Source organism: Natrix helvetica, assembly GCF_964273705.1.
Source record: "Natrix helvetica genome assembly, chromosome: 2".
Classification (NCBI taxonomy): domain Eukaryota; kingdom Metazoa; phylum Chordata; class Lepidosauria; order Squamata; family Natricidae; genus Natrix; species Natrix helvetica.
In genome coordinates this window covers 37845673-37989851 of record NC_138552.1, presented here as the reverse complement: position 1 = coordinate 37989851, position 144179 = coordinate 37845673, and the positions used below count along the sequence as shown (strand labels likewise).

General features: G+C 37.9%; 7 protein-coding genes across 16 annotated transcripts; 3 read left to right on the top strand and 4 right to left on the bottom strand.

Moving 5' to 3' along the window:
- Positions 1-2529: 2529 nt before the first annotated feature.
- On the top strand, positions 2530-13789 carry ANKRD34B (ankyrin repeat domain 34B). 2 transcript variants are annotated; one of them, XM_081945549.1, is made up of 2 exons: positions 2530-2919; positions 10529-13789. In XM_081945549.1, exon 2 carries the CDS (start codon positions 10570-10572, stop codon positions 12076-12078), a length of 1509 nt encoding a protein of 502 aa, XP_081801675.1. In that variant the 5' UTR covers positions 2530-2919; positions 10529-10569; the 3' UTR covers positions 12079-13789. The 2 variants fall into 2 exon arrangements, with proteins under 2 accessions (XP_081801675.1, XP_081801676.1); XM_081945550.1 differs by lacking the exon at positions 2530-2919 and adding an exon at positions 3263-3276.
- A 4213-nt stretch (positions 13790-18002) lies between these two features.
- Positions 18003-25880, bottom strand: FAM151B (family with sequence similarity 151 member B). Its single transcript, XM_081945008.1, has 6 exons — positions 25466-25880; positions 24368-24493; positions 22414-22564; positions 19931-20139; positions 19093-19228; positions 18003-18410 (listed from the first exon to the last, which is right to left on the bottom strand). The coding sequence occupies exons 1-6, from the start codon at positions 25527-25529 to the stop codon at positions 18263-18265; spliced, it is 834 nt and encodes a 277-aa protein (XP_081801134.1). The 5' UTR covers positions 25530-25880; the 3' UTR covers positions 18003-18262.
- Positions 25881-29883: 4003 nt separating this feature from the next.
- Positions 29884-70848, bottom strand: ZFYVE16 (zinc finger FYVE-type containing 16). Of its 2 annotated transcripts, none has more exons than XM_081944939.1 (18): positions 70610-70848; positions 66511-66619; positions 64072-66257; positions 63482-63578; positions 61280-61369; positions 60341-60456; positions 52605-53022; positions 47135-47251; positions 45730-45885; positions 42433-42657; positions 41812-41894; positions 41325-41429; positions 40124-40274; positions 36759-36839; positions 36055-36217; positions 34818-34923; positions 33595-33756; positions 29884-33488 (listed from the first exon to the last, which is right to left on the bottom strand). In XM_081944939.1, the coding sequence occupies exons 2-18, from the start codon at positions 66578-66580 to the stop codon at positions 33324-33326; spliced, it is 4491 nt and encodes a 1496-aa protein (XP_081801065.1). In that variant the 5' UTR covers positions 66581-66619; positions 70610-70848; the 3' UTR covers positions 29884-33323. The 2 variants fall into 2 exon arrangements, with proteins under 2 accessions (XP_081801065.1, XP_081801066.1); XM_081944940.1 differs by having other exon boundaries at positions 52611-53022.
- Positions 70849-74674: 3826 nt separating this feature from the next.
- CCDC125 (coiled-coil domain containing 125) lies at positions 74675-91036 on the bottom strand. The gene is made up of 12 exons (XM_081941095.1): positions 90646-91036; positions 88908-89275; positions 87198-87256; positions 85348-85434; positions 84346-84423; positions 81677-81762; positions 81509-81591; positions 80199-80314; positions 79344-79451; positions 78040-78214; positions 76088-76203; positions 74675-75980 (listed from the first exon to the last, which is right to left on the bottom strand). The coding sequence occupies exons 2-12, from the start codon at positions 89206-89208 to the stop codon at positions 75666-75668; spliced, it is 1524 nt and encodes a 507-aa protein (XP_081797221.1). The 5' UTR covers positions 89209-89275; positions 90646-91036; the 3' UTR covers positions 74675-75665.
- A 3518-nt stretch (positions 91037-94554) lies between these two features.
- Positions 94555-98609, bottom strand: AK6 (adenylate kinase 6). The gene is made up of 5 exons (XM_081942709.1): positions 98446-98609; positions 97322-97414; positions 96734-96792; positions 96499-96644; positions 94555-96368 (listed from the first exon to the last, which is right to left on the bottom strand). Exons 1-5 carry the CDS (start codon positions 98477-98479, stop codon positions 96179-96181), a joined length of 522 nt encoding a protein of 173 aa, XP_081798835.1. The 5' UTR covers positions 98480-98609; the 3' UTR covers positions 94555-96178.
- Positions 98480-124061, top strand: RAD17 (RAD17 checkpoint clamp loader component). 4 transcript variants are annotated; one of them, XM_081942706.1, is made up of 17 exons: positions 98480-98617; positions 100768-100869; positions 101377-101631; positions 102731-102814; positions 103460-103619; positions 105496-105632; positions 107122-107174; positions 107450-107575; positions 107662-107731; positions 110100-110211; positions 111535-111726; positions 114779-114864; positions 114966-115112; positions 119798-119944; positions 120770-120890; positions 122404-122461; positions 123388-124061. In XM_081942706.1, exons 2-17 carry the CDS (start codon positions 100825-100827, stop codon positions 123584-123586), a joined length of 1992 nt encoding a protein of 663 aa, XP_081798832.1. In that variant the 5' UTR covers positions 98480-98617; positions 100768-100824; the 3' UTR covers positions 123587-124061. The 4 variants fall into 4 exon arrangements, with proteins under 4 accessions (XP_081798832.1, XP_081798834.1, XP_081798831.1 ...); XM_081942708.1 differs by having other exon boundaries at positions 98614-98639; XM_081942705.1 differs by lacking the exon at positions 98480-98617 and adding an exon at positions 98676-98836.
- Positions 124062-125996: 1935 nt separating this feature from the next.
- MARVELD2 (MARVEL domain containing 2) lies at positions 125997-137378 on the top strand. Of its 5 annotated transcripts, none has more exons than XM_081945196.1 (7): positions 125997-126605; positions 127738-128857; positions 129953-129985; positions 130553-130689; positions 132347-132518; positions 135110-135160; positions 136884-137378. In XM_081945196.1, the coding sequence occupies exons 2-7, from the start codon at positions 127745-127747 to the stop codon at positions 136992-136994; spliced, it is 1617 nt and encodes a 538-aa protein (XP_081801322.1). In that variant the 5' UTR covers positions 125997-126605; positions 127738-127744; the 3' UTR covers positions 136995-137378. The 5 variants fall into 5 exon arrangements, with proteins under 5 accessions (XP_081801322.1, XP_081801320.1, XP_081801319.1 ...); XM_081945194.1 differs by lacking the exon at positions 125997-126605 and adding an exon at positions 126719-126805 and having other exon boundaries at positions 127730-128857; XM_081945193.1 differs by lacking the exon at positions 125997-126605 and adding an exon at positions 126808-126891 and having other exon boundaries at positions 127730-128857.
- The last annotated feature ends 6801 nt before the right edge of the window (positions 137379-144179 follow it).

The window sequence follows — 144179 nt, the reverse complement described above, 5'->3', positions numbered from 1 at the left end:
CCTTTTCCTAGCTAAGGAATTCTTACCTCAGGACCTAGGTACTTGCGGGATCGCATCCTACCACACACTTCCCTGCGACCGATTCGCTCACAGGGAAGGACTCCTCCGGGTGCCGTCCACTAAGCAATGCCAACGGGTGGCGCCTAGGAGTAGAGCCTTCTCTGTGATGGGCCCAACCCTCTGGAATGACCTCCCCCCCGATATCAGAACCACCACCGACTTCCGCTCCTTTCGACAAAAACTGAAGACTCACCTGTTCCGTTTAGCCGGCCTGGCCCATTTATAGTTTTATTCTACCTCCTGGCAGATATTTTAATTGGGTATTTTTAGGGTATTTAAATATTGCTTTTAATTACTTTACTTCAGATATGTACAGTTTCTTATTGCCTCCTCTTTGTGTTTGTATTTTCTATTTATTGATGTGTTTTTATTTGACTGTACACCGCCCCAAGTCCCTTTGGGGAGAGGGGGCGGTATAAAAATCTAAATAAAAGTAAAGTAAGTAAAGTACCTAAGGAATTCCAAATATTATTTTCTTTTCTTCTGACTAAAATACAATTATTTAATACAATAAATTAAATCAAAAATAGCCCAAATGTCACACAGTACATAATTACTGCGGAATTTATTACTCCAAGACACAGTGATGGCCTGGTAGTTTTACAAGAAGACTGAACAAATTCAGTCTGAACAAAGAATGGCCAGTCTATCAAGCAGTGGCTTACTTCACACAACTCATATATGTCGTTGTAAGCAAACCACATTTTTGTTTTTCTGTAAGCCATTTTCAGATAATCCATCTAATGCAGCATAACTGATCTAATTTTGTTGACATATTACAAAAAGCTATAGTTTTTAAACAAGATTTTTTAAATAAGTCAGCATGAAGGACAAGCAAACATGATGAGTGTAATACATGGTAAACATGGCTTGAAGATATCAAGGATTAAACAAAGGAAAGGACTAAATAAAGGACTTTTTCCATGCAATACATAAACTATATTACAATATTGGATTCTTACAGTAGGCTTATTTATGGATAACTTTAAAATGGTTAGCCCAAGGAACCAGTTCTGAAGGTTTACATGACACACTGAACCATAAACTAGTCCTGAGAACTAGAACTCATGCAACATACTAAAGTATTTGCAATAGTGGCAAATATCTGTAGCCCAGGTGTAGGATGAGTTCTCTGAGCTTGTAGGTTGGCTTCCAAACAGGCTAGATAACATCTTCAGTAGAGTTTAGGGGAGGCCAGTGTTCTTCTGCTTATAACGGCTTCAGGTGTGGGTGTGTCAAGTCAGGGTCTTGTGATGGGTTAGCTGTGAGTCAACATACTAATGCAAGGTAAAGGTTCCCCTTGCACATATTTGGTAGTCATTCCTGACTCTAGGGGGCAGTGCTCATTTCCGTTTCAAAGCTGAAGAGCCAGTGCTGTCCGAAGACCTCTCCATGATGACTAAACGCCGAAGGCACATGGAACGCTGTTACCTTCCCACCAAAGGTGGTTCCTATTTTTCTACTTGCATTTTTACATGCTTTCGAACTGCTAGGTTGGCAGAAGCCGGGACAAGTAACAGGAGCTCACTCCATTACGTGGTGCTAGGGATTCCAACCGCTGAACTGCCAACCTTTCTGATTGACAAGCTCAAGCGTCTTAGCCATTGAAGCCACCTTAGTTTAATGCTTACTTTTAATGAAACAGCCAATCTTCCTTAGGAAGATGCCATTCTGGGAATTTCTGCTTCAAACCTAAAAGAGAGGGATAGAGCTCGTTTGGCTGTGTAGCAATGTTGAAAGAAATGTCCTTCTGGGTTCGGCTCCAAGTGAGGAAAAAGACACTGGAGACACGGAGGCTGCTTGGAAAGATGGTTTAACAATGGTGGACAGGACCACATGGCTTGAGCCCTGAACAGAAAAGGTGATCACATGCTTCAATGCTGATGGAGAAGAAGAGAAGGAAGGGCTGAGATACTGAAAGTCTCTGGTTTTATGCCCTCTCTGGCCTTTGATCTTGCGCTTGTATTCTGATTGGTTGTCAAACTCCCATGGGGCCATGCAGGGGCAACTCCCTAGGCTGTGTTTTGAATCCAGGTTTGGTTGAGTTCTCAGATGCCATGTGGAGAGTTTCTGTGAAAAGCTGATACTACCTTTATTATGTAAAGTGGACTAGCTCAGGCTTTAATAGCTCATTGACGAAGAGGGTGGGGGCAGGAAGCTGCAGGGAGCTACTCTGTCTTTTTAAAACATGTTTCTTCCTTTTCACATCCAGGGAAATATAATATTCTTCCATTTCAATCTTTCTTAGGATATTTCATTTTTCTGGGAGAGGGCTGGGTGATAACTTTCCACAGCAACAACAGTAACAAGGCAGAGCAGCTGACAAATCAAGTTAAATCATCAATGGGCTGAGCAGGTTGCATGATTCTCATCCCTCGGAGTTTATGAACTAAACGTGGCTTTTTCAACCACCACACTGAGAAGAAACCACGTGCTGCTCTCAGGATTCACGTGTGTACCCAGCCACTATTAAAAATCTGCTTCCCTTTCAGCGCTGAACGGCGTTTTCCCTGAATAAGCGGGCCTGGGGAGGGGGAAGAGACTGCTCGCGTTCGCGCCCACTCCACCGGTTGCTTCGGCGGCTTCTGGCGGGAAGCGCCCCTTCTCTCCGTCGGCTTGTTCAGCGCGCAAACGACAGTCGTCCGCTCGTCGGCGTCTGGCGGCACCTACCTAGAGCCGTCATTCCGCATAGAAGCGGCGGGCCGAGGAGGAGGCGAAAGTTGCTCCGGGAGGGCCGTAGCCATCCCGGCTCCTTCTATCCTCCCGTTTTTGCCCTCCGCGGAGGAGAAGCTCAGAGCCCGGGGCTAGAAAAAGCAACTTTCCGCTCCAAGCCCCACAGACGGTCGCTTCTTTAAGCGGGTAAGTATTTCAAAGCGGGCCGGCAGGCGAACCTTGTCGTCGGGGGAAGAGAGGACAGAGCAATTTAGGAACGGCTCCTTCGCTTTTCTGCAATTGCGGTGGATTCGTACGGTGACAGCTGGGTTGGAGCCCTTCGAATGATCCGGACGGTTCCCTCAGCGCTTTGGAGACGCCCTAAAACGGGTCTCTGACCTTGCCCACTTTAAGCCTGGCGGACTTCAACTCCCAGAATTCCCCTGCTGGGGAATTCTGGGAGTTGAAGTCCGCCAGGCTTAAAGTGGGCAAGGTTGGAGACCCCTGTCCTAAGACGTCTTAAGAGAGTCGCTCCAGGCTGCCCGTGGGATTTTGGCCAGCGTGGTGAGGTGGGCCACCAGACGCTAAGCGGAGAGGCGCGCCGTATCTTTTGCAGAGATAAATACCGTAGTAGGGAGTGATTTTAGTCCGGGTCTAACTGGGAGCCTGGTGGTTCGAAGTGAGTGGGCTGATCCTAGAATAAGCAGACTAGGAACTTTATTGAAATACGCAGCTTTTCTCAACCTGGAGTCCTTTACTGTATTGATCTGTGTGAGCAGACTGCTGGACGGGGTTTATGGGAATTGTGGTGTCCAGGTTTGAGAAAGCAGCATTTAATCCCGTGTTAGAATAGGTTTTTTTTGAAAAGGGTTGTTTTGTTTGCTTTCAATTTTGCCATTTTATGATTCACTGCAGTGTATGAGAAATTTGTACGAAGTGCTGTATTTGTACTTTATAAAATACTATACAGTAGTTATATACTTAATTAAAACCAGTGTAATCCATTCTAGAATGCAAAGGTGCAGTAACTTTGGTGCTAATACTCTGCCTATCCTAGCTGTTAGATTGCTGTAAAGTAGTGGGGAAGGGGTGCTCTAATTTTCTACAAAGGTAATTTTAAGATTCCTATATAAGTAGTTAAAATGAAAAACTCCAAAATCATGGTAGGATCCCTTTAAAAGCTTTGCAAAGATTGCATACACAGCATGCACATTGAGGTAAATGTTTACCTTTCTATTGCCTCAATCACTGAAGTTACTCTAAGTGGCTTACAATGCCTAGATTCAAACAAATATTAATAGCTAATCTTTAAAATGTTTCAGTGTGATGCCTGTTGATATAGTGATGACTTGAATTAAAGATGAACAAGTATCTGCTTGATAGAGGACGTTTCCTAGGAGTTATTAGGAATGGCCTGTTTTTATAGCCCTGAACCTTACTTAGTGCCTATTGATTTAGGATCAGTTAATTTCTGAATACAGATTTGAAGCTTAATGGTGAATGTGTTTCATAAGGATCAATTGCATTTTATTTCAGTAAGACTTGCATAACATCCAATATGGTAGGGTTTGTAAAACAGAACCAAAATAAAAGTGGAATTGTTCAAAACATCCTGTCTCATTTTTGTTTCTATAAAAGGTAGTATATGGATAATGAATAAATAAAAATAAACAGTGGGTAGTTAAACTGAAATGCACCAACCGTAGTTTGGATTATTTTGGCAGTCAATTAAAAAAGAATACAGGATACCCCAAATTTATGTTGAACTAGATTGGTTTTCATGGATTGCAATGCTATAAAAATATTTAAGGTGCCGCAATATTTGAGTTGGCTGTATTTGCATAGTGCTAAACTTTAATCCATGTTTTACAAACCATATTATATAACAATGTGATAACCTGGTCTGCACAAGTTAATATCACCTATATTTGAAATTGGTTTTGTGCTATGCAGGTATTAATTGTACCATACAGAAGCAGCGGTATAAGTCATTTTGTAGTGAAATGTGTTGCTTTTAACTAACAGTGATTCCTTTGTTTTGGTTGTTTGCACACAGTATTTAGGCTAAAATATTTTTGATTTAGTATGTTCTCAAACATAGAATTAGAGAATCTTACGTTCATCCATTCACCAGTGAATGAATATGCAATCTATGGATTGTTGCATATAGTATATAAACTATACTGGATTGCAGTATTTGCAAATTACTGTATACCTTTATCTAAAGATTTGACCTATTTCAACTTTTCTTAGACCTAATGATTAGACCCTATGGTCACTAAGAGTTGACACCAATTTAATGACACATAATTATTGATTTTGTCAGAACAAGAAACCACTATCAAAAGTTTTGCAAAAGATGCAGACAAACTGTAATACTGGAAAAGGGTAGTGATTTGGACCTATTTTTACGAGGAGAAATTAAGGGAATGCACCTTTTTATGTTCATGAAGAGGGGTTAAATAGAAAATGAAAACCTGTCTCTTTTGTTCCATAGTGAAGATCATGAATTCATGTTAAGTTACAGGAAGTAGATTCTGACTGAAGATTAAAAAAATTAGCAGTTGAATCAATTTCTAAGGGAGGTTGGAGCTCCTCTTCCCTAGTTTTCAAGTTCAGCCATCTGTTGAGGGAGCTTTAATTAGGATTACATCACTAATAAAATTGGAATCATTAACCTAAATGCATCCTTCCAATTCTCTGATTTCTTTTTTAAAAATGAATACTGCCAAGGAATAGCTATGCTATATTCAATCATCACTAATTCTAAGAGATCATAAGCAGATATTCTTTATTCTTCAAAAACTTCATTGAAAACTTCAGCAAAGATGAAATTAACATTCTGCATGTCACAGATGTTAATAGAATATTATGCATGCTTTCAAATGATTTCAAATGTAATGCCTCTCCAGTACCCACCTTTTTGTACAAAATCAGCAACACTGCTTATCAAGGGAAGAGGTAAGCATTTGAATGCATTGCCCAAGATATATACTTATTTAATAACAGTGCAATCAACGGAAATATTGGCTGGCAATAAGATAATGCTTCTCTAGTTGTTAAGAGCGTTATTTTCTAACTTCTCAAGATGTTTATAATATTTATTTTGCTTGAAGTTTTCTTAAGCAGGCACATTGTATGTAGGAAATAAAAATGGCAAACTTGTTTTCTTGGTTAGTCGATGAAGATCTGTGCTGTTAGGGATGATCTGCCTGTCATTCTAGAATTAATGTAATTTGCAGTTCCATTTTCTACAAAATGCAAAAATCTTAGAGGTGCATTGCAATGGAGTTGTTGCTTAGTGATGAAATTGTGCAATTGCCTACAGTAAAAATTTCCACCTTTATATTGTGTATTGTTGAATTCTGATTGCAATTAAATATGACTCTTGCTCTGAATACACAATCATTTTTTGCCAGACAACTATGCTTATAGTAGTCTTTTCCAGCATATCCCATTAGCGATCCTGCCAATTACCTCCCTTTTTTGAAGCAATTATATTCTTCATAAATTCTTCAAAATCAACTTATATATCTACCTATTTATTTTGCTCATTATGAGACTGGCTTTGGAAAATTCCCTCATTGAAGAAAACCAGTACAATATATAGGAGAGGAACTTTTAGACGAGTCCCAGGCAATGCAGTCTTCTTCCATAGAGGTGCTTTGGCTCCCATTCTCCTTATATACAGGATAGCTGCTGCATGAACTGCTTCACTTAAGATTGAAATTCCATGGGCATTCCCAGTGCAGCAATGGTGGGTTTCAAGAATTTTTAGAACCTCTTCTGTAGGTGTGGCCTGCTTTGTGGGAGTGACTTGCCAGCCATGTGACCAAGTGGGAGTGGCTTGGCAGTCATGTGACTGGGTGGGCATGGCCAACTTGTAAAATGTGGTGAGACTCACTTAACAATGCTCTTGCTTAGCAACCAAAATGTTGGCTCAGAAACTCTGGCATTTGAAGCATGCAAGTCTTAAAGCTGTCAAGTTACAAGACTCTGGCATCCCTAACCCTTTAGGAAAAAAAAACCCAGGGGTGTTCAAACTTGACAGCTTTAAGACTTGTGGACTTCAACTCCCAGAATTCCTCCTCCAGTCATGTTGGCTCAGGAACTCTGGCATTGAAGTGTGCAAGTCTTAAAGCTGTCAAGTTACAAGACCCTTTCACCCCTAACCCTTTAGAAAAAAAACCCCAGGGGTGTTCAAACTTGACAGCTTTAAGACTTTAAGGTTTAGATAGGACTCTTAGAGGTGGGCGGGGTGATTGGTGAGCCAGCCAATCAATGAGCGGTGGACGTGGCAAGTGTGGTGCGGATGGGCGGGGGGAGGGAGCTAGAACCAGTTCTAAACGGCACGGTAGATTTGTGGAACCTCTTCTATAGAAGAGGTTAGAACTGGCAGGAACCCACCCCTGCATTGCAGCCTCCCCATGATCAAGTGATCAAAATTGGGACACTTGGCCACTGGCATGCATTTATGATTATTATGATGGTAATCATCTTTTGCAACCTTCGAATAGGAAAGTAAATGGAGAAGCCAGATTCACTTAACAACCATGTTACTAACTTAATAACTGCAGTGATTCACGTAACAACTATGGCAGGAAAGGTCATAAAATGGAACAAAACGTACCGTATTTAAACAATTATCTTGCTTAGCAACAGAAAATTTGTTTGTTTTTTTTACTTTTAGTATTAAATTTTATCTTATTCAAAAAATTAAACTACAAACCCTGGATATAAACGATAACATCACAAAACCACAATTGACAAAAGTGAGTAAATAAATCTAGTTAGTAATTCAGAGTGGCAGCAATCCCCAATAGTTGAAACCCCAAATCTCAGGGAAAGATGATGATTTAAACTTCCCTCCTAAATGGCAACAAAGAACAGGTCATCCTCATATGAGAGGTAGACTTTTCCACAAAAGTGGAAAGGGGTTAGTCACAGAAAAAGTGAGTTTGCTGAATTCCATTGTATTGCTTCATGGAGTGTGAAGATGCACTCACACAAATGGGATGGGAAAATTTTTATCTAGAGATGTTTCCAGATATAATTCTGAGTCAGAATGCGTTGCACATCTGGGGTTCATCATGTTATTGACAATAACTTGCTCTTCTATTAACTCTATTGTATGACTTGAAACCATGACAATTTCAGCAACACAGTTCTTCTCACACAGTAAAAAAATATAGAAAAATATTGAGGCAGTTAGCACATTGTAAAGATAACACTTATGGGGATGCTGAAAAATAGATGGAAAAACCATTATTTAATATTTCCGTTGCCTCTTCAAAAACCCCATTCTTTAATAGACTGTACAGCCCATTTAACTGTCAACATAAGTGGAATTCTTACTTCACCAATGTGTTATTTTTTGTGTGTGTAGAACTGCACCATGCAATAGCTGCAATTGATAGGGTAATTTGCTTGACTACAATGGAAAAAAATATCTTTATTGAACCATATATAAAAAAGCTTCTATAGATCATTCAGATAAATGTTCGTATAAGCTTGGCCACAAGAACATTATTGTTTCAGTATCAATAGGGAACAGGGAAAACATTTTGTGCACAAACTGTTCTATGTGTAGAAGAGCTACTTTTAGGTGCTCTGTATTTGAAGCAAAATGAGTGTTTTGGATATATTGATTTATACTTGGAATATGATAGAGTAGCTTTGTTCAGGTATGGATAGAAATGCAATTGTTTCAAATAGAAGGGTTTTGGGACAGGAGGAGAACAAAGAAGATCCAAAAATGTTAGCAGTTGAGGAATAACATGTCATAGACCCAGGATGGCGAACCTATGGCACACGTGCCACATGTGGCACATGGAACCATTTGTCAGCGCACGCGAGGCATTGCCTTGTCAGCTGGAAGGCCCCTGAAGGCTCCGGAGGGTTTACCCTACGAGTAAACCGGAAGTCTGTTCCTGAATTTCCGATTTGACGGTAGGGCCGTTTTTTTGCACTCCAGAGGCTTTAGGGAAATTCCTGAAGTCTCCAGAGGGCCTCCAGGGAGGGGGAGGCAGTTTTCACCCTCCCCAGGCTCCTATAAAGCTTCTGGAGCCTGGGGAGGGCAAAAAAACCATGCAAAAAATCGGGGGTCGCACCTGTCATGCGCGCATGCATGCTGGGGGTGTCACACATTGCATTATGGGTCCAGCGGACCCGTGCACAACCCCTCTGTGCTTTCCTCGCTTATGGCACGCAAACCAAAAAAAGTTCGCCATCGCTGTCATAGACAGAAGATAGGGTGGTGGGCAGGCTGATGGGATTTGCTACACTGGGAGTTCCTATGCAGAGGAGAGATGCAGGGAGAGTTACACACCAACCTTGCTCCATTAATCCAATAAACATCTCTCCAGATTTCCCCACCACAAAAATATAGAACAAAATCAAACATTCAAGGTTTTGCTTTGACTGACCTATGGCATATCAGATGTCTGGAAAATTATTTCTATTCATTCCAGGTTTTAAATAAAATACATTTTCCATTCTGTGCATATCCTGCTCCAAACACAGGAAAAAATATCTGGCATGGAGAACTGGTTTTCTCTGTATCTGGAATTATTTCCAAATTTAAAATGCAGAGAACAGTATTAGACAAGAATGCTGATAATATGCAAAAAATAATGCCAGTATTGAATTAATTCTGAAATTACAGTATGTACTGTAGTCTAAGTAATTAATGAAAATCAAGATTTTTGTAAAGTATAACTTTATTATGCGATTCCTAGAAATTTCTAAATGCTGTGTGACCTATCAATGTTCTAGACTGGTCATTGTCACCTGCCCCTGTTCTGTGAGCCTTGGTACATGCGTTACTTTAGTTAATTCTGGTTTAGAATTAATGGAACTATTTTTCAATATTGTAAAACAAAAATGAGCTAAGTACATTTATATATCCCAAATATTAAATATATATATTGTGTGGAAATGGCAACTGTCTTGATATTTCAGATTTCTTATTTTTTGCATTTTGTATTTGCTTTCGTAGCTTCTAGGGAAAGCTAATTTTGGAAGGATTGCCTTTTAGTATAAAAATTACTAAGCATTCTTCTGTTTTTAGAAAGTGGTATCTCTGTTCTGTTTTCACTTCTACCATTTTCTATCTACAGGTTTGTGAGGATATAGATGGAAAATTAGAAATAACGTCTATGATTAGAGCCAAAGTTTCCAACCTTTTAGGATTGGTAGGCACAGATACAGTGTTCAGAAAATGTCAGGCTACCTGCAAGAAGGGTGGCTTTGAAAAGTCACCATGCTAGCAATGAGATTACGATGCATGTTTTATTGCATGGTATTAATCACCGTCTTGACCTTTTTAATGCTCCTGCAGACATCCCTGGAACATGAAGTGAGATTATTGAAAAATAAGTGCTGGGGAAAGATAAACAGTCCTTGTAATTTTGCGTTTATTAGAATATCACTTGCCTATGCCTTTATTCCATCCTCCATAAGATCACAGGTTTAAAGGGAATGGAGATGTGCTAATTTACTTTTCCTCTAGGATGCTGGTTTTATCTCAGGCTAAAGGGAGAAATCTTGAATTCTGCTCATAGGATCCTCATGTTCAAATTGGCTACAGCATTGCTGTTTACCTAAAAGATAGATAGATAGATAGATGGATGGATGGATGGATGGATGGATGGATGGATGGAGAGAGAGAGAGAGAGAGAGAGAGAGAGAAAGAAATAGGTTCAGCTATTTACAGAGAAGTGCTATTCTTATTTTCCCTCATCAAATAAAAGTTTAAATGTTTAGGTGCTATATTAATATTCTATTCTTTTTCCTGTTTAACTTCTCTTAAAATTAGGTGACATTTCAACTGCTCTAACCATCCCTTCAAAAAAAAAGATGGAAAAAGCCACAGAATTTTCATCAGATGGCAACTCTTTGATTAAAGCTGTTTATCACAGAAGACTTCGCCTTACAAGATTATTGTTAGAAGGTGGGGCCTACATTAATGAAAGCAATGACCATGGTGAAACACCTTTAATGGTTGCTTGTAAAACAAAGCATGTAGACCATCAGAGTGCTAGCAAGTTCAAAATGGTGAAATATCTTTTGGAAAATAATGCAGACCCAAACATACAAGACAAAACTGGAAAGACAGCTTTGATGCATGCCTGCTTGCAAAAAGCTGGCCCTGAAGTGGTTTCTTTGCTCATTAGAAGTGGAGCTGATTTAAGTTTACAAGACCATTCAGGAAACACAGTTCTTCTATATTCAGTGAATTCGGAGGATAAGGAAACTCTAAACATTATTCTAGAAGCTTGTAAAGCAAAGGGAAAAGAAGTTATAATCATTACCAAAGACAGATCTCCATCTGGAAAGCAAAGAACTAGGCAGTTCTTAAATGTGCCTCCTCCTGATGTTGATGAAGGTCAGTTTTCAAGTTCTTGTACTTCTCCATCAGAAGTAGAAGTTAAAACAACTTTGCCCCCTCCTACTGATTCAAATGACACAAACGAGTCTCTCTTTAATTTCAAAGAACTGAGTCATCCTGGAAGAAAGGAAGGTGCATCTGAACAGCATTCTCCTTCTAGAAAAATACACACAGGTCCTCAAATGCCAAACTCTAAAATTTACTCTGAACCTTGGATGAAAACTTCCTCTTCACTCTTGAATCAGAATCAAATATCTTGTTTACAAGAAGAACTTCATGATATAACTCCAGAAGAAGAGTTGTCTTTCAAAATCAATAATCTAGCCCTGTCTAAGAGATATATCACTAGGCATCACAGCATTGATATTAAGGATACCCTTAATTTCTTGAAAAGTTTTGAACAAACTGCCTCAAGAAAGATGTCGTGTGATGAAATAAACTCCAATTCACTTTTCGGTGAGACTGGTCGGAGTGAAATTCCTTCAGACCAAAATCTGGATTTGACCCACATGAACTTCATTTCCACCCTGAAAAGCATTGTTCAAAGGAGAAACCTGGGTGCAAACCACTATAGTTCTGATTCACAGTTAACTAGCTTAGGCCCTGTTTCAGAAGACAGCAAATTACTTTTAGGGAAGAAAAAGCTGTTTTCACCATCTCCATCATTATCTTCAAGTTCTAAAGAATTGATTGAAAATATGCCTCCAAGTTTCTTAAGCAGGAGAAATCATGCCATTCTAGAGAGACGGGGTTCAGATCACACCACCCTGGCTAGACCTAACTTTCTCCCCCCCTTAAATGTGAACTTTCATTCCCCAATCTCTGATCTCTACAAGATAAATAACATATCTTCCTGTGGACAAAAACCCTTAATTCCAACAGCACCAGCTTACCCCAAAGACTTCAAGAACCCAACTCTGTTGACAAGAAGACAGTCATTACAAACAGAGCAGATCAAGCAGCTGGTGAACTTTTAGCAAATGATAAACAATGACAACAAATGTGTGCCTGGTTCCTTCAATTTTTTTTCTTGTTTGAAAATTAGCTGCTCAAGCATCTTGGCTAACAATTACATCAACCATTCTAAATTAATGTTGAAATGAAGCTGCAAAAAAGAACTAAGTCTTGTTTGATTGAAGAAATATATGTCTCTATATATAAATGGATCACATATATAAACCTTAATGTTTATTTAGCTTTAGCTTAGCATGTTGTGTGAACCCAACCCATGGTAGTTTATGAACAATATCTGTGACTTAGCAGACTTCTTTGAATTCAGCTGCAGTGAGTTACGAAATACCACTGCCCTCATCATACATCCCATTACAAACATGAAAGATTGGATATTCTTGCTTGGCATAAGTATTTTAAACTACAAGTTGTTCATAGAGTACTTTTAACATTAACAAATGTTAAACAAGTGTTTTTACACAGTCTACTGCCTCCTCCAGTGGAGCTTCCCAGATGTGTTAGTTAGACTATCCATCAGCTGCACACACCCCTGCTGTCATGTGACTGCATTTTGAGTACTCAGCAGCTGACTCACATTTATGGCCATTTGCAGTGCCCCTTAGTGACATGAATGCAATTTATGATGTTTTTGCTGAAAATCAGTATTTTCTTCTGATTTTCAGCAGAAATACCCCATAATAAACAATAGGTTCCCTTAATATCTGCCACAAAAAGGTTATAAAATGGGTCTGGTCATGCTGACCCTCTTTATGTCTCACAAGTTATCACCTAATAATGGCTGGGTCCATTATTAAAAGTCGAAAATTACCTGTATAATATATTCACATGGTTAATAAAATATCATTAGGGAAGGAACGAAAAGGGGATGTCTATGTGCAGATAGCATTTTGTTAGATTTCACATGTGTCACTTACAAATTTAGAGATACTAAAAAAACAAAGCCACTTTTCTAAAAATTATTGAGTAATATTGTGTGTGTTAACCTCTTCTCTAACAAAAATCTTGATCAAAATGCATTAAGACTAATCCAGATATTTCAGTAGGACCAATTTAGCCATTAACCATTGGGAATGTTCATATAGTCTGATTTTTTCAGATGAGTTAGGCTTCAGTTTCTGTAATTATCTAGTCAATAGTCTGAAAATCCAAAGGCTGTTAGGAACCCTAGTGATTAGAATGCAGTATTGCAGGCCAACTGCCCACAGCCTGAAATTCACCCTAACAGGGCTCAAGGTTGATCCATCCTTCCAAGGTTGGTAAAATGAAACCCCAGATTGTTGGGTGCAATATGCTGACATTGTAAACTGCCCAAAGAGTGCTGTAAAGCACCATGGGGTGGTATATAAGTCTTAAGTGCTATTGCTAATTGCTATATTGGACATTTGGATCTACAACGTCTTTGCATGAGAATGATAGCTGTAACGTACAGTTAGGCCTTGCTGAATGTGGCAGATGTTTCTTTTATGTTTTCTCTACATGTTTTAAGCCCTTTAGGCATCTATTATGAAAAATAACTTCGCTATTTGCTCTTGTTCCATGGGAATAAAAAGGAAATATGAACACTGTAAATGTCAGAATTAAACTTTGTGCTGGAACAATTCCTGTGAAGAAATGTCAGACTTCTGTGCTGAGCACTAACAGGTGCTTTAAAATTGTTTTGAAGCTTTTGGTCTCTCAATTTCTGAAGTAAGATCAGGATTTACAACAATAAAAGTGTTTACCTACATTTAAACCTTGGAATTATTGATGGTGTTTTGTTCTAAAATTTTTGGTACACTCAATTCTAAAATAGTATAAAAAAGGCTGCAATTTTATGCAATTTTTACAGATTCTTCTGAATATCAAAATCTTCATTTAGTCTTTGGGGTTATGGGGGTGGCTTCTTCTAATCTGAAAAGGGATTTTATTATGGGATCTCATTACTGTTACTATTGTAATTACTATAGTATCTCATTACCATTACTCTAATAGTATCTCCCCATTGTGTTGTCCTTATACAACTCCCATTACTTTTCAGATAACTCTCATTAGCTGCACTAAGTAGGGGCAAACTAAGGAACGGGAGAGCCAGATGAAGAAATTTATACCAAAATTAGTTAATTCTTAAAATACCAAAAAACTTGAACTGCTTTTCCTAAAAGACTGTCTATACCTCTAGAAATAATTCTTCCAGAACTGTCCATTGTTCAATATTGTATGCTGTGGAGTAATTTCAATATGCATCCAATAATTATTGGGAAATTGTTGCCTTAATCAGTGTACTTAGAAAAATCTAAGGTATACAGCCTAGTAAGAAATTAGTTTTGCTAATAAATTTGGCATGTTGATTTGATACATATACCTTGAGTTGCATTGTTATATTATGGTTTAGTATAACGCATAAGCTCAGTTCTTTCAGATCCAACTCCATTATATACAACATGCTCTAGATTATAAATTGATGTACGAGGGGTCAGTCAATCTGTTTTAACAACATGAAAGAAATTATATTTAACATATGCTGGTAATCACATCAACAGCTTTTTCAGAGTTATATAACAAGATTATGCAGTGTAAAATCATTGTAGAATTATTACAGTTCCCTTTATGTATCTTCTGATACACCCACAGCCACTGGCAATGCGAAACAGATAACGTGTGTTCTGAAACGATTACATTTTTTTGTTTCCAACCTCAACACAACTCTGTTGGGGAGTTATAAGATAACATGGAAAAGGTTTATGGAAAATATTTAAGTAAATGTAGTCAAACTTCAGTAAAAGCCTCCATGATTAAAAAATTGGATAATGGAGAAAATGAAAAGGGGCTAATATCCAATTAATATAAATGACATTTGAAAGGGGAGGCCATTGTATTTACTCTGCAAATATTCAAAAAGATTGGCACTCTGTACTGAATGATAAAGGGAATAATGATTTTTCAATGATACAGTAGCTTCAAACCACTATTTTAAAATGGAACCAAATTTTTTTAAAAAATTGTTATAGTTTCATAAAAGTATTAGTAATGAATTTGAGGCAAATAAAAGATTTGAGTAGCCTTTCTTACCAAAATTTGCTGTTTCGTTTTACTCTTAAATTTTAATTATAGTTAATAACCATTTTACTTTAGCTTATTAAGGTCAACTGTAAGAGCAGTTTCGGTCATACATCATTCCATTTAAATGATAAAATGCATTTACTTTCTATACTCTTTGGGGGAAATATGTATTTGTGTTAAAGACTTGGGTTTGCTTGGGTAAGAACTAGTATGCCCTCAAGAGTGTTTTCAGAATATGTTAAAACATTAATAGCCAATCACAATTTTCCTAGCATATGATACCAGTGGTTTAGTATAACATGGGAATCCAGGACACTGAAATAATTCATTGAACCAAGACTTGGGTTAGATAGGAATGTAAAGATGTGTATATAATATTTGTACAATACAAATAGGGTAATTTGTGGAGAGATCATTTAGAATTGTAGAATTGTATCTCTATGTGGACACTTTTCTTCTAGGAAATTAAATACAGAAAAGTCAAAATGGGATATAAAAGTGGTCTCCTTCAAGTCAGGCTTGACACTTGGCGTGCCCATTTTGTTTCCTTGGGAAAATATAGGGGTGATTTATACCATCTTCTGGGATTTTTTTGGCATTGTTAAAAAATTAAGCTCCACTTCTATTGTTTGTTTTAAAGCCAGTTGCCCATTAGTTGTACTCTTTGCACAGTTATGCTCTGTGGAAAAACTGGACACCAGAGGAGAAAGGTGTCTATGACCGTCTTCAACAGACCTTAAATTGGAATAGAATAACAGACTGGCAGAAATGTCAAAACCGGCAGAGATGTCAAAACTGTACAATCTCTATATAAACTAAAATAATTGATCTAAGACTCGCCATCTGCCAGGCTCCTATGAAAATCTGCTATAGTATTGGTTTTTTCTAACAGTTGGAAATTCCACAGAAGGGACAGATTCCAATAACAAATCAGCTTTTGAACGTTTGGGAACTATTTGAGAGTGGGGGAAAGGGTTGTGCTATCCTACCCTCAAAGCCACATTATAAATATCATAGTAAGAATACACTAAGAAGTTTAAGCATTGACTCTATATTTTAAAAATGTACGGTATATGCTTCTCAACTCCATGTTTTGGGTTCTTTACAGCAATAATTGCACAGTGAAATCTACAATGATATAAAACTGAACAGCCTAGATTGAATTATTTTGGAGCGCATCAGTTTGCTCCACATTAAAAAGCAGCACCACCATAGAATTAAATGTAACTGTCTCTTAAAAGTATCTGTGGAGGATCCATGAAGGATGCCTCACTAACTACCTAAGCAGGAGGTTGATGGCAATAAGTGCTGTGGTTTAAAGCCCCACGTCAAATAATGCCCATGTATCTTATTGAGTCTCTTATAATAGCTGGAAAAGCAACAGTTAACTGTTAGGGTAATTACATACCCTCTTTAGCAATGTTTGTGTTCCATATAAAGGAGTAGAGCCTTTATAATGTGCCACACACACTATATCTCCTCCTAAATGATGTCCCTTAACATATCCAATTCATTTTCATAGACAAATTAATGAAGGAAAGCAAAGAGTCTATAGGCAAGGCTTTTCCAGTTCATGCTCCCCCATCATTGGATTCACTAAGGCTAGAGATACCAGTAGGTACCAAACTAACTTAAGTGTAAGATTATTTATATTACCAATTAATAATAACACTTTCTATATTATTAAAGGAATGCTTAGTTGTACGTTATGCTGTATGTCTTGCATTTTTGTAGAATTGTTCTAGAATTTTTCTGCTTGTATGAAAAATATAAAAACTATTAGTATCTCAGGGAAACTTTAAATCTGTTGCTAAAATATAAGTTACCCACAGCACTAAACCATGGTTTATTGGTGAAAAGAAAAACCAAATATTGTTACAACTTAGATTGTATCAATCTATGTTCCAAGTCAGTTAAATATGTAGCAAATTTGTGGCACTGTCAGTTGTCTTAACCAGGAGTAATCAAATTCTATCTGCTTATTTTTTATTACAGTCGCCCACATTCTTTCCTAATGATAATGTTGGCTAAAGTAGTTTGAAGTTGAATCTGAAACATCTGTAGATCATTATGTCCTCAGTTAATATGAGGGCACAGCCTAACTACAGATACAGGGATATAATATCTACATAAGCAGATAGAAGGTAGAACCCAAGGGGGAAACCCAACAAGACAGACAGAGACTTCAGAGGATAATTAGAACTGCAGAAAAAATTACTACCAACTTGCCTTCCATTGAGGATCTGTGTACTGCACAAGTCAAAAAGAGGAATGAAAATATTTACAGACCCCTTGCATCCTGGACATAAATTGTTTCAAGTCCTACCCTCAAAATGACGCTATAGGGCATTGCACACCAGAACAACTAGACACAAAGACATTTTTTCCCAAACACCATCACTCTGCTAAGAAAATAATTCCCTCAACACTGTCAAACTTTCTGCATTACTATTAGTATTAATCTTCCAATTGTTGCTGTCACCCATCTCCTCCCACTTATGACTGTATGACTAACTTTGTTGCTTGTATCCTACAATTTATATTGATTGTTTCCTAGTATGATTTGTTTGCTTATTTGTACCCTATGACTATCATTACGTGTTGTACCTTATGATTCATGATGAATGTATCTTTTCTTTTATGTACATTGAGAGCATATGCACCAAAGACAAATTCCTTGTGTGTCCAATCACACTTGGCCAATAAAAAATAAAGAAGTTTCAAATGCTGGAGTGCGAGTGACCTCAGTAGAAGGTTTCAATAAGCTTTTTGAAAATTCTTCTCACTTTAAGAATCTCATTCTGTAATGAGGATAAATAAGCTTTGGAAATCAAAGTAGATTTTAAAAGTTTGATTTTTAAAAAATCAACTTTGATCTTAGTTTTGCCTTTATTCATGCAAGGAGAAATAATTTCTCCCATAAAATCCCTCCATTTATTTCCCTCCCCTCCAAAATTCCATACCATTCATAAGATCAACGTTTGTGGAGGCAGAAGATGAAGGAAGCTGTGTAAGGGAAATTGATGAAAACATCCACTTCAGTAAATACAATTGTATTCCATCAGTGATAGAAATTTACAATTCAATTTAATGCATTTTTCCACTCAAAGACTAAATATATTGTTGACTGGGCTGTTTTATTTGTCCTTTTTATATTCCTATGGCTTTTCTGAATTCGGAATTTTGTGGCTCCAAGATATCATAAAAAACTCTACATTTATCAAAGCTATGTCTGATGAAGAGTAAATCATCTACGGAATATTCATCATCTTTTCCAGTCCAAATGGTTAATGTGTACCTGGAAGAAGAGTAAGCAAAGTTGAATTATTTCACAGATATCTAAAATATCTAACAGATATTTACCTATCTACCTAAAATAGGTATTGCAATAAAAGTAAATGCTAAAACTTTAATTGTGTTATAAATGTTATTTTCACATAACGATGGTTCTATCAAACCAGCTTTCTGAGGAAAGTGTTTCACTGAATTCACATATTTCATGATAGTTACATCATCAAAATTCATGAATCTACTGAAATAAAAAAGTGTGAAACCTTAATAATGGTTTCAGGCAATAATTCCTATCTTCATAAATCATGGGTCAGAGTTTTGGGGTAGGAGTAGCTTAAAGCCACAAGAAAGATGAGGCTGCATCATTTGGCAGAGAAGCGGAGGTTTCTTTGTGTTTGTGTTTAATAGTGATAAGTCTACTTTGGTGCACTGTTGATGGATTTGGTATATTTCCCCATGCAAAAATGGTGGTATCTTGCTATTTTTTTTCAGGATATACATATAGTCAGACTCTGAAAACCATAAAACAGGACTTGAGGATGGCTGATTGCCCATCCTGATATACAAGAATAGTAAATGAAAATGAAACACTCCTTATTAGCTTTGTTGAAGCAGACACTTTCTATTTTGTTAATTTATTTTTAATCATTGTATACATTATTACAAAATTCAGTTAGTGCAAACCATACCTGTCTGATTGCTGTAGTAACCACAGAAGTTCAGATTTCGACCGACAGACCAAATCAGCTCTTACAGCAAATGTGATTGGCTGAGTACAATCTCTACATATTTCTGCCATTTCTTGTACCATGGCTAGACTATAACCTATTAGAAGGAAGACATGCTATAGTACTCAGATATGGAATTTCTGATAGTTAAACTGTCCACCTCTAATTAAAACCCTTTTTTTATGGAATGAGAAGGAATAAGAAGAGATAAGGATGGGAAAGAGAAACTTTGATTCTTGCAAACTGCTGTTGTTCTCGGCATTTAAAAAAGATATGGTATAATGTAACATAACTGAAAATATCCAGAGGACCCATTGTTTTTGTCAAAATGATGAACGTGCATGACAGTGACATGATAGCTTCTGTCGATTCAGTACAACCCTACTTATATTATTTTAACTCCCATTGCCTCCCTACAGAATATTATACTATACTATAATACTTTTCCAAATATAAGTGAAGGCTTTAATTGTAATGCCTTGCTGTAGCCTTTGAAATTCATGTTACAGTTGTGGAATGAAAGAATCATTTTGATATAAATATCAGCCATGTCAGATTTATATGCACGTCTTGAAAATTGCATGAGTAAAGGAGATGGGAAATCATGATTGTAATAATAGTTTTTTCATCTTGGTTATCCTCCATGTGTTGAACTTTAGTCCTCTATGTGCAGTGACTTCAGTATAAAAGATCACCTTTTATACAAACCTAAAAATGTCTTGTCCTGATTACTGGACAAGATGAATTTCACAGTATTATCTATAAATGAATTTAAAGCATTAGCACAGGTTTGCATTACCTGTATTGCATTTTGAATTAATTCTCCCAGTAGTCCATCCCAAAGATAAAGTTACATCTGGAAAAGATGATATTACTGTGTCCAAGAACCCCTTTGCATCTACGGGGTGATTTCCTTTTGGTCCTAGAAGTATGTCTGCATTAATCCAAACAGGTTGCCTAAGATGCAGGTCTCCAAGAAGCTTCATTGAGGGATTCACAGCTTCTAGACTGTAAACAAGCAATACATTTTAAAGTATCTGGTAAAAAGATGTATATTTTTCACTAATTATCAAAATACTGGAAATGCAAATTTGGCAGGAAATAATTGGATTTTTTAAAGTTTTAAAATTGAGGGAAGAATTAATAATAAAATTGGGTTGTTTAAGCATGCAAATGGTTAAAAAAATCAGGACAATTCTCCCCTTTTTTGTAATTTGTAATTTTTCTCCAATGCCCACAAAGCTCCCAAAATGAAAAAAAAATCCCAGTTATTTTGCATTTCATATGTGGCAATACATCTTACTCCAAAGTTTCAACATCCATATACAGAAACTTGTTTACACCAAAAATTTAACAAAATGGCAGAGCTAGGTATGTTGCTTTATTGCGCACAGCAGAAAATCCAATGACCCTGGACACTATGCAGAGATAACAAGACAGAGAGATGTACACACACAATACCAGAATGTTAAGTTTGATGCTGGCAAAGGAAGGAACAGGGATTTCTTTTTATTCATGTATGCTTACTCTGGGATTTAAATTCTAAGATGTTTTCTTGGTTTTTGGCTTCCATGTTTGCTAATTCTTCATTCAAACAAACAAACAAACACACAGACACACAAATATGCGTGCACGCGAAAAAAGACCACAACAGTTTTAAAAAAAATATTAGTGGAAAAGAGTTTCAGGGTTGTAGCACCCTCTACTGATCAGGAAAAAGAGATTGTTTGAAATAACAGAGAATTTTGCTATTGTTTTGTTTTCTTTTCTTTATTAAGTTTTTAAAATTAACAAAAGAATGAAATAGCAAATAAAGATAACAAGAATAAGATCAAAGAACTTGTGCAGTGAGGCCAACAGCTTGTCACATAGAGCTCTGTAATCCTTAAAGTGACAAGTCAAAGGATTTTCAAATCCCTGAAGCATAGTGAAACTTCATGTACATCTTAAGTGAGACATGAATACATATATAGAAACATCTTTTGTTTTTAGTGTCCTTTACTCTAATTATTGCCAACTTTTTATTTTGAATTATTTCCAAATACATTAAATAATAGACAAATACTGACAGTTGCAGTATGTACTTACCACAGTGGTGGGATTCAAATAATTTAACAACTGGTTCTCAGCCGTAATGATTTCTTCCAACAACCAGTTCACTAAACTGCTCAGAAAGTTAGCAACAGGTTCTCCCCAAATGGTGCGAACTGGCTAAATCCTACCACTGCCTAAAGAGTTAGGCAGAATGACCACAGGTAAGCAAAAAAGCAGTGGGAATGGGAGCAACTTCTGACTTCCTGCTAGCTTCCCCATTGATTTTGCTTGTGGGAAGCTGTCGAGGAGCATTGAAAATCATAATCACATGACTGTGGATGCCCGTGGCAGCACTGACACAAGTTTGCGAATACACCTTACACAAAAGAATGTTATAATAAAAATAATCCACATTTACAACTTGTGAATGGAAAGATAAGAGACAAGAATTGGATCAAGTGAAGTAACTATTACCGTATTTCTCGGTCTATAAGCTGCACCGGTGTATAAGACGCACCAAGATTTCGAAGGGGTAAGTAAGAAAAAAAAGTTTTTGCCTTCCCTCAGCCCCCACAGCAATCTGCAGGCTTCAGCAGTGCTGGATCAAGGCAAAAATGTCTCTGTTTTTGAGAAAAATGGGCTGTTTTCACAAAAATGCAGGGTTTTTTGCCTTCCCTCAGCCCCCAGCAACACTTTGCAGGTTTCAGCAGGGATGGGGGCAAGGCAGAAAAGCCTTCGTTTTTATAAAAAATGGCCCCATTTTTTGCAAAAACAGGGGCATTTTTGCATTGCCCCAGCCCTGCTGAAGCCTGCAGAGTGCTGTGTGGGGCTGAGGGAGGCCACAAATGGCTGTATTCGGTGTATAAGACTTACCAACAGGGGGAGTGCATCTTATACTCTGAAAAATATGGTATATGAATGTTCTAATGTGCAGAATCATTAAATGAATTATTTGCTGGTGCTGTATTGTAAAATATATTAAATACTTGCCGTAAGGCTTATTCTTTCCAAACTTTTGATATTAGACAGCTATCTTATTTTTAGCTTTTTATTACTAGGGTTTCTTTCAGCACTTTAATGATAGGTCCTACAGGATAATACTAAAAATGCAATTCTTGGCATACTTATACAGATGTCATTACAATTCATAATGTATGTGTTGGTACTTGTTTGATCAATAATTCCTTATTCAATAATATAGTGATTATTTAAAGTCTGAAATGTATGTGTGTATACTTTCCAAATTACCTTTTAAAATCAAGCTTGATCCCTTTGTTGGTGTTTTTAATTTCATTTAACCATTCTTTGAGTGTATTATCACTATTTGTTTCAGGCGGATGAGCCATGACTGGTTGATTACCATAAAGAAGGACATCTGCTTCTATCATGTGAGCAGCACCTATTAATTCCAAAAACAAGGAAACAAAAGAAAAGAAAAATAGCAATAATGTTGTCATATCTAAGAAGCCATTTGTAGCAAAGTGTTTATTTTCTTCTACTTATATATCACATGAGAACTAATAAAAGGAGCTATGTGGAACTCACAACCTATTAAGGAGTCATGGAGATAAATCATTAAAGAATCTGCATCTCTCAAATTTATTTTCCCCTTTTACGCCCAGGGTAATTATATGAACTAAAGAAAGTAAGAATAATTTCTGTCTCCCATGAATATGTATACATTCTAATCACATTACTTATGTTGTCTGTTGAGAAAGCAATAGAAAAAATATGAACTTTAAATATCAATTGTGTTAAAATATAAAGTAGTAAAAGAATTAGAAATTGCTCAGAGGGCAGCTAACTGGGGGAAAAGCACAGTTCTCTCTGCTTTGGGTATCTAATCATTTAATTTCTGTTTTTAGAACAAGCGGTTTAGTTGCTTATGTCAGGCCCAAGTCCACAGTGAAATCCAGTGAAGTACAATTCTTTATTTGCTGATGCTGAACCTCATCCTCCCTCTTCTATCCAGTTCAGAACTCTGCAGTCTCTTATTTTGGGCTTATTTTAGGGGTGAGTTCCTGCCATTTCTAACCTCTTCTATAGAACTGGTTCCAGCTCCCTTCCCCCCCCCCCGTCCCCACATCACCAAGATGAAGAGCGAGAGGAGGAATCCTGGGAGTTGAAGTCCACAAGTCTTAAAGCTGTCAAGTTTGAACACTCCTGGGGTTTTTTTTTCTAAAGGGTTAGGGGTGCAAGGGTTTTGTAACTTGACAGCTTTAAGAGTTGCGTGCTTCAAATGCCAGAGTTTCTGAGCCAACATTTTGGTTGCTAAGCAAGAGCGTTGTTAAGTGAGTTTCACCACATTTTACAAGTTGGCCATGCCCATCCAACCACATGGCTGGCAAGCCACTCCCACCCAGTCACATGGTGGGCAAGCCACTCCCACAAAGCAAGCCACACCTACAGAAGAGGTTCTAAAAAAATTGAAACCCACCACTGGCTTATTTGTACTCTTTGGCAGTGAGTTCACAAAGGAATGCATTGCTTTTTGAGCCAGGCTGCAATTCGTTTTTTGTTCCTTGGAAGATTGCTCTGGTAAGGGAGTTAGTCTGATGCACATTTGCTTTGGAACAATTTTGGATTAAGTCTGCTCAATCTGAAATCTGAAATATATAACAGAGGGTGGATTTGCAGAACATACTAATCAAGAAATTAGTGAAATTAACATGTTATGCAGTTCCAAATTGGGATTAATTTTGACTCGATTGTGTAATTAGAGAAAATCAGACTGAGTGAACCATGTTTACCTTAACCTTGGCTAAAATTATTATGTGAATATGCAACATTGTCATCTGAATTTTTTGCCTGGAAAAAGTTAATGGTAGGGTATATAACCATATAACATATACAAATGAATGAATACATTAAGCAAAATGGAATAAATGCATTGCACTTTGTACAATTATATTTTTCAGATGTTGTTTCGAAGCATAAATATTTTTCCTGATGGAACTGCCAGGAAATTCAGTATCTCTATAACAGATTACTTTAAAAAAAAAGCTGATTCTTACTTAAAAAAAGAAGAAGACGACTCTGCCGCTTTCATCAAACTAAATTCAATGCTCTTATAATTTAACTCTGCTCTGCTTTTTTAGAATTACTGAAATAAATACTGATATATTATATTATGAAGTACACAATAAGAAAAACTACATTTACTTACCTGGTTTACATTCAAGTATTATTTTCCAATACTTACTCCGTATTGCCTCTTTCATGTGTTGCTTGCTGTTTGCTCTGTGGTACCAAATGATTTCAGCTCCATCTCTTGTTTTAATTTGCTTGCTATTCAGAAAATAATCCAATATATTTTGACTCCAAAATCCTACATGGAAAACAGTGGAAGGAATAATTTCATACGAGACCTGGTTGTTTCATTTCTGTTCTATTTTCTATTAATTTATTATCTACTGCCTCAGAGAGCAGGATCAGAACCAATCTGATCCAGATTGTATGAGCTGTCCGCTGGTGGAACAGGCTGTCACATGATATGATGAATTTTCTTTTACTAGGGGTCTTCAAACAGAGGTTCAACTGTTATCTGTAAGAGACGCTTTAGCATCTCAGACTCAGCACTTTTAAAATGGGTGGACTTAGCTACCAGAATTCCCTAGCCAGAATGCTGAAAGTTGAAGTCTCTCCATCTTAGAAGTTGTTGAGTTTGAGAAACAGTGTGGGAGCAGATCCTTCACATCCTCTAGGACAGGGTTTTGCCATTATAGGATCCATGAGATCTGCAGTACAAAGTTTTAATCTCAGGAACAATGAATGATAGTTGAAACTCTGCTTTAGCCCTGAAAACACAAAGATAGCTGGAATCTGATCTGTTCCAAAGTGAGCAATGTAAACTGGGAGAAAGAGAGGGAGGTGTCATAGTGTATTCTCACTCTGGACCTTGGGTAATGAAAATCTTGCCCACGCCTAGAAACAGGGAGGAGAAAGGGCGCCAGCTTCGCTTGCTCAGTAGCAGGGTAGTCAAGATGAGTTCACCATGGTCTCCAGGTGTCCCTGATTCCTTATTAACGTTGGGGTGGAAGTCTGCCTAGCAAGAGGCTTTCAAGGGGTGAAAGCAGCTTGCTCTTCTTTCCAGTCTCTGCTGGGATTATTGTATTATTTTTAGTGTATAAAGAACATAAATGACCCTGATTTAGCGATCAGGACGTACGAGCAGCTTCCATAAGCGATCGCACCAATTAGCTAAGCAGAGCCGTTCCGGGGTAGCTCTACAGACGGCTACACCCTCTAGGGGGCTCCAAGACCAAGGCCAACTGGAAGGGGGGAAAGGGAGAGGTGGTACCTTCCACTTCGCCAAGCGCGGATCCTCCGGCGCCCGGTCCTCCTTCATGTCCGTCCTCTTGCATGTCCGATCTCGGGTCTAATTCAGACCCCTCCAGCGCCCGCAGAGTTTGCCCTGGCTTTTTCGAGGCGTGCAACCGGTTTTCTTCGCTATATTAACGGGGCCTTCCGGCAAGCGCTCCGCATTAAGGCTCGCCCAGTCGGACTTCCGAGTGCTTTTAGCCGACGCCCGCCTCCACGTTTGCTTCCCGCAGAGCGATGGCGGGACTTGCTCTCGAATATGCCTCGCTGCTCTTACTATTCTAATTTTACCACCTTTGAAATCATAGGGATTTATTATTCGCGAAGTAGCTAAATCAATAAGATTTAGAAATTATGGATTCGTCTGGATGCCAGCTCCCAACTGGCAGAATTGGCGCCATCTCTCATGATGCATCCGGGCTTAAATCCCAGTTCATCCAGGACTCTCAAGAGGGACACGCGCATGGCACGTGCTGCCTTTGACAGATTGACTTTATCATAGTTTACTCCAGTTTTACCGACATTTGAAAACTGAACCCTGAAGTGGTTTCTTTCGCCCCAAATCCCATTTTTGTAAAATGTGCTTCATAGTTTAGCAGGATTAGTAAATGATGATCACTGTAATTAAAACTGTAACCTGCATCTTTGGGGAAACCTCCCCTTGCTATTTGTAGGAGGGTGGTTTGCACGCATATTTCCCAGTTTGCTTGTTCAATAATAGTTGAGAATGAAAAGTGCCAAATACTGTATTTATTTTATTTATTTGACTTATCAGAATGAATACTAGATGCCAGATATTATTGTTGTAAAACAATCAAGAGTCCCAGGATCCTATTGCTAATATTTGATAAATACTGCAGATGGCAAGGGATTTTGACAAAAATGTCTATTGATTTAATAAAAGCTTTTAACTGTGAGGACAAGGTGTGGACAGTCCATGAAAGCATGCATATATAAGGCTACCTGTCTAGTGAATAAAACATGATGATCAGAATGTAATAATATGGGATATCTAAATGGCTCAAAAGTGGGAAAGGGGTGGGTCAAGATTGGATGCTCTCTTAATTATTTGACTTGTATGCAAAATATATCATCATATATGCCAAATTTGAAAAACAATTGTAATTAAAATTTCTGGGAGAAACATCAAAACCACAGATAAACCGATGCCTCTTGAATGGCTGGAAGCAAGGAAAGCTAAAGGAATCCATTGTTGACAATGAAAAAAAAAGCACAACAATCAGCATTTCAATATTAAAAATACTGAAGATAGTTAACAGGCAATGGTAACTCAAGGCAAGTAACTGGAGAAGAAGTAAGTTTACTTAGAGAGGGATGGTGACTCTAGACCTGAAAAAGATAGCTGGTACTTGGGACAAACTATGACTCTAAGTAAAGAGCAAAGACACCACATTGACAACAAAGGTACATATTATCATAGTCATGTTTTTCCCAGTTGCAATATTAGAGAAATAATTTTGAATTTTGATGCTGTAGAAAACTGAACTCTGGACTCCCAAGAAAAACAATACTAGATGAAGTAAAACCAAACTCTTCTCTGAAAGCATTAATAATAAAGCCAAAAATCAAAAACCAAAGACAATCAGAAAAGAGGGCAAAAGAATACAAGGTGGCTAGATGTTATCATTGTTGATAAAAATTTACACGAACTCAAAGCAGTTATTAACCCTAGAAAAATATCAGTTTGATCAGCAATGACTGAACAATATTTTATTATGCTCTAATACTGAATACTAAAGGGACGCAATGGCTTAGTGGCTAAGACACAGCTTGTCTATCAGAAAGGTCAGCAGTTCGGCAGTTCGAATCCCTAGTGCCGCGTAATGGAGTGAACTTGTCCCAACTTCTGCCAACCTAGCAGTTCTAAAGCACGTAGAAAAATAGGGACCACCTTTGGTAAGAAGGTAGCAGCATTCCGCGCACCTTCAATGTTTAAGTCATGCTGGCCATATTGACCACAGAGACATCTTCAGACAGTGCTGGCTCTTCGGCTTTGAAATGGAAATGAGCACCGCCCCCTAGAGTTGGGAACGTCTATCACATATGTGCGAGGGGAACCTTTACTTTTATTAATACTGATTTATAAATTAGTTTCCATGGTTTGTTTTTCAATATAAACATTCAGTAATGTGGACTTGAAATTAATAGCCCCTGTAAATATTTATGCATAAAGGTAGGATGCTTTGTGGAATTTAAGAATGGATAGAATTATAATTTGAAAAGTAAATATTTTATGAAAAGCAGCAGTCCCTCTCCTTAGGAGTAGCTGTAACATACTGCTATTTCAAAATGCTCAGCATGATTTGCTTATGAAGTCAGCGAATAAGCATGGTAAGCAACAGAATGCTGACTTCCTGACAGCATATGCTTTAATGATATGAAAATAATTATACAAAGTTCAGTTGTGATCTTTCATTTATTCCTGTTTTATTTTGTGGTCTGAGTCATTAGTCATGCAAGGCAAAATCTTAAACTTAAAAAGTGGCAAACACTAGTTCACTGCTTACTTGTCTTATTTGTCCAATTAACCCTGTTTTTTCAGGCCACAAAATAAACAGTCATATAGTGACCGGATCATGTATTATGCTAGTTTTACTTCGAAGATTTGTATGTCTTATATCAAGTACTAAGGCACAACAAATCCTACACACCAGACTACAAAATCAAAACAAAAATAAATAACACAAATCTCAGAATTAATCTAAACTTTAATTCTGCTTTGATGACTCCATCCAGCCACCTCATTCTCTGCTGTCCCCTTCTTCTTTTGCCCTTAATCTTTCCCAGCATTAGGTTCTTCTCCACTCAGTCCTCCTTTCTTATTAGGTGGCCAAAGTATTTGAGTTTCATCTTCAGGTTCTGGCCTTCTACAGAACAGTCAGGGTTGATCTCCTCTAGGACTGACCGGTTTGATCACCTTGCAGTCCAAGGGACTCACAGGAGTCTTCTCCAGCACCATAGTTCAAAGGCCTCAATTCTTTGGCGCTCAGCCTTTCTTATGGTCCAACCTTCACAGCCATACATTGTAACTGGGAAAATCATAGCATTGACTATACACACTTTTGTTGGCAGAGTGGTGTCTCTGCTTTTTAGTATGCTGTTTAATAGCTTTCCTCCCCAGGAACATCTTTTAATTTCTTGTCTGCAGCCCCATCTGCGATGATCTTTGAGCCCAGGAAAATAAAATGTCACTACCTACATTTCTTCCCCATCTATTTGCCAGGAATTGAGAGGGCCAGATGCCATGATCTTAGTTTTCTTAATGTTGAGTTTCAAGCCAACTTTTGCGCTCTCCTCCTTCATCCGCATCAAGAGGCTCTTTAGTTCCTCTTCACTTTCTGCCACTCGAGTGGTATCATCTGCATATCTGAGGTGGTTGATATTTCTCTTGGCAATCTTCATTCCAACTTTTGATTCATATAGCCCTGCCGTTCTCATGGTGTGGTGAAGATACATGTGGTTATTTATTTCATATTGCTATAATTTGGAACCACAACCTGAGCTCCTCCTTACGCTAATCAATGAAGAATCAATAGTTGTTTGGTTAGAAAGTAGTTATCTTAAATCTTTAAAAACATATATATAATGCCCCATTCATGAAGAAGGATGATTTGAAACAATTTTTTAAATGGGCAATTTTTTGCTCATTTCTGCCTTCCCCAGCCCCCAGGAGCTCTCTAAAAGCTTCCTAGAAGCTATGCACGGCCATTTTGGTGAAGGGGGCGGGGTTTTGGGAGGCTGTATTCAGTGTATAAGACACACCCAGATTTTCAGCCGCTTTTTTGAGAGAAAAAGGTGTGTCTTATACTCCGAAAAATACGGTAGGTTAAAAACAAGAGACAGACATTTATTAGGAAGTCGCAGCAATCCTGGAAAATGATGATTAAAGTATTAACAGTAATATGTTTGAAAAGAAAATGCTGGGGAACTGAAGTCCAGACTGAGTAGATAATTCAGTGACCAGAAGAAGCACACCAAATTACTGTGCAGTACTTGTAGATTTTTAAATGTTCAAAACATGAAAATATAGTCAGTTTTTAAAAATACAGACATAAAAGTATTATGAAAAGTGTTTGAAGAAAGTACAAGAGACAGTAGGAAATAGCCAATGGCAGACCTAACACCAAGCAAGATTAAAGCAAAGGAAGTGAGAGAAAATGGGGAAATATGTAGTTAGGCAGAGAACAGCTGAAATGTTTACAATGCTCCGGAACATGGGCCAAAGTACCACTGGGTCAGAGGAGTATGTGACTGTACCAAACTATGTTTGGTAATTTCAGCTCAACCTGAAAAATATATTGAAGAATAAACCCTTTTGCTTACCCAACACATTCTGAAATATTGCAAGGTAATCATAATGATTGAATTCATACACAGTGCTGATTTATTTAATTTCATTGACCAAATAAATCATAGCTCACATAGAAAAACCAAATAAGCCACATAATGACAGAGCTTTCACCACTAAGTTATGATACCATCCATGCTTAGCAGAAAATTATGCTGATGTGACATTTGTTATTCCCAATCCTGATTCTAGTCATTTTGAGTGATAATGCTTTACAGATTTGTACATATCTTGAGGTAATCTTTGGATGGTCCCACTTATGAACTGCAGATGAATTATAGGCAACAAGAGGAAGACTTGCCATAAATAAAACTGTCAATGCCTTGCCAGAGGCAACAGAGGGCCTCTATCTAGGGCCATTTAGCTTTCTTTTCCACCCAACTGTCATATCACAATAAGTCTAAAAAGTACATTCTAATATAGTGAAGGAACACTTTTATTTAAAGGAAAATACCAAGATTCCTTTAGATATGTAAAATTAGTTATGAAGTTCTTGCAATCTCACATTTTATTATCTATGCTTTCAACACAGTCATAACTTTGCTTTTTTATAGGTTATTCAGTAAGTTTTCAGTAATATGAAGTAAGATATCACTCCCAATTTTAATGAATAGAAAGAGCCATTAAATTAAAAGAAACATTAAATTAAAAGAAACATCTAATTTAAACTGAATTAGTGGATCAGACTTAAGACTTCAGTAAGGCATTTGACAAAGTAGATCACAGTCTAATTCTTGGTAAGCTAGAACAATGTGGAATAGACAATAATCCCACTAGATGAATTCACAATTTGCTGATCAACCACTCAGCATGTAGTCCTCATTAGAGCAACATCTACATTGAAGGAAGAATGTGGTAGAGTACCTCAAAGGTTTTGTCTTAGGCTCAGTACTCATTAACATTTTCTTAAATGATATGGAGGAGGGGATAGAAGGGGAACTCATTAAATTTGCAGACACCAAGCTGGGGGAAATAGCCAACACTTTGGAAGATAAACTCAAGATTCAGAAGAATCTTGATAGACTTGAGCATTGGGTCCTATCCAACAAGGTGAAGTTCAGTGGTGAAACAAGTAAGATCCTGCACTTAAACACAAATGCATTGATACAAAATAGTGTCTGCTTAACAGTAGTTACGTGAGAGGGATCTAAGAGTCCCAGTGGACCACCAATTAGGTATGAGCAATCAGTGTGCTGCAGCTGCCAAAAATACTAATGCAGTCCAAAACTGCTTCAACTAAAGGATAGTATCAAGATCCTGTGAAGTGTTAGTACCGCTTTATACTGCACTTGTGAGACTGCACTTGCAATACTGCATCTAGTTCTGGCCACCATGATACAAAAAAAGATGCTGAGACCCTAGAAAGAGTACAGAGAAGAGCAACAAAGATAAGGGTCTGTCTAGTCTAACAAAGAGAATGAATAGGGGTGACATGATAGCAGTCTTCCAGAACTTGAGGGGCTGTTCTAGAGAAGAGGGGGTCAACCTATTCACCAAAGCACCTGAGGGCAAAACAAGAAATAGCGGGTGGAAAATCATTAAAGAGAGAGCCAACTGAGTACTAAGAAGAAATTTCTTGCCAATGACAGCAATTATTCAGAAGTTCTGGGTGCTCCATCACTGGAGATTTTCAAGAAGATATTGGACAACCATTTATTCGCAATCATATAAGGTCTCCTGCTTGAGCATGGGATTGGGCCCTTCCAATCCTATTATTCTATGTTATTCTGATCAGTGCTATCAAAAGAGCTGCCAACATTTGGATGAATACCTTTTTAAAAACTTTTAAAAGCATAAAAGGAACTGATGAAATTTAACTGAACAGAACCATTAAAAGAAAAGAAGTATCTAAGTGATCTAAATAGAAAAATTAAAATATTGTTTCTGTATTGTTAAAATATCATGAGCTTAACTTACAAAATGTTTGATAATCTTTATGTTTATATAGTAATACTTATATTCTAAAATAAAAGCCTAATGTTATTAATTAGTTATAAAAGGATCATCCTCAAGAGAACAAACAGTTCTTAATACAGAATAAATCTTGGTGCTATACAAAATTGTGTCTTGAGAAGTCATATTTATTCACTACGGATCAATGCTTCAAACATTTAACATTGTCTGCTGCCATCATATGTTCAACAGTAACAGAATAGAGAAACAGATGCATATTATGTAACATTTAGTCTACAACAAATTTACAATTCTTGATACAAAGGAGTACAATGTTTTCATTACAATGGCCCATGGGACTAGTTTATTGGAGTCTTCTACACTTCTGTGCCTTTATTCTGTAATTGTCAAATATCTGAGCAATAAATTGCCTTTCTAACTGTAGTTCATGTACACATCTAATGTCAAGGCATAGTTATAATTAGAATATGATATGTTTTCCATTATAGGACTATAAGTATAAATAATTCAAAGACACACTGACATACAATTTCCTATAGTATACAACAAACAGCAACATTGTGCAGGCATTATCAGACTTAATTTAGGTTACTTGAATAGTAATCTCAATCATTTTTCTGGTACATAAATGCTTACTTATTGAAAATAACCCATTACAAAAATAAGACTTCTATAAAGAGCCTCAAGTATTTTGTGGCAAACTAACACATTGTTGTCCCTGAACATAAACAGGGATACAAGAGGTCTCAAAAAGTAGAGAAAGGAGCATAGACAGGCTTCGTGCCTGATTTACTGCTACAGGATGACTACTTTAAGGGTCATCTGACTTCTTATTCCTTCTTGGAAAATCCAAGAAACAACTATATATCTGAGCACAGAAGAATACAACATTATTAAGTATTTAATATAAAAAGTATTGATTTTATGTTCATTAAAGCCATTATAAATATATAACAAAGTCAGCCATTAAAATGGGAACTCTCAAGTTCCAGCAATAATATATACTTTAAAATATACCAATATTAAAAATTCATAACTTTATAAAATGATCACATCTGGCAAAAACATATTGGTTTCATCATAAAGATAATTATACTTGTAGAAATATTTTCAAGATAGGATAATTATGCCAATATTCTAGTAATTAACAGCTTTTATATCTGAACTATGCAGCAAGAAACTTCTACTCCATTTAAATGTGATTTTTTTTTAAAATCACATAAAATAGTTAAGAATAATTCACTAAATTTACCAGTAATTGCAAAGAATATTAAAGTTATCTGTAAAACAGAGATTATTCCTTAATCACACATACTAACTCTATTCCTTCTTTGCCTTAACTGTATTAAATATAACGTTTCAGAACAGAAAGTTTCATTAATTTCCTGTTTAAGTAAAGATAGGAAAACAACTTTTAATTAAATAAAGCTCTCTTAGAAGACTGCTTAATCATTGGTATAAAAACACTTGATATTTCATTCATAATGTAATGTTAACTGCTTTGGTATTGGTGAATAGAGCAATTCAGTTCATTACATTATCATATTCTTGCCAGTTATATTAAAAGAGACTCATTAATGAAAAACATTAATTCCATTTCCAGTGGTAAGCTTGTAGTACTGGATATCCAGCCATGAATTACTGGAATCAAAGCACTATCCAAATCATTTAAGTAATGCTGTGGAAGAACCTGGCCTCCAGATCCCGCCTGATATTCTACCTAAAAGAAAAAACAAAAAATTAAATTAGTAATTACTAATTTATTACTAAATTATTATAAATAGTTATAATTAAATTACAGATAATGCAACATTTTAAAAGCTTACCATATCGGCATCCATGGAGACTCTGAGGCCGATCTTGTTCATTCCATTATTTTTCAGTGTTTTGAGATGTTTTCCAAGTGCAATGTAAGAAGCCAATGCAATTTCTTTAGCGAGCTGATGAACACTATTGTGTAGCTCGCTAACCTTTGACAGATAGAATACCTAAAGTATTAATTTAAAAATTAAAACATTAATAGCTTCTCTTAAGCAGGGCATTATATGTTCTAATCATTAGAAATAGTTAACCAATAAAAAGATGAAATATTTAAACAGGGTGACAAAGGCAATAAAGAACCAATATCAGACAAAAACAATTAATTTTCTGTAATGAATTTATTTAAGATTCAAAAGAGGAAATTATGAACTTTCTCATTGGCCCTCCTCACTTTGCCCTTTTATGCTGCTGCATTTTGAAGCATCCCCAACTCTCATACCATCTGCTAATAATCAGACTTACACTGCTATTAGTATAGTTTTTAAACATGTTTATAATATTAGAAGTACAGCTACAATTGATAGGGGTAAAGAGGTATTGAGAGTTCAGTACCTAGACTTTAAAGAAGGTATATTCTATTCTAGTTGTCAATTTCCATTTTTGTTTAGTATAATTTACTCCTTTTATTTACCATTAAAGTGCTCATATTTAAAATTCAGAAATACTGTCCTTCTCAAGAAATGAATGGACAAAAATGGTTATAACACAACAATCATTATAAGAATGAGGGTGGCAGAATCGTATGAAGAAACAAATGTGAAAAATCAGAGTAAGGAACATAGGAGATGTTCAAATTATGAAGCCTTTTATTCTATTGGTACTATATCAGAGTGAATAATATCAATTTTAAAAATGAAATTATCCTCATTTATTTACAGGGGGGCGGATCAGATTTTGCTTGTCATCATCAAAATACCAATGGCTGAAAGTTTCAACTTAACAATTGCATCAGAACCTATATTAGATTTTATGTCCAGGTATTTTGGTGTTTTTGGGTGTATGTGTAATTTAACCTTTTTTTAGATGAGTGATCACTATAATAAAGCCTGAACAGAATCTTCCCAAAGAAAACTGTTTAATTTAATGGACAAAATAAGAGCTGGAAGTGCAGATGAAAGCAAATACTGAAAGTCAATTCAGTATTGTTTTACATTCAGAGGACATGTAATATTCTACTTAATTTCATTTAATTTGCATAGGCTTTTCTTTAAAAGCAATATTCACTTACTTCTGTACATTTTACAAGTTTTCCATCCACTTCAAAACATTCTTCTTGAACTATTTTTTCACTCTGTACTCCTTCCATAGATTTCCCATCTATCGGACTTGTAATTCTATGATGCAAGGTTTAAATTATATTATTTGGACTAATCAGGCTATTCTAATATGCTCAGAACATCAGAAGTTAACTCCCAAAAAACTTACTCCAAGCGTGTCACCCAAGGCTTCCCAGCTACCCAACTAAAGCAAAGAGGCTCCTTTGGGCAGCAGATATAAGCTGCCGAAGATGAATTATTCCTTCAGTAACACCACTAAAGATATTATTTCAAATAGGACAAGAAAAGTTAATGGTAAACCACTGCTATATTTTACTAAGGGATCCACATGGCTAGATAATATACAGGTAGTCCTTGGTTATTGATAGCCCTATTTAGCAATTGCTTAAAGTTACTTCAGACTGAAAAAATAACTTTACGACTATTTTTTGAACTTAGAACTGTTACTTTCCCTTCAGCCATGTACAGGTAGTCCTCAAATTACAAGTTTGTTTGTTGCGTTTACAACGGCACTGAAAAATCTGATTTATGACCATTTTTCAGTTAAGACTTTTGCAGCATCCCCATGATTCTATGATTAAAATTTGGTTCATATTTATGACCATTGCATGTGATCACATTTTGCGATCTTCTGACAAACTAAGTCAATGGGTAAGCCAGATTCACAAAACAACTGGGTTACTAACTTATCAGTGACTCACTTTACAACTGTGGCAAGAAAGGTCGTAAAATGAGGCCAAACTCACTTAAATCTCACTGTTGTTTCACTTAACAACAGAAATTATGATCATAAGTCGAGGACTACCTGTAATTGTTATTTGTGCGCTACGTTATCACTACACATTTACAACAATCATCATGACCCACAATTATGTAATTGCTAGTTGTGTGCTGTACAGCTGGCTTTTGACAAGCAAAATCAATGGAGAAGCTGGAAGTTAAATTGCAAGTTATGATCACATAATGTTCTCATTAAATGATTGTGGGTAATTTGCTTAACAATTGCATCAGAACCTATATTGTAAGTCCATCACATGGCCATGTGATGTTTTACTTAACCACACTTTTGCACTATTAATAGTGTTTCAGTCAATTTCCAAGTACTAGCCATTTTACAAAGAACGCTGGCATTTTGCAGAAAAATCTTAACACGTGATACTTCTGCTTAATAAAATACACAATAAATACCTCATGTTTGTTTTCTCATCATTTTCTATCCAACAAATGTCTACATATTCTCTGAAATCTCCTGAATCCACTTTACCACATGTAATTTGAAAGTCTTTTTTTTCACTCAGAGCTTGACGCAAGCCCTCCATAGTTTCTGGAGTTATCTGCACCATTATTCCATCTATGAAGAAACACAACCCATTTAATAAACATAAAACCCAAGTTATGGATTTTTTAAACAACTGAAACTACATTCCTATTGTTGAGATTTACCAGCGGATAGACCACAAAATTTGGCAAAACTATCACAATGAGGCAGACATCATTTTGATTAATGCCACTAGCAAATATTATCAATAAAACATATAAAATGCAGAACTTTTGGCAAAAGAATATTTTATATCATAGTTTAAAGCTTTTAATCCATAGGTAGTAGCATTTCAATCATGAAATAATAGGTTTATATGGTTTAATGTCAGACCCAACTGAACAGATAACATCATCATCAAATTATACGATCATCTTATGGAGAAGGTTTCTCCCCCCACACACACACACACAAAATGTATTTTCTGACCTGCAGTCAATGTTTTGTTAGCATTTCGCCAATCACTACCACTTTACACATGTAAAAAGTTCAATTCTGCTTCATTACATTAAATAATGTAATTTATTGCATTTGAACCAAATCTTTTGATTCTAGTAAGCATGATAATCCATACCTTCAACAATACTGGATTTAGCAAGAAATCCAGAAGATGTTTTCAGTGCTCCATTGAACACTACAAAACTTGCACCTGTAACTGAATAAACAGCTTAGATTTAATTGTTCATCCTAAAACCAAATAATATAAGCATAATATTGCACATAGAAAGCTACATATGAAATTCTTTTGACTCCTTTAATTGTAGACAAGTACATCACACTTTGATCATTTCTCCTCAGATTATGCCTATGTAACTCAGAGTAACAAAATGCCACTGTTAACTTCTCTGAACATGGCCAAAGCTGAGACAGAGAGGAAATGATTTGCATGCAAAAAGTCTACAAACCATAACATGCAGCAGCTATTCTTTTAATTTATTGCAAATCCAGAAAAGAAATAGATATGATATGTATTTATTTTCTTCAATTTTTTAAAACTGAGTTATACTCAGGGATGATTCACACCCTGGTCAGCACTTCTTTACTCTCCTACCATCGGGCAGGAGATATGGAAGCATAGCCAGCCAAACGAATAGGCTGAAAAATAGCTTTTATCTGGGGGCCATCAGACTTCTGAATGCAACATAACACCATAATCGGGTTTAATATGATAGACTTGCAGGGCAAGCGCAACATGCAACATGTTTATATCAGTGTAACATAATGTTATATACATGTATGTATAAGGGGATTGGTGCTAGTTATTTCAAACCTTTATTGTCAATGCACAACATGTGAATAATGAGATTGGCTGAGCTTCCCTTAGTGCACCTCCCCAACACAAATACATCTCAATAACTCACAGTGAAAGAAAGAAAATTCCTAATCCAGTAAATCATATTAACAAACACACAATCCTCTATACATAAATGTGCATAACATTACGTTATAACATCAGTGCACAAATATGAATATGTTGCACGTTGCACCAGCCCTGCAAGTCTATCATACTACATACTTATAATGTTATGTTGCATTCAGGAGTCTGACAGCCCGTGGATAAAATATGTTCTTCAGCCTGTTCGTACAACTGGCTACGCTTCTATATCTCCTGCCCAATGGTAGGAGAATAAAGAAGTGCTGACCAAGGTGTGAGTCGTTCCTGAGGATTTTCCTCATTCGTCTAAGGCAGCAAGTCCTAGTGATTTCATCTAGTAGTGTCAGGGGACATCCCTTGATGTTCTGTGCCCTGCTCATCACCCTCTGTAATGTCTTTCTATCCGTGGTTGTCAAGCATACCATACCATAAGTGGGGACTCTTTCTATTGTGGATCGGTAAAAGGAGGTCATCAGTTGTTGTTCTACCTTGTTCTTCCGCAAGACCCTAAGGAAGTGGAGTTTCTGTTGGGCCTTCCTGGCTACCTGGATTGTGTTGTTTTTCCAGGTGAGATCTTAGCTAAGATGGACTCCCAGGAATTTGAAGGAGGGGACTCTCTCCACACAGCCCATCTCGATGTAAAGTGAGGCAGGTTCCTCTCTCTTCTTCCGGAAGTCAAGCACTATCTCCTTTGCCTTGCTGATGTTCAGGTAAAAGTTGTTTTCTGAGCACCATGTGAATACTTTTTGAGCCCATCCCCCTGTATGCTGCTTTGTCTCTACCTATAATGAGGCCCAATATGGTGGTATCATTTGCAAACTTGATAATCGCAGTGGATGGGTCAGAAGATACACAAGCATATATGTACAATGAAGACAGGTATGGACTGAGCACACAGCCCTGAGGAGAGCCAGTGCTGAGCTTCAGGGAGGAGGATATGAAAGAGCCAATCCTCACTGTTTGTGGCCGGTCCATTAGAAAGTCTTTAATCCAGTCACAGATGGGAGAGGGAAAATTCAAGTCAGTTAGCTATTTGATAAGGATGCTCGGCAGAATGGTGTTGAAGGCTGAGCTGTAGTCTATGAAAACCATTCTGACAGAATTTCCATATTTCTCTAGATGACTCACGACGAAATATAAAGCAGAAGCTATGGCGTCGTCTATCAACCTATTCCTCCTGTAGGCAAACTGGTATTGGTCAAAATTTGGTGGGAGGCATGACCTAAGGTGTTGAAGAACCAATCTCTTGAAGCACTTCATCACTACAAACTTTAATGCAATAGGTCTGTAGTCATTCAAGCAGTTAATTGCTGTTTTCTTCGGAACTGGGGTGATAGTGGCTGCTTTCAAGCATGATGGAACACTGGCCATTTGCAAGGAGACGTTAAAGATCCTTGTCAGGACCTCTGCTAATTGGTTGACACAAGTCTTTACTACTATCCCCAGCACCCCATCTGGACCTGCAGATTTGCTGGGGTTCACACCCTTTAATATAGTTCTCACTTGGAGTTCATACAAGGTGAGTGGCTGGGAGTTAGAGGGCCGGCGGGCAGGGGTCAGATCTTTTCACCTCGTAGCAGACGAAAAAGATATTCAACTACTCTACCAACGAGGCATCAGAGTTGACTGTCTTCCTCATGTTGCCCTTATAGTTGGTTAGGTGCTGCAGTCCCTGCCACACTTGCTTCGGGTTGTTGTCTGCTAGATGGTTCTCCACATTTTGTTTATACTTTTGTTTTGCCATCTTAATGCATCTTCGTAGGTTTGCCCTGGCCTCTTTGTATTTGTCACTGTCCCTTGCCTTAAAGGCGGAATGCTGGGCTCTCAGAAGAATCCATACTTCTGCAGTCATCCAGGGTTTACAATTCCCATAGACTCTGATGCACTTGTCCACTGTTACATTGTCTGTGCACACTTTGATGTAATAGAGTATGGCATTGGTGTATTCATGCAGTTCTGGATGTTTGAATATGTTCCACTCAGTGGTTTCAAAACAGTCCCGCAGCTGACTGAGAGTGCCCTCTGGCCAGATTTTAACAGTTTTCATGACTAGCTGGGTTCCTTTCCTTAGAGGGACATCCTTGGGCTGTCAGACTCTTAAACACAGCCACAATCACTCCATGCACAGGTGGAAATGTATGACTAGTTTCTTTTTTCTTTTTTCCTTCTGCTATAATTTTTCACCAATGAGACTAAAACCAATTTCATTGTTATTTATTTTGTACAATGACAATAAAGACTATACTATATTTCGGGCATAACAGCAGAGAAAGATGGTCAGAATCCATGACTATTTGGGTTTATGTACCCAGGTGAGGAAGGGGGATTGCTCTGCAAGCCTGTTTCAAGTTAAAGTACATACAGTCTAAAGTGTTCTTCCCTCTGGTGGGGAACTGCACATACTGCACATACTGCACAAACTTACGTTTGCACATACTGCACATACTGCACAAACTTACGTTTGCACATACTGCACAAACAAACTTAGAACTGTCTTTAGACAAGCTTGGTTAAAGTCCCCAGCCAAAACAGGAGCTCAATATATTGTACAGAATGAGACTTACTTTTCCTAGGATCTCCAGTGGCACTGTTCGCTTGTGTTTGATATATTCCATCCTCGTTTTGTATACAAACTAAGTGGGAATCAGCTTGATAATTAAAACTTGCCCCAATGCTAATAACATGTTCATTAGAAGTGTGTATTACTTTCATTACCTAGAAGACCAAAACAATTATATTATATTATATTATATTATATTATATTATATTATATTATATTATATTATATTATATTATATTATATTATATTATATTATATTATATTATATTATATTATATTATATTATATTATATTTATTATATTATATTATATTATATTATATTATTATATTATATCATACATCACATCACACTATACTACATTACATTTTATCATAATATATTGCTATGTTATGGTATACTATGCTGTACTATACTAGTTGCAATGTCATGAATATTTATTGTTACTTTTCCTGATTGAACATGCCCAAGATTAAACTCAAAATATTAATACAGTAATATTCACTTACATGTAACAATTCAATCAAATAGCCTTTTCATCAGACTTATCCAGTGGCCCTCTTTTAGCACACCAGAATTCCTCCCAAAAACTAATGTTGCTACTTCTCTCTTTTACAATATTGGTAAGTGCCTACACTGCAAATCCCTTTTCTCCAGACTAGCTGTGAGTGTATAGAAGCATTATTTGGTTTCCTAATATTTGGGAAAATATTATTAATAGAACAAAAATAATATAGGCTAGCTTTGTCCAATACTATGAAGCCATCTTTACATTTTGACTTAAATAAAATGAATAGTATTAAATACAAAGCTTTCAATATTTTTGAAAGCAGAATAGTATTTGGCTAATAATTTACTACATTTTATTTTATCCATTCTTCAAGAAGTCAGGATAACAATTCGTCATTGTCATCTATCCAAACACCCTGAAAAAAAAATCACCTAGTGAGAATATGAGCCTATATTCTGTCTATTCAGAAAAAGCAGGAAATGCTAAAAGGAAAATAAAGTATGTCTCCAATGGACCACAAACTTGCCTCAAGTTCAAATCCTAGAATAAATGTTCATAAGTATTGCAACAGGGGTCATGCCATTTAGCAATTTAATGTTTCGCTGCAAAAGAACAACCTATTTTAAATTCTGTATATCCATGAAGCTGCTAATTCTTTCATCTAGTACCAAGTCGTTAACAGAAATTATACTTACGTCATTATATTTCCTCAGAGGTATTTTAATGTAACTTCTACCCATTTCCATATGGATAAATAAATTATCTATTGTGTGTAATGTATATTGATAGTTTCTAAGGTCCTGCAATGCAACAAAAATAGATTAATCTAAGTTCTCTAATTTGAACCATGTGAATAATTCATTACTACTACTATAAAAATTACTATTTTTATATTATGAACAGTGGTGATGAATTATCTGCAAAATAAAATTAATTAGTAATAAACTGGGTAGTTTCATAGCAATGAACTACACATATACAGTATATCATCAAGAATATCATCTTTGTTAACTCCACTTAATTTTTTTCCTTTCATGCATTTACTGATAGTTTCTATAATTGAATTTCACAGGTATTTAAGCAGTAATAGAATGTTTGTAATAGCAAGCTTCATCTATTTTCTTACATTGCTCTTTTGGTATAGAAGATACTAATGAAATACAAGCAATTTCATATACTTACAACAAGTAAATCCATGACTGTATGGCCTATTTTTCCAAACAGTGCCTTTCTATGTCTGATACTTGTCAATGGAGTTGGATAGACTAATAAAAAAAAAACAAGAAATGCATAGAGTTTATTGATTCTCTTTGAAAGTTTAAACATAAGACTCAGTATTTGCATTTAAAATGGACTAAATTGGATGGATGAAAAGTATAATATTTTAAACACCAGCCTTAAATGCATCGTAGCAAATAAAGCCCTTTGAAAAAAATGCTTAATGGAAATGTTCTTTTTTTGATAATATAATGAGGATAATGGCAGAAAGTGGTACCATAATGCCCAAAGCCTTTAATGCTCTTTGGAAATGGGAAAGCCTGAGTAATATAAAATTTAAACTATGGATCTATATAAATAGCATGACATATTATTTTCAGTCTCTGGTCTAATAGTAAGAAAGAAATGATTGTACCACTGTAACCAAAATGACCAATGAAACAGGTAAGTCTTTCAGACTAAGAGAAAGTATAAACTTCAGATCAACCCACACAATGTATCTTTATATGAATATTCAATAGATTCAGTATTGAATTCAATAAATAAATTCAATAGTTTCAATATTTAAAATTGAAATATACTTACCCCTATATTCAGCTCCTAATCTCAACATAAGGCGAATAGGAAAAACTTTTGCCCAAGGTACTTCCTGTTTATGAATAAGAATGCCACATAAAAGGGGATTTGAAGGTAGCATGAGATCATCTAACTTCTGAAATGTGGGTGTAACGAACAGAAATCCACCATGCTCTTTGCTTCCAAGAAAGTCTTCAGTGAATGTAATATTTTCCAAATTTCCAATAAATTTTCCTGAGAACAAAAGAACACATTAAATCAAAGATGTAACAAAAAGAAATGGAAATGAATCAAATTTCTCACGCAAAAAAGAAATAAACAGATGGCTCTTTGAAGGACATTTTGTAATCTAATAAAGGAAAATATCTGTAACTCGGGCTTTTAATGAGGGGTCCTTAGTGCTCTCTGAGATTGGTTGTTTTCTTGCAGTCATTTCATTACCCAAAAATTTGTTTATCTGTTTGATACTATGAAGAATCTGTTCCTGTTGTGCTATCAGCTGATTCAAGACAAGAGGTACATATCTCAGGTGCTCTCAGGTATGACCTTTAGTACAGGTAGTACTCGACTTACAATAATAATAATAATAATAATACTAAATTTGGATTTATTAGCCGCTCCCTTTCCAAGTAGGACTCGGGGCGGCGTACAATGGAGCATAAAACATAAAAAATATATAACAACACCAAACGTACATACATACACAACATACCTACATACATACACGTTCAGTTCAATGTTATAATACTGAAAAAAGTGACATGACCATTTTTCACACATTGCAACATCCTCATGATCATGTGATCAATATCTGGACACTTGGCAACTGACTCATATTTATGACGATTACAGTATCCCGGGATCATGTGATTCCATTTTGCGACCTTCCAACAAGCAAAGTCAATGGGGAAGCCAGATTCAATTAACAAACATGTTACTAACTTAAGAACTTCAGTGATTTACTTAACAACTGTGGCAAGAAAAGTCGTAAAATGGGGCAAAACCTACTTAACAACTGTCTCAGCAAAATTTCTTAGGAACAGAAATTTTGGACTCAGATGTGATCATAAGTAAAGGACTACTACCTGTATATAGCAAGACAAGACTGATGCGGAAGAGATTTTTTTTCTATCTCCTTAAATCCAAGTCTCAAAAAGCAGTTATTTATGTTCAGTGTTACCCTGCACTAACAAGACTGCCAGACCCACATCACATTTGTACTAGTTGCAGTTTCAGGATAATCCCAGTAGAATGTCTTACAATAGTTCAACTAAGTGGTGATCAGAGTGCGAGTTATTGCCATTTGGTATTGGATAACATGGAAGAGGGCCCTCGGCCATGTGGGAAGTACACTAGAATAGTCATGGATTCGAGTGCTTTCCCCCATGACTGTGACTCAGGTAGGACAGAACCATAGCATGGCACCCAAACTGCCATCTGTTGCAAGTAACAAAATAACAGTTGGAAGGGGCCTTGGAGGTTTTCTACTCCAAATCTCTGTTCAAGTAGGAAACCCTATATCATTTCAGAAAAATGGTTGTCCAATCTCTTCTGAAAAATCTCCAGTGTTGGAGCATCCACACTGGAGGCAAGTCATTGCACTGATAAATTGTTCTGTCAGAAAATATTTTTGTCAGTTCTAGATTGGTTCTCTCCTTGATTAGTTTCCATCCATTGCTTTTTTCCCGTCTACAGGTGCATTGCAAAATAGGTTGACCCCTTCTTCTTTGTGGTAGCCCCTTATTAGCTCAGACAAATACCAGCATTGAGCCCAGAGGTCTAAAAGGACATACTTATTCCATCTAGGTCCCAGAAAGGCCATCCACCAGAATGATCAATAAATTATTTGTCCATAACTGGGTTTCACCATGACTGGAAAGATCCAAATAATCTGTTTCCTTTAAGAGTCTCTGTAGTTGATTTACTACCAACTTTTCAACAATCTTCCCTAAAAAGGGAAGATTGAAGACCAGTCAAAATACCTTTGGTCAGGGAAATTTCTTTAGAAAAGAATATATTATTATCTCCTTGAAAGCAGGCAGCATTATTTGTTTGTTTGTTTGTCTATTTGTTTGCCTTCCCTAGAGTTAGCATGTGTGATTAAGGAATAATCTCTGTTTTACAGATAACTTTAATATTCTTTGTAATTACTGGTAAATCTAGTGAATTATTCTTAACTATTTTGGGTGTTTTTTTAAAAAAAATTATAACATTTAAGTGGAGTAGAAGTTTCTTCCTGCATAGTTCAGATACAAAAGCTGTTAATTACTAGAATATTGGCATAATTATCCTATCTTGAAGGTGTTTCTACAAGTGTAATTATCTTTATGACGAAACCAGTATGTTTTTCCAGATGTGATCATTTTATAAAGTTATAAATTTTAAATAATGGTATATTTTAAAATATACGTTATTGCTGAAACTTGAGAGTTCCCATTTTAATGGCTGATTTTGGATTGAATTTTCTCTTGATGTCCACAGTTCTCAATATTCTCAGTATAATTTTCTTGTTTTGGGTCCAGAGGAGCTGCCTTCTTTTCCTCAATACAGTTTAATACATTCCTAACTCAACTGACATTTGGAAGACTATCCAAAATAGTGTTAAATAATATCACAGGAACCACAGTGAATGTGTACAAATTATCTATGGGCAGAAGGGGTGGGATTATGGCTAGCTTCTGAGGACCAGGCCATAAATTTTTGGCCCCGCCAATTTTGGGAATTTACTGAGGTTCCCCCTGACCTGACCAAACCTACATAGAAGAAAAGCAGATGAGTTATGGATCAGCATCATTTTTAGGTACAACAATTTAGAAAGACAATAAATTTGATTAATGCCGCATGCATAGCCTAATACCTCAGAATGCTAATATACATTGGTGATCAATGTCAGGCAAATCAACTCATTAAATAGAAAATCTAAAATGTTACTCAGCTTCTTCCAACATATATCCAATAAGATTTGCTTATGGGGTAAGAGGTGGGGGTTATGCTTAAATATGGAAATTCCTATAAATAAGGACGGATAAAGTGACTAAAGCCATTTCTGAATACACAATTATATAGGAAAACTGATTTTCATAAAAGCAACAATCTAGTATCATCTACAATTTTCAATGTATTAAAAATATATATAATTAAAAAGTGCTGAGTCAGCATCCCCTCCCATAAATTTGCTATGAATGAATAAAACTTCTCTCTGTGCATATAATATTAAGAGAAACAGACCAAATTAAACACAGATTTAAAATAGTCAAACATTCATTCTAACACATACTGTATTGGAAGTCTAGCAAAACTTCATACCTTTCATAGCATCTTTATATATGTTGATAAATAAGTTGAATATTTCTTTAGGAATATCACTTTCATCTGGTAAACAATGTAACAGTATGATAATTTCAGCTTGCCCCAACCCATGCATTCCATTGGTGGAGAAATACCAGCATTTTTCTGAGTTATCTAAATGACAAAAAAACCAAACATTGAGCCTTTTTATGTTGTTAAAATACAGGTAGTCCTCGACTTACCAGAGTTCGTTTAGTGAGTGTTCAAAGTTAAAATAGTACTGAAAAAAGTAACTTATGATAATTCTTTACACTTACGACTATTGCAGCATCTCCATGGTCACGTGATTTACAATTTGCTTGAAAACTGACTCACATTTATGTGTCCCGGAGTCATGTTATCCACTTTTATAATCTTCTAACAAGCAAAGTCAATGGGGAGAAGAGATCCACTTAACAACTGTGTTATTAATTTAACAACTGCAGTGATTTGCTTAACAAATGTGGCAAGAAAAGTTGTAAAATGTGGCAAAACTCACTTAACAAATTTTTCACTTAGCAACATAAATTTTGGGCTCAATTGTAGTCGTAAGTTGAAGACTACCTGTACAAAAAATTGAACGTTTACATCTTTTGCAATGTATCCATAGACCAATTCCAACTGAATTCAAAAAGATAATCTGGCGCAGAACTGTTACTGCCTCAATGCAATCATTTATTTGTATTAGAAACAGCTCTGCCAGAACACATTATCACTGCCAGAAGTGAAATCATAACGGTCCCCTCCCTCTATTGGTTTCAAAGACAGGGAAAGCAATTGCTTAAGTCAAGTTTGGCATAAATTGACTCCTAGCCCTTATTTGAAATTGAGAAGCTATAATCCAATGGTTCCAAAGTCAATCTCCACTTACATGTAAAGAATCTTGTTCAGGGATCATTCCCTAGCTAACATACTGAAAGAAACCTTTCAAATCTAGAAATATAATGACGGAATGCATTGTAGGGCCAATAGCTATTCTTTATCATATTGTGGTAAAGTTATTAAATTATATAAGCCTTATTATAAAGGTTAAACATATTATAATGAAAAGAATCAAAGTTTAGATTACTGCATTTAAAATTTTTACTTGGATTTGATATTACTTGGATTTTCTATACCACTATCTTTCCATTTAATTTAGTCTAATAAAAAAATTGCAAGTGGGGGTGAAAGAATCCTGCACTAATACCAAATTTTATACAAAATACTAACCTCCTATTTTATATCAATTAAGCCAATTAATTATAAGATAGAAATAATTGAAAAATAATTAAAAAATAATAATTAGAACTGATCAGTCAATGTTCATTGTTCAGAGTTTACATTTGAAACTATAATTATAATATTTTACAAGGTTTTATAAGTTTAATATGCTAATACTTACAAGATAGTATCTTGACATTCACTAGTAAGTTTGCATTTAGAATGAATGTCAATGGATTAGATTCTTCAAGCAATAAGGTGACTTGCTCATTAGAAGGATGCTCTTCTACCAAGGATTCTGAAGGAAACATGAAACAGTAAAAAGACATATAATTGCAATTCTGAATTTTGGAAAAAAAAACCTTTAATAACACAAACCACACTAAGGCAACTGATGTTTGGGATGTAAGCCAAATTAATAAAGTGTGAATGAACTAAAAACTAAATAATACATTCTGGATTAGTGTGTTTGAGATTGTGATTTTATTTATTTCAAAATGACTGGCTTAGTTCAATGTAATAGCTGTTTTGCACCTGTCTTTCGCAGTACTCTTTTCAAATTTGGATACTGTCCCCTTTGTAAACAAATTACGAGTCTACATAGGCAGATTACCTATCTAGAATCTGTAATCTGTGCTCTCCAAGCAGAAACTAGGTGTCTACGTCAGCCATTCCACTCTATGGTGAAGCCACACTATCAGCCCCCTCTACCACAAAGATCTTGCAGGAGAAGAGCTGTCTGGACAACTGTGGGATCTGGCAGGTTGAGAGCTGTGAACCATAAACCCAAAGCTTTTGCTGTGACCCAGCAAAACAGATATAGTGCCCTTGCTGACCTTAATGGGGACACTAAAGAGATAGGTCAAGGCAGTTGTGATAATGATGACTCAAATAAGCAGGAGATCGTGGTCCAAAACGAAGAACTTTCTTCGGAAAGGCGAAAAGGGGAACCAGGTATCACACATCAGTCGCAGAAGAAGATCAAGGTATGTAAAAAGAGAAGTCACCTTCTGGTTGGTGATTCAATCGTAAGAGATGTTAATTTAGGAGAGGATACGGAGGTTTTAAAAGAGGTCAGGTGTCTGCCAGGTGCTACTGCCAGCAGAGACAAGAGGCGTATTCTTAAGATAGTCAAGAATGCAAGTAAGGACTGTGACGTTGATGCTATTATACATCTTGGCACTAATGATCTATCCCAGAAAGATGTACTTTCTGTGCAGAATGATTTCCAGAACTTGGGGTATGAACTTAATAGTATAGGTTGTAGGCTTATCTTTTCAGAGGTTTTACCTGTATATAAGGAACAAAAAGGGAAGGGCCAGCGTGTAGCAGAGTTTAATGTTTGGCTAAAGGAGTGGTGTAAAAGGGAAGGCTTTGGTTTTATTAGTCATGAAGCCTGTAGCTGGTCCAATGAAAAACTGTACAAAAGAGATGGGTTGCACCCATCCAAGAAAGGAACTGAGTTACTTGGCATTAAATTCACAGATTTTCTTGATAAACATTTAAACTGAAGAGCGGGGACAGAGAATTAATAGATACAGAACATCTCTGTCCCCAGCAAACTAAAATTCATAGGGTTATAAATGCATGTAACATAGATGTGTGTGTGGGTAAGATTATCACTCCTGCTGTCAAGCAAAACCAAGCATGTAATAGTGATTGTCATACCATGTGCATGAATCACACAAGTGGCAAGAAAATAGGGGCAGTCAGGCATAATACAGGTTATGTAGACAGTAAACACAAGGTCAATCAAAATGGACTCAAATGTCTATATACCAATGCACAGAGCATGAGGAATAAACAGGGAGAATTAGAAATTCAAGTAAAAGAGGGCAGATATGATATTATTGCCATTACAGAAACTTGGTGGGATGAAACTGACAAATGGAACATACAGCTAGAAGGATTTAAATTATTTAAAAGAAATAGACCAAATAAAAGAGGAGGTGGAGTTGCACTATATATAAGAAATAACTATGTCTCTACAGAAATAGAGCACAACAATAATGAGAACTATCTTGAATGCATTTGGGTCAATATTAAAGGTTGTGGGGGAAATGACATTGCCATAGGTCTATACTACAGGCCACCCAACCAAGCAGAGGAAGAAGATGAACTTTTTGCTAGTCAGCTAACTAAGGTATGTAGGAAGCACACCACAATAGTAATGGGAGATTTTAACTACCCTGACATCAACTGGGAAACAAACTCTGCACCAAGTGGAAGATCCAACAGGTTCCTAACAAACCTAGCAGACAACTTTGTTTTCCAAAAAGTAGAGAAGGAAACAAGGGGATCAGCCATACTGGACTTAATTCTCACTAACAGAGAGGAAATGATAGAAGGTGTTGAAGTCATAGGAACCCTGGGGGCAAGTGACCATGCAATATTAGAATTCAACATTATCCAAACACAAGTAGTAGAACAAAGTCAAACTAGAGTCTTGGACTTTAAGAAAGCTAATTTCAATAAACTTAGAGAGAGCTTGGGAAAAATTCCATGGATGAGAATCCTCGAGGGGAAAACAACTCAAGAAGCTTGGGAAATTTTGAAAAATGAGATTAGAAAAGCCCAGTCTAACACAATACCAATGAAGAAGAAAAACAACAGCTCCCAAAAGAAACCAGCATGGCTGCATAAACAACTATCTGACAAACTGAAAGACAAAAAAAGTAAGTATAAAAAGTGGAAGGAGGGGGACATAACTAAGGCAGAATATCAGCAAATAGCCCGAGCCTGTAAAGATGAAGTGAGGAAAGCTAAGGCTCACAATGAAGAAAGGCTTGCCACAAAAGTAAAAATTAACAAAAAAAGCTTCTTCCAACATGTTAAAAACAAGAAAAAAGTTAAGGAAACAATTGGTCCATTGCTAGGAGAAAGTGGCAAGAAGGTGACAAGCAACAGGGAGAAAGCAGAACTATTTAACTCATGTTTTACATCTGTCTTTACACAAAGGGATAAAACAGTCCAACCTATCAAAAGCAGCACCACAAAATTAGGAACACAAATTGAAATAGGGAAGAAAATGGTAAGTGAGCACCTGTCTACCCTAGATGAGTTCAAATCACCAGGACCGGATGGATTACACCCCAGAGTTCTGAAGGAACTAGCAGACGAGATCTCAGAACCACTGAATTATATCTTTCAGAGATCCTGGAACACCGGGGAACTACCAGAGGACTGGAAAAGAGCTGATGTGGTTCCCATCTTCAAAAAAGGGAAAAAATTAGATCCAGGAAACTACAGACCTATCAGCCTAACCTCAATACCAGGAAAGATTCTGGAAAAAATAATCAAGCAACGAATTTGCGAACACCTAGAAGCAAACAAAGTAATAGCCAAAAGCCAACATGGATTTGTCAAAAACAGATCATGCCAGACTAATCTTATTGCATTCTTTGATAATGTGACAAAATTAGTGGACCAGAGGAATGCCGTTGATATAGTTTACTTGGACTTCAGTAAGGCTTTTGATAAGGTAGACCATAACCTACTACTAGATAAAGTAGAAGAATGTGGGTTAGACAGCATCACCACCAGATGGATTGGTAACTGGCTGACCAACCGCACTCAACGTGTAGTTCTCAATGGAACTGCATCTACATGGAGGGAAGTATGCAGTGGAGTACCCCAAGGCTCTGTTTTAGGCCCAGTACTCTTCAACATCTTCATCAATGATTTGGATGAGGGAATAAATGGGGAACTCATCAAATTTGCAGATGATACCAAGCTGGCAGGAATAGCCAACACTCCAGAAGATAGGCTTAAGATACAGAAGGATCTTGACAAACTTGAACATTGGGCACTATCTAATAAAATGAAATTCAATGGTGAAAAGAGTAAGGTTCTACATTTAGGCAACAAAAACGGAATGCACAGGTACAGTATAGGTGATACCTTACTCAGTAGTAGTAACTGTGAAAGGGATCTTGGAGTCCTAGTGGACAACCATTTAAATATGAGCCAGCAGTGTGCAGCAGCTGCCAAAAAAGCCAACACAGTTCTAGGCTGCATCAACAGAGGGATAGAATCAAGATCACGTGAAGTGTTAATACCACTTTATAATGCCTTGGTAAGGCCACACTTGGAATACTGCATTCAGTTCTGGTCGCCACGATGTAAAAAAGATGTGGAGACTCTAGAAAGAGTGCAGAGAAGAGCAACAAAGATGATTAGGGGACTGGAGACTAAAACATATGAAGAACGGTTGCAGGAACTGGGTATGTTTAGCTTAAGAGAAAGAAGGACTAGGGGAGACATGATAGCATTATTCCAATATCTCAGAGGTTGCCACAAAGAAGAGGGAGTCAAACTATTCTCCAAAGCACCTGAGGGTAGAACAAGAAGCAATGGGTGGAAACTAATCAAGGAGAGAAGCAACTTAGAACTGAGGAGAAATTTCCTGACAGTGAGAACAATTAATCAGTGGAACAGCTTGCCTCCAGAAGTTGTGAATGCCCCAACACTGGAAGTCTTTAAGAAGATGTTGGATAGCTATTTGTCTGAAACGGTATAGGGTTTCCTGCCTAGGCAGGGGGTTGGACTAGAAGACCTCCAAGGTCCCTTCCAACTCTACTATTGTATTGTATTGTATAAAGCTAGTTCAAATTAATTTTTTAAATATTTCCTCTGTTCTGAATTTTATAAAACATAGATATGCAAATTCCTATTTCAGTGTTGGCAATGGTAAACATATACCATTGTCTCTTGAAGTTTACAATTTGCATGGCCAGTGAACACACTTATTTTAATTTAGCTATAATTAAACATATATGCAAAACACTTCTATATGCAACAACAACCATAAGTGTGATGGCCTAATTCATAAGATTCTATTAGGCTACACTGAGAGTTGTGACCATGAATAAGGTTTCCTTTGACAATCTCAATGCATATTTATTTATATTGGAAAGATATTAATCATGAATCTAGTTCCGTCCTTAGCAATTAATGCAATAGTGTTCAATTAAGCATCATGTTTCCCATTTAGCTGCTTCTCCATTTAAACAAGCAATTACACTTTGAATTACTGCAGCTTCTAGACAATATTTAAGATAGCTTCAGGTATACTACAATAACATAACCATGTAACTGGTAAGATATAGATAACTAGGAAGTTTTCAACTTTTGAAGTCAAGCGTGTACCAGACGTTGTGCATGTTAGAGATAGCTCTGGATTAGTCCCATCAAAAAAAGAGCAACCTTATGCAGAACATGCCCTATCCCACAGCATCTCATTTCGCCAGTTTTGTATTTCAATTCATATACTCTAATCTAGTAGAAATGTATACTGACATCCAAATTTGTCTTTTTGTTTCATTATAACAAAAAAAAACATTTTTTCTGCACAATAGCATAATCACACTAATTAATTTTAGTTCAAACCCAATTCTAAACTCAAATCCTTAGCCTAAGAATTGGTACACGTAAACCTTTCTGTATTTCGTATTACATATTCACATTAAATGTATATTATTAATATCACCACTTTGGGTTTCCTCAGAAAGTAGTATAGCATAAAAGCAACATAAATAGAAATGGTGTATTTATATGATTTATTTTATAATGTTACACTTCTAAAATGCAAAAAAATTGAAAGAGTAAGAAGCAATCCTCCTTTTCATAACACCTTAAAAGCAAGACATTACCTTTACCTTTTTCTCCTCTTGCAAGCAGAAGAGGTGGAAATCCATCCCCAGGAATAAGGCTGACCTCCTTACCAACACAGTTTTCAATATAACAAAGCATCCTATAATCTAATATACTAGTAGGGGTATCACTTGCTTGATCAGTTGCAGCAGGAAGAGATTCCTTTGCTAGTTCAGAAACAGTAGGAACTTCAGTAACAGCTGCAGTCACAAAGTCAGAGTCACACAGCACTTCAGTTTGTGCAACAGGCAGACAGTCAGATTCACGTGATAAGTCAAGCTGCTCATTCCTAGGCAATACGTCTTCCTGTGGAACAGAAGTGGAACCCCTTGCAATCCCAGTTTGTTCAGCTACATGCATTTCATCTTTTGACTTGGTATCAGTTGCAGAGACAGTTTCATTTGTTGGGCTTCCAACCTATGACAAAAGTTTTTTCCATTAGATATGACATGCACCTGAGCTCAATATTGCAAAATTTGTAGGAATACTTTGGGTTGTTGAGAGCTTTTGCCAGGAAAACAAATGAATAAAGAAATTAATAAAAAAAAATCAGGCAGCATTCTCACACATACCCCCCAAAATTAAAGGCAATGAAGCAGAAACTTATTTATTTATTTGATTGATATAACTGCCCATCTTACTTGTATGTGATTCTGGGCAGTCTTTAATAAAACAAAAAATAAATAATATAAAAAAATAACAACAACACACAGAAACTGGGCACAATCTAAACCGTCATGTATACTAGCTCAAGTAGGGTCACAGAATCAAACACAAAGCCTAATTTTCAAGGCCCTGTGATCTAATCTTAGAGGCCATGATGTTCCATATCAGAAAAGGTTCTCTGACAGCCAACATTACCTAGCTGACGATAGCCAGAGCATGGCCGCCTTGCCAGATCAGAGAATGGGTAGAAATAATTGGGGAAAGACAATCCTGTAAATAACACAGTACTAAGCCATGAAGGGATTTAAACGTGATAACCAGCACCTTGAATTGCATCTGAAAGCGTACTGGAAATGAATGCAGCTCATGGAGGAGTGATCGCATATATATAATGCCCTAAGCCAGGGATGACGAACCTTTTTTAGCTCGTGTGCCATAAGGGGGGGGAGCGCAGGGGGTTGTGCGTGGGCGTGCCGCACCCATAATTCAATGTGCGACCCCCCCAGTGCGCATGCGTGCTTGAGCGGTGCTCCCCCCCATTTTTCCATGCTTTTTTCACCCTCCCCAGGCCCCAGATTTATAGGAGCCTGAGGAGGGTGAAAAAAGTCCCCCACTCCCCCCCCTGCGGAGGCTTCAGGGACCTTCACAAGGCTTCCCTGAAGCCTCCAGAGGACTAAAAAGGTCCCTACGAGCAAACCGGAAGTCACTTCCAGTTTGCTCATAGGGCTGGTTTAAGCCCTCCGGAGGCTTCAGGGAAGCCTCCTGAAGGTCCCTGAAGCCTCCGGGGGGGGGGGGTTTCCACCCTCCTTAGGCTCCTATAAAGCGTCCATTCCCGAACTTCCGGTTTGTCCATAGGGCCGTTTTTTTGCGCTCACGTGCCCTGACAAATGGCTCTGCGTGCCACCTGTGGCACACATGCCATAGGTTCGCCATTCTGGCCCTAAGCTATTCAAAGGTGCTCCTAGCCAGAGCTGCCACCTGCTCTATTTGAGAATGACCCTTTTCAGGGCGCTGCAAGGGAGAGTCCAACGAAGGGTTAAACACAGCCAATCTGCCCAGAACTGAATTGAAAACTTTAAGCCACGCCTCTGGTGCTGACTATCCTCAGATTTATTCAATGGAGACGTGGAACAGTTGCGCGCTGAAACTTCAACAGGAAGTCTAATATGGAACAAGTCAAAAATAGTCCAAACAACAATAACAGAAACAACAAAACAACACTGTGACTTCACAAACACCAGCGGAGAAAGGACCCCAGGGCGGGGTAGACTCTCCCTTGCAGCGCCCTGAAAAGGACCCTTCAGGTAAGACAATGGTCATTTTCCAGGGCGCTGCTCTGGAGAGTCCAACGAAGGGACATGCCCAAGCTAACTGTCACTAGGGCGGGAAGGCTCAGCCATCAGGGTTGCTCCGCTGGTATGGATGCCCTGAAGAACACGCCTCCCAAAGGCCCCCTCCACCGATGCAAAACTGTCCAGTTTGTAATTTCGGACAAATGGAGACAGAGAAGTCCAGGTGGCCGCCTTGCAGATCTCTTCAATCGGTGCCTGTGTAGACCAGGCAGCTGTGGTGGCGGCGCTTCTAGTCGAATGTGCTGTGATATTGCGAGGCACAGGAACGGACTGTAAAACGTGGGCAAGTGCAATGCAGGCTCGCAGCCATCCGCCGATGGTAGATGAAGAGACCTTCTTGCCTTGAGAAGCTGGTTGAAAAGAGACGAATAGAGATTCGGATTTCCGAAAACTGGCCGTGCGCTTGATGTATCTGCGAATAGTCCTGCGCACATCCAGCATGTGCCAGCGTTTTTCCCTCGGGTGCCGAGGATGCGGGCAAAAATCCGGAAGGACCACCTCCTACGCCCGATGGAACCAGGAATTGACCTTCGGAATAAAGGAAGGATCCAGCCTCAGGATTACTCTGTCGTTACGAATGAGACACAAGTCCTCTCTGACTGACAAGGCAGCCAGTTCCGATATGCATCGAGCAGACGTGATAGCGACCAGAAAGACCGTCTTGAATGTGAGGTGTCTGAGACTGGCCGTCTTAAGTGGCTCAAACGGGGAACCGATAAGGGACCGCAACACTATATTGAGATCCCAAGACGGGTATCTGTGGACCACTGGGGGTCTCAGATTGGTCGCTCCCCTGAGAAAACTGCGGATGGTCGGATTCCGGCCAAGAGATGCGTAGCCCTCAACTGAGAGGATGGTTGACAGGGCTGCCGCCTGGCGCCTCAGAGTGTTAGGTGCCAGGCCCTTGTCCAAACCTTCCTGCAGGAAGTCCAGGATGACAGGAACCGAAGCAAAGGGCGCAGACGTACCATGAGCAGTGCACCAACTGGCGAAGGATTTCCAAGTGGCGTCGTAGATGTGCGTCGTGGACTGCCGTCGTGACGCTTGGATGGTGCCAATCACCTTGTCTGACAACTTGCCTCTGCTCAGGAGATCCCTCTCAAGTGCCAGACGGCCAGCTGAAGCCACTGGGGCTCTGGATGTTGAAGGGCTCCCTGGCTGAGAGAGATGTCCTGTGGAGGAATCCGCCACGGTGGTGTGATCGAGAGACTCACCAAGTCTGCAAACCAGGTTCTCCTGGGCCAGTACGGTGCTACCAGCAGCACCTCCGCCTCCTCTGATAGGATCTTCCTGATGACTCTGGGAAGAAGAGGTAGCGGGGGGAAGGGGTAAAGCAGACCTTTCGGCCACGGGCCGTGCAGCGCGTTGACTCCTTCCGCCCTCGGGTCGTGGAATCTTGTGAAGAACCGCGGAAGATGCGCGTTGGCCGCGGTGGCGAACAGGTCCACCAGCGGAAGACCGAACCTCTGGGACAGTTGCTGGAACAGCAGCGGATGTAGACGCCACTCCGAGTGGTCGACTGTGGATCTGCTCAGCCAGTCCGCCTGGGTGTTGCTCGTGCCCGAGATGTGCTCCGCCTGAAGAGAAAGAAGATACCTCTCCGCCCATCGACCCAAGAGCTCCGCCTCCTTCATCAGGGATCTGGAGTGCGTTCCCCCCTGTCGATTGATGTGCGCCTTGGTGGCGACATTGTCTGTCATGATGCGCACGTGGTGGCCCTGAACGGTGCTCTGGAAGCGCTTGAGCGCAAGCCTGACTGCCCTCAGCTCCAGCCAGTTGATGCTGTGAGCGGCTTCGGAAGGGGACCACCTGCCCTGTGCGAGCTGGTTGTGGCAGTGGGCCCCCCAACCGAACAGGCTGGCATCCGTTGTGATGGTGAGCCTGACTGGCTCCTTGAATGGCGACCCCTTTAACAGGGCCAGAGACAACCACCACTGTAGAGAGCGACGTACCTCTGCCGGAACTGGAATCAGTCTTGTTGAGCTGCTTTCGTTTGTTCTTTGATATGGAAGCAGGAATCACTGAAGTGGACGGGAGTGAAGTCTCGCCCAAGGCACGATTGACAGGCACGAGATCATCTTGCCGAGGAGCTGTGAGAGCTGAACCACCTTGACTAGTCGTGACTGCTGCACCTGAACGACCATCTCCCGAAGGCTGGCCACCCTTTCCGGGGACAGGGATACCGTGCACGAGGTGGTGTCGATGACGGCCCCTAGATGTTGCAGTCTGGTCGTGGGAACGAGATGACTTTTTTCCAGGTTGATGGTGAACCCGTGGTCCCGGAGTGCCTGAATGGTGTGTTCTAGGTCGCTGACAGCTTGTTGATGCGATGATGACAGAATGAGAACATCGTCCAGGTAACAGTGGAGTCTGACCGGACATGACCGTAGAAAGGCCGCCACGGCTGCGAGAACCTTTGTGAATGTCCTGGGCGCCGATGACAGGCCGAATGGCAAGGCCCGGTACTGGTAATGAAGGTCCGCGTAAGAGAACCTCAGGAACTTGCGGTGGGCTTTGCGGATAGGGACGTGGAGGTAGGCCTCTTTGAGGTCTATGGACGTTAGTATATCGCCTGGTCTGATGCACCCCAAGATGGACTGGAGGGACTGCATCTTAAACCTGCGATATGTCACGTGGTAATTGAACCTCTTTAGATCTAATATCCCCCTCCACCCTCCTGAGTTTTTGGGGACCAGAAACAGGATGGAGTAAAACCCTCTTCCCTCCTGGCCTGCTGGGACAGGCTCTATGGCCCTGATCTCCTTGAGGTGCCTTATCTCCTGTTCCATGAGGGATCTTTTGACTAAGCCTGAGGGAACTGGACACCGGATGAAGTGGCGGGGGGGGGACCAGAATTCCAGAGTGAGACCCATGCGGACCGTTTGAAGAACCCACTGGTCCGACGTGGTCTGCTCCCATTTGGCGTGAAACAACTGCAGCCGCCCTCCTATGGGAGCTGACCTGTGATGGTCATTTATACCTCCTAAAGGGTCGGGAGCCGGAGCACCCCCGAAATGGCCGCTTGGAGAAGGGCTGCTGGCGACCTCTGTCTCGAAAGGGCTGACGGTCCTGGGACCGCTCACCCTGCTGGGGATACGCCCGATGATAGGGGGCGGAGCTGGTGGAGGGCTCATTGCTCCGAAAGGCCTGCCTCCTGTAAGAGCCAGGACCCTTACGATCAGGCTTCTTGGCGACTGATGGCATGACTTTCTTTTTGTCCTTGTTTTCCACAAGGACTGGATCAAGGACCTCACCAAACAGCTTGTCCCCTTTAAAGGGGGCAGTAACAAGCTTCCATTTGGAGCGCATATCCACATTCCAGTGCCTAAGCCACAGGAGGCGTCTGGAAGTAACATTAGACGCCAGGACACGCGAGGCAAACTTAGCAGCATTCAGAGTGGCATCAGCAGTGTACTCTGTGGCTGCCATGATCTTATTGATATTCTACCTCACTTTAACGTCCTTGGCAGGTATCTTCCTCAACAACTGCCTCAGCCACAGGAGAGCAGCCCTGGAGAAAAAGGAGGCAGAAGCGGCGGACTTAATAGCCCATGCAGCTGCCTGATGGGTCTTGTGACAAGCAGTTTCGGTTCTCTTGTCCTCAGCCTTGAGCCCCTCCAACAGGTCAGGAGGGAGCACAGAAGAGGAGGTAAGAGCCGCTACAGGGGGATCGATAGGAGGGAGCTTGAGCAGATCCTCCAGGCTGGCATCCACCGTGTATAGCCTCTTGTCATGGCTGCTGGGGGTAGCCATGGTAGCTGGCTGCGCCCACTGTCTTTGAACTAAATTTAGGAACATCTTGGGCACGGGAACTATTTCCTGGACCGAAATGGGTTCCTCAAAGAGATCCCCAGATAGATCATCAGGGTCTACAGCCTCTTGAGCTGGGGGAGTGGACCCCATGTGAGTTGAGATCTTAGCCTTATCTAAAATGGTTTTGAAGTTATCCAATTTAAATAAGCCTGAAAAGGCCGGCTTTTTGGCGGGGCTTGCCTCATCCCCAGAGAATTCAGCCTCCTGCCTAGGAAGAATATCCTCTTCCTCCTCCCAGTCTGACTCATCGGAGGCCACTGAAGAATGCAGGGACGGGGGTGGAAGGCTAGGAGTCATCTCTCTGGGATCCTCCTGGGGCTGCAAATGGTGGGTCTTGCGAGTGCGCTTGCCACCTTTTCGCATGCCTGCCTCAATGCCCTGGGAAATGGCCCTGTTAATTACTTCCTGCATTTCAGTGGATAGGTTAGGCCCTTGGTCCTCAATGGGGCGAACCCTTTGAGTGGGCCCGGAGATCGGCTGTTGAGGGGCTAAGGGCCCCATTGGAGCTGGTCCCTCCTCCATATCAGAGGGACAGGCAAAGAGATCAGCCTGATCAGCCATGGAATGGCCTGGAGAGGTTGCAATGGCCAAGGAGTCCCCTTCCTCTTCACTATCAGAAATGGGGCCTCCCTGGGCTGGAGGAATTTCCCTGGAGGGCTCCCCAGGAGACACCGAAAGGGAAGATTGGGCCTGCTGTTGGGCCTTGGAAAACTGTTTTTCTAAGGCCTTCTGGCGCCTTAATGCATCTTTGTCTAGGCCTGAGCCCTGCTTGGGACCATGCCTGGAGTAAGGCTTACTCCCTCTAATGGCCTCCCTGGCAGCTTTCCCGGCCTGTCTTACAGGGGCTCTGGAAGAGACACCCTCAGAAGTCTCAGGGGCCTGATCTGCCATGGTAACAATCACTGGATAGGACAGTAGGGGGATGGGAAGACCACCACTCACCACCTCCAGAAAGCCCACCGCAGCACGATGCTCCTGAGGAGACAGAAAAACTGCAAGGCCTGAAGTAAACTTTGGAAATTTTGGCGCGAGCAGAATTCGCTGCCAGCGCCTGCAGGAGAGTAAGGGAGGCGACCCAGCAGGCCACGATCCCACGCCGCTATCACTTGCTTGGATTGGGGCCCAGGTCGCCGGTCACACCGGCCAAGTCTGACTCCACGCGGCTCCTGCAAAGAGTCAGGCACCAGGCAGCTGCGGCAAAACTTTTAAACGAGGAAACGGAAGGTTGCGCAATCCAAAATGGCGGCCGGAACTCACCGCTGCTTTGCGCGCCAAATTTGAAGAGGGAACAAGCCAAAATGGCTGCCCTGGAAGCCCACGCCGCAATTTGACTTGCTAGAAGCACAAACTGCAACAGCGGGCTTCCAGCGGGAATCGGCCCCCAGTAGGGGTGCCCCAACAGCGCTGGCATCGGCACTCCGACCCACGCGCTTCCCCCAACAGCTGCCTGCGGCTTCGAGGAGCCAGAGCAAAGCCCCGGACTCCAGGAGAGCCGAAAGGGTGAGAAATACCAATTAAAAAGGGAAAAAAACAAACTTAATTTAAAACTCACCAGCCTGCTCTAAAAAAATCCTTAATTCCTATGTGTTAAAAAATATTCTTCCTCTGGAGAGTCCAAGGAATCAATCTTAGAACTGGAGAAAATTTTAAGCACGTCCACTGGGCTAGCTGAATTGAAAAAATCTGGGGATAGTCAGCACCAGAGGCGTGGCTTAAAGTTTTCAATTCAGTTCTGGGCAGATTGGCTGTGTTTAACCCTTCGTTGGACTCTCCAGAGCAGCGCCCTGGAAAAGTATATTTTCTGTATTAAAAAGACAAAACAGATTTTTTTGAATGACACATTTACCAACTAGCGAATTGTATTTAAAACCTAAAATGATAACTTTAGATAAAGTAGGGCTTACAGGTTCCTGTGGGAATCGCTTGGCTCCATATGACAATTTTGTTGTGTCTGCAACTTCACCATTAGGTAAAATTCCATCTGCAAACCAAACTCTTCTCTGGTCTTTAGGGAGCAATCCTGTAGAGAAGAAATAAATGAGTATACCACAGATACTTGTTTAGCTAATACCAAAGTCATGTCCCTCTCTTCCCCACCAAAAATTCATTTAGAATCTACATGATGGTACTGAAATCTAATAAGCAGATAAAACAAAATGTGATGAATATCTTGGTACCCCAAACACTGGATTTCTGCAACTAATAATGTCAAGCAACTCCTGTATAATACTTTACAATTTCAAGATGGAGATGGATATGCAAATAGAAGAATATCAAAGCAGCTAGAAGAGTTTACTTCTCAACACTAACTTTTATAAGCTCTTTTTCATTTTTCCCATCTCAGGTATGAAAATGTTATTTTAGAGATATTGAATAATTCCTTAGGGGAAGTTCCATTCTCCACTAACAAGTATCACAAGTTGTATGCTGAGCAAAAAATAATCACTCTAAAAAAAAACTTTGAAAAATTTACTCACCTAACAAACAATACAGTCTGCAAGTTTATTGTGCAACAATAAATATCTAGGAATGCTTGGGCAGTAAATGAACTGTACCTTGGGTTATTTCTTTAATTGATATGGATATCAATTATATTGTGTGGCCTGTAGATGTTGAATTATAACTCCCATCATCGTTACTCATCTTTACTAGGCAGTGCGGCCAATTAAAATACAAATCTGGATGGCCACTCATGGCCCATTTCTGGTTTTTTTCTTAACTAACCATTACTCTTTATTATTTATTTACATACAGTATAGCTCATGTTTCTAAACCACTCGTGTCCCTCAAAGAGGGGTTCTGGGTGGTGAAAAGTTTAGATAAAAACATAGAATAAGAAGTACCAGATGTCTGGGTTTCATGCAGAGATGGAACAGCTGGAGATTCAGACAATACAGAATTAGATGCTGGACCAGTTGGGGTCATCATTTGTGCTAATGAACAAAATTTAAGAGTTTAAGTGTTTAAAACTATATACAAGAAATATTTCACAAATGTCTGCTGGGGGGGGGGGAATATTCATATGCCTAATAGTAATCAAGGTGAGTTCAGGATATATTATGTGCAATTTTGTTTTAACAAATTCTGCAATGTTTGAAATTTTTATATATAATTTTAAACATAATTTTGTTTTACAAATCATTCAATCTAAGTTTTTAACAAAATACATTATTTAAGTCTTACGTTGTTTCTTACAAAGTTATTTAAGATAATAATGACATTCCATAGTCATTGACACTTCTCATCCATGACTTTTAAAAGGTCACATTTAAATAGCAGAATTAGTCAGGAATATTCCTGCAACCTTATTTGAAGAAAACCGATCTTCTTTCAGTTATTCTTGGTCCTGTGACATCTAGCTGGACTGAACTATTATACTGCATTATACAATTGAAAAATGTTAACTGAATGTAGCTCCCGCAGGGAATGGGGCAATATGAAATTTGACAACTAGATTAATCAAATTAATATTCTTGAAAGAGCACCTTTAAGATCTTCATGCATCCTGAGATGCTACTTATTTGGTCCATTTTTAAAACCATTTAGGCTGATGGCCACAAGGCAAGACTCTCCTTGAGTTATGATCCCAATTGTGATTGGAATTTCTAGTACTAAGTGAAGCAGTAATTAAGCAAAACATTCCATGACCATTCCGTGCCTAGGGACAGCAATTCTAGTTGCAGTCATTAGGACAGGACCACACGGTCATCAGGTGAGGACTCGTGTGATCATAACTTGTGATTTCCTGCCAGCTTCCCCATTGACTTTGCTTGTAGAAAATCACAAATGGCATCCAATTTCCAAATTGGTGCCTCTGAGCCCCAAGCCTCTATTCCTCCAAGACCAAGGATATTTCAGGAGATCACTGAGCCAGAAGAAGCCAATTTATTTTTCCTGCCCTATGTGAACCGTTTTATCTCGTTCTCCAATCTCTTTCCTTTTGGGCACTCCGCACATATGTCCAAGATACCACTATATCCCACTGCCACCTGCCTGATGCAACTGCCCTCAGTAGGCCTTTCTCTCTGCCCTCTTCTTCAGAGCCATCGTCGTCGTCTTCTTGCTCAGCATCAACTTCCCGCCTATCCCTGTGCTCACTGATGCCAGCCAGTCTCTAGCTCCACAGCACTGGAGCTATTTGTGCTAGGCTTGCCCCGTTCGTTGCTGCCACCACTGAGCCCAGTTCCAACAAAGCTTCCATGCTATAAGGCAGGAAGCTGGCTGGCATCAATAAAGTTGAGGAGAGGAAAGACAAGGCTGAGAAAAAAGATGACGATGGACCAAGAAGGAAGACAGAAAGAAAGGTCTGTGAGTAGGCGATGGCAGAATATACTGGCATCTTTATCTCAGCCATGCTGTTCAGAGCAGCCAAAAGGACAGAGATGGGTGAGGAAGAGCTAAAGTGGAAGCAGTTCAAATAGGATAGGAAATTGGGGCTATGAGACGCTGTGATGGTCATAAATGTGTGGACAATTGCCAAGTGCCTGAATTTTTATCACATGACTGTGGGGATAGTGCACTGGCTGAAACTCCTAGCATTGGTCAGAAGTTCATTTTTTTCAGTACCAGCATAACTTAGAATAGTCTCTGAATGAATGACTATAAACCAAGGACTACCTGTGGCTCAATCGCAATCTATATAGTGCATATTGGGGACTATTCCTTTGCTTAATTTTATTGGAATATTACATACATTACTAGGTGCATATTATAATTTCTGACTGCATTTTGTTTAAAACTTTTGTGCAAGTATGGAACTGATTAGCCTTACACAATAACTAAAAAGATAAGCATTGTCCAATAAAGTAAAATAATTCATATTCTAATAGTAATTATGAGCAACAAATTAATCATTAAATTCAAATAATTTTAAACGATGTTCCCTTTTCAAATAGAACATATGGAAACAGCCATTAAAAGGTTTCAAATTTATTTTACTTTAAATATTTCACATCATGATATTCACATTGGGAATACTGCCAATATTCAAAAATTACTCTAGTTACTTTTTCTGCTTCTTCTAATTTTCTACAACTACATTTTACCTTTGTTAATGGACTCATAGCAGCTTATACAGACTCTTGCTTCTTTATCCAGATATTGGAGTTTGCATTTTCGATTGCAACAGGGAGCACAAAAAATCTAGATTTAGCATAAAAAGTGCATTAAGGTTTTATAAGCATATGGATGGATGTATTTTGATGTAGAAAATAGTTAAGATCACATACTAATTAGAAAAATCAGAAACTAGAGGAATAAAGACATCAAACATCTATAATATTTATAATTTAGTACCAGCAGAGACAAAACTCAGATAGTTGCAATAAATTAATTCTTTAGCATAAAATTATCTTAAATAAACCAATAAATATGGGCTTTAAAAAAATCACAAAGCTTATAAAAATTAGAAAAGTGTATATTTTAGCCAACATCCAGAAACATTTCCAATAAATCAGACCAAAAGGTTTATATGCTGATTAAACTTGATTTTAATGACATAAAGAAAAACTATTAGTAAAGGGAAATATTTTTTGCATGCCAAAGAAAAAAATAAAGCAACTCATCCCTTTTCCTCAGCTATAAATGGAGTATGATAAAAATGATCAAGCAAGAAAAAATGGTTTAATTTACTTACTTTCCCACAAGCACGACAGTGGTGTCTTCTTTTTGTAAATGTGAATTTGGCTTGACAATTCATGCACTTTGATGCTTCTAAATCAGGAAGCCAGGATGGCTGCTTCTGTCCCAAGACTGTAGCTCGTCCCGCTACTTTTCTTGGCTCTGAAACAGTAGGTAAGGAATTTTCTTTCATGTTTCCCAAGCCTCTTTGTCCATCAACATTATTATGGCTAACATCCGATTCAGGAGATATTTTACCATCGGAGATTAAGGTATTTGAGTCTGTGGAATTTATCACTTGAGATTCATTTCCAGGTGTATTTTTAGTGCTAAACTCAGAAGGGATTGGGGCTTTTGGTTGAAGGTTTAGCAGGTGCTTTGGTCTCGCTCCTCCACTGTGCACTGTTGGCTGGCCATTTAATGAATCTGAAGCTTCACTTCCAATCTCAATTGCATTATCTATAGTCTCTTGTTGAACCTGCTGTGTGTGTGTTTTCACTAGGATCCCTAAATTAGATTCTGGAATACTGATAAAATTATTTTCATTACAGGCTTTTGCTTTCTGAAATTCCAATTCTGCTTGTATGCTCTCTCTATTGGTATTCAGATTGCTTATATCCAGTAAGTTGTCATTTATTACATCAGATTCCAAAAGCCCACTGCTAGTGTCTTCTTTCAGAGGCTTTGAATTATTTGCTTCAAGACAATGTTCAGACAAAAAGGCATCAAGCTCACTATCACTAATGAGTATGTTGCTTCCAATAATGTCTTCTTCTAAAGCTAGATCAACAAAAGGTCTTTCATCAGCATCAATAGGCCAAACACTGCTGCACATTTCAGTATCTTTAGCCAAAAAAGGACTAGTAGTCACAATAGAATCCTGCTGTTGGAAAGGCTCACAATTACTAGAAACAACACATTCTCTACTTATTAAGGAAGATTTCTCTATCTCACATTCATTGGTTTGGTTTAGACTGCTCTCCTTTTCTGAAGTTTCTGCTTTTCCAAAAGAATTGCCTTCTGCAAAGCTATTTTCGCTGTGCAGAGCTATGTCTCTAATGCCATCATCTTTCTGAGTAATCTTTCCATTTGTATCATCAGTATTAACTAATGATGTACATATAGAAACTGCAAGTGGAAGACAGGATAGTGAAGTCTGTATGTCTTCAGAGATCTCTGGTACTGAAACCGTATTTAAAGTTGCATCAGTATATTGCTGTGAATCACAAAACTTGTCAGTTGTGTTATGTTCTTTATTGAAAGCTAGTACATTTTCTGTCTGAAGAGCAGAATCACATAAATGTTTTTTGTTACACATTACATTGGGATTATTCACTTCATGGATCTTTGGCAAATGCAATGCTTCTGATTCTTTTAAGTCTTCTGAAATGCCTTGCTTGTCACTCTCATCATGTATCATTTGACTTTTCGAACTATTTTCATCCACTAATGTCTTGTAAGGCAGCTTTTCACATGTTGATTCATCTTTGGATCCAAGTATAGCTGAAAGATGAATTAATGAAGCTGATACTCCATCAGTTCCTATCACTTGTTGTTTCTGGTCAGATATTTTATTACCATTCAAACATTTTGTTTTTTCTTGATCTTCACTAGAGTCTGCTATATTTTGTTCAAAAGGAGTGTCTGTCTTTAATTCCAACTGATTAAGTTCTCCTGCTGCATTATTTTGTATTTTGTACAGTGTTTCATTAATCTGTTGCTGTGTTCCAGAATTAGAAATGTGATAATCAACCACTGAATTATTAGCTTTTGGTGACAGCAGTGCTAAATCAAAGCCATCAATTGAAAGACCGTACTGAGATTCATCTGGCTGCAACTTTTGAATGCATCCTAAATTATTTTGTATCTGGTTCAAGCCACCTGTGTCACTGATAAGATCGCAGACAGGTATACTGCATCCCTTCAAGCAAGACGACTGATTTTTATCTGAAGAATCACCACCCACCATGGACAGAAGATCTAAGCCAGTAACATTTTTCTCATTCTGGTCAGAGTTCAATTGTTCAAAACTTGCTACTTTTGTAGTTTGAAAAGATAATGAGCATACAGCTGATATAGCACAACTGGCATTTTCCTCCACATTTGGCTCAAAGGATTTTGGCTGCTGGCAAGATGAATCTGACAAAACTAAGTGGTGCTCAGAATTACAAAGATTTATAGTGCTGTTGTTTTCAAGTTCATCTAAAAAAAAGGAGCACATAATTAGATATTTCACCATACACTTGCTACATACACTGTTCTCTCAATTACAAATGCTATTTATATTCTATCTCTAATTATATTTTCCCCATTACCTTATTTGTCCATTGTAGATTTAAATTTATCTGAAAAGCACTACATATCCCAATGAAGTGACATACCATAAGAGTATATTTTTATCTATTTTTATAGTTGCTGTTCACATACATGCAGAAGTCACGAAGTATGAACCAACCTGGGTGCTGTTCAAATTCATCAAGTAATTTGTCCAAATCAGAGACAGCTGCTTTAAAATAACTATCCATTCTAAGATTTGATCAGCAGACTGTTTTTCCGTATTGCACCTGTAGAGAATAATGAAATGAATTAAAGCAAAAATAGATGTAGGATTATTAGATGATGCACATTAGTTTAAATTTATTCTAATTTCAATTCCTTATTCTTAAGAGTGACTCTTAATTTAAAAAAAGTTGTGTATAGTTCTGAATTAAACTGCCTGGAAGGACACTTGGAAATCAGGAATAAAGCTTAGCTTTAGTACTCAGAAAATATCATAGCATGTTCTTAGAAACATCCGAGCTTATATATCATATTTTTTTGCATTAAAAGCACTCCCCCCAAAAAAGGTGGATGGAAATGTCTGTGCATCTTATAGAGCGAATATTGCCTATCGCCGCCACCACCTGTTGCTGCTGCCACCGTTCACCGCTGTCGTCTAGCAGAAGTTGGATCCGCCTTCTGGAATAGAGCCAATCAGCTGTTCCAAGTGGCGGCAGCAACAGGTGGTGGTAGCGATAGCCAATATTCACTCCATAAAACGCACAGACATTTCCACCCATTTTTGGGATGGCGAGCAGCAGCGATAGCAGAGGAGGCAGCAATAGTGCCGTTTCTGGTCGGCCAGCCTGCTGATTGGCAGGGCTATGGGAGGCTGGGATCCAGCTGTCGCTGGAGACCAGGATCCAACTGTCACTGTCGCTGGAGTCCAGGATCCAGCTGTCACTCCAATGGAGTAGAGCCCTGATGAGCCACGTGCTGGGGCTGGGTGGCAATGACAGATTTTTCATTTTCTTGTTTTCCTCCCAAAAGCTAGGTGTGTCTTATAGTGCAAAAAATACGGTAAATATATTGCCTACTATTATGAGCAAAAGTAATGGTACTTTTTCAAACCATTTCCCCTCAAAATAGGGAGATAGCAAATACTAATCCTTCCCATTTCTTTCATGTTGCTTTTCAATAGGCAGGACTTCAGGAACTGCCACTGTGTTCTAAGCTTGGAATACTCTGGTCAAATGTAATGTAATGACTAAGTTCAAATTCCTGCTAATCCTGCTGGCAAACCCATGAACTATATTTTATAATGTATGAACCCTGGCAATTTTGCCTTATTCAATAAGACATGATTAAGTAACCTTTGTTTAGGATGACTGGGATCTCAGTCACTTTGGGAGACTGAGTTTTGTCTTGAAAATCTTCTAGATTTTAAACTATGAATTCAATTTTTCTAAAGCAACTGTGATTTCTTCATTAAAGAAAGTTATTTAAGATTTTAAAATAAGCTAGATATAACAGTGCCCAAAAATTGCACTAGATGACGCTTCTGTCATCTAAATGAAATACAGAATATGAAAGGAGAAAAAATAAAACTGCTTATTTCACTGGCTATTCACCCATTCTTATCAACACTAGTGATAGTTCCTATCCTCCAATAATTATTCAAGTAAACTACTTATTTTGTATCATTTTATTAAGGAATTCTGATCCATTGAATTTAAACTATTTCTGTTTAGTTATACCTGAAATTATACAATTTTATATTATTTGATTTATCTTAAAATATATAAGCTTTAAATAACAGGCTTCCTCTTACAGATTATGGATCAACATGTAACAGGATAGATAGCAATTTTAAAGTTACCATGTACTATATAAGCATACGCTAGAAAGGGATAGCAGTATACTCAAAATAATGCACATTGAAAACAATGCCAATAGTTGAAACATTAGAGAAAAAAGACAGCAACAACTTAACTTTTCTTCAAACATATTGTTTATAAGGTTCTAAAAAGCTGAAAAATGTTGCCATGTTGTCATTATCAAACAAGCCAGTTTTATATTAAACACACACATATATGTGTGTGTGTGTGTGTGTGTGTTGTATTTGTGCTGATAAATAAATAAAGGGAGACTAGTATAGATCTATTTCAACCTATTTGAAAATAGGTTGAAAAATCTATTTCAACCTATTTGAAAATAGGTTGAAATAGATCTATACTACTCTCCCTTTATTTATCAGCACAAATACAACACAAATATAAAAAGGCAACATTAAAAATAAAAATATGGTTTTCTGCCTGGATGGTCCTCTGTAATGAGCCGAAGGACAGAAAGGGGGAGTAGTGAGCTCCCTCCCATATTTGGGCATACCAGGGGTTGTAACATACATACATACATACATACATACATACATACATACATACATACATACATACATATAAAATCACATTAATCAGCTAAATAAAAGAGAGTAGAATGAGATTTCCTACTCTGGACAAGAAAATCATGGAAGTCATTAATAATCATGGAAGTCATTAATAATCATTAATAAAAGAATATTAAAATCAGTGTTTAGATCCAACTCTCCAAAAGGAAGAACACTGCACTACAGGGAGAAATGAAGTAATATCCAATATAAAACAATTTTTCTACCTTGATGTATGAAATGAAGCCGAAAGGAGACTAATGGAAAAAGAAAATATAAAAAAGATTGTGCAAATAGACAGAAAAAAACATTAAACAATCTTAAAAGTTGATGATACACTTTTTTGATTACTGAACTAAAGCCAACCATTCTTGATAGTAAAGTGAAATAGATTCCGGAAATATTGCTAACAAGAAAGCTGAAGGATTCAATGATGAAATATGAGTTGAACTATTAATTACATCATCTTGTAATATTTCAAAGTGGTATTTAGGATTTGTAAGCATATTTGAAAAATACAGCAATAACCAGGGGACTGGAAAATATATGTTTATATTTCAGTTTCAAAAATGGACAGTGCTAAAGAGTTTTGAAACTAGGAACAATGCTAGAAGAATGCTAGTAGAAAGTGCGGAACTTTGAAGTCAAATCCTCAACAAAACACAAAGGACACAAGCTAGACTTACAACCTGGATTCAGAAAAGGCAAGAAAATCCAAGATCACATTGCTAACATCAGCTAATAATGAAAAGGCAAGGAAATTCCAAACCAACAGGTTTTTTTGCTTTAATTATTATACCAAGGCTTTTGACTGTGCAAATCAAAACAAACTGTTACTAGCTTTTAAAAACATAGATGTCTATTAAAGAAATTGTGTGATGATCAGAAAGCAACAATTACAACAAAACATGGAATAATTGAATTATTTAAGCCTAGAAAGTGCTATGTATTTAGCTCTATTTGTTGACTGTATCATGAGAATGTCTTGACTACATAGACATTAAAATTGCTGGGAGAAACATCAATAAACCAATATAAGCTTTGATGGGCTATAGGTAAGGAAGGCAAGATATTTTCTGTTGAAAGCTAAAGAAAAGAAATGAAAACAACTCCCTCCCCCCAAGATTATGTCAGTGGGCTAGTAGTAGACAGGGTGAAAAGGGTAGAATGAAGTGCGAATGGCAAAAATTAACATTATTTTTATTTATTTTAAATTAAACAGAATTGTTACATTGATCCGCGGCGAGTATTCCCGTGGTAAATTGGCTGTGGCAAATTGTCCCATACTCCCCCCCCGCCCCCATGTCCGGCTTTCAGGCAGATATAGACAGAAGGAAATCCCTATGAGTAAGAAGTCAGTCCGGCCAAAGCCGGGACCGGGTTTATAGACACGAAGTTGGGAGCCCGAGACACTTGGGGAAGTAAAAGCCAAGGACGAGAAAAAAACAAGGGAAAAGAACCGGAGCTCGATTGGGTTTAGAACCGGAGCTCGAAGGGTTTAGAAACGAGGTTAGGCAGGATTGGGACAGCCGGCCCGGGCTTTCCAGCCCCACTTTTTGGTTCTGCAACCAACCAGCTTTTTCTCCTCATCCGCGGCGGTTTCATCCTCCTCGCCTCAGCTCGCGGCGGAAAAAAAATACCACCAGGCAGAGGCTGCGGGGGGTCTCTACCACCCTCTCCCCCCCACGCCCCTCCTCGCAACACGTCATAAAGAAAAGCGCTCAGCCTCCCCAGGATCTCCCTCCTTCCTCCCAATCCCCCCCCCCACTCCGAAGGTGGCTGAAGGGCACAAAGGGGGGCTCGCGAGCCTCTGGCAAGACTGACACCTCGGCCGGACACGCCCCCTCCTCACCTTCCGTCCGCGCGGAAGCCGAACCTACTCCGAGCAGCCCCGGATCCGGGCTAGTTCCGCGCCTGGGTGCCAACTCGAAATCATTCTCCGAGCCCCGAGTGCGAAGGCATCAGCAGCACTTTTCCTAGACTTTAGTCTTTCCTGAAAACCAGCTCCTTCTCCTTGCTGGCCTTCCCACGCAAGCGCGCAGGGAAGGCAGCCAGGCCACCACCCACTTGAAGGAGACGTCTGCTACCAATCTCCGGGATGGACTCATCTGCGGCTGCGCAGTTGCTATGCGAGATTCTTCATGCTGCCACCACCCCCTGGGTGTGTTGTTCGGCAGAGTGTCGGGTGTTAATTGCAGGAGGCGGGGCTCCCGTGAGGAGTTGCGTTTCGGACGCTGGTGACGGTGGTACAGATGAAGGACGAGCGGGTGGGATTTGTCTTCCTTGCTCTCCGAACTTTTTGGGGAACCGCGATTTAGACTGCAGGTAGAAGGAATTCCTGAGCTGATTTGCGAGCTTCGGTGTTCCGCGCAATTACAATTCGTAATAATAAATGGGCTACATCGCGACTTGGCAGGAGAAGAGCGTGTTCCCTAACCTAAAATGTGGTTAGTGCATCCAAGGTCCCTAAGCCGTTTTGTTGAGAAAAGTAAGGAATGCCTATAGACTGGAAATCTCAAAGGTGCTTTTTCAAAAAGCAACTGGGCTGTTTTTCCTTGGAGACGTTTCGCTTCTCATCCGAGAAGCTTCTTCAGAAGAGGCTTCCTTTGGGACAACCATATGGAGACTGAAAATCTCCATAGACACATAAACTGTAGAGTGTCCTGAATGAAGCAAATAGAAAAATGCCTTTGTTCAAGGTATTGTACTAATTTCTGAGATACTTAATACATAAAGTTGTGTCATAATATGTAGTCCACACCAGAGGTGGTATTCAGCAGGTTGACCAGTTCTGGAGAACCGGTAGCGGAAATTTTGAGTAGTTTGGAGAACCGGTAAATACCACCTCTAACTGCCCCCGCCCCATCTATTCTCTGCCTCCGGAGTCCCAACTGATGGGGAGGAAATGTGGGTTTTGCAGTAACCTTCCCCTGGAGTGAGATAGGAATGGAGATTTTACAGTATCCTTCCCCAGCCACACCCACCAACTAAGCCATGCCCACAAAACTGGTAGTAAAAAAAATTGAATCCCACCACTGGGCCACATGTATGTTTTTGCCAAAAACACCCCAAATAACTCACCTATGTATGAATCCCTAGCTGACTAGGTTTGGACATTAAGGGTAAGTGGGTAGGGCTACACAACATTGGGGAGTCTCAAAGATGATTGTCAGTGGTAAAGCACTTTTGTCCATTGCCAAGGACTCTGCTTGTCAAGCTCTCCCAGATTAGTCTTAAAATAGTGGACAAACTCAGGCTTTGTAGCTATTTTTGGTTTTCATAGTATATGAAGTTTGACATCCCTAGGTAAGGGTGTTGTGTGAGCACAGCCATAGATTTGTAGCGATTTACCTTTATTGTATTTTTTTTCTGTTTTGTGCTTAACCACAGCATAAAGATGTCCTGTCAACATCTTTTCTATTATGACGACTTCACCTTCATCTTATCAAAACTATGAGAAAGGCTGAAGTCACTTTCCTTATGCTGTATAGTTGTTAAACTGGATTTTTCTCCCTCTGGGGTAAAAAGATTGAGAAAGTATCATTTTGGGAAAAGATACAACTACTTGAGGGACTACTCCCCGTAATCAGACTCACATAAGTTCTTATCCGTAAAATGCAAGCTAGCCAACAACGCATCCCCCTTCCCTTCTAGTCAGCTTCTCCCAGCCGGCGCTCGGGGACTCGGCTCTGGATCCCACCCCTGCCTCCGCACCGTTCAGCCGGAGCTCCCTGAACCTAGAAGCGGAACCTCTTCCGCAGATGAGCTGTAAAAAGCAGATTACGAGGATTCAATCCTGCCCGATGGGGGCGGGAAAAGACCGTCAGGACAAAAGGCACGTCAAGTGCCACTGTGATCGTCCTCGCCACCCCCGTCGGGAATTGACTGCAGACTCAGACTTCCTACCCAGTCCACATGCTGGCTTCGCGGCACTTCCAAAGGCGCCACCGCGCCATGTGCCTCACAAGCAGGACAGGGTATCCATCGACCCTTCAGAGGCTGTGCAAGGACCCGGTGATCAATCCGGAGCCGGCGGCCTGTCCCTTCCCCTTTCTTTTCTTCCCAGCTGCGCTGCGGCAGTCGCTGGACAGTGGTGGTGGAAGCCCTCCCAGCCAGCTGCTGCACGCCCCCCTTTATGGAGCCTTGCGCCCCCCCTGGGGGGCGCGCCCCACTATTTGAGAAGCACTGAACTACTTTAAGATGTTGCATGTAGGTGCTATGTTGCACTCCTGAATTCTCCAGAGCACCTTTCAGAGATCTAAATCAGAGTCATATTAATTACACAAATCAAGCTGAAATGTTTGTGGTTCTGATAAAAACATTTATAATAATGTGGTCAGTATTTCAGAGGTTCACTAATCACTAATAATGTTCACTTAGAGGTAACAAATGTATTTGAAGTTCAAACTTCAAAAGTTAATGTTGTTAAAATAATGTGTGAACTCACAACTGTAGGCATATATTTAAATTTTCTTCAGTTAGGAATGAACCATTTGTCCAAGAAATAGTCTTTAGCTGGGAATTTACTGATTTTTCAAGAGAAAAGGCTACAAATAAACATTTGTTCTCAGATGTGATGCAATTAACAGAGAGAGGCCCAAAAAGTTATTAGTCTAGAAACACTAGTCTCAGTGAAGTCAGATCATTACTCTTCCAATGCTGGGTTTGATCTGAATGTTGTATCTAAAAGGAATATTACAATTCAGAGATCCCTCCAGTTACCATTGGATTGAAAGCTGGGGTATATTGTGCTACACTAAAGATACTACATTTTCAGGATTTTTTTCACTGAAAGTTAAAATGTTAATTGCTAATACCTCCAGGGCTACAGGAAGTATCATAAAAGATCTGCAGGAAATAGTCCCTTAGAATTTATTTTTGGTCATGCTTGCCAAGGAAAATATTTTGTAAATGGGCAAACCCCTCGACTGACAATTTATAAGAATTCCCATAACACAATCCAAAATTTTCAGATATGGCCACTGTTCCAAAAACATTCTAATAGCTTATCTTACAGATTGGGGGGGGGGGGATTATATAATGTTATATTTATAGTTGTTCAAATTATAGAAAATATTTAAAAAGAATTACAATAGAGATTCAATCAAATTATTGTGACAACATACACATGTAACCTAATTACTTAAAGGCAAGACTTTCAAATAAAAAGTCGGTGATGATCAAAAAACAGCCTGGGTTTACATATTTATTTGAAGTGAATTGGCAGTAGCTTAATATGTTATGTGAACCTTGATTATGGCTTGTAAACAATGGACTAAAATATATCTAAAGGTGAACCATGGCTTAATACGATATGTGAACCTAGTCACTAAAAAATATAGAACGATTTTTCCATAAATTTGATGTTCTCAGCAAAAGAAACTTTACATCATATTACCTAATCACTTATACCAGTACATGCAGTATTTGCCTGAATGCACTTAAGAGTCGGTGTGAACCCAACACTTAATTTATATTGTGCACACATGTACTGTATAAGGTAGTTACGATTATTCTTCAACTTTCTGATAAGGAGATCTGGTGAAGAAATGGTCACATGCAGTGTTTTTATATACATATGTAGTTCTAATCCCATATACCTACAGGTTAATATTTTCTACTAATGTAGATCAATGTATAAAAGACCTCCCATTTCCTAAGAGAACAAGTTTTGTTTGATCATGAAATCATTATTTCAAATATATACATGCATAAGGCAATTGATTTTTTTAATGAAGATCTGATTGAATCACATTATGTTCTCTTTTTGATCAATCTACATGAACAGAGAATTATACATATCAATTTTTCCTATCTGTACCCTATGAAAATGTGGTCCAGAAGAAATAGAAATCAATAAGCCAGACATTTATCCAAGGGAAAAACATTTCAGCAATCATTCAATGCTACAGATAAATTAGTAAATGATTGGATTTTAATGCAAATCCTAAGATGTTCCCTCAAACTTAAAAAGGAACCTGAGCTATAAAATATATAGTGAGAAACTGAAACCCTTAATTTCCATCACATACAAATGTAGTCTGTGGTGTCTGGAGTTGACATGACCTGAAGTCTAACTGCATCTGGAAATTTTCATGCTACAAACAAGCAAGGAGAGACAATTTAACAGGGAATGAACAAGCTTTGATTTAGGCAAAACCTCTTTCTAGTGCTCCACCAATGAGGAAGAGCATAATAAAAGAAGCTATTTTTTTTAAAAAAAAGGTCTTAAAAAAAGAGAAAATGTCTTCTGCTGAAAAGTAAATAGCATGCAAAACACTGAACACACGAATAAAAAATGTTTTCTGTCCTACGGAACAACGAATCCTGACAACGAACTAAATTAAAAGGCCAGCTTAGAAAAGAGAATAAAAGGGAATTTAAAATGGAGAACATTTTCAGAAAACAGCAGCAGGAGAGTGATAGAATTATGCAGAAGGGCGATTAGTAGGTCCTGCTAGCAAAGCAATCTGTGAAATGATAAACTGGAGGAAGTCTTTAAAAGAATGTAATAAGGCCTTCTGTTCACAGACGAGACTGCTGAATAGTATCCATCAACAATAAATTATATATTTACTTATTTTCAACAGAGAAATTGTAAATTACTTAAATGGTAAAATTTCCTGAATTAAGATTGAATTATAGTTCACTGCAGGTATTCCACAAATACCTAAACCCTTGCATATTTTCAGCTCTTCTGCTTTCATCAATAAGCAGCTTTTGCATTTGTGTTAATTTGTATCCCTGATATAGAAATTATAAAGGAGTCCTTTAAAGGTGCTCCTTTAAAAGTTCCTTATGTTCTATGGAGCACAGACGGAGTTTAAGAGTCCTAAATTATGAAATGAAATGTTAAGGAGGTTGTGTTTTTTTTTTTACACAGATCTACATTTTCTTAAAAAGCTATATTATTTCATATTCACTGTCTCTTTGAAGTTGTGATGTTTATTTTCTTTAGATCCTGTGGAACGGGAAATTGGCTTTCTGCTGGGGTTTGTATTGGGAGCTGAAGAAAAGTCATCCTGACAACACGAACATTCAGGAAAAATCCATTCTTGGGCTTTTAACTCTTGTTTGTATTGACTGTTCTTAAAAATAACCTTTTCCTCTGAAAATGTACTTTCTTTCCTTTGCTGCAAAGCATTTTCTTTATCTTCCAGTGTCCGAGCAAGCATATAACTAACCTTCCTTTGATGAGCCAACATCTCCTCCTTATCGTTCAGCTATAATCAAAAAGAAAATAAAAATAAATATTGCTGTCAAACAGTCTATCTTCCGAGGCACATAATATTATTAATATAGACACTGAAACCATGTAAGAGATACCAACCAGGTCTGTTAGTGTCCTAATGATCTCCAGTGGATTATCCAGTTCTTCTACTTTCTTACTCCCAGGGCCAGAAGCAAGCATCCCCATCAGCTTTTCTCTCAAGCTTTTTCTTTTTTCTTGAAACAAAGGAAGAAAGAAAAATATGGGGGTAGATATGGTATCACTGGGGAAAAAATCTAGATATTGAAAACTATATATTTATATGGTTGCCCATCTGACCAATGGGACTCTAAGTGACTAAAAGCAATTGAAATACAATATGTTTATATGTGCATTAAACAAGGAAGAACTTATCTTGATAAAATCAAGACTTTCTTAACAATCATTTATATCATGGTTCTTAATCTTTTTGTGCTCTGTGGTCAGAGTGGAACAGGAATCCATTCATTATACAGCCATTTAATAATTTAAAAAAATACATATCTGCAGAGAACCCATCCAGTGGACTCACAGACTTTCCAAAATATGCTTTAACCAAGCAGATAAGTGTGATCCAGCTCAACGTCTGAGTCAGTCAACTTTCCAAAATTATTTCACAACATGGCTTTTTTATTCCTTGCCTGGGAGGCCAACTGTCAATGGCTCCCAGGCAAGGAAATTTTTTTAAACAGAGTCCTAGATATTAGTGTTCAAGCTGAGATGGAATTATTGGTTTAAAAGATCCCTAGATTGGTTGCCTAAGAAAAAAAACTATATTTCAACCTGAAAAATACCGATCACTCAGTCTGTCACAAATTTTAAGGGCCTATTCTAGAGCAAGATTTGAATTGTTGGATTCCTTGGTCAAATACGAGCACTTTTACCTCTTTCCATATTATGAGAAAACCTGAATATACAGTAACCTACCACATAAAATATTTCTATTTTGTTCAAATGCCAATTACTGTATTTACTCTGCACGTCCATTTTTGCAAAAAACAGGATACGCGGAGAAGGGTTTTGGGAGGCCAAAAATGCTGCATTCAGTGTATAAGACACACCCAGATTTTCACTCTCTTTTGGGGGGAAAAAGGTGCATCTTATACACTGTGTATGCCCCCATTAGGCTTAAATACTTATCATCCCTATTGGAAAGAACTGTCCACTGGTATCAAAATCAAAGATTGTCCTATTTCCTCCTAGACTCAAATGTACGTACAGTGGATATAAAAAGGCTATACACCCTGTTAAAATGCCAGGTTTTGAGATAAACAAATCAGATTTTTCAGAATTCTTCAGAATGTTTTCCATCTTTAATATAACCTATAGGCTGTATAATTCAATTGAAAAACAAACTAAAATCTTTTAAGAGAGAAAAAAACAAAGAAGCATGGCATTTAAATAGGTGGTAGATATCCACTGTATTGTGCGCAGAACTGTTAAGTTTATAATTAAGGCAGTGGTTCTAAGAACCCAATGCATTGAACAAATTGAGGTACTCTGCAAGTGACATTCATTTATCTGATTACTGACTCCTTGAATTAACATATATGCATTTTATCACTGTTTCCTCCTATATTATTCCAGAATTATATACTATATTTTATTTATTGTATTCTATTGATAAGGTCACAAAACTAATCAACCAATCAATAAACTACTACATATGTCAATCAGCTATAAAGTCTTGGTAGGACTATGTCTCCTCATTGCTATGTTCAGTAAGGTGAACACAAATACACATAGATAGCCTTGGTAAGGTCTTTGTCCTAAAGAAAATTGAAATAAAAAAGGCGATAATTATATGAATCATTTGGATAACGAATGATTTCAAACAAAAGTTTAAATGCTAAGCAATATGGCAATAGGGATTATTTTCATTATCACTGAAATATATATACATATATTTCGAATACAAGAAGACCAGCATATCTACACCCATGAAAATCTACAAATATGTATGTATGTATGTATGTATGTATGTATGTATGTATGTATGTATGTATGTATGTATGTATATTAGAAAGAATTACCATCTTCTTTGCTGCTTTTCCACTTTACTGTTTTAGTTTCTTTTCTGCAGATCTTATTCATTTGGGCAAGTCTGAAAGCCTGGTCCTTCCTCCGCATCAGCTGCTGTTCAAAAGCTATTCTGAAGGCATCTGCCATTATATAAGCTTCTTCTTTACTCTTCTTCAGAAGTTCAAACTGTTATTTTTTTCAATGAAGATAAATTTTAGTCTGCACTTTTAAAATATGAATGAAATCCACATATCTATGGTTATTGGAAAACAGTAAGATTATTGCTTCCTCAGTTTAAGCAGAAATCCACATAGAAATTGAGTAAAATTTGCCCCCCAAATGACACTTAAAAAAAGCTATTGATAGCACAGAGGAGACAAGGTCATTGTAATTTGAATAGTATAGTTTCAACAAATATGAATATTAATTACTAATCCTCCAATAAGAGCCATTTCCTGGGCAACGTATTTAGAAAAAAAAAAAACTTTGACAAAAACAGAAAAATTTGCTTGGCTACTTAACACTTACTTCTCTATTAAATCTAACTAATGTCAATATGCACTCCAACCTTCAGTTCTATTCTCTGTTGATTCCGTCTTAATTTTTTTAGTACAGCTGGAGTGGATGAATATATATATTTCATTATATGACCAGACCATGTAAAGCTAAAACATTTAACATGGTGGAATAAAGAGGTAGAAAAGCAAATATCATTATTAGGGGAACAAGGATTTTGCTATATCTGTGGTACATCTCTGTAGTGTTTTTATACTTCCAACAGACAGTATCACTCAGCCCACCTTCTGAAAAGAATTAAAGCGAAGAATTCATTGCTGACAGGGTAGATACATTTCCTACAAAACTAGTTGAACTGGCTTCTTCTGGCAAAGAGACTGAGTGGATGAAAGTGTCTTAGCATAATCTGTGGCTGTATTAACTGATACTAATTCTGTTGGGTGACTGGAAAAACAGAAGTTTGAACAGGAAGCATCCTTTAGCCTGAAAGACGGCTAAAAAGTGGATGCACAAAAGGAGGAGAGATATTGGTAAAATTAATGGAAATCTGTTAATTGCCCTCCATCAATCTCAATGTGTTACATTTTCACGGTCATCCATGTAAAACATAGCATTTGGAAAATATTCTTAAATATATAAACCTGCCGTTATTGATGTAACTTAAAGCTTGAAGAACGTCAGGAAGTTTAAAAATAAAATAAAAAGATATTGATATATTAGCAGCCTAACAATTACATTTTTACAACAGGAACATTTGACATTTTTTCCACATGAAAAGAATGCTTCTAAGCTCTCATACCTCTTGCTTGAGCTGAAGAAGTTGCTTTCGAGTTGCTGCCGACATCTTGGCACAGGCACAGGGCTCTCCTTCAGGGCCATTGCAAGCACAGGCTCCAAGAACTGCCAACTTTCAATTTAAATAAATGCCAGGAGTTATTTTAAAATCCTGATCAAATTGACAAATATACACACCAGCTGGTTTGCATATTTGGAGCTTAGGAGGACTTACAAATTTTCTATAATGACTTTGCATGAATTAATCAGCATGGTTGCTCAAAAATACTTTAGTTCTGCATTCCTGGCTTTCCTCCTTAGCTTTCTTTCTAAAATACGATATTAAGTTTTATTTAAATGAGCTGAAAGCTTATGATCAGATTAGGCTGCCTCCAGAAGAGCTCTTTCATGCTTGGCAAGATTTTCTGTTGGAGAAGAGACCTTCAGAGTGGTTACTCCAGATCATACCAAGCAACATCTTAGTGAAATATAGTGTAACATTGTTCAGTTCCACTTTTTCCCCATCAACTCATCTTACAATTCAAAAGAGGAATTCTGGTTTCTGTTTTTGACTAACAATAGCTAGCTAATTATCTGGATGACAATTCTTGGTTTGCTACAATATTATCTCAGTTAATCAAAGCTTCATCTTCCTGCTACCAGCCACATGGAAGATAAGAAGATGCCAATACACATAGTATAAAAGGCTGCTTCTTCATAATGGATGAAAAGAAAACCACAGTTGCTAGCTTCTCCATTCATTATGTGCACCCAAATCTAACGTCAAAATAAATATGGGTATTTCTTGCTTTTAATATGAACCATTAGAATGAGCCATAAGATCTTGCCAAAAGAAATAAGATTATTTTAAAATACATACTTCCAGACTTGTAACCTCAGTAACACCACTCTTGCTAAGAGATATATTATCCTGAACAAACTTCTGCTGTTTTACATCAAGCATTGCCATCATCTCCAAGTGCTGTTGCTCTAGAACTGAAAAAGTTTTTTTAAAAAATTATTTGCAGCTTACATGGTTTATCTAAAAAAAACCAAAAATTAGAACTTTAATTTCTCTAGAGGCTGAATTTTCTGACTTGAAAATATTCTTATTTTCTAAACATGGATGAAAACACTGCACATTACAGAAAGAATATAGAGATTGTTCTATTAAGCCTTTTTCCATAAGCACACTATGAAAGCCAATACTGCATAAAAGTTCAAAAAGGTAAAGGTTTCACTCGCACATATGTGCTAGTCATTCCCAACTCTAGGGGACGGTGTTCATCTCCTTTTCAAAGCCGAAGAGCCAGCGCTGTCCAAAGACGTCTCCATGGTCATGTGGCCAGCATGACTAAAAGCTGAAGGTGCACGGAACACTTATCTTCTCACCAAGGTGGTTCCTATTTTTCTACTTGCATTTTTACATGCTTTCGAACTGCTAGGTTGGTAGAAGCTGGGACAAGTAACGGGAGCTCCCTCCATTACGTGGCGCTAGGGATAAACACTAGGAATAAACACTTGGCATAAAGATATATCCTAAGACTAATGATTGGAGAAGTTCAAGTTTCTTTTCTTAGCCAGTTTGGTTTAGTGGTTAAGGTGCCAGAGTAGAAACCAAGAAACTGTGAGTTTTAGGCATAAAAGCTGAGACAGTAACTTTGGGCCACTCACTTTCTCTCAGCCCCAACTCAATCTATAGGGTGCATGTTGTGGAAAAAATGGGAAGATGAAAGTGTATTAAAATATTCACTGCCCTGAATTTTTATGAAATAATAAAGGTAGGATGTAAATAAATAAAACATGCAAAGCACCATTCATAATCTTTACATTCCAAGAATGCAGGTGGTATATATCCCAAAGAAAGTCTTAGTCAATAAAAGGATATAGACCTGCAACTCAGTACTTTATTTGAAAGTATGTGTCAAAAAAAAGATCTGATAATCTAAGTCAATATAAAGCATTTTGTGAAACTAGATTGTATGTCATGGGAACAAAACTATTTATTTGCCTTCTGATAAACTGTGGGGGGGAGGGGGTTTGCTGGTCTTGTCACCATGACACTACTTTTGTGGAAGTGTCCAAAACATGATACCAGAATTTCAAATTTACTTACTGCCTCAAAAAGACTGTGATGCCCTGGATGGTAATTCTATCTAATTCTACTATTAGATAGCAGAGCTTACTTACGTTGATTTTCAGACTTCAGTAGTTTAATTTCCTCAGTTTTCATTTTAACCGTTTCTTTAAAGGCAGCATTTTCACAATAAATTCTGTTGACATGGGAAATAACACATTTCAATCACACCTTTAATATGCTTTCTGCCTGGCTGATTAAAGAAATATACTTTAACTTACCTTTCATATTTCTCTGTCCAAGTCTCATCTATATTTTTTAATTTCTCTTGATTAATTTTGATTTCCCACTGCAGAACATTTATTTCCTATAAACATAAAAGAATTTTATTCATTACATTGTTAGTGAAACTGGATTCACTTATCTAAGATATGTATTATTTAGGATATGATACTGTTTTTGCTCTGCAAGAAAAGAATATTAATACACAATGGAAGATATATGGAATGTTTTTACTACGGCCAATTACCTGGCAGAACAAACAAGCTGCAAAAGAATTTCTACATTGTTCTAATTATGTGCTCACTTTCTCCCATTATGATTCCTAAGGCAATCTCAAGTGCTGTTTAAAATATTTTTGACAATTCCTTAATAACATTACATTATTCAATACAATAAGTTTAAAATGACTGAATTCAGACACTTCCTCTCATCTAAATCCGTAATCTTTGCATCTGCCAAACTGGAAAATGCTGTGAATTTGCAGAGGTCAATACAACCTTATCTGCTATGTTTTCTTCAGCTCACTAAAGTATAATTAAATTGGTGCCAAATCTGCTACCAATTCTGCAGTAACAAAAATTCTCCCATACCCAATACTCTATAAAAAAGAACTAAAATAATAAAATAAAATAAAATAATAAATAAATAAAATAAAATAAAATAAAATAAATAAATAGCATTCCTCTCTCTTCCTGTGAAATTCATGTCGTATGCATTTGTCTGGATCTATGCAAAAAGTTCAGAGCAGTTGCTATGAAAGAAGCTTCCAACCACAAAATTGGTCTTCCATTTCAGAGCCCCTTGCGAGCTGTGATAGTAAAATGATAGCATGCTACGTATTTTGCAAATCTCATTTTCTGTGGCATACTTTTGTGGAGGTTAGAATGGGGAAGAGAAGACAGCATAGGCAGGCACAACAAAAAACTAATGGATGTCCAGAAGTTAAAGTTCCTGTCAATAGGAAAACAGATCACCCACAAGATGAGATGAATTCTGCAAAGAAAACAGTAGTTTCCCTCCAGGTTTAAATAAACTACAGCAGAGCCAGAAAAAAAAATGTTTTCACTCTCAAAACCAACTGAGCTTGTTTGATAAGTGCCCAGGTGGTTCCAAAGTAGTGTCAAACATATGTGGATGTTTAATCGTAGTTAATTATGACAAGGTAATAAAAAGGGTAAAAATATTTAGTAAAAAAATATTTTGTTTCTATTAAAAAACTAATGGATCCTCTGGATTATATTGTCGTACGGCCAATTAACTACATGGACTAACAAACAAATCCCAGATGTATGAACTTAAATTGTGTCACCACGCTCATTACTTGGAGAAAAAAAAAAGAGCATCTTCAAGTTTAGATAATTATCTACATTTCCTCACAGCCACAATAATGTGCTTTCTTTCTGTCTTTGACTTTGGAGGAAATCCCATTGAGGATTAAAAAGGGCAACTCCCACAACCTACTTTTATTCACTTTAGTAGCCAGCTGGCCAACCTCACATTGTAATGCAACATATTGTTTAAGGCAGTTGCTGCATTCATAGCCATTCCTTTAATCTCTTACTCAGTTTCATCTACCACTAGAAAACCCAACTGCCAACTGCTGTCTTGAATATGTCGCAATGCAGCTTTGGTGTTCCAACTGTCATTTTTAATATGAGCCTGACAACAAATAATTCTTGACTTCAGACATATTTAAAGTTTAAACCTAGTAATCATTGCTTTTGATGTTAGACTGCACATTAATTACTGGAAAAATCTTTCTTGATTCAGACTCTTCTTGATGACAAACAATATTCAACTATTACCTGAGCATTCATGGCCCCTGCAACCAGAATCTGTTCAATACTTGTTATCTATGTTCCAACACATAACTCAGTTTCTTCTGAGCTTGCTAGATGGTCAACTTGCCAAGGACTTTTCCCAACATTTTGACTTTTTTCATATAGTTGGATACACATAATTTCTCTTTTTACATTTGACAGTTCTACAGAATCTTTTAATACTAATATTTATCACTTGGACCTCTTTGATAAGATCTATACTTCCATGTCCAAAGCCCCCAACATAAATATTAGTCTGCTCAAATAAGATGTCCAGTCTTTCTCACTACTATAGCCAAAAAGGTCATGGACATACAGCAATATTCAGAGGAGAGGGTAGTCCAATAAAATGCCTCCCATAACTTGGACAAAGCCGATTGACTGATCCTGAATATGTTCTCTAAAGACTACTTCTCAGTATACCTAGAATTTCTGCATTGAAAGTCATGTGTTGAGATAATAGGGAAGACACTACTTTCATGCTAGAACACTTTAGAATATTTTCAGCCTGTTTTTAAGAACAAACCAGCTATGAGAATGAAGCTATGCCAAGGTTAGCACGGTTCATACTGTGGTAAGCTAGATATATTGATAAATCATCTGTTGTAATAGGTTAACCAAAGTATATAAAATACAAAGATCTTGGCTGTAATATGTAAAAACACAATAGGAAAAGTACATCAGAGTATTCAGTACAGGTCAATGGCTACAGAACAATACCAGCACCCTAAAATAAGTGGACTTAAGTATGCTTAACCTGCATTGGTTGTAATTTAATGCTACCGTCTCATACAATACCACATTTCTATTTTTCTTCTTTTTAGGAACAGTATTAGATACATTCTTACCTTTTCTAAGGCTCGCTTTTGTTGCTCTGATTTTATAAATACTGCTTTAGTATGAGTGGTAGCTTTATCCAAAACAGCCTAACAAATATATAAAACAAAAATTGGAAATATTCAATATCAGGTTGTCTTAAATGTGCAATCACATATAAGTTAAGATAATCAACAAAAAGCTGTTGCTCTACCACAAAACAATAACATATATTTAAAAAATTAAAACATGTTATTGCAAGTGCAATATTACAGACTATATGAAGACAAGAATACACTTCTTGCTTTGAAAGAACAAGTATTATAAGAAGAAGAAAAAAACCAAACAGATGGGGCAGGACGGCAGAAATTGTAAAAGTGTAAGTGTATAAAAATACTAAAAACTAGGGATAACACTGATTTGTTTTCTGGTAAATGTGTGCTTTGTGACTATCTATCCCTCTCTGTGATAGTCATTTATGAGAGCAGCAAAGATATGCTCCAAAAATTCCAGATGTTTTCACTGTCCCCAAAAGGTTTTCTAGCCTGCTCTACAGCAGTTTTTTTCAAATTGCATTCTGCCAAAATCCCAGTTTTTGCAAGAACTTGATTAGGTTTGATAAAAGACTAAGACCAAAACAAACCCAAAACACCAGGCTCCTAGGGGTGTTTATAGCAATTTTTCTAAGGTACAATGGAAAAGGCTTTGTTTGTAAACTGACATTCAGAACTACTATCCCTCCTCCCAGTGGTGACATTTTTCTGTCCGAGGGACAGTTTTAAAACTTTAGGCCTCAAATTAGACACAGATGAAGCAAGCATTAGGGAGACTCCACTCCTTTAATGAAAGGTATATCAGTATGAGTAGATTTTATACACACACGCACACACGTTTATATAGTGTTGACATTAAAAATTATGTTACCATTTCATCTTCATATAAAGAAAATAAACTCTATTGTACTGTTAGCATTACATATTAGTTATAAATACTAATATAATTGTTACAACATTTTGAAGTTTTGTTCAATTTACCATGCTCTGCAGAATTTTTAAAGCTTGTTCTTTGCCTTCAAGTTGTCTTTGAGATGCTTCCAATTCCACTCTTAAAATTTCTACTTCCTAGAAAGAAAGAAAATAAGTTTGGTTAATTAAAAAAAAACTAGGTATAAAGTATGGAGTCCCTTACATTAATGGAAATTACTTTTAATTGTGGGATTTAACTTTTATTAATTACATTAAATATTAACAATGTTATTAATTATTAATTAAAAGTTACATTACTGTAGCCATTGCTGCTCTCAGTAATATAAAAAAATACCTCCTACTTATAATCACAAATGCAACTATAAAAATCAAAAATCATAAAAATTCCCCCAAAACAATAGCACATAACTACAGTAACTAATCAATATATGCTATTAACTCAAAATGGTTTCCTGTAGTCCTCCAAAATGTTCAGTTCCTGGGTGCATCCATAAATCTAGTCTGAAACCATATCTAAAAATGATTTATCTATTACATTTCATTATGCAAAAATATTCTTTGTAGGCCACCAAAATTTGGAATACAGGAGGTCTTCCATGTTATTAAAGGCTGAAATGAAAAAAACAAACACCTGAATTCAGCTTGAAACTATGAACAACCCCAGAGATAAGCTGGGATACTTGCTGTAACTCCTTTTATAAAGCAGTTGGCACGAGTTTCAATTATCAGAGGAAGTGGGAGGAAAACAAAAGGAATGTTTTTCTATAAGGAAGATCCACCACCAGCTATTGCCAGTTTGAAACAAACTTTATGCTTCAAGTCATTTATCACATAATACTGTATGCTATTATCTATTAAACAATCACACAATAGCTGCACTTTAGAAAGCAGAAAACACCATAGAATAGATCTCTCATGCCAGTAAAATCCAATATGAATTATTACCTGCATATACAATTTCTTTACCTACATCTCTAAGTTCATGGCATTTTAAAAATAATACCCACAATAGCTTTATTTAAATTCATATATTATAAAATCATGTCTGTCTTTTTAACTTTATAGCAACCATTACTTTCATTTTCTACTTCTTACAGAACTCTATAGGCCATCAGTATTATGTTTTTATTTTTTCCTTCTGAAGAAGAGGAAGATATTTTTCATGTCTAAGGAAAGGAAACTACCATATTAGAGGCATCTGAATATTTTAAATTAATTTAAATATTTAATGTAAAAATAGTTAAAATTAAATTAATTTATAAAACAACTATTTTTTTGCTTCCAGAATAAACCCCCAAAACTAAACACGATGGTGTGTGTGTGCGCGCACCAGTGGTGGGTTTCAATTTTTTTTAGAACCTCTTCTGTAGATGTGTCCTGCTTTGTGGGAGTGGCTTGCCAGCCATGTGACCGGGCATGAGTGGCTTACCAGCCATGTGACTGGGTGGGAATGGCTTGCCAGCCATGTGGCTGGATGGGCGTGGCCAACTTATAAAATGTGGTGAAACTCACTTAATAACGCTCTTGCTTAGCAACCAAAATGTTGGCTCAGGAACTCTGGCATTGAAGTATGCAAGTCTTAAAGCTGTCAAGTTACAAGACCCTTGCACCCCTAACCCTTTAGAAAAAAAACCCCAGGGGTGTTCAAACTTGACAGCTTTAAGACTTGTGGACTTCAACTCCCAGAATTCCTCATCTCGCTCTTCATCTTGATGATGTGCAGACGGGCGGGGGGAAGGAGCTGGAACCGGTTCTAAACGTCACTGTAGATTTGTGGAACCTCTTCTATAGAAGAGGTTAGAACTGGCGGGAACCCACCCCTGGTGCGCACACACGCACACACGTGTATTGAAAATAGTGACATTCAAAACTCTAACACAGTACTAGTAGTACCTTACCTCTAAAATTTCTTGGAGATGTTGTTTTAATTCTTCATTTGATGCCTCAGAATTGAGCTCTGAATTACAACAGAAAACAAACTGTTTGTATATCTTTATTAAAGTGGGCAACAATTAGTAATTGGGAGGAAAACATAATCCTGCTAAATTGTTTCAGATGGCAGAAAAAAACCTGAGTGATCCTTTAAAGTGTAACAATACTTGCTTATCACGACTGATAAAATTTACTGGCAGCAATATTATCATTGTAGTAAAAACTAAAATCAAACCCAAAGGACATATGCATTTTAATGCTTGAGATCAATACATTCATAGATTTATTTTAATATTAAAAAATATCATAACAGCCAGTTTCTTTACCTTTGAACCTGAAAGAAGTATTAAGATTTAAAAAGCAATGCTTAATATCAGTGCATTTCAAAATTACTGCCTGTAAAATTTACATGACTACTGTTCATACAAAATCTTATTTAACATGCAGAAGCAAACAATATTTTTTTAAAAAATCTGGAAATACTGAGTACAGTACTAGGAAAATTTGAATTTCCAAATTATGGATCAGGCAAAATTATTTCCTTGACTAACACTGTAACTATCCAGACAGACTTATTAAACTCTATTCCTGGTGTCATACAAATGTATCTTTATAGATACACATAGACAGAGTTAACTCTTGGTTGCTTAGAATTTACGAATTTGTCCTTATTTATTGGAGTCTTGCATCTAACTGATTGAGTCAGTAAAAAGAAACTGCCCACTTACATGCCAGTCCTTATAGCTTTATCACATTTTTTATTACTACTTCCTCTCTTATGATCCATAAGGAAGGATAACTTGGAGGAGATCAAGCTGAAAACCTCTTACCTAAAATATACCTTCTCAGGGAAACTAAACTATCAGCTTAACCATAAAACATTTAAAGGGCCAAGAAATGCTAATAAACTTGAAAAAAGGCAAGTAAAGCTCTGCAAAATCAAAAGAAAGTAACTCCCCAGAAAGAACTGAGTTCATAGAATACTGCCTCTTTGTTTTTCAAAACTCATATTGTCTTTGAATTCCTGCACCATTACTTCTAATTACATTCTATTTGACTCACTGACCTCACTACTGTAGATGGATGTTGGGCTACGTCCAATCAAATAAGTTGCTAGTGTAAATTCAAATACTTTGCTGCTCTATGCAGATACTTGTATATTCAAATTTGCATGACTCTATAAAGAGAGGCTGTTATCCCTCCCCTCTTTAAGCCTCTCTATGCTTTTAGTACTGTGTCACAGTCAAATGTTCCCCTGGGAAAATTCTTCTAGAGTTATCTCTTTCAAAGATACACATTCATTATATTTCAAATTCATGGAAATAGTATTTAATTGTATTTTTAGCCAAAATAAGACTGCTTTGTGTACTCCCATGCACATATAAAATGATGCATACCCAAATATTTATAATCCAGCTATCACAGCATCAATATAAGTCAAAATTGTGCTTTCATTTGAAGAACATACACCTAGGTCAAAATTATTTCTGAGATTTATGTATTATTTATTTTGCTTTGAACATATACATCTGGAAGAATGTCACCATTTTTAATCAGTGATCTAATCAATGGAACTTCCATATTTAATGTCTGCATTTCGGATCAAAACATTTACCAATATTAATTCTGCAAAACTTTAGACTTTCATCACTTAATAACATTATTAAAAGACTTACCAGAACTGGCTTGTTGTTTACAGGTAGCAAATCCATTCCTTCCATTTTTTTTGACTGGCATATCATTCAAACTGTTACATTTTGAGCAATGAAAAAATACTGCATCGTATTCTTCTCCATCACTTGGCAAGCTCTTCCTTGCAGAACCGCTTCTAGACCTAACTGTATATTTGTGGAAGCCTTCTGATTCATAAATACCATTATGTTTTTTAAATCCATTTCCCAAATCTCCATATATCATGTCATCTTCACCTTCTAAGGCATCACACAGTTTGTTATGCATTAGGCCTGCTTCACACATTGGCAATACAAATAATTTCTTATTCCAGACTTCCACACTTTCTTAAAATCTTCAGGTAGAAGATATACTAAAAAAAGAAGTTCACAAAAAATTAGAATAGTGTTTGGATTTAAGATGCCTCCAACTTTTACTTCTAACATGTTTACAGATGTTTTAGTCAGCATCTTTTTTATATTCATGTTTCCTAATTGATCCAAACCTGCCATTTTTAAAATTATTTAGCTACGTAAAACATTTTGTTTTTACTGCATATAAAACAAAAACGATTGCAAATTTAGATTACAAAAGCCGATCACTATAAAATTGGGCTTTGCTGGCTTAAACACACCCAGCTGCTTTGTTTACTTAAATCAAAGATAAAGTAAAGTAAAGACTTTTTTAAATGAGTCACCAATTGTAAAAGGGGCACCACATTATATGTATCTAATTATGGCACAAATCATCCTGTTCTACACTTAAGTGCTTATTTTTCTACAAAAGAAAATTTGATCATCAAAGTACTGTCAACAGTATGACCTAAATTACAAACTAGAAATACCCAATGCTTTTCAATACATACATTTTTTCTGATAATTTTTTAAAGTCAATCAAAACCATCTCTTTCCCTTTCCCTTTAATTCAGTAAAACTATCCTTTTTCTACAAGTAATCATTACAGGAACTAAAACCATTATGAACAGCGTGCAGGCATTCATCCTCTTCATATTACTCCATACTTCTTACAACTTTTACTGAAAGTTTGATTCTTTGCAGATTTAAGCACAATTAAGTATGCATTGATAGTTAACAAACACTGATATATTACACAAACAATAACCCACAATGTATTAAATTGCCACATTCACTGTTCTATAGGCATTATCAGACTCTTTTCTTCTATCCGATAACACAAAACCCATTTTAACATTTAATGGGCTACTATAGTAATCTACCATTAGAAAAGATGACCAGTAATACTGATTATATTGTCATTTCGGTAGGGTGCACCTGTTCTGCTTCTTATACTATATGCATTTTTTTGACCTTATTTCTTAAGCACAGTAGCATTTCATTTGTTCGGAGCAGGGCTCCGCTGTATCATATAAGCACCTTGCAATCAAACATTCAACTGGTGCGGTTTTCCCACCACCTCCACGATGACCAGAATTAAACCTGTTCCTTGTTGGATTATTCGGTAGGGAAAAGACAGCCAAACGCAAACTAATCCAACCCAGTAGGAAGCTCCTGAGAGGTATGCATAGCCAGGTGCATTTGAAGCCTCCAGCAGAACACGACACGCAAACTCTTCCACAAACTCCCTTAGCAGGCCTCCCAGAGGTTCCCTATTATAAACGGACGGCAAGCTTTCCACAGAGCCAAAGCCCGGGCTTCCGCCTCAATGTGCTCCTCGCCTTCTTCCTCCCCCCCACCCTCGACGATCCCGGCGTCCCGGAGTTACCCGTCGCGGCTCCTACACGAAGCGTCCGTCGGATCCAGAGGGAAAACCAGCTCTCTCTCTTGCCCACCTGTCCGATACGGGTCTCTCCACTTCCTCCTTTGCCAGCCCAATTCTGGTTTGCCCGGCGGGACCCTCCTTCCTCCTCCCGCAGGGCAGAGCTTCAACTTTCGCTCGGCTTTGGACCGCAGTGCCGCCGCCTCCGCGCTTCAAGGTGGAGCGCGGCTCACTTGGCTGGATCCAACAGAGGCGGAAGCAGGTTCCTGCTTGCGAAGTCAGGGTCAATCCTCTTGCCACAAACCACGTCAGAGGACGGAAACAAACGAATATCCGACGGTCGAAGTTATTCCAGTTTGATGGACTACATTATGAAAGCAATTTAGGCGGTAACTTTAAAAGAACTTAATAAGTTTTAAAGAGTTCGGTTTGTTCTACTGGTTCAGATAACCTGTCGATTTAACTCACTGATTGACGGCGATTATTCTATTCTAGATTATCTCCCCCCCCCCCCAAATCTATCCACAGATGCTTCTGAGTTTTCCTATAAACTGTGCAGCGAATTATTATATTTTCCGCTATCTGGCATATGTTTTAAAATAGTTTGCAGAAAAGAATTCAAGGCTTTCTTTTCTTTCTTTCTTTAATTTAAATTTATTAGCCGCTCCCTTTCCGAAAAGGACTCGGGGCGGCGTACAATGGAGTAAAAAACATATAACATTTACATAAATCCATGACATACATAAGTACAAAGACACACATGTTCGGAGGAGGTTAACAGATACAATACATAGACAATTAAAAACCATTAAAATACCCTAATTACAAAACCCCATGTACAGTCCAAATTCAAAATGTTAAAAAACAGACAGTCAGGAGGAGTACGAGAAAATTACGGTTGAGCCAGGCCAGATAGTTGGAAGAGGTGGGTTTCCAGTTGTACACGGAAGGAGCGGAGATCGGAAGTAATCCTGATGTCCCGGGGGAGGTCATTCCACAGGGCTGGGCCCATCACAGAGAAGGCTCTGCTCCTGGGTGTCGCCCCCCGACACTGTTTGGCGGTCGGCACCCGGAGAAGTCCCTCTCTGTGAGAGCGGATTGGTCGTAGGGATGTGTGGGGCAGGATGCGATCCTGCATCTAACTAGGCCCTGTGCCATGGAGCGCTTTAAAGATCATAATCAAGACCTTGAAACGCACTCGGAAGACCACAGGAAGCCAGTGCAGCTCGCGCAGGAGAGGTGTTACAGGGGAGAATCTAGTCCTCCCCATGATCACCCGCGCGGCCGCGTTATGGACCAACTGTAGTCTCCGAGTGCATCTCAAAGGAAGCCCCATGTAGAGAGCATTGCAGTAGTCCAGGCGAGACGTCACCAGCGCATGGGTGACTGTGCGTAGGGCATCCCGGTCCAATAAGGGGCGCAATTGGCGCATCAGGCGAACCTGATGGAACGCCCCCCTTGCCACGGCTGTTACATGGTCATCCATGGACAGCCGGGCATCCAGGAGGACGCCCAAATTGCGCACCTGTTCCATAGGGGCTAGTTGCACGCCCCCAATGGCCAGAGATGGAAACACCTGGTTGAACCGGGGCGCCGGAAGCCACAGCCACTCCGTCTTGGAAGGGTTGAGTTTCAGTCGGTTGCCATCCATCCAGATCCGTACGGCCTCCAAACACCGGGACATCACTTCGATGGCCTCATTGGGGTGGTTTGGGGTGGAGATGTATAGCTGAGTGTCATCAGCATACAGATGATATCCCACCCCAAAACCACGGATGATCTCGCCCAGCGGTTTCATGTATGTGTTGAACAGGAGAGGCGAGAGTACCGAACCCTGTGGCACTCCACATGTGAGAGGCCTCCGGGTCGATCTCTGCTCCCCTGCCAACACACGTTGCGTCCGGTCAGTGAGGTAGGAGCCAAACCACCGTAACACGGTGCCCCTGACTCCCAACCCCTCCAGCCGGTGCAACAGGATACCATGGTCGATGGTATCGAAAGCCGCCGAGAGGTCTAATAGGACCAGGATAGAGGAACAACCCCTATCTCTGGCCCGCCAGAGATCATCCACCAATGCGACCAAGGCCGTCTCCGTGCTGTGCCCGGGTCGGAAGCCGGACTGGCGCGGGTCTAGATAATCATTTTCCTCCAGGTGGCGTGGGAACTGCTGTGCCACCACACTCTCTACAACCTTCGCTAAAAAAGGAAGGTTGGAGACTGGACGGTAATTGACTAGGTCCGTCGGGTCCAGGGAAGACTTCTTGAGCAGGGGTCTCACCATCGCCTCTTTCAAGGCGGCTGGTAGAGACCCCTCACCCAACGAAGTGTTCACTAGGACCAGGAGCCAGTCACGTGTAACCTCCCAGGATGCCAGTACAAGCCAGGAGGGACACGGGTCCAATAAACATGTGGTGGGTCGCAGACGTCCACGCAACCTGTCCAAATCCTCGATGGCAACCGAATCAAACTCCTCCCAAAGCGGACCCTCAAGACTCGCCACGGGCGTCTCTACTGAACCACTGAAGGGGGTCCATCCCATCCGGATTTGAGCGACTTTGTCATGTAGATATTTCCCAAACTCCTCTGCTCTACCCTGTAAAGGGGCTTCCCGCGGCCTCTCAAACAAGAGGGAACGAGTCACCCGAAACAAGGCGGCAGGGCGGTTATCTGCAGACGCAATAAGGGCGGCGCAATGTTGACGTTTGGCCGCTCTTAATGCCACAAGGTACGTCCTCAAGTAGGCTCGTGCCTGTGCTCGGTCAAATTCGGAACGAGAGGATCTCCAACGACTCTCTAGGCGTCTCCTTTGGCGTTTCATCACCCTTAGCTCCTCGGTAAACCAGGGAGCCAGGGTGGTTCGTCGCCGCAGGAGAGGCCGCAAAGGCGCCACCCGGTCCAGGGCCCCGGTAGTCGCACTATTCCATGCGTCTACCAGGTCCTCCACTCGGGGGCGGGTCAAATCCACAGGAGGTGGCCCAAGCTCCGTCTGGAACCTATCTGGTTCCAACAGGCGCTTGGGGCGGAACCATCTAATACCTTCCGGTTCCGCCTCCTCGCGGTGTGGGGTAGCACCAGGGAAGTCCAGCCGGAGAAGATAGTGATCCGACCATGACAGGGGAGTAATGGCTAAGTCCCCTATTCCCTGATCACTCATCCACCGGCCTGAGACAAAAACAAGGTCCAGCGTGTGGTCTCCCTCGTGAGTAGGGCCCTGAATTAACTGGGTCAGGTCCATGGCTGTCATGGAAGCCATGAACTCCCGAACCCCCTCAGACGCTTCTCCCATCGACGGCAGATTGAAATCCCCCATCACTATAAGGTTGGGGGTCTCAATCGCCACCGATGAGATCAGCTCAAGGAGTTCAGGCAGGGCCGCTGATGTATAGCGAGGAGCCAGGTATACTATCAGCAGGCCCAACTGCCTCCCTGGGCCCCATCTCACAACAAGGGACTCACACCCGGATGTCTGTGGCACGGTGAACTCTCTCGGCTCAAGGTCTTCCCGAATAATCACTGCTACCCCGCCGCCCCTCCCCTGGGCCCGAGGCTGATGAAATGCTCGATAACCTGGTGGGCACAATTCAACGAGGGGTAAACCTCCCTCGGAGCCCAACCAGGTCTCGGTTATTCCTGCGAGGTCCGGCTCCCCCTCCAAGATAAGATCATGAATGAGGGGGGCCTTATTAACAACGGACCTCGCGTTGCATAACAGCAGTCTCAGGCCTTGGGCCTGTGGAACCTGACCACCTAGTATGCAGGGGTTGGTACAAACGACCGGGAATGACCAAAAACCCCGGTCTCCCAACCGACTGCGCGTTCTTAATGTGTCCTCGCACCTGCCCCTCCCCACGACCGTTGGTATCAAAGAGCCCTGTAATGGAATGTTATCCTCCCTTTCCTCATCCGCTCCATTCCTTCTGATGGGTTGGGAGAAGCAACATCCTTACCAGATTTCCACCACAGAAATCAATAACCAAAGCTACAAACTGAATTCTAGATTTAATTATGTAACAGGATACCTGAAATTACTTTTATATATGGTAGGTTACAGTGAAATTTTACATAAATATTTCTGTAAACAACTAATATACTAGCACTAGAAATAATACAGGTTCAGGCAGATGTCTGTGAAATAATGATTTTTGTAATTAAGCCATAGTTATAAATTAAGTCATAAGTTTACATTTGTATTGTATTATGTAAGCCACTGAGTCAAACTGATTGCATTGAGATGGAAATGAAAGTTATTAAATCTTTGCCTTTGTGTCTTTTATTTTCAAAAAAACATATTTAAATCTTTGTTCTTAATTACATACAGAAAAATGTAATATGAAAGAATATAATTATTTTGCAAATAATCTATATAATACAGTACCAAATAACAAAAGATGCATTATCCAAATTGTTGACTGTTCAAAACATTATTCGCTAATATTTAATAGTCAAAGACAAGGTTCAAATAATCACTATGCTTAATATACATAAGGTACATTACATCTTGCAATTGGCTAAGATCTGCTTTTCAGATAGCGTGAACAGAACATCTAACAGAAGTGTCTATTTTCAATCAGTTCAGTTGTAATCTAAAAATATTTAATGTTTAACTAAATGTAATTTTGTCTGAGAAGTTTAGTTTCTGCTCATACCCTGGACAGAATCCAATGATATATGATTAGGACTAAAATCATAATTTATTGATACATTTAATATCAAATTTGGGAGCTGCTAAGAAAAATGTATATGCTTTATATATCTTATATAGGCATTTTTTACATGACAAAATGTACTTTCTCACTAATCAATGTTCTTGTCTTTTCACTATAAATTCATTTTTATTAAGTTACTCAATATTAAGAAAAAAATAGGATAATAAATTCTGGTAATATTTATTATGAACCATGCTAGTGCCGAGAATAGAAAAATATGATACAAGCAATAGCATCAGACACTTCTTGGATCACTGCAGTTATGACCACATGTAACCTTTTTACTATCTACTTAAAATGCCATCGGCATTAATTTAGAGAGTTGACTTCATGAATCTGGGGGTTGAGGATGCCTTCTAAAATGAACAAAAGCTGAGCAAAAAAAAAGTTGAACTAAACAGCAACAAATCGTATAAATAACAAAACATACAGATACAAATTTGCCTGCATATTTACAGCATCTTAATAAATTAATAACTAAAATTATGTTAATATATTAAATTACATGGTCCCACATTTAGAAATGAATCACACAAGATCCGCTGCATTAATAAAACTTTGTACAGGAATAAGATTTTGGCAGCCATATTAACTAGGGAACTATTATTTTTCATCTTTTTAAATATTTTTATTATTGAATTTTGGATACCCAAGTTCATATTTTTAAATTCTTAACCCCTTAATGTCTGACACCTGCTTTCATAGACTCTAAAGAACACAGCATAAAATAGAAAATTCAGTGGCCTTGTTAATTTTCACCTTGCATGAAAGAGTTTCTTCAATGAATGAAAACACAACTTCTATATATCACTGTAAATATAATTTTTCAAAAATCAGTTATTGTCTTTTATCCACTGTTCAATCCACTGTATAATTTGATCTAAATTCTGCTCCATATCTTCTGGAGTATTACTAGGCAACTGATGTACAATTTCTTCTTTATAGGATGACATGGCTTCTTCATAAATTGTCTGAAAAATTTCACACTGAATATTGTCTTGAAGCTTTTTTCCTTTGTAACCTCTAGAAAAATATAAAAACAATGCGAAATATTTTAATTATTTAGGTAAAAATATTGAAGTTTGATATTATGCATTAATAAGGTTTGTTTTAAACTGAAACTTAACTTTATTTAGTTTTGTCAGTGACCTACCTGTTTTCTAATCTGTTGTACAAAAAAGAGTTTTCTGTGCGAAGCACAAATACTATGTTAAACCAGCGTTCAGGAAAGAAGTCACAGCTGTGATAATCAACTATGACACCTCCATCTTTCATCTTATCTTCCATTTCATCAATAACCTAAATAGAAAGTAAAGCAAAGAAAACTAAACAATGGATTCTTATTTAAAAAATTGAATAATGAAATTCATTTTTCAGTTTAAACTCACTCTGTCTTCATCTAATATTGGGCATTCATATTCTTCATCAAAACCTTCATACAGTTCCCCTGATTAAAAAATGAAAACCTGTTATTAATTTTTAAGAAGCTATATTTATTTAGACAATTTATTGTCAGAAATTTCATACTGTTAGTATAGTATGTTCTAGATGATTGTTTTTTAAACTTGCCAACTTCATGAAGTATTCCCCAGCCACAGTCAAATCATTTCAATTACAATAGTCAACTATTTAGACAATGAATTTCTCATTCATTGCTCTGGAATTATAGAAGACCTTCCCTTCATCTATTATATAGAATCCACTTGGTTTTTGGAAAAAGAATTATTTCTTCAGCTTGATTTTTTTCCCACTGATTGTACAGTTGATGTTCATATTTGCTTTTTATCTCATTTGTTTTACAGAATTCCACTTTAGAGATGCTTCTGGAATGTCAATATTATTAAAATATATAGTTAAACTAATTATAGATATAATTTGTATTAAATTATATATAACATGTGTATCCATGCACATCAAAAAATATTGGGATATAAATGTTAATAAAATGGTAGGTACTGTGAAATTTTAAAAATTACCTTCTTTAGCCATATCTCCCACATTAATGTATGTTAAATCTGTTCTCAGAGCTATCTCTTTGGCTAGTGTAGTTTTCCCAACACCAGGTGTCCCTACAAAAAAAAACAAGGCATAAAGAAACAATCAGGAAAGTACTGTAATAAATGTTAATATATAATAAACTTCCACTGCAAAATTGACCTGAAAGACTAAACGAAGAATTTATTGTAACGGGTGTTTTTTTTTCTCTAAAATGTGATCACTTTATTCCTAGCATATACAAATGTACATACATAGATGCACACAAACACATATCCCAGAACAAGTGCTTATTTATATAAGCCCCATTAGTTAGTCCTGGCCTGCACATGCGAGAGATGCTAATGTTTATGGAGTAATACAACCACTTCCAACTGAAAGTAGGTAATCACATTTTCAAATACTTCTATATATTAAATTTAAGGCAAATAAAAAAGCCACATGAAGGTAATTTTTATCTAATGTTCTTAAGAGTGATGCATTCAAAACGTGGGGAAACCTAAAGCAAAATTAGCTCGCTTTAGCTTCCTCGCGTTTTGAATGCAAATCTCCCATTCAGTCTCATGCCAGGATAATAACACAGATCCCAAGGCTGCCACCATCAAAATCGATGATGAGATAGCAAAAGTTAGCTTCATCTACTTTGCGTTATGCTGGTTGCTTTAAATATCTATGGAGACTCGGGTCATGGTTGTCCCAAAAGTGCTTTTTTCAAGAGGCAACTGGACTTTCTGGTTTTTCTTTGAAGACATTTCGCTTTTCATCCAAGAAAAGCAGAGCTGAAGAAATGAAGCTGACTTTTGCTATCCCATCATCGATTTTGATCGCGGCAGCACTGGGATCTGCGTTATTACGACTCTCTGTAAACCGCTTAGAGAGGGCTGTAAAAGCACTATGAAGCGGTATATTGCTATTATCCTGGCATGAGACTTAATCGGAGATTTGTTTACGCTCTTTCAAAACTCCCCATTTGTTTCCTTCCTTTTGCAAAGCGCGACTGCGCTCGATCTAAACCAAACTATACCAAACCCGAACAGCCTCCCGTTGTTTTTCTCCTGTTTACGGACCCTTTCGCTGTGTCTCCCCCCCCCTTTTTTTTTTTTACCTGTGAGTAAAATGTTAGGCCTCTTCATAGTCATATTGCTCCTACAGCCACTTTTCAAGTTGCCATCAACAAGCCACGTGCAAGCAGTTCGCGGGGACCTCAGCCGTCCTACTCGGATGGCAGCAGACTAAGACGTCAGACGGGCCCTCCTTCCTCTTCTTGAGGTCCAACGGTGGGTGGAAAAGCGCCGACTGGTAAAGCCGTGCAGGGCTTTTTGTTTTTTTTTCCACCCGGAAGCTTTCTCGGTCACATTTACTCCCTTCTCGCAGGGCCTAACTTAAAAACGGGAGAGGGCACGAAGCCGGGGCCGTATTAAGGCGCTCGGCGGACAGCTAAGCGCCGAAGAGCATGAAAGGCCCCAATCGGCATGGTGCTGGCCTGATGAGAGAGGGTAGGGAGAAAGAGGGGAGTGTGAAGGGCTGGGTGTGGTTTTTAGTGACAGAAATAAGTGGGCTGCAGCCTGGCAAGAGCTAAATGGTGCCCGTGCACTACAGCTGCTGGATGGAGCCGCTTTCTTAGGGACGAGGCCGGGCTTCGTGTCTGAGCGCAGTCGGGAGAGTTATTTCAAAAGTGCATGGCGGCTGAAGTCTTCTTCCACCTTGGAGGTGCCCCCTATAGAATAACAAAGCCTCCCACCTCGACCCTTCCACTTTGCTGGATTGCTTATTTATTTTATATAGCTGCCCGTCCCACATATGCGATTTATAAACCCTACCGCCTGCCTTTTTGATAGAAAGGGGGTGCGTGGGGGAGTTGGCTAGAGAAGCACACACATACTACCTACCAATCGTTAGCCATTGAATCTTGAAGACCACAACAAGTACCCTATTAGGTGGTCATTGGTTAAAATTTCAGGGGTCCCCAAACAGCTATGCTGGCTGGAGAATTCTGGGAGTTGAAGTCCACAAGTCTTAAAGTTGCCAAGTTTGAAGACCTGGGTTAAATCGTTATGTGTCGTCTGACCTGTATTCGATTTTTGTTACATCTTTAGAATGCTGTTCCTTTAATTGTATACATGTTTCTTTTGCGAGTAATCATGATTTTTTTAATTTGCCAGATTCCCAAAGATATAACTAGTTTTCAAACTTGTCAACATTAAGATGTGTGGACCAACTCCCTGGTTTCCAACTGGGGAATTGAAGTCACCGTATTGTAAAAATTGAAAAAATTGGAAAACTGTAGAAATCCTTCAACATAATCCACAGTGATCCACATAATCCACACTAAGTGCAGTGTTTGTCAGAGAAGGTGTTTGTTGCCTTCATTTCAGCGGTGTAATATAAATTGTTAGAAACTTTGTCTTGCTATCTAAGATGAATTGTACAATTATCTGTATGTTATTCATTACAGGTTTTACTTATGTGTGCAAATATGTAGTGGTGACACTATAAGAAGTAATGAAATCTTGGCTGTTCTACTTTGAATTATCTGGACAGTATTCTGTTTTTGACAGCAAGACCAATAGCCAGTTTTGTTGATGCATTGTCAGTCTGCTTTTGAATTTTTCTCAAAAGCTTGAAGTGTATAGTTTTATCAAATAGGTTACAATGATGTATCCTGATTAGGAGCATGCTTAGATTAGGATTCCCTTAGTTGATCAGTTTCAAAATAAAAATAGCTTAATATGCAGGTAGTCTAATTTATCAACTACCTCATATAACAACAGCTGCAGTTACGATGCTAATAAAAAGTAGCTTTGTAACTATTACTTCACAGGTCTGTAAAGCAAAAGAAAACAAATAACATTGTAATCTCAGTTGTGGTTTCACTTGGTGACTGCTTCACTTAACAACTGAGTTGCTGGTCCAATTGTCACTAAATGAGAATCCTCTGTACTGAAATTGTTTAAGTATATTCAGAATTAGAGTGGACATTATAGATATAAAGTTGTGCAATCAATTTGCTTATGTCACAGGGTAATTTGTGTAAATTATTGTCCATACCAAGACATTAACTTTGTGAAAAATTAAATATGCAGGTTATCTCATGCATGTGTAATAGTATTATAATATTATGTACATTATTCTATTTATGGACTAAACATGTTACTATAATTGAAAATTTTAGAACTATAGTATCTTTGTCAGCCAGAAGTGTGCTCTCTTGAACAACGGGCAGCACTTTAGAGAGTTTGGTGCATTCCTGTTCTGTAGCCATTAAAAATAGCTTTTAAAATAATAATAAAAAATAATAAAAGTAGCAGCATGTGGAAAAGAAAAAAGAAGCTCTACAAATGAGAAACAAAACAGATGTAAGTCATCTTTCAGTAATTATCTTCAGAGCTGCAGACTTCCTTAATATAAAAGTTTCTTTATCTTTTAGGTACTTTATTTTTAAAGGCATTTGATTATATATTTTGGATGGAAACTGCAAAAGCTGATGATGTCAAAAAAATCTTCAAAAAGAAAGACAGCTCCAAATAAAGTAAGTTGTTTATTTATTCTCTTAAATTATTATTTATTGCATCATGTGTCTAAATCAGGCTGATGCAGGCATATCAAACTGTTGTAGCCAAATGAAATATTTTGAAATCATTATAACTTTAAACTTTTAATTAAAAGACTAAATTGTGTAATACTGAGTGTGAATTAAAAAATCTGGGGATTTTTTGTTTGTTTAAATTGAATTCAGCCTGCTTCAAAATTGCACTATTTTTTAATACTAAACAAGATTGAAATGTAAGAATCATTAAAGATAAGCAAAATGTTAATAAACGTTTGGGAGTGATTTATGTGTGTTTAAATTGTTTTATGTTCAATAAATGATTGCATTTACTGCATTCACATATATTGTATGATAGTTTACTTCATGTTTGTTTTATTAACTCCTAAAATATTGGTTACTGTATATAAAGGCAGTAATAAAATAATAACTGATTTAAGAATTGATAATTTTTGGCCTGCAATAATTTCTACATGCTTATATTATCAGGAAATTGACTGGGTGGAACCATCTTTTATTGATTTCTGTGAGACTGCAAAACAGTCATCTAGTGTTCTCCGTAAAAAGTCGCTCACAGATACTGACAATTATCACAAGAGCGAAGAGCATTTTTCTCGGCTTGAAAATTACAAGTGTGGGAAAAAAATAAGAAAACCGTTTTCTGTAGATGAGAAATATAAACACTTCAAACAAATTCACAGCCAAATTGAACCATGGGTAGATAAATACAAACCAAAAACTCAGGTACACAGTTCTATACAATTTAATATCTAATGTATAGTATTAGTAGTAGTATTTGTATTAATAGATACATATTAGTATATATTTAACATATACTAATTTTGCTTGTTAAAATAATTATGTTGCTTGTTAAAATAATATGTCTAAAGAAATATACAAAATACTACATTAAAGATTATTATAAAAATGTCAGGTCCTGATCATAAGTGTTCAATGAAACTGTAATTTAATGGACCACTTGTAGGAAGGAGGATGTTTTATTCCCGATTGTCTGTTAAATTAGATGGTGCATGATTTTTAAGTGATTGATTGATAATATACTCTTGAGATACTTTTGACTCCAAGCAACCACATAGATTTTTTAATTACAATGTATTCTTTCAGATCTCCCAGTAGTGCCCTCATCATCACTGTAATTGAGTTGATTCATCCATCATGCTGATTTCCTTTCCTATATAATTTTATTAAAAGATTTATAAAAGTATAAACAATTCTATCTAATACAGAGTAGGGAAATGAAAAGAAAGAAATCAAAGCTAAAAGTACAAGGAAGAAAGAAAAAGAAAAATAGAAAAAAAGAATACAAAAAATGGCTTTCTATCTTCTTTACAGCAATTATAAATACAATTATAAATTTACCTCTTCCTCTAAAATTACACATTAGTTATTCTACCTTTGTCATTTGGCCTTTCTTATATTTAATTTTAGTCTCATTATTTTCACTGTGTACTTTAACGTTAGTACTAAGTTAGTTTGTACTATGGGTTGCAGATCATTTGTATTTTCTGCTGTCTGGGTAGTGTCATCATTGTAGCATAAGCTGTTTCTTCTCCAACTTTAAAACCATTCTCCTCATCTTCCATTTCAACTTCCCTTATATGTTCAGCATGTAGGTAAAATATGGTATGCTATACATATTCTATTACATATTATTTGTATATAGTTTTGTAAGTGAAATAATTGTCATGGAGATTGGATCTTTCCCTAATATTTTAATTTGTTTAAATCTGGTATATATGGTAAGAGAATTCCAGTATAGATAATGAATAATTTTGTATTTTGCTACATAAATATGTCTTATATACATATTTTTACCTGTTAGAGTGACCTTGTCATTCACAAGAAAAAAATCGAAGAAGTTGAAAGATGGTTAAAAGATCACATATTTCAAAATCAGCCAAGACAGGTAATATTATGAACCTAATACTTTGATCTGCTAGTGTGCTAATTTTGAAGCTTTTATTTAATTTCAATCAGTAGTTTTATTTTTATTCTACAAATTTTATTTTGCTGAATAATTAATGAAGTGAGATTAGAATGTTATAAAAATCTTATATAATATAATTTTAGAGCAACATTTATTTACTAGAATAAAAGAAACATTTGTCTGGAAAGATAAAGATAAATCAAGCTGCAATTGATTTAAACAAAGATTGCCTTGAGAAAAAATATTCAGTTTGTGGGTTTTTTTTTTCTGAATATCCTGAAGTTTTATGTCTGCTTACTTAAATGAGTAAGCAGGTTGATATTAATCTATGGCCAAGTTTCCATTAAGGAATACCTGCTTCCATTTAGAGAACATTTGACACACATTAGGCCAACTGAACTGTAGTACAAACAATTTGTTTGAATTAAGTTGTGCAGCATAAATAAAGTGGGCTAGTCTAACACTGAATTACTTAGAATATAACTATGGCTTCTGTATTTATTGGAAATAATTAAAAAAAATGGATATTATTGACACCAATGTTCTATTTTGTTTTATTAAGAAACTCATATTGTTTTATTCTTTAAATATCGTACTCAGCTTATGATAAGTATCTTGTTTTAGGGAGGCTCCATCCTAGTGTTAACTGGCCCTCCAGGATGTGGAAAATCGGCAACTGTGGAAATATTAGGCAAGGACCTTGGTATTCAGATACAAGAATGGATAAATCCTGTACCAGTAGACTTCAAAAAACACGACGACTTTCAAGTTGCTTTCAATCATGGTAAAATTTTAAAATGTTAACTTCTTCATTGTTGAGCAATTAGAATACATTTTTGGCATATCTATTTCTGGTAGGATGGCCATTAGAGGGTATCAAATTTCATTAAAATAAATAGAACTAACTTCTAATTAATTTGAAAGTAAGTTGCCAAGGAAATTCCAAAGGTGTTACACACAATGCCTGAGAATAAAGGCATTCTTTATTCTCCGCTTCCTCTGTATTAGGATTTCCTGTCTTTTAAAACTGCTGCACATTAGACTGATAGGAGATTTCAGTCAAGTTGAAAATACAAACTGAACTCAAAATTGTAACTGCAGGTGGTGTCCAGGACTACTTGCAAGCCCTAGGCACCTGTGTTCCTTGTTCTGTTCTCCTTTCTGCTAGTATGACTGCAAGGAAGTTCTAGCCAGGGGTGAAATTCAGCAGGTTCTGACAGGTTCTGGAGAACCGGTAGCAGAAATTTTGAGTAGTTCTGAGAACCAGCAAATGTGTGGCCCCAGAATTGGGTGGGAATGGAGATTTTGCAATATCCTTCCCCCAGGAGTTGGGCGGGAATGGGGATTTTGCAGTATTCTTCCCCTGGAGTGGGAAGGGAAGGGAGATTTTGCAATATCCTTCCCCTGCCACGCTCACCAAGCCACCCCCACAGAATCGGTAGTAAAAATAAATAAATTTCACCACTAGTTCTAGCCATCTGAAGATAGGGGATTAAACTTGGTTTGCATTCATTAAAAATATTTAAGATTAATTGCAGTTTATTTGATTTCAGTTGGGTGATAAACTGTATTTTGTCTAAAACCCAAGTAAAAGCTTTGTTCTTGGGATTAAATTGTTAGTGTTCAACTCCATTGAACACTATTGTGTGTTCAGAATAATGAACTCCTTTCTGAGCTTCTTCTAAGCCTATATGCAAACTACCTTTTCACCTCCTACTCCCACTTAACATTTTCCTATATTCTTCCCTCTAATTTCTGCTATTCTGTGTGCAAAATAAATAAATAAATAAAGGTTTTGTGCAGCTTGTTCCAAACCAAGTACAAGTTTGTGCACCACAATATACGAATATGAATAAATTGCAACTGCATATAAAATTATATGTTAAAATATATTTTGGAAAGAGGCTCTGGAGTTCAGGGAAGGTCAGCTCCTAATGCAAAGCTGTCTGCCAGCAGTCCTGGGAAAAGGCGCAAGCTTGCTGCCTCAGCTTAATTGCAATATCTGGGTCAGTTGGTCCTGCTACAGCAGTTTGAGAAGGAACTTCCATCACATGATCCACCTGCTCCATCCCTACTAAACAATCTTTGTTACTGCAATTAAGGCAACTGGCTTGACCTCATAAGCCACAAGTACAGAGCTTTATGGTGATTGGTGAATGAATGTATGATTGTTTAATTTTTTAGTGTAACATAATCTATGTTTAATTGAATTTTTGCTTTTTTCTTAGTTTCTTAAATACATTTCCCCGTTGTATTTTAATCACGTTCAGGCTGCACCAAGGAGATGTGCTGTGATGCACATATATAGCCTGTGTGTGCTGCCTGTTTGACATCTCTGGTATAGATAATACGACTGTTGTTAACGTAATGATTAATTTTAAGTAATTTCTTTTTCGGTAGACAGGTTTTTAAACTTTCAAATAAAATTCAAGTCATTTTTTTTTGCCAGAAATGTAGCATTATAAAGATGGACAAGTCTTCCGTGCTAAAGCACATCTGATTTTTTTGGAAAAATTTCAATTCAGTAATTGATTTATCTGGCTCGTCATTTCAAAATATAAGAACAGAATTCAAAACAATAAGCTATAGCGTATTATCTCATATATGTAGTACTTTTCTTAGTACTTAGCGCATATTGTAAAATAAATATTCCTTTTTAGAATCGGATTTTAAGATACTTCCTTATCCGAGCCAGGCAGCTATCTTTCAAGAATTTCTTCTAAGAGCAAACAAGTATATCAAGCTTCAGATGGTTGGAGAGTCCATGGAAACTGACAAAAGACTTATCCTTGTGGAAGTAAGTTGAAGTAGTTGAATTAACTCCATTAAGATGTTTTAATAATTAAAATTAAATGTTACATTATTTTCTCCCAATTTTAAGTATAGCAGTTTAAGTTAATTAGGTTTTCCAAATTTAGTTGCTCAATAGTAAAATTTCAGTTTTCTATAATAATAATAATAGCTTATTTCAAACATACCTACTGATAATCTTTGAAAAGAATTGCTTACAAATATAAAACAAATATTTGATTTTTTTCAATTTAGATTTTAAAACTGCAGTTTTCAGAAAGTGCAAAATAATGGCCTGAAATCTTTTTTTCATTATGTTGAGCTTTATTTTATTGTCAAGCATTTTGGAAAATTTTGTAGGCTAATGGTAGAGCATTAAGTATGAATGCTGGGTTCTAAATTCAATAATCAACTTTTCTTGATGCCCAAAATACCAAAAAGTAATTATTTTTGAATAATTAAATAAGGATATTCATAACAACGGCAGTTAGTTTCTTTGTTCTAAAGCTAGTCAATGTGGGCAAAATTAATTCCATATCTATTTCTGTGGTTTCCAGATGCACTTTGAACTTATATGAACAAAACTATCTACCCCCTTACTTATTGGACTTCTTTTTTAGGCATGAAAGAAATCCAGAATTTGTTATAGATGGATAAGCCCAAATCATAGACCCATGATGGCGAACCTATAGCATGCATGCCCAAAGTGGCACGCGAAGCCATGTTACCCGGCACACGTGGCCTTGCCTGTTTGTCTTCTGAGTTTCTGGTACAATTGTGCGTGCGATGATCAGCTGTCCTTTGCGCACCACAGTGCCTAAAACCGGTGTCTGCATGCGTGCCAGCCAGCCGATTGTCAGGTGCGCATGTGTGCCAGGACCTGGAAGTTTGGCTTTTTGGGAGCGCGATCCCTTCACGCACGTGGCAGTGCTAAAAACAGGCCTGCACATGCGTGCCAGCTGGCTAATTGTCAGGCACACATGCACGCTAGAACCCCGAAGTTTGGCTTTTCTGGAATGCAGCACTGGCGAGTGCACGCATGCACATGTCCGTGCTACTTTTCGACACTTGGTGCCGAAAAAGTTTGCCATCACTGGCATAGACTCTTACTGACAGATAAGTAGTTTAATGCAGATAACGCCTTTTAAGGCCTGCACAGATGTGTGTGTTTGTCTCTCAGGCTCATGGTGTTACATCTACGCTTTTTATTTCCATTTTTCCAAGTTAAGTACTAGTTCATTGCTCTCTACAAGGCAATGAAAAATAGCTACAACTCTTTGTTTACATAATAACTTTTTCTGGCTTGAAAGTAGCTTTCTGCTTTTCCACCTTCAACCTTGGCACCATATTGCATTAGGTTCATCTCATAAATATTCCATGTTTGTAACATTTATACTTGTGAATACCCTTAATTCATAATCTTAGTGGCTCCAACAGATTTTAATTCAATTTAGCAGATATGTTAGAATAACAACATTGTATTTGCTTTTCAACAGGATATGCCAAACCATTTTTATCATGACCCTAGCAGTTTACATGACATTCTGAGGTATGTTCAGTATCTGATTTTGCCAAAGGTTCACTCAGAGAAATTACTGGGTATGGCTGGATCAAGCCTAAGTTTCTCCAGTGCAGAATAGTGCACTACCAAAATACAAAGTTCCTTCTCTTTCTTTTGCTGCTAATTTGGGAGTGGTGAATGAGTGAAGATGGCATGTTGCAAATTATGTACCTTTTGCATTTTTGCTAGTGTAATTCTATTGATTGCTGGTCAGAATTGATGCTGTTAAGTTTGAGCTGCTAAATTTCAATTTTTCATTGTAGGAGTTTTTTGCGAACAAGCAGATGTCCTCTTGTATTTATAATATCGGACATTTTCAGCACAGGCAGCAGCCAAAGGTCTCTATTCCCAAAGGCAATTCAGGAAGAGCTGTGTATAGCAACCATTAGGTAAATAAATTGACAGCTACATTGGTCATGATGAAATACTCATATTGACATTTATCTTGACAATTTTCTTTTTTCAATTTTCTCAGTTTTAACCCAGTGGCACCAACACTGCTGATGAAAGCCCTAAATCGAATTATCGCAGGGGAGATCAGCATGGTAAGATAAATGAAATTACAATATTGTCATACTGTAAGGGATACAAAAAGCAAAAGTTGGTGAGAGATCATTATTATTACATTTCTTCTGAATATCTTAGAAGTTTTTAAAAATATGTTGCATAATAATGGTTGACAGTAATTGATCTCAACCTCTTTGTTTAGTTCTAAACATTAGTGAGCGATTCATTCATAATTAGCATTACTTGTCCAACTTTAATATAAAATTGTTGGGAAAGTAAAATAGGGATAAATCCTGGACAATTTTGAATGATTCTGTAGTAGTAGTAAAAATATTGAGAGAAATAAAAATGGAAGCAGGAAGCAACTGGGTATTATTATTATTACTATTATTAAAACATTTTTTTTTATTTTTTTGAACAAACACAAACAGACAGAACAAAAAACAAAAAACATAAAAGCATCTTCCATTACAAATTATAGAAAGTGTGTCAGTTGGTTACAAAGTTTCTGTGCATCCCTTCCATAGTCATCACTTGCAATACATATCAAATCACATATATATATATCAGCACAAATACAACACAAATATAAAAAGGCAACATTAAAAATAAAAATATGGTTTTCTGCCTGGATGGTTTTCTGTAATGAGCCGAAGGACAGAAAGAGGGAGTAGTGAGCTTCCTCCCATATTTAGGCATACCAGGGGTTGTAACACAAATATATATATATGCTTTATTATCATTATTAATCATTTATTTGACTATAGCTATTATCACTTCATTTTATACATACTCTAAATGTAACTAAATTTAACAATTTATATTATACACTTCCATTACATCAACCTGTATCTTTCCAGTAATAGTCAGTATTATGTCTTTTGCCATTTGTAGCATTAGTATTCTGATTACTTTCTTAGTAAGTCTTGTATGGACTTCTCTTTGCAAGTTGTTGTTCATTTCGCATCTCATGAAAACTCGAAACTCTCCATCTGCTCCTTCCATCAGCTTGTCTTTGGTTATCACTGGTGCTTCTGTCAAGATTTCTCTCCTTACCTCCATCGATTTTTCTCTCTTTTCTTCTTCTATGCTTTGAAATCTGGGGTAGAATTCCAGTTCATCTATATCCCCTTTCCATATTCCACTCTTGCCATTTCCAACCACGCTCAATTTGTTGTCAGTATCCACAATTTTCTTATCTCTTTGCTCGTTTTTTTCTTCAATTTTTAGGACTCTGTCATCCACTTTCTTCATTTGATAAACATCCTCAATTTTTCCATCAAATTTTTCTGTTTTGTGTTCTATATTCCCCAATCTCTTCTCAATTTTCTCTGTTACTACTAATAATTTTTGAATTTCAAACATGATCATTTGCAATGTTAAAGTTTCTTTTTCCTGTTGCGCCATTCTTCCAATTTGTAAACACTGCCACTATAGCATTCAAGGCTTTTTATTAAATTTCAAGCAAGTTCATTATAATCTTTCAAGTCAAGGTTTTTTCTTCCCTCCAATCCAGCTGGTGATAGAACTCCCGAAGAACACCTGTGTAAACAATCTGTGCTCTTCCTACTATCACTCTTGGTAAACAAACTGAGAAACCTTGAAGTGTCAAATGATCAAAGAAAAAAAAGAAAAACAATGTTTCCAAGGCTCCAGCCTCTAAGTGGCAGTGTTACTTCTTTTCCCTCTGTTGTTACAACCCTCTTTATATTCCTTTTTATATCTTCTTTATGATCCAAATTTAAAGAAAAAACAATTCTTAAATGGAGGGGAAAAAACCTAATCCAATCGAGCATTATAAAAAAAAGAAAAAATTTAATCCATAGGTATAAGAAAGAATAAAAAGTAGAAGAAGAAAAACTAATCCATTCAGTTTAAAAAGTAGGGAACATTTGCAAAACTTCCATCCATAAAAAGAAAAATTAATAAAAGATAACAGACTAAGTTTAATGTAGTTTAATTTCTCCGCTTACTCTCTTCTGTCTTCAATTTTAATTTAGCTTTGATTTTTTTTGGGGGTAGTCTCTTTTCTAATAATAACATTTCTTCACCAATTCGACATGCTTTCTCTTTCCGCTTTCTTTCCGTTCCGGAGCTGTCCCAACTTCAGCAGCTTCAAAGGCTGTGTTTCTGCCGTCGGAAATAAGAGCTTCTCCTGGATCAATCAGGGACTTTGTGGTGTCCCTGAGATCAGCAGGATGTACTCTTCACTATCAACATCTCTGCGGGATGGTTTAGATCCAAATGGACCGTCCAGCAGCAGAAATATTGACTGTGATCTTGGAACTCCAACATCGCACGTCATGTTGTCGCGATATCGGCTCCTCCATTGGATAGTATTATTTTTGAATGCTTTATGTAGATTTACTCAAACTAGCTTTGAATTTTTCCCAATTTTCTTTGTAGAGAAGAGATAAAATTGATGTCCCTGACAAAGCCTTATTAGAACTGATTTGCAGTGGATGTTCAGGGGACATTAGAAGTGCAATAAACACACTTCAATTTTCTTCTCTAAAAGGTAAAAAAATATTCTTATTAATTTAAATTGTGCTTAGCACTAAGGTTTAAAAATAACAATCTTTACACTTTCTTAGAATTTTTTGCCTTTGAATTTGTCAGAAAAACATTTTATTTTACAATATAGAAAAAGCTGTTTCTTTTTAGCATTACTAATACTTAAAAGTGTGGGAAATAGTAGTGGATGAAAAAAATAAGAATTTTGAAGGATAGCCCAGTTAAGGAATGCTTAATTTATATCTAGTTAATTTTTAATAATATTATTGACCAACTATCCTAATTAATTTTCTGGATGAGCTGAATATGAGCCGGGGTGGCACAGTAGTTAGAGTGCAGTACTGCAGCTACTTCAGCTGACTGCTAGCTGCAGTTCGGCAGTTCAAATCTCACCGGCTCAAGGTTGACTCATCCTTCCATCCTTCCGAGGTGGGTAAAATGAGGACCCAGATTGTTGGGAGCAATATGCTGATTCTGTAAGCCACTTAGAAAGCGCTGTAAAGGCACTATGAAGCGGTATATAAGTCTAAGTGCTATTGCTATTGCTATGGCTAGTTAAGTTCATTGAATTCTTAAAATTGCAGTGTTATTTTTATATTAACTCAGATTTATTTTTTAAAAATATTTTCTTTTTTCGTATCATTTTTTCTTTTATCACTATTCTTGTTTATTGTTTATGTTTTCATTCTATTTTTAGTTAAATTCTCACATGATATATTAATGTGGGATTCTAGTATTTTATACTTATTGCACATATGTCTTTCGGATATTACAATTTTTTAAAAAAAATGTATTTCTTGTAACATTATTATAGCCAGTATCACGCCATTATATTAGTAGGCATTATTTATTACAATACCATGAATTATTCAAACAACGTAAGAAAGCATACAGGAAGACTTTTTAATTTCTAAAAATTTTAAAAAGTCCTTCACATATGCTGTACATAAAACGTAATTAAAAGAATCAAAATCACGGATACATGGAATAAAAACAGTTCTCCTTTGGAAGAATTTCAAACTTTTGAAAAATTAAAAGCATTTTAAAAACAATATAGAATTTTTTTTAATAATCTCAAAATGTGCATGCATTTTTACCCAGAATAGAATGAAATAAAAGTAATATATGTACTTTCTAGACAGCACTTTGATGTAAAATTTATGTTGTTTTTTAGTACTATTTTTTTCCCCTTTTATGTACACTGAGAGCATATGCACCAAAGACAAATTCCTTGTGTATCCAATCACACTTGTCCAATAAACTATTCTATTCTATTCAAGACAGTTTTCCATTTTTCCTATTTATTAATTCTCTTGGTTTTTTTCAGAGAGGCCATCAGACAAAAGCTTATGGTCACAAAGAAAGAAAAATTCTGTTTTAAAATGTGATACATCATCTAAAATAAAGAAAAAAACCGTATTCAATAATTTCGTAGAGGACCAAGAAATACCAGCTATTGGTAGCAAGGATGCTTCCATCTTCCTTTTCCATGCATTGGGGAAAATACTTTATTGCAAAAGTAAGAGAATTTACTTTTCTTTATCGTATTATATATCTAAAGATTCTAACATTTATTTTATTAATTTCTATATTTGACTGTAGCTAAATATATGCATATATCTGTTATAACATTAAAAAAAATATTTTAATAATTTTTGTTCTTAACTTGCCCTGTCATTGTAAGGAAACTCATGTAATTTGTATCAGTAGATCAAAACTTCTGACCCCACCTATCAGTATGAGGTACAGCAATTTAACTCTTCCCCTCTTTACATTCCTGAGCAGTTGTATAAAGATGAACTAAGTAGATTCAATTGGTGTATTTTTCACACTATAAGACACATCTAACCATAAGACACACCTAGATTTAGAGGAGGAAAACAAGAAAAAAAAATCAGATGGAGCCTGAGAGGACCACAGATAGGTGTCCTCTCAGGTGCCAGCTCTGCCTATTGATTCCTGAACTGAGGAAAAGAGACAGAAGAGGTGGGGTGCAGCACTGTAAAAGGACCCTGCCACAGCAGTCCGGTTGCCATTCACCAAAGGACCAGCACCATTTCCACCCACTTTTTGGTGGGGGAAAGTGTGTCTTATGGAGAGAAAAATAAGATATATAGAAAACAAGGCAGCCATACATTTGAAGAAATTAACCATCTAAATATTGCCATCTATATATACAATAGCAGAGTTGGAAGGGACCTTGGAAGTCTTCTAGTCCAACCCCCTGCGTAGGCAGGAAACCCTATACCGTTTCAGACAAATGGCTATCCAACATCTTCTTAAAGACTTCCAGTGTTGGGGCATTCACAACTTCTGGAGGCAGAAACTGGAGGCAAGCTGTTCCACTGATTAATTGTTCTAACTGTCAGGAAGTTTCTCCTCAGTTCTAAGTTGCTTCTCTCCTTGATCAGTTTCCACCCATTGCTTCTTGTTCTGCCCTCAGGTGCCTTGGAGAATAGTTTGACTCCCTCTTCTTTGTGGCAACCCCTGAGATATTGGAACACTGCTATCATGTCTCCCCTAGTCCTTCTTTCTATTAAACTAGACCAGTGGTGGGCAACCTTTTTTTTCAACTGAGCCAAATCTCGCCAAAACCACGATTGAAATTTATTTTGAGAGCCACATTTTTAAAACCGAAAATACATAGGATGGTACACTGTTTTTAGTTTCAATAAGTTTTTATTGAGAATATTCTGCATGCAAGTATCCACATAGGTCGGGAGGATATTGGTCCTATGACTGCAGAATGCTGCAAAATACCATAAATGCAGGCCAGTTATTGAGTGTTTCAAATGTGATTGGAACACTCAACAAGGTGACCACAGTGTGTGTGTGTGTGTGAGTGAGACAGACAGACAGACAGAGAGAGGAACAGAGAGAGGGAGTGAGAGAGGGAATCAGAGAGAAACTGACAGAGTCTGACAGAATCAGAGAGGTACTTTTAACTACCTGGCAGCGGCGTTTTGCCTTGGGGGGCTCCTCAGAACATCCCAAGACTTTGGAGGGAAGCTTACAGCCTGGAGCAGGAGCAAAGCCCCTTTCCCAACTGGCCCTTCCTCCCTTGGAACGCTTCGGAGGGAAGCTTCTGCAAAAGCCCGGGCGAGTGACAACAAGTTCCCGCCGTTACGAAGTCTCCGAGGCTGTAATTTTCTGAGCTGTGCGCGCGTGCCTGTTTTCCACGGCGTAGAGCAGCGGCGAGATTCTGCGCGGCGAGTGATGATTCCGGGGGCCATCCGGGAAGATGAGGAACGCGAGGGGGGACCCTGCCCCCCCACTGATGGCCCCCGGAATCATCGCTCGCCGCTGCTCCACGCCGTGGAAAACAGGCGCGCGTGCACAGCTCAGAAAATTACAGCCTCGGAGACTTCGTAACGGCGGGAACTTGTTGTCACTCGCCCGGGCTTTTGCAGAAGCTTCCCTCCGAAGCGTTCCGAGGGAGGAAGGGCCAGTTGGGAAAGGGGCTTTGCTCCTGCTCCGGGCTGTAATTGCGCCTATGTTTTCCACGGCGTGGAGCAGCGGCGAGCTCTGCGCAGCCAGCGATGATTCCGGAGGCCATCAGTGGGGGGCAGGCCATCAGGCCATCAGTGGGGGGCAGGGTCCCCCCTCGCGTTCCTCGTCTTCCCGGATGGCCCCCGGAGTCATCGCTGGCCGCGCAGAGCCTCGCCGCTGCTCCACGCCATGGAAAACATAGGCGCAATTACAGAGGCTAGCTGCAGAGTCCTGACTTTTGGGGCGGGCGCCCGAGAGGAGGGAGGGGAGCGGGCGCCCGGCACACAGAAGAGCCGCATTAAAGGGTGTAAAGAGCCGCATGTGGCTCGCGAGCCGAGACTTGCCGACCACTGAACTAGACCTACCCAGTTCCTGTAACCGTTCTTCATGTTTTAGTCTCCAGTCCCCTAATCATCTTTGTTGCTCTGCTCTGCACTCTTTCTAGAGTCTCCACATCTTTTCTACATCGTGGTGACCAAAATATGTTAGTCTCCAGTTTTAAGGTCAAGAGTCAAAACACAGGACTCTTCCTATCTTTTTGAGTCCACAGTCTAAAGCTATTTACTTTGCAGTTTTGAAGATTTCTGGCTTCTGCCCCTGATTTACAAAGCATTTTCTTTGACATTGGAAATCGCTTCCTCACCAGCTTTAACTGTATAGTATCAGCAGATAGCCATAAGATAGCCCATGTACTCTCTGTACTAACAATGACGTCCATGCAATAATCATACACATTAGCCTTTCTCAGGACCTATTGCTCACCCCAAAAGATGGACACTTTGGAATAGGATGTTGTCTAATTACTTTGTGTAGCTACTAAAAAAACAAAACCTATGGAAGTATAATAGTGAAAATCTTCAAAAGAATAAAGGTGTTGCCTTTTTGATACAGACTAATTCTCCAATATATTACTTAGAATGTAGATAACAATATACATATTAAGCAGTGGAAATTATGTGAGCCAGGATTGAACTATAAAACTATCTATTTCTGAAGAAATACCTGTCTCCATTTCCAAGATTCTGTTTTTCAGACAACTGATGTTTTATGAAATTACAGTTATCATTTAAATAATTTTATAGGAGAACCGGCCTCAGAGGTGGACTTTCATCGGTTACCTCATCATTTATCAGAATATGAACGACAGCCCTTGCTTGTTCAACCTGAGGTAAAAACGTTTGATGTTTCTATAATATTATTCTTAATTTAAAGGAATACAGATAATTTTTCTATGTGGTATGATATTCTGTGTATATTTTCTTTTATTAGGATGTCATAGAAAAATCACATATGCCTGGGGACTTATTTAATGTATACCTTCACCAGAATTATTTGGAGTTCTTCTCTGATGTCGATGATATTGTAAGAGCCAGTGAATATTTAAGTGCTGCAGATTTTCTTTGCACTAACTGGGATGTAAGTTTATATATATATATATATATATATATATTTAAATATAACCAAAAATGTGACCTGCAAACTGTAATTTTTACAATTTGGTATCTTACAAAGAAATAAGATAGCATTAATTATATTATAGTCTTATTGCTCTGTAACTTAAGCAAGACACAGTTGCTGTTTGTTCCTAGCTGTTCCAGACACAGGGTAGCAGTGTGTCTGGACCAGCAGGTCTACAGCTAGGGAGTCCTCCTGAATTAACAGGCGAATGGAAGCTCTGTCCAGGTGGGAGCTTTGGTTAGTGGAACAGTTGTGGCTAACATGGAGTATAAGGACTTTCTAACTGTAACTGCGGCTTTCATTATCACTAAGTGATGATGAAATGACTAAGGCACCACAGATAAAATAAGCAAAATTCTCCACAAACACAATATCAAGACAGCCTTAAACACTGACCCAAAAATAGCCAATATCTTAAGAAACCCCAAAGACAAAATCCAGATAGAAAACCAAGGAATCTACGAAATACAATACAAAATCTGCCCTGCAACATACATAGGACAAAACGAACAGGAGAATAAATGCACGCATCGCAGAACACAAGAGCACAGTAAGAAAAAAAGAAAAAACTTCCTCCCTTTTCCAGCACCTTAAAGCTACAGGACATGAAATTAATTTTGAAGGAACCAAATTAATCTCCAAAACTGAACACTTCAACATGAAAATAATTATGGAAGCTATCGAAATAGAGAAACACCTCCACAACATGAATACACATGATGATACCTCCCATCTACCAGACATCTGGAAACCAGCCCTAGTCAACAAACGAGCCCCACCCACTACCCAGGCCGTTACAACACAAAACAACAATGGACACACAGCCAGCACCAATCAGCACCAATCTACCAATCATGATGCATCCACACAGCCAATCAATCCACTTACTGAAACAAAGCCAGCACTCCACCCACCCCCACCAATCAGCACCAATCTACCAATCATGATGCATCCACACAGCCAATCAATCCACTTACTGAAACAAAGCCAGCACTCCACCCACCCCCAAGATTTATAGAAAGATGGCAGCTCTGACCACGCTTTAATCCGAAAACACCAGCCTGAAGATGGCGAGTGGGACCTTGCTGAAACATTGCCAAGACAATCTCAATCTTACATGGGAAAAGACCCGAATACAAGACCAGTATGTGTGTGTGTTCTATTAATTATATGTAATTAATGGGAAATTATTAATACTATATGAATAATTTGGAAAATATTTTAATGATTTCTACTATATATCTAAAATATTTTCCCTCGTTATATTTATTCCACAGTAAAGCCCAGAGTTTGATTATACACAGGAAGTAGGTTTAGCTATGCTATTTACATATTTGTACATTTGAAGGTGAACTATTTTTACATCATATAGTGCAAATTGATTTATTTGCTTGATTTATCGGACCACCTGAATCCAGCTAGACTTTACACAGCTTTCAGCATTAAATAAAAATCAATACAATAAAAAAAATCTACAAATCCAAAACTAACCATGTTTAAAGCATACCTTATATTGCAGTTGGAAACCGTCTACCAGTAGTAACCAACGCTGTTTGTCTAATATAAGTGTAACATGGCTGTGTTACACTAAACTACTAAATACATGTGTGCTATATTCTGGAGCAGCTGAAACTTCTGGGTATTCTTCAAAGGCAGCCTCATATAGAGTGAATTACAGTACATTAATCAAAAAATGCCAAGGGCATGAATGTTTTAGGTAAGGCCACAGCTGGTTCATCAAGCAAAACTCTGCAAAAGCCTTTTTGGCTACAGCCTCTATCTATTCTTCAAGCAGAAGCTGTGAATGCAAGCCTCCATATTGTAAATCTGTGTTTTGCACTGTAGCAATGTGAATCCAACTCACAGCCCTTGCAAGTTCTCTAAAAGAATATTGTGATCAATAGTACTGAAAACCATTGAAAAATCTAGAAGGAGAAATATGTCCACATCGTCTCCACTGAAGTCTTATCCAAGGTCATCCATGAGAGTGACCAATGCAGTTTGAGTCCCATACACATCTGAACCCAGACTGCCAAAAGTCCAGATATTCTATATCTTCCAGAGTACAGGTAGTCTTCGAGTTATGACCATAATTGAGCCCAAAATTTATGATGCTAAGTGAAATATTTGTTGCCCCATTTTTCTTTCCATAGTTGTTAAGTGACTATTCCATTTGCTAAGTTGACTATTCCATTTGTTGTAACTATTCCATTTAAGTTAGTAACATGATGGTTAAGTGAATCTGGATTTCCCTATTGACTTTACTTGTCAGAAGGTCGCAAAAACTGATCACATGACCCCAAGACATGGCAACTGTCATAAATATGAGTCAGTTGTCAAGGATCTGAATTTTGAACATATACCCATGGAGATGCTGCAGCAGTCATGAGTGTAAAAAACGGTCATAAGTCACTTTTTTCAGGGCCGTTGTAATTTTGGTCACTAAATGAACTGTTGTAAATCGAGGACTACCTATAATCTAACCTTAAGCCTCATCAATTTTTCAGTAACAATCCCCGAACTACTCAAAGGAGAAAACTTTAGAGGTAAGATGATAGTTGTCCAGTTTGCAAATCTGTTATTAAGTTATGAGCAAACTAGTGATTCTTGGACCTCTGGCATCTCCCTCTCTTTCCAACAGGCACTAATTGCAAACCTCATCCAACTCCCAGTCCATTTCTTGTTGCTTTGGTTAGATGTGGGGCATGGGTTCAATCTCATAGGCTGAGCTGAAATTCCAAAGACTCTGTCCATTTCCTTGGGATCCAGAGACTTAAAAACCTCATAGATATTGCTACAGGACATCACTTCTGTCTTTTCAGTACATTCTGCCTGTCCAGCTTCCAAGTTGGAGCGAACGTGGGCAATTTGTCCATGAAATGTTTACGCAGATAATCAAAACTTAGTCAAACATTTTGGGATCCTTTCCAAAAGGATCCGGAACATTTTAAATAGTGTAGTTGGCCAGGAGTCTGGAGTAAGTGCAATGATTATGCTTCACTGTATTTTATCAGAATAAGCTCAACCATAGACACTTATTTTGTCCAATCGCATTTGCTTGTTTTCAGTCCATATCCCTCCAGACATTTTTTTGCCCTGGTTGTTTCATGAAAATCTTCAATAAGTAAAGAACTGCGTTGAGATTCCACAGGTAGAAATAGAAGATGCTCTGTATGATCCTTTCATGTGTCTAGTTGACCCTGTATTCCAGTAGTCAACAAATTCCATGGCGCACCCATGAGAAAAGTTGCTGGATTCATCAGATATTTGGGGCAGATAATCTTAGTAGGCCCCTCATCTCTGCATGGTTGGTGCCTCAGTTAAACCTACAGTTATGAGAAATAGATTTGTCCTTGACTGATGTAAGACACATTTTAGTGAGAGAGAAGTTCCCTGAGGATGGCTCCAGCATGAATCCGAAAGCTCACAAGACGAAATATCTTTTCCTAGTAACTGACCCAGCTTGGATCCAGACGTAAAATTTATCTGGAATCATATCATAATACATCTGTTCAGAATGAATTCTAGATCTAATACATGGCCAGCCATGAGTGTTGTGGCTTGGGAACAATCATGGCAATCATTAATTCCTGAGTTGCCTCTCATCGCAAGGAGAGGATGGTGAAATCTGCCATTGCTAATAATTACAGCTAGTCCAGCAATGATATTGGCCAGCTTGAGGAATGTGTTTATACAGCTGCAAGGATAGTATAATTGTAGCACCTCCAGTTTGTCCTTTCAACCCAGCATCATAAGCAATGTCTCACATCTGTTACCTGTGAAATAGCATTCCTTGCAACTGCCAGGGTCTCCTGGTATACAACTGTCACACCACTTCTGCCTTGAGGTCAGAACTGGTAGAATCCTTTTTCTACTGCCAAACAATGTTTACAACCATTATAATAACAAAAATAAGCATTGGTGGAAAAGCAATATTACTTAGACTTATATACCACTTTACAGTGGTTTACAGCTTTCTCTAAGCAGTTTACAGTGTCAGCATATTACCCCCAACAATCTGGGTCCTCATTTTAGCAACCTTGGAAGGATGGAAGGCTGAGTCAACCTTGACCTGGTGAGAATCAAACTGCAAACTGCTGAACTACTGCCAGCAGTCAGCAGAAGTAGCCTGCAATACTATATTCTAACCACTGCATCACCACGGCTTATTAATAACTCCACAATCTGAGCAATTCTATATTTTAAGAACTTTTAGCCTTTGTATTTAAAGATAACATGGGCAGTATCACCCAAGACGTTTTGCCAGATTGTGTTCTGCTCACCATCTTGACATACTGTGCAGTATATCAATTTTTGTCTGTTTTAAAAATAATTCTTAAGTGTTAGACCTTACATTGTTTTTAATGACAAAGTAGTTTGCTTTTTAGATTTAACAGAACAAATTTTCCTTAATAATGGATTCACTTGGATTGTGTTCAAATGGGAAGAAAACTTGATGTTTCTACAATCAAGTATATTTATGGAACCAAGATTTTGACTGCTCTATGGGATGTACAATTTATTATTTCAACAAGGTTTAATATATACCTGTAATATACTAGTAATTAATGGTCCTCAGTACCTTGATTTTAAGTCTTTTATGGAGCTCTTATATCATATTTTAATTCTGCTAATTCCTGCAGGCACGAGCTACACTTCAAAAGTATAGTGCCTCTGTAGCCACAAGAGGTGTGATGCACTCAAACCGAGCCAGAGCTTTTGCACAATGCAAAAGAGGAGTGGGCTTTAGACCTCTTCATAAACCACAATGGTTCCTAATTAATAGAAAGGTAATTGATAACAATTTTCTTTTTCCCAATTACTAATGTTATTTGCATCAGTCTAAAGAGAATCACGTAAGAACCTATTTTTATTGCTCTTGTGGCTGAATCAATGGTGAAGTAACATTGACTTAACTTTTGTATTTGTGATCAACATTTTTACAAGATTAGGATTCATACAAATATTTAGGCTTCAATTAGAAACAGCCCTACTCTTACTAGCACAGTAAGATATTTTAAATGAATCAGTAAAATATAGCACTAAGTTGACTACAAAAACCATTTTAGAGAAAATATATTTATGGATTACCATGAAGCATTTTTGGATCTTAGAAATATATGCATTACAGCAGGGGTGTCAAACTCACGGCCTACAGGCCTGATGCGTCACGCGCTGGTCACGCCCATTCCCATTTTAGCGAAGGAAAAAAGTAGTGCTATGTCACGTGACGATGTGTCGTCGCAAGTTTGATACCTCTGCATTACAGTATCCTCTGAAACATTAAAATAATCTTAAACATCATTTAGATTATATTACCTTTAGATAAAAATAAGTTTTATCAAAATTGGAATGCCCCATTTAAGTAATATATAGAAAACTAATCAACAGACAGAAAATAAACAATTTGAAGATTTAGGATCTTGCAATTAATTAGGTATTTATTACATCAGGCAGCAGCAATTTTACAGAATAATAAACATTGAAATAGATTGTTAAATGCAGATGATTAGGGAATGTGTGTGTGTGTGTGTAAATAGAAATTCTGTAGTTTAATGGATAAAAATGAAAAAGTGCTTTTGCATATTTGATTTATATTTTCTGATTCCTTATAGTATCAAGAAAACTGCTTTGCTGCAAAATCCCTCTTTTCAAGTTTCTGTTTATCACCATTATGTCTTCAGACTGAGCTAATACCTTATCTTACCATGCTGACTAATCCAATGAGAAACCAAGGTATAGTAATTACTCATAGAACATAATTTTATTCAGTGTAATTTCATACTGTTTACTTAGAGGTCCCAGTAACATAAATGAGATGTATCAAATATTTTATACTTATATTACTTGTATGCTGTACATTCCCCGCACCCTGTAGGCTGCTAACAATATAAACACATTAAACTCCAAGAAATCCCATACGTAAGTAATTTAAAAAAATAAAAGACGAATAACCAGTGCAAATGTCTGAAAGATTTGTTGTTTCACATTCCTGACATATTTGGGGTCAACAATCAAGGGTTTGACTTTGCAAGTAATGCCAAAACCATAGATGTGTCTTTCTGCATTGTTCAAATGTTTCTGTTGGTGCAAAAAACAAATCAGTACCAGACATTACTCTGTTTGATCACAATAGCCAGAATTTTAAGTAATATATATTACCTGTAAACTGGATTGCTTCTATTATTGCTTGTGTAACTCATCATAGTACTTAAAAAGTAAACAGTATTTTCAATTCTTATGTCACAAAGTATGAAATGTTTTGGATAGCCCTAGCAGCATGTACAGCAGTTAGAATTTGGCTCTCACACCCAGCTCAACCTTGAAGCCTAGGTAAATCAATTTTACCTACCAAACTTAACTCAACTCTTACAGTTGCTTGGGGAAAAAAAGTGGTATCTTTTATACGGAATGTTTACCCTAGAAGAAGAAAAAAAAACTCATTTATATTTCCATACTGCTTTTCTTTCTAGAGGAAGAAAGAGGAGATGGCACTGAATGTATTAAATGTCTCTGCTTTAGAGAGAAGTGAAGTACCATGCTGTATTTTCAGTTATTAACGTTGTAAATTGAGTGTATTGGCTAGGATCTTATATGAATTAAAAACAACTACTACTGCCCAGTTTCCTTTCCCAGCAAACCACCCCCCCCCCTTTTCAGGCTGTCTGAGAATTTGCTGCTAGAAGAAAATAGCTTTTTTGCTTCCTGCAGCTGCCTAAGCATTTTCCACCTCCTTGTGTGTGGGAGTGGGATTGGCTTAGATCCCAGCAGGAATAACTAAGTACATTTCGGGTGGGGGGGAGCTTTAGATTTCAATGCTATATCAACTTATTCGAGAGAGTAAAACAAATTGATCTCAGTGTTACTGTGCTCAAACATTGATATGTATATAATTACTTTGTAAATGTTATTTTACAACTTTCCTTGAAGTAATAGATTTATTAGGTTGTTTTCTGAACAAATACTTCTAATCTAGACAACAACTTGAAGGTATGTTTTGTATGAATTAATTATTTGGGGTTTTGTTGCAATGTAAGTTAATGCTCTTATGAAGCCTTTTATGAATTCCAAAAGGATTTAGATTTTAAAGTCTAAATCAGTTGTGATATATTATCATATATTGACTTTATATAGATAGGACTAGTTGTCCAGTCAAACTAGAACTGAAATTTATTTTAAAATAGCTACAAAGTACACTATATATAGAATGAAATTACTTTTATGAATAATTTTTGTTTGACTTTTTCAGCTCAGATTACCTTTATTCAGGATGTTGGGAAACTTCCTTTAAGAAATCACTTTGGAAGGTAATCTTGATATTATTCATAAAGCTTTATTGAATCCAGCCCCCTGCTGTTATTCTCCAACTCTCAAGTAAATAAAGATCAAAATGACCCCTGACATCGATTTTTAAAATGAAAACCTATCCCATCTGTTAAAACCAGGGGTATCAAACTGACAGCCCAGTCTGCTGTTATAAGTTATATGTACAAAACATTTGTTTTCTGTCTTTTACTGGGATCTGTTTTTATACAAAGAAGACTCCACTGATCTTACTTTAAGAAACACCAGTTTTGAATTTAATTCCTGTACTCGGTGGTCTGATTAGCACAACACACTCCAGTTAAGTGGAGGCTTTTGGTTCTGTCATTTTGGTTCTCAGATGGATCTGTGGAGTGAAAAATAAGTAAGATGATGGATACCTCTTTACAAATTATACACTGATTCTGACATAGATGGGCCCAATGGGAGAGCTTTTTTTCTTTAGTTTTTTTTTTTAAAGGAACTGGAATAGGAAATACCAACTTCCTTACACTGGCTAGGAATGAAAACACGGTTGAAGCTCAGAAGACTCTGCCATTTCATGTCACAAGTTGCTGGCACACACAAGTGATCTAACTGATTGGCAGACAGAATTGCCAGGTAGAAGTAGGAAAATATGCTAGAACTCTTGACTTTCATTTATTTACACAGAGAAGTATACACAGCAGAACAGATACCAAGGTTGTAATTTTCTCAGCACTCTGCCCTACTCTACTGTTCTCCCCTGAGAAAATGCAGCTTGCAACAGTTAGTTGCTAGAATCCCAATAAAATGAATTGTCTGAGCACTAAGTAGTGACTGGAGCGCCTTTTTTGCCCAAATATTCCAGCGTGATAAATTATTATGAGAGAATTTGGTCTTAGTTTACTCCAAAGAAGAATACATTTCTGATTTGTATTGCTGTTTGCAGGTTGAAACTTGAAACTCTTACTGATAAGGATTCTGCAATACAAATCCTGGACAATGATGATGAAGAGTTTTCCGAGAAGCAGCCTACTTCTAGTCAGTGTAATGAAAATGAACTACCAGCCAGTCAACCTCAGCCAGTTGCAGCACAAGCAATAATGGAAGCAGATGACCTAAATATAGAAGAATATGACAGTGAATAACATGAATAGCAATTGCAAAGCTGTGACAATATTTAAATTATAGTTTTACTTTTGTTTCATATTTTATATCCAAATGTACAGGAAAGATAGAAATAGCTTTGTTATTTCTGCAAGCTGTTAAAATTTGTCATGAATAACAATTAATATGGAGGAAAATGAGTACAGAGTCTTTATATTTTTAAGCCTATACTGAAAAGCTTCAGTTAAAACTCAAGGTTTTGCTTCTCATCCATACAGAATAATGGAAATAAATGAGAAGAAATATATTTACTTTGATATTTTATACTTGTATTTATCTTGTAGATACTGAAGGCATTGTCAACTATTTTGTTACTGTTTCACAAGTTTAGATATAACTTGCGATGATGAAACATTGCACAAAAAGTTTAACCTGGGCTGTGTAATATTTAATATGTAAATAAGTCTCTGGGTGCCTTATTAATAAATTGTATCATTATAGTTTCTGAAGCAAAAATGTTTTATTTCATGTGGTTTGGACAATTGTAACTTGAAAAGTATTAACACTGATTTACGACAATAACTAAGTTTTTAATATTTTGTAAAGTTAATTGTTGAACTTTATTTTCAAATCATTTATTTTTACTGATAAGTTATTTTAATAATTGTATTAAATATTAGAATTTCAATAGTAAAAATAATATAATTTATTAGAAAGGAGGGAGGAAGGAAGAAAGGATAATAAAGAAATAGAAAATAAACATATAGGAATAGCACTTAGACGTATATACCACTTCACAGTGCTTTATAGTCCTCTCTAAGTGGTTTACAGAGTCACAATATTGCCCCCAACAATGTGGGTCTTCATTTACCAACCTTGGAAGGATGGAAGGCTGAGTTAACCTGGAGCCGGTGAGAATCGAACTACCAAGCTGCTGGCAGCCGGCAATCAGCAGAAGTAGCCTGCAGTACTGCATTCTAACCACTGCACCACCACAGCTCTTATAAAGAAGTGATTTCCAATCTTCATCACATGTATAATTTATTAACTTCATCTCTTAATTTATAACCAATGATTTCTTTATAGCTTGTCTCATTTGAGCCCTGGTGTCTATTCCCACATCTCTAGCCTAGACACTGATCCATTCATAAGTTGATTTTGCATGTTTGTAAGGCATGGCAAGTTCTGCTTTGTATTTTTTTACAAAGAGATATCAGATCTTCTATACAGATGGGAGTAATGTAGATGGGTTTTTTTTGTATTGCCAAGGTGTCTGTTATCACTATCACCCTCCTGAAGTTTCAGAATCATCTCTCTTTCCTTCTTTAATTTATAAGCCAACCACCCTGCTTAGTTTATTAGCATGTTCAAAGTTCTTTTGTTTAAGCTGGTTCAATTTATTCTCTGGTTTTCCAGCTGTATATAGATAATTGGTGCTGAAAAAGTTTAATTTGATTTAGAATATTTATCTTTGTAGGTGATTTCTTTAATTCTTTTTCTTTACTTTTAATTTCCTATAAGATCTCACAGGTTTTTCCCTGGGCTTTCTCTTTCAATTGATTGAACAACATTGAAGATACTCTAAATGCTGATTGTGTAGATGTGGGGGCAGAGTAGACATCTGAGTTTGTTGCTACCATAGACTTAACTGTAGGAAGGGGAATGGCAGAAACGGAGTGAAGTTAAAAGAGCAATCAGCCTAAAATCTCTACAGATCCACAACAGATTAAGTTCAACCCCCCTCTCTCCAATTCCATTAATCTTTATCTTGCACCAACTAACCATTAGTTGAGAAGAATCCTTTGCATAGGCGTGAGCAATAAATCAGTTTTAATTAGACACATGTGGTCGTAATATTCATGGCTGACATTGACACAACTCCTTCACAGTGTATGAAGGAAAGTATCTGCCTCCGCTGTAATCTGTATTAGCAAGAATACTTTCAGATGCACTAATTGCTTAAGTTTTATCAGTTTGCTATCTGCAAAACATGTATTTTATGACTGACTGCTAGGTCTATGGAATGTCTCAATAAGGCATTTTATTTCAAGCTACTTTTTGGCAAAGCACTTCTTTGCTGCATAAAATGAACTGTAAGTGATGTAGCAGAGATGCTACAGCACCAGACAAAAGTAGGCAAATCACTTACCACGGCTGTTATCTGCCCATGCACTGAAGACAGCCAGCCTACCTTACTTGACATTTCGATTGAAAAAATGTCTTTACTTTTTTTTTCCTGTGATAGGTACTGCTTTGCACCAATAATTGGCCTCAAAACAGCTCCTTGGCTCCAAATTTGACATTTTTAATCTTTTAAATGAGAGAGAGAACACAGTCTATAATTCATAAGTAATAATAGATTGGAAAAACTAATGTCTGTCATTTCCTTGGTTTACTTATTAGAATTTTATTTATTTTTAAATGTTTTATGCTCTCTCTCTAAAACGTCAAATTAAATCTTTTTTAAAACCCTCTGTTTCCTACCACCAAACCAACTGGATCTGCAACGGCAACCATTTAAATAAACTTCCACGAAGTTGGAGACACTTGGGTGAGACTATTCTGTATCCTATTCCACTTCACATTTCTTGCCAACTGCTCATTATGTCCGGCTGGTAGTAACCCAAGTCTTTATCCACATTTGCCGGCAAAGCTGTCCTGCCCTAGCAGTCGAGGGTTTTTGTTTTCATTCCTTTTGAAACTTGGGACGACGTCCTTCGAAACAGATTCCTTCCCCGCGGTGTAAAATCACAACGCCGATTACGATTTGGAAGGGACGGGAGGATGCCGCCGGGAGCGCAGCGCAGAGAGCGGAAGCAAGCCACCAGTCGCCCTACCCAGGCCTACCTGTGGCGAGCGAGGCAGGTAGGGAGGGCAGCCTTTGCAGCCCGAAGGACTTCGCGCATGACCAGATGGGCGGAACGATGGGTTGCGGCTGAGACGCCCCCGAAAGTAACGCCTCCGGGAAAGGGAGACGGAAACGGGATTGTTCTTCGGGCCGTTGCGCCTCCGTCCGTAGCGGGATAGATTTCTGACCGCCCTTTTTGTCTGAAAGAGTGAGTGGGGCGCTTCGTTGTCTGTTTGTGGTGGGGAGGGGGGGGAGTTGGGAGGCAAATCCGGTCCCAGCAGTAACGGATCGGGCGAGGCTGGCGGGATCGGGGCTCGGGGCTTTGGAGTGAGGGCGGAGCGGGCGCAAGGTGTGGTAGCGGCAATACGCGCAAGACTAAAAGGGGGGGAAACGGAAAGCAGTGCGGAATTGGGTGAGAATTCGTGTTTCTCGGGCGCTCCTGGTGACATCCCGTGAATATTTCTTTGGAAGTAAGGCCCGATAAGTTGAATGGGTTATGTAGGTCTAAGGTTGTAGATGTTAAAGTGCACTTTGATGCTGGAAAGTAGTAGCTACGTATGTGTGGGGTATCTCCAGTCTTTCCCCCTTCCCTCTCCCTCTCTTTAGGCAGCACAAACTTTGCTCAACAACCTGTGGATAAGGGCAGGATTTCTCAAATCTTTTTTTTTTCTTATCTACCTCTCTATAAACCCTTCAGAGTTGCTAGTTGATCTGGTCATTAGCTGGGGTTGGGGGTGGGGAGGTTTAGTTTGGTTTTCTGTCCACAGTTTATTAATCAAATAATGAGGGCAAACGTTTAGAAATATGGCATGACATCTGGGGAGGGTCATATATAGGGTCATATGTAGCCCACGTTGAAAATCACTGCAATACTCCGGAATTAGAGCTTGTGGACCTTGTTTTATTTTCTAAATTATGGCCACTGTGTTGCTTTTTCCTGTTTATATATTTTGGATTCTCTCAAACGATCCAAGCATCACAGTGTAACAGTCTGGACTTTGACTGATGAGGCATCACACTTTATTGTTGTGGTTTCATGGACGCTTCAAGCATTATGAGAAACCCAATATCAAACTTAAAGCAATCCAAGTGTCTTGGCAGGTCCGAACTGCCTTACTATGGAAGAGGATTTATAGCTCAATAATTGCATGTTAGATTTCCCCCACCCCCTGGCTCTGAGTGCAGAAATTTAGTTGGCTTTCCTTTTTTTAAACCTTCACTTGAACTATTTGTCCCCAATTTGCAGGGTTTTTAAAATTATTAATAAAAATATTTTATTACAAATAAAAATATCAATAAAAATTAATAAAATAATATTTTATTATTTCTGAAATAGGGGAAGAGGTCACAAATGTCTTCAAGGAATACATCACTGGAGCAGAGAAGTGGGAAGCAAAGTCGTTCTGTCCATTATGATAAAGTATATGTGGATTCCCCAGAAGATGCTGAGGAGATATTAAATTCGGAACCTTTGCCACCACCTCTTCCATTACAGCCACCATTTGGACCTGAATTTTATCCAAGTGATGATGAAGAGTCGCCTGAAATGCCTGATCTCAAACCAGTGAGAAAATTCATTCCTGATTCATGGAAAAACTTCTTCAAAGGAAAACGAAGTGATCCAGAATGGAATAAGCCAGTATCTGCCATTTCAGATGGAACTCAATGTTCTCCACCATCATCTCCAACACTTACTCCAGTGAAAGCAGACCATATTTCAACACCAAGTTCTTATCAAGATCCATATGGAGGATCAGGAGGGACTTACAATTCACGAAAAGAAGCTGAAGATATTCTCCCTGCAGATCCATATGGCTCTCTGGGAAGGCATACTCAGGCTCTGACGTACAGTGAGAAAGTAGAAGCTTTTAACCTGAGATATTCCTACATGAAATCTTGGGCAGGATTGCTTAGAATCTTGGCTGTTGTTGAACTGCTCTTAGGTGCAGCTGTATTTGCCTGTATTACAGCTTACATTCACAAAGACAATGAGTGGTACAACATGTATGGCTTTTCACAACCATATGGCTATGGTGCAAACAGCATGTATGGTGGTTATTATTATAGCGGACCCAAAACTCCTTTTGTTCTTGTTGTAGCAGCACTTGTTTGGATAGTGACTATCATACTTCTAGTTCTTGGTATGTCAATGTACTACAGAACTATTCTTCTGGATTCCCACTGGTGGCCTTTAACTGAATTTGGAATCAATGTGGCCTTGTTTATTTTATATATGTCAGCTGCTATTGTCTATGTAAATGATGCAAACAGAGGAGGACTTTGCTCATATTCATTATTTAATACACCATTGAATGCTGCTTTTTGCCGTATAGAAGGTGGACAGACAGCAGGAATTATTTTTTTGTTTGTAACAATGATTATATATCTCATCGGTGCAATAGTTTGCTTAAAATTATGGAGACATGAAGCTGCACGGAGACACAGAGAGTTCATGGAAGAGCGGGTAAATTTCAAGCACAGCCACAAAGCTGTACTTTATGTGTGTTTCTAAATGAATGATGGAGTATATTGTTTCCATAAAGCTTATTTCCTTCATTTTTTTCTCTCTTAAGATTCAGAAAAAAAGTGTATCAAACAAAGACTGCTAGGGAGAAATAGAGTTTTTAGAAAGTTAAGGAACATTTTCAATCATTGCAGATCCCTAGAAAAGTTTCTTTTTGTAATGTGTGGATTAGGGAAAGGCAGAAAAGATTTCCTTTGCAATTGCTTCTTCCCATAGCAATCCTTCAAATGTTATTTTAGGGTAATCTGCAAAATAAAATAAAAAATGAATTATCTGCATTGATATATGAAAGCAAAATATAAGTACCTTCAGAACCAAGTAGATAAAGTAACTGGATTTTTCTAGTAAACTTGCCATTGTTGCTTTATATATGAGTTCTTAGCCAAGAGTTGTAGTTGAAACCAAAGATGTTTTAAAATAGAACTATAAACATAAGCCATATTTATTGATTATGTGAGTTTTCATGTAGTGTCTCACAACTTGTTTTTTTTTGTGTGGAATTATTCTCTAGTTTTAGAAAGTGATATCCATAAGCTTGCTATCAAAAGATTTCCAACCATTTTAATTTCCGTGTACAAGCATTCAATTATTATGTCAATTTCCTCAATTCCTATGTAGGTAAAGCTTTATGGAAATCACTCCTTGCAGCACTGGATAATAAATATAAAAAAATAGAAAATTTGTGGTTAAAACAAAACATGCATTAAAACAACAATAAAACCACTCAGGGTAGCCTTGATCCTTGAGTTGGGCAGCAAATAAATGTAATAATAAATAAAATGGAAAAAACCCAGTTAACATTTCAAAAGTCTGCCTAAATAAAAATATTTTTCTATTAGCAGACTAAAGTACCATCTGTTTTTGGAAGATAATTTGCTTTCATGTCAATCCTCTGCAGAGTTTAAAAAAGGCATATACACCACTATAATCTATATTCTGTCAATACAAAATGAAATGAATTTGCATAATAGCATTATCAGCAGTTACAGTCTGAATGTATACATTTAATACTGTTATTTCTGTTTCTTTTATTAGATGAAGTCACAATCATTTGCACCAAAGAGAATGGTAAGAACCAGAACTGCATATGTTCTGTTTATGTTGTTGTTACTGAATTTGAGTTATCTCACAAAAGTGCCTGCTTAAAAAAGACATGAAAAAATATTAATTCTTACAAAGAAAAAAAATCTGTTTTGGTGAAAATTCACAAATGTTGATTTGGTGTTCTACTACTAACACCACCTTATTTTCCAGTTAATGATTTCCCTTCCTGATGTTGAATTTTTACAGCAGTATCTTGCAGTTATTGCCATCTGCAAAACCCAATGGAAAATCATGAAATATTTTAAGAGGCAACGTGAAAGTTTTCAAAAGTTTAAGTATCATTTGTTTCCCAAGTCGTTCAAATGAGATAGTTTGGGGTAGGTGACTAGGTAGTACCTTAAGCCTCTGTAACAACAGTATTATACAAGATGCCAGGGGTATTATTTTAGCTGCAAAATTTCTTGTCCAAATGAATTTAGAGTATCTAACACAATTGTTCATTTCAATAAACTAGCACTAGAGAATTGTACTTTAAATTACTTAATACAAACATGTGCAAAAGTAAAAAAAATAAAAATTCTTTTTACATAGTATGAAGATCATGAAAATGACACATCCAAAGTAGCAATAAAGACACTGAAGAGTACAGAATTGAAGCCTGAAGTACTTAATGGCCATATACCAGCAGGACATATTCCTAAACCAATAGTGATGCCAGATTACTTGGCGTAAGTATATGTATTTTTAGTATGCAAACAGCGTTTAAGATCACCGTTACGTTAAACCACAATTTCCAAACCACACTGGCTTGATTCCAATAATAAATTAAAAATAAATAAGGCACATTATAAGATTTAAAAATGTAATATATAAATCCAACAAATATAATGTAACTATATGAAGGTTAGTCTGTTATTCACTATTTATTTACTTTTATTTTCCACCTTTATTTTTATAAATAACCCAGAAGTAGTGTACATATGCAATACATCCTTATCCTCCTATTTTCTCACAACCATCACCCTGTGAGATGTGTTGGGCTGATAGTTAGTGACTGGCACAAGATCAGCCAGCTGATTTTCATGGCTGAGGCAGGACTAGAACTCAGAGTCTCGCAAGCTTGGTGCTTTAACCGCTAGACCAGTGATGGCGAACCTATGGCACACGTGCCACAGGTGGTACGCGGAGCCATTTGTCAGGGCACACAAGGCGCTGCCCTGTCAGCTGGCATGCGCGCATGCACGAGCTGGCCAGCTGAGTTCACCCTTTTTTAAAGCCATTTTTCACCCTCCCCAGGCTCTTATAGAGCCTGGAGAGGGCAAAAACACCCCCCCGGACGCCCTCCGGAGGCGTCAGGGAAGCCTCCAGACAGTCCCTGAAGCCTTCGGAGCGCTCAAAACGATCCTCCGAGCAAACCGGAAGTGACTTCCGGTTTGTTCGGAGGGTCATTTTGAGCGCTCTGAAGGTGTCAGGGAAGCCTCCGGACGGTCCCTGAAGCCTTCGGAGCACTCAAAACGATCCTCCGAGCAAACCCGAAGTCCCTTCTGATTTGCTCGGAGGATCGTTTTGAGCGCTCCGAAGGCTTCAGGGACTGTCTGGAGGCTTCCCTGATGCCTCCGGAGGGCGTCCGAGGGGGCGGGGGAGGCTGTTTTCGCCCTCCCCAGGCTCCTATAAAGCGTCTGGAGCCTGGGGAGGGTGAAAAAAGCACGTAAAAATGGGGGGGGAACCTGTAGTACACGCATGCGCACTGGGGGGTCATGCATTGCATTATGGGTGCGGCACTCCCGCACACAACCCCCCTGCGCTCCCCCCACTTATGGCACGCGAGGCAAAAAAGGTTCGCCATCGCTGCGCTAGACCAAACTTGCTCTCTTCCTGAGACATTTGTTGCTTTAGTTGTAATGCCACAGCTTGGAAGAACTTTCCTATTTAAAAAAAAAATAGGTACACTTTTGATTTTTAATTTTTATTAAGCTTTGGAATCAGACATATTAAACTGTAATGTGGCTTGTTTAGATTTGTCTTAGTCTTTATGTGACTATTACTTTGTAAATATCTTAGGGTTTAACCAATGGTTACTTTGTCAGATCATACTTTAATCATATGATGTGCAAATCCATGAACTTATCCGAATGTTTAAAATATCTGATCCAGTCCATTCCGTCAAATGTTTTCCAGATAAGTGATTGTCCTGATTTTTCCAATCCAAAAATTTTATGCTAAGGAAAACAAGGATTTTAGCCTTATTGATGCAATTTTTAATAATCTGTAAAGAATTTCCCATGTTACACATTTTAAAGTTAAATTTTCAGTGTTCCATAATACACATATTTACAATTTACTGAATTGTTGATGTAGCACTGATTGGAAACTGTTTGCTTATAGAAAATACCCAGCAATTCAGACAAATGAGGAAAGAGACCGTTATAAAGCTGTATTTAATGATCAGTTTTCTGAATATAAAGAACTGTCTTCCGAAGTTCATGCAGTTTTGAAGAAATTTGATGAGTTAGATGGACTTATGAGGAAGCTTCCTCAGCATTCTGGAAATACTCTGGTAAGTATGGATTTAAAGTTTGTATTTGTAAGCAGATATTTATTTATTTATTTATTTATTACTTGAACTTATTAGTCGCCCCCTCTCCCCACAGGGACTCGGGGCGACGTACAAAAGTACGTAAAAAAAGTATATTGAAAGATATGTTACCTAATCAGTGATCTAATCATGATAATCCCTTCATTTTTGGCAGGCAATACATATTTTATATTTCTTATTAATATAACATAACTTGTTAGACAGGACATAAAGAAGATCTTGTTATACAGGGGTCCTCAAACTAAGGCCCGGGGGCCAAATACAGCCCGCTGAAGCCATTAATACGGCCCGCGTGGGGCCATGAGTTTGCCCTGCCCACATTGCCCCACCTACCTGCTGGCTCCCACCCACCTTCTGGAGACCAAAAACGGGACGCGCGGAAGCCTCAGGAGGCCAAAACCAGACTTGTTTTGGGGCGACAGAATGGTTCTAGAGGCCGAAGATTGCCAAAAACAGTCCCGTTTTTAGCGTCCCCAGTCGAGACACACACACACACACACACACACACTCACAAACACACAAATAGACGTCCCTCACAGCCCCCCCCCCCAAAGCAGCCACATTCCTTCACTAACTCGCTTTCCACCCCAAGGTGCATAACAAATTAAAGTTTAATTTGTGTGTATTGTTTAATAGACTACTATATTGACCATGCGCACCCAGTTACATGACCACCTAGCCACACCCACCCAGTCATATGACCACTTAGCCACATCTACTCAGCTGGTCTGAGGGACCGTGAATTGGCCCCATTTTAAAAGTTTGAGGACCCCTGATTGTTATATAACTTTACACTATTATCTAACAATAGAATGATTGGAACATGTTGTTGTTCGTTGCGAAGTCGTGTCCGACCCATTGGGACCCCATGGACAACATTCCTCTAGGCCTTCCTGTCCTCTACCATCCTCTGGGGTCCATTTAAGCTCACGCCTACTGCTTCGGTGACTCCATCCAGCTACCTCATTCTCTGTTGTCCCCTTCTTCTTTTGCCCTCAATCTTTCCCAGCATTAGGCTCTTCTCCAGTGAGTCTTTCCTTCTCATTGGGTGGTGGCCACAGTATTTGAGTTTCATCTTCAGGATCTGACCTTCTAAAGAGCAGTCAGGGTTGATCTCTAGGACTGCCCGGTTTGATCACCTTGCATAGCAGGAGTCTTCTCCAGCACCATAGTTCAAAGGCCTCAATTCTTTGGCGCTCAGCCTTTTTTATGGTCCAACTTTCACAGCCAAACATTGCAACTGGGAAAACCATAGCCTCGACTATACACACTTTTGTTGTCAGGGTGATGTCTCTGCTTTTTAGTATGCTGTTTAGATTTGCCATAGCTTTCCTCCCCAGGAGCAAGCGTCTTTTAATTTCTTGGCTGTAGTCTCCATCTTGGAGCCCAGGAAAACAAAATCTGTCACTACCTCCATTTCTTCCCCATTTATTTGCCAGGAATTGAGAGGACCGGATGCCATGATCTTAGTTTTCTTAATGTTGAGTTTCAAGCCAACTTTTGCACTCTCCTCCTTCACCTGCATCAAGAGGCTCTTTAATTCCTCTTCACTTTCTGCCATTAGAGTGCTATCATCTGCATATCTGAGGTTGTTGTTATTTCTCCCGGCAATCTTCATTCCAACTTTTGATTCACCTAGTCCTGCCTTTCTCATGATGTGCTCTGCATATAAATTAAATAGGCAGGGCGACAGTATACAGCCTGCCCGGATTCCTTTCCCAATTTTGAACCAATCAGTGGTTCCGTGTCCAGATCTCACTGTTGCTTCTTGACTCGCATGCAGGTTTCTCAAGAGACAAATAAGATGGTCTGATACTCCCATCTCTGATTGGAACTACTAATCACTATATTGCCTGGTCTACTTTCTTGGTGTTTGTGATACAGATGCTTCTAACAGAGCTCGGTGGTTATGCAATTGTTATCAAAGTTGATCAAACGAGCAAGTGATCTCTTTATGGTGACATTCAAACTTTTCCATAAGCAAGTTAAATGTTAGAATAGAACACATGTGGCATTGAGACCTATTGCTATATTTCTCTTCAAGTACCTACCTTGTTTAATAACTTTTCACAAATACAATAGTAATTTTTTTTAAAAAAATCATTTTCCAAACAGTGCGAGCACTTACAAACAAACCGTGTACGCTAGAATAAGAGTAAAGGCTGGTGTGATTTTTATGAGAGAACTTTATCTAAATGAGACAGCAGCAACTAATAATCTTAACCCTCTCTTTCTGTCATGTTCTCTTAATTATTAATTTTGCTTCCAATTTAAGAAAGGAATTGCAGTTGCTACATGGGGAGAGGTTATACTGCTCTTTCTGGGGACCTTTCATTCTTTTTTGTTGCTTACAAAGTTTTTGATTGTTTATAATATTGTATACTGGCTATAGTCATTCTGGTGTCAGAAGGTAGAAATGTTAAAAAGTCAAGAAATAGTTAAACACTAATAGAACAAACCATTGTACAAAATAGAAAATAAAAACATAAAGAATATTATAAATTTAATAAGTAAATGAAATGTATTGATATTTTACATTTTTTCTTTATTAGGAACACGATAGAATCTCCAATGTTCTCCAACAGTATAAAAAGAAAAAGAATGTGAGTATTGTCTTATTTATGTATTCATTGCTGTCAATGACTTTGATGTCCAGAGAAATATTAAAAACACCACCAGGGATCTATGAGCTTTTAGGATTTATACCAGTTGCTGATATTAAAAGAGCCATTATTGCAAAGGAAATCAGCAATGACAGATTATAAAATTAAAGCCCGATGTGTGTGTGTGTGTGTGAATGTGAGTGTATGCACACACACACACACAGATATATACACATCACATGCAACCATTATGAATCTTTCTACAAAATGTGCATCCTACAGTTCCTAATAACTACTTGCTTCTCATCAGGAAGACCAATTTCTCTGTTCATTGCTATTGCAATGATCAATCTGCTCTCAGTCCTTTTGGTTCTGATCTTGCCTGATTCAATCTGCGTATGGCCCTAGCCCGGTGTAAAAGCATATTTAGAATGAAGTAGTTTCCAAATTAAGTTCTTGACATCTTCAAAGAAGTTTGGAAAAAATGCCTAATGGTAATTCTATTGTTTATACTGTACCAGATGTACTTGTTGTCCTATTCAATGTAAAATAGATTTTATAAATTCCTGTCATACTGAAATCAGTGGAATGATTAGTCTTTACTCCATTTACTGATAAATGGAGACAGGATTTCAGCATCAGATGGAGGTGGGATACTACAGGTTCACCCGGGTTCAGGAGAAGCTGTAGCTAATGTTATGGCTGGTTCGGAGAACCTCCAAATCCCAACCCTGGCTGGCCCTGCCCCTCCCACCCTACTCCTCCCCTCCCAGGAGTCTCCACATGGCCTGTTTTGGATCCAAAGTAAGTGCAGGGCTCATACGGAGGCTCGGGGAGAGGGAAAAACAGGTCTCCTGGAAGTTCCTGAAGGGCCTCTGAAAGGTCTTCGGAGCCGGGGGGAGGCAGTTTTCGCACTCCCAGAGGTTTGAGGAAAGTCTCCGGAGCCTGGGGAGGGGGAAAAGCCCCCCCCCCATGGTGCAGGAGGCTGCCAAGGCCACGTCCATCATGGCCACGCCTACCCAGCAACCAGGCAGAGAACCCGTCGCTGGAATTTTTGAAGCCCACCCCTGATCAGATATAAGTTATAACTTCCCCAGTTGTCCAATAACGGCTTGGCTGCTCTGCTGTGCCCCAGGTATGTTATATCAAACCAAATCACAGCATATTTTAAGAATTTTCTACAGTGGCTGCCAGGATTACATATTTGAGCCAAGAATTGAGCTTTCCTATGCATCAAGTGCTCTCCCAATAAGATGGGGATTTCATTCGCATAAAATAAAATAATATACTTTGTGTATGAAATGAACATCAAAGGTTAAGAAAGAACGATTAAGGATTTTAGCTTATTTCCTTTTTTCACAATTATGACCATTGTAACATCCCCATGGTCATGTGATCAACATTTGAATGCTTGGCAATTGGTCCATATGTAGCCGTGTTCTGGGGTCATGGGATCACTTTTTGAGAATTCTGACAAGCAAAAATAATTGGGAAGCCAGTTTCACTTAACAACTACATTACTAATCTAACAACTGCAGTTATTTATTGAACAATTGTGTCATGAAAGGTCACAAAATGGAGCACAACTCACTTAACAATTGTCTCACTTAACAACAGAAATGTTGGGTAAATTGTGGTTGTAAATCATATATTTGATTACTTACTCATTTAACCCAAAGGGATGAACATTGTAAATTTACTTACTGAATCGTTTCTATTTCAGGATCCCACATTTCAGGAGAAGAAAGAACGATGTGAATATCTAAAGAACAAACTTTCTCACATAAAACAACGAATTCAGGAATATGACAAAATTATCAATTGGAATACTTAGAATGACTTTAATTTTACCAACAATTTTTTTTTACCATTTTAAAATATTTATTGCTATTATTGTACATTTTTCTTGTAAAATTAGTAACTAAAATCTAGTTTGTATATTGCAAACTAAGGAAAAGTTTTATCTACTGTAAGCTGGAGAACATTCTTATAATGTAGTTAAACCATGTGCACTGTTGATGATCCTATTCTAAAATAACAGATCAAATTAGTATCTTTTACTTTTTAAATTCAAAATATTTGTATTTCTGTCACTGAGATATTTTCCTAAATATGAATATGCTGTAAACGGGTATGACTTCCTTAATTCCATGTGTAGCTCAGTTTAATGAAATGCAGTTTTTCAGAGATCCATATGTATTAAAAATTGCTTTATATGCTAGGGTGCCACTTAACCATTTATGTGTAATGACCTACTTGGAAGGACAAGGAACCAGAGTCTAGCCATCTCCTCCTTTGGCAGGCAGGAACTTGGATTCAGGTTCTACAGAACCCAAATCATGTGTTTAGTGATCTCAGCGCTAGGAACATCAGTTCTTAATTCCCTTTTAGCAATTCCTAAAGAAGCGTTTGCATAGTTTGTGTTAAGGAGAAAGATTCACATACATGGAACATTGGATTGAGCTCTATTTTGCATAGGTGATTAACCAATTTTTTAAATATACATCTTTATATTAACTAATAAATATTTTAGTTATATAACAAAGTTAAGTTTTTATATAGGACAATCATCTTGTTCAGCAATTTCCTTTGGATAACCATACACTTTAAAATTAAATAATTTTGAAAGTTTAATATTTGTAAAATCTTGACATTCTAAGCAAAAATTGGAGTTGTATTTTTTGTGACCTGTATTCATTTTCCAACAAAATAGGTATATGAGATTCCATCTGACAGGCTGTGGCATTTGAAAACATCACAATTATGCAAAGTACAACCTTTTTGTAGGAGGGGTAGTTACCTTCATGTTTTCTTGTTGGATCATATGGATATGGAAACAAAAGTTCTGGGATTAGTATCATTCTTTTAAAATAGATTCTGATGCAGAAAGGGACCTAATCTTAAGTACATGTCATTTTATTTGAAAATCTCTCCCAAATTTATTTTATAGGTAATGCATTTTGAGCATACAAGTGCAACCTTTCTCAGAGAAACGTATTAGCTTTGTTTGGGAAAATATCATAAGGAAAGTATGTTAAAAGAGAATGTAAATACTATCAAAGAAAAGCAGCATTCAACTAAAATATTTTCAGATTGAAACTGAATCTTACTGTCCTGCTGAAAGACAGCACATACATACATACATACATACATACATACATACATACATACGTCAACTAATCTCACCTCTTTAATTCAGGTTGCAGGAGTGATTATAGCTGACTTTTTCTAAACAACAACTTAAAATGTTGATTGGAATGGCAGGTGCAGAAAAATTATTCAAGGCATTAAATAGCATAGTTGTTTAATACAGCTCTTGGATAATAGAAATTCCAATTCACTTATCTTTTATAAGTGAGGTTGGAATTTCATATATCTTTCTACATTTCTATATTGTATCATATCACTTTTTTTACAGAAGAATCTTAGCACATTGTAGTGAATTTCTATTCTAGGTATAACTTTAAAACAATCTCCTTTTAGCATATAATTCTTTTTATTAAAATTTAAACAAGAAGGTAAAAACTAACAAACACAGAGCAAGGAAGAAAAAAATAAAGCAAAAAATTCAATAAAAGAAAGAAGTTGAAGAAACAGAAAAGGAAAAAGATAATTTTCAAATAACATGCACTACAGTGCAAGTCACTTTCCTTTGGTTTCTAGTATTAAGTTATAATGAACCTTCTGAAATACTGAACTGTATATTTTCATAAAATAATGAATAAAACATATACTAGACAATCCATGATCTGTTGTGTCATCTTTTCAGACATTTACTTACCTACTACTTGTGCCCCCTCACAAATCCTCCCTGATCCAAGTCATTTCGCTCTCACACACCTATTTGCAGGAAACCTAACAAGCCTCTCTCACATACTCTTACTCCCTTGTGCACTCTCCCCAATGTGTACGTCACCTTTTGTGCTCCACCAACCAACGCAACATCTCTCACGTCCCCACACCCTTCCTGACCTGCACTGTCCCTCTTGTGCTCCCTCACACATACCAACCGATGCCACACCCTTACACACCTGATCCTTGCCCTTGCACTCTTGCACATCTGCTTAGAAGCTGTATCCTCCCTACTTCCTACACAGCACCTTTCCTGCACTCACATATACACCCATACTCCCTCTCCCACCCAGTAGCAATCACTCACCTGCCTGTCAGCCTGGAATTTCCAATTTCCTGTCATTTTCTCCATTGGCCTTTTTTCTGGGAAGCTGGCAGGGTGCAAACCACATACTGCCTTAGCACATCGTGTAAATGCAGTCACTGAGTATGCAGTTGAAGTGAGGCCTCCAATTTGGGTAACATACTTAAAAGCTACAGAATGATAATGCTTCAGAACAGTTGTAAGATGTATTCTGTTTAGTGGATCTGTATGTAGTGTGATTTGTCGCAATCTTTTGCTTTTTATTTTCTACTGCATATAAGTAGGTGAATTTAGACAACGCAGCAGGTATGTAAAGTGCTTGGCCAAATATGGGCAATCATAAATGGTAATTTCATTCTACAATGGTTTATTATTATTCATTCAGCTTCTTACTTTTGCAAACTGAATCTAGCACACTGTGTTTAAAATTCAAAAGCGGCAAGAGTTTTGAAGTGATTATATTCTAACCATCACCACTAAATTAAGTATTAATCAAACTTCCATGTGTTTGAGGTTTGTATCCTGAGGCAGCAAACAGCTTTATATTATATTCTGTCATTTGCCAAGTGTTAATCTTTGTGTTTAAATGCTTGACATCTGTTTTTTCAAGATAATTGGTTCAGAGAAAGATACTTAGGACATTATTCCATTGCAAGGCAGTGGAATGTAAAGTGGAAAGAAAAGACTTAAAATACTGTAGAAGCACATCAACATGAACATATCTAATCATTGGGATATATCAATTTCTTTAATTCATTATTTTTAATAAATGAATCACAGAATGGATAGAGTAAGTGTGCTGACTGGAGAATTCTGGGAGTTGGAAATTCACATATATTAAAAGCTGCCAAGTTTGAAAAGCACCGTACTACACCAAACTTATTTTTTCGGGTGTCAATGCCTTATAGAAAATAATTTTCTAATTGCCAGTATTGTATTGTAGGAAGTTATCACCCAGCCCTCTCCCAGAAAAATGAAATACCCTAGGAAATATTGAAAAGGCAGAATATTTCTCTGGATGTGAAAAGGAAGAAACATGTTTTATAAAGAGAGAATAGATCCCTGCAGCTTCCTGCCCCCGCCCACTTTGTCAATGGGCCATTAAGAAGGCCAAGCCAGTCCCTTTACATAATAAAGAGTTCTCCCCTTCAGCTCCAGGGGGATGGGATTAAGGCATGATAATATTGGCCCTTTACCCAACTCCCCTCATGGCATCTCAGAACTCAACCAAACCTGGATTCAAAACGCAGCCTAGAGAGTTGCCCCTGCATGGCCCCATGGGAGTCTGACAACCAATCAGAATACAAGATCAAAGGCCAGAGAGGGCATAAAACCAGGGACTTGGCTTCTCTTCCATACTTCTCTTCTTCTTCCAACATTGAAGCATGTGATCACCTTTTCTGTTCAGGACTCAAGCCATGTGGTCCTGTCCACCATTAAAACCATCTTTCCAAGCAGCCTCCATGTCTCCAGTGTCTTTTTCCCCACTTGGAGCCAAACCCAGAAGGACATTTCTTCCAACAGTATCTTATCTCATTGGGTGGAAATATTATGTAATTATATCCAATAATGGTTCTAAAGTTGTTGTCATTGTTTATGATGGTTTTATGTATGCTGCAGTGTAAGAAGTATTTCTGAAATTCAGAAAGGTGCTACACTGAAATCAGAAAATAGATCTGTTGCTATGCGGTTCACCTGATTGTGCCTGCCTTATGTGCAAAGCAGGTAATTAGTACTAATTGGGCTGTGCAAGGCTTTGCATTCAAGGCCAAATTTATTTTCCAGTTCTGGGCAAAATACAAAGTACACTAAATTATCTTGAACATGCTACATTACTTAGATCCAGATTATTTGAGAGAACAGAGTTTTCTATATGCACTTCTATGCTTACTGAGAATTGCCATTGTAACAATTGGTGAACAAGTTTTCTCTGTTGCCATCCAAGCTGCTTGGAATGCATGCCCTGCAGAATCTGTGCATTTACTGGTTTTGTCTAAAACTACAATTCCTAATCACTCCTGTTGGTTTAAGACCTGAAGGACAAAAGATCTTTATGAGCTTTTTACAAACTTTCAGAACACATATTTTTGTACAGACTTTCAACTGCTAATTTGAACAGTTGATTATTAATTTCACCTGCTCTTTGTTGTTATTTGTCATTTTATCTTTTCCATTATAAAGGGCTGAGACTAGTCAACAATTGGCAGGCAGTATAGCAAATTACATCAAGTATAAATAAATAATAAGATGCTTTGGAGTAAGTGGAAGTTTGAATGAAGCATCTTCTTGAAAGTTTTAATAGAAGCTACCTCTTTACCCGGGACCACACAACTACCCTCATATATTTTGAGGTGCCTTTTTTGGAATAGAAAAGTGACACACAGCCTGAAGCTTAAACAGTGTTAAAAATTCCCAAGGGTATATATTCCAACATTTTAAATGTTCCTTAAAAAATAATTCTCAACCTGTGGCCCAGGATGATATTGAATACTGTCAGGGGCCACTGATTTGGCCCAAAATTAATTGATTTAGACTGCCCATCATGTACTGTAGGAAGTTATCACGCAGCCCTCTCCCAGAAAAATGAAATATCCTAGGAATATTGAAAAGGCAGAATATTATATTTTCCTGGATGTGAAAAAGGGAGAAACACATTTTAAACACAAAGTAAATTCCTGCAGCTTCCTGCCCATCCCCACTTTGTCAATGGGCCATTAAGAAGGCCAAGCTAGTCCACTTTACATAATAAAGAGTTCTCCTCTTCAGCTCCAGAGTGATGGGATTAAGGCAGGATAATATTGCCTTTTACTCAACTGACCACATGGGATTTGAGAACTCAACCAAACCTGGATTCAAAACTCAGCCTAGAGGGTTGCCCTTGCACGGGCCCATGGGAGTCTGGCAACCAATCAGAATACATTTCTTACACAGGAACAGGAAACAGATAGGTGGGGCAGAACAGATTATAAAAAGCCCTGCAAGCCCTTCTTCATCTCTTCTCTTCCTCTTCTCTTCCCTTCTCTTCTTCTCCACCAACATTGAAGCATGTGATCACCTTTTCTGTTCAGGACTCAAGCCACGTGGTCCTGTCCACCATTAAAACCATCTTTCCAAGCAGCCTCCATGTCTCCAGTGTCTTTTTCCCCACTTGGAGCCGAACCCAGAAGGACATTTCTTCCGACAGTACCATAATATTAGGCAGTTTACAGATAATAAAAAAACAATAAAAAGCATAAAACAATACTCCAACGCGTTAGTAGGAAGAGCCAGGTCTTCAAACCAAGGCTTTTTAGAAGGCTAGGAGGGGAAAGACCTGCCAGATTTCAGAGGAAGAAGCAAGGGCTGCTAGTGATGATACGGTAACATCTAAAGGAAGGGACGTGGGTGCAGCAGCCACCCTATTGGACTTTGTCCAGTTGGCAGATACCCTCAGGAAGAAGCATTTCATAAACAACCTGCTCCGGTGCCACTCAGGGCTTTAAAAGTGATATCAGAATCTTGAATTACACCTGGAAAAACTAGAAGCTTTTATAGCAACTGTATAACATGGACAAACCATGCGTTGCCCAAACCGGTCTGCATTGCTGCAATCTAGACCAGTTGCAATTTCCACATGGTCTTCAAAGGAAACACTCTGTCAAACATGTTAAAATGATTCAACCAAGAAATGACTAGGGTGTGAGTGACTGTGAGCAAGGCCTCTTGGCTAGTAATAGGAACTGTGCACAGGATAACATGTGTGTGAATCTGCCCCTTCTACCCATGGCTGCAATCCTGGCAAGACTCAGATGATACCTCACTGGATCCAGGAGGATCAACACCCAGACCGACTGCATTTTGCTAGGGTTAAATCAACACTGGCCCTTTCCCATTCAAACCCTTACAACCTCCAGTCACTAAGTCAACACTGGGACACTGTTGCTTGATCAGCTGTACTCAAATATACAATTGGGTATCATCAACATATTGATGATATTGTATCCATGCCACTGGATGAGCTTTCCAAACAGCCTCATATAGATGTTAAAAAGGAGGGGTGAAAGATCTGAGCCCTACCTAAGTCACTCTACATCATCCCCCACCCCCCAAAACCGACTTGAACCTGACATGAAGGAAGAAAATCACTGTGCATTCAATGGCTGTGTTGAATGTGATGCATTGGTTGGATTTGCTAGTGTCTTTATGCTTATTGTGGTGTGTGTGTGTGTTTTAGTGTAATTTTATTGCATGTCTTATGTTTGTTTTTATTCATTTGTTTTGATTTCAGTACTGTTTTTATTGCTAGGTTCCACCCAGAGTCACTAAGTGATGCTGGATTGCTATACAAGTTGAATAAATAAATAAATGAACTCCAGAAAGTATTGAGTGATGGCACAAAAACCCTGGAATTGTTTTCTTTCATTTATATTTAAATGTAGACATGATCTCTCCTCAACCACGTATTAAATATTTCTCTTCTGTCACACTAAACAATCACAGTTTGGTAACATTATTTAATGTGTCTGTCTAGGAGCCACTTCCAACATTTCTCCAGGCCACTTGATGTGCACCTCTCCTTACAGCAGTGTTTCTCTTGCTGAGTGGGGAACTCTGAGAGTTAAAGTATACATGCGCACTTCTTAACATTGCTAAAGTTGAGAAACACATAGCGCCCCTCCCATCTTATAATTCTGAGATGGGGGCTGTCTCCCTGAAGATGAAAATTTATTTTCAACAAAACATTTGTGCGTGTGCCGTACATAGTTGCACAGTATGACTCCAGTGATAATTACAAAGAAGTAAAGAAGATATAAACCCCATCTGAAACTTTCCACGACCCAAAAAGGTATATAGCACCAACTTTTCCGAAGTGGCTGTTCCCGG

What these genes read in the sequence shown, in the direction of transcription:
- FAM151B (XM_081945008.1), bottom strand. Translation starts at nt 25,529, where the DNA reads ATGCAAGAGGACGGACATGAAGGAGGACCGGGCGCCGGAGGATCCGCG. An exon ending in TAATTCAAAATGCAATACAG is followed by an intron (nt 19,229 to 19,930) that starts GTAATGCAAACC and finishes TCCTTCTAATAG; the next exon opens with GTTATAGTCTAGCCATGGTA. An exon ending in TTACTACAGCAATCAGACAG is followed by an intron (nt 18,411 to 19,092) that starts GTATGGTTTGCA and finishes CTCTTCTTCCAG; the next exon opens with GTACACATTAACCATTTGGA.
- AK6 (XM_081942709.1), bottom strand. Translation starts at nt 98,479, where the DNA reads ATGACTATGAAGAGGCCTAACATTTTACTCACAG. An exon ending in GGGAGATATGGCTAAAGAAG is followed by an intron (nt 96,793 to 97,321) that starts GTAATTTTTAAA and finishes TTTTTTAATCAG; the next exon opens with GGGAACTGTATGAAGGTTTT. An exon ending in CAATATTAGATGAAGACAGA is followed by an intron (nt 96,645 to 96,733) that starts GTGAGTTTAAAC and finishes CTTTCTATTTAG; the next exon opens with GTTATTGATGAAATGGAAGA.
- RAD17 (XM_081942706.1), top strand. Translation starts at nt 100,825, where the DNA reads ATGATGTCAAAAAAATCTTCAAAAAGAAAGACAGCTCCAAATAAA. An exon ending in GAAAGACAGCTCCAAATAAA is followed by an intron (nt 100,870 to 101,376) that starts GTAAGTTGTTTA and finishes TTATATTATCAG; the next exon opens with GAAATTGACTGGGTGGAACC. An exon ending in GGTTCCTAATTAATAGAAAG is followed by an intron (nt 119,945 to 120,769) that starts GTAATTGATAAC and finishes GATTCCTTATAG; the next exon opens with TATCAAGAAAACTGCTTTGC.
- ZFYVE16 (XM_081944939.1), bottom strand. Translation starts at nt 66,580, where the DNA reads ATGGATAGTTATTTTAAAGCAGCTGTCTCTGATTTGGACAAATTACTT. An exon ending in GAATGTCAAGATACTATCTT is followed by an intron (nt 45,886 to 47,134) that starts GTAAGTATTAGC and finishes TTTGTCATTTAG; the next exon opens with ATAACTCAGAAAAATGCTGG. An exon ending in TAAATCCAGTATTGTTGAAG is followed by an intron (nt 36,218 to 36,758) that starts GTATGGATTATC and finishes GTTTCTTCATAG; the next exon opens with ATGGAATAATGGTGCAGATA.
- CCDC125 (XM_081941095.1), bottom strand. Translation starts at nt 89,208, where the DNA reads ATGTGTGAAGCAGGCCTAATGCATAACAAACTGTGTGATGCCTTAGAA. An exon ending in GAAAAGCAGCAAAGAAGATG is followed by an intron (nt 76,204 to 78,039) that starts GTAATTCTTTCT and finishes CTTTGTTTCAAG; the next exon opens with AAAAAAGAAAAAGCTTGAGA. An exon ending in TTAGGACACTAACAGACCTG is followed by an intron (nt 75,981 to 76,087) that starts GTTGGTATCTCT and finishes TTTTGATTATAG; the next exon opens with CTGAACGATAAGGAGGAGAT.
- ANKRD34B (XM_081945549.1), top strand. Translation starts at nt 10,570, where the DNA reads ATGGAAAAAGCCACAGAATTTTCATCAGATGGCAACTCTTTGATTAAA.
- MARVELD2 (XM_081945192.1), top strand. Translation starts at nt 126,910, where the DNA reads ATGTTAAAGTGCACTTTGATGCTGGAAAGTAGTAGCTAC. An exon ending in CATTTGCACCAAAGAGAATG is followed by an intron (nt 129,986 to 130,552) that starts GTAAGAACCAGA and finishes CTTTTTACATAG; the next exon opens with TATGAAGATCATGAAAATGA. An exon ending in AGTATAAAAAGAAAAAGAAT is followed by an intron (nt 135,161 to 136,883) that starts GTGAGTATTGTC and finishes TTTCTATTTCAG; the next exon opens with GATCCCACATTTCAGGAGAA.